This window comes from Miniopterus natalensis, chromosome 5 (assembly GCF_054644295.1).
Source record: "Miniopterus natalensis isolate mMinNat1 chromosome 5, mMinNat1.hap1, whole genome shotgun sequence".
NCBI classification, from domain to species: Eukaryota; Metazoa; Chordata; class Mammalia; order Chiroptera; family Miniopteridae; genus Miniopterus; species Miniopterus natalensis.
The window spans coordinates 7213592-7323114 of NC_142085.1; the positions used below are offsets into that span (position 1 = coordinate 7213592).

At 53.0% G+C, this 109523-nt stretch overlaps 6 protein-coding genes and 1 non-coding gene across 9 annotated transcripts; 4 read left to right on the top strand and 3 right to left on the bottom strand.

The window, feature by feature from the left end:
• Positions 1-31689: 31689 nt before the first annotated feature.
• LOC107542667 (HLA class II histocompatibility antigen, DP beta 1 chain) lies at positions 31690-43035 on the top strand. Its single transcript, XM_087817233.1, is given in 6 exon segments — positions 31690-31789; positions 40841-41023; positions 41026-41088; positions 41827-42108; positions 42607-42683; positions 43012-43035. Coding segments are annotated over 6 exon segments (729 nt in total).
• Positions 43036-54904: 11869 nt separating this feature from the next.
• COL11A2 (collagen type XI alpha 2 chain) lies at positions 54905-83155 on the bottom strand. The gene is made up of 66 exons (XM_087817325.1): positions 83014-83155; positions 80271-80420; positions 79925-80135; positions 79316-79478; positions 77728-77919; positions 76784-76861; positions 76111-76173; positions 75311-75490; positions 72864-72923; positions 72730-72771; positions 72446-72508; positions 72048-72122; positions 71480-71566; positions 71168-71224; positions 70971-71024; positions 70829-70882; positions 70679-70732; positions 70451-70504; positions 70239-70292; positions 70115-70159; positions 69909-69962; positions 69425-69469; positions 69174-69227; positions 68935-68979; positions 68755-68808; positions 68517-68561; positions 68263-68316; positions 68112-68156; positions 67886-67939; positions 67462-67569; positions 66398-66451; positions 66072-66125; positions 65924-65968; positions 65786-65839; positions 65652-65696; positions 65459-65512; positions 65307-65360; positions 65027-65080; positions 64536-64643; positions 64067-64156; positions 63833-63886; positions 63527-63634; positions 63305-63412; positions 63130-63183; positions 62974-63027; positions 62672-62779; positions 62479-62532; positions 62184-62237; positions 61898-61951; positions 61696-61749; positions 61258-61365; positions 60833-60886; positions 60630-60683; positions 60447-60500; positions 59954-60007; positions 59597-59704; positions 59449-59502; positions 59258-59311; positions 58899-59006; positions 58685-58738; positions 58381-58416; positions 58161-58214; positions 57796-58063; positions 57192-57304; positions 56652-56858; positions 54905-55999 (listed from the first exon to the last, which is right to left on the bottom strand). The coding sequence occupies exons 1-66, from the start codon at positions 83093-83095 to the stop codon at positions 55859-55861; spliced, it is 5211 nt and encodes a 1736-aa protein (XP_087673451.1). The 5' UTR covers positions 83096-83155; the 3' UTR covers positions 54905-55858.
• LOC148093020 (U6 spliceosomal RNA) lies at positions 64425-64526 on the bottom strand. The gene has a single exon (XR_015714640.1). It is a non-coding gene; the product is annotated as a U6 spliceosomal RNA (small nuclear RNA).
• Positions 83156-84409: 1254 nt separating the features above from the next.
• On the bottom strand, positions 84410-91320 carry RXRB (retinoid X receptor beta). Of its 3 annotated transcripts, none has more exons than XM_087817326.1 (10): positions 90811-91319; positions 89893-90140; positions 89241-89397; positions 88711-88890; positions 87231-87403; positions 86702-86831; positions 86375-86507; positions 86168-86271; positions 85751-85856; positions 84410-85615 (listed from the first exon to the last, which is right to left on the bottom strand). In XM_087817326.1, the coding sequence occupies exons 1-10, from the start codon at positions 91046-91048 to the stop codon at positions 85468-85470; spliced, it is 1617 nt and encodes a 538-aa protein (XP_087673452.1). In that variant the 5' UTR covers positions 91049-91319; the 3' UTR covers positions 84410-85467. The 3 variants fall into 3 exon arrangements, with proteins under 3 accessions (XP_087673452.1, XP_087673453.1, XP_087673454.1); XM_087817327.1 differs by having other exon boundaries at positions 86168-86259; positions 90811-91305; XM_087817328.1 differs by lacking the exons at positions 86702-86831; positions 87231-87403 and having other exon boundaries at positions 90811-91320.
• SLC39A7 (solute carrier family 39 member 7) lies at positions 91218-95194 on the top strand. Its single transcript, XM_016220107.2, has 7 exons — positions 91218-92181; positions 92267-92435; positions 92597-92650; positions 92782-92922; positions 93069-93209; positions 93420-93616; positions 94322-95194. The coding sequence occupies exons 1-7, from the start codon at positions 91783-91785 to the stop codon at positions 94592-94594; spliced, it is 1374 nt and encodes a 457-aa protein (XP_016075593.1). The 5' UTR covers positions 91218-91782; the 3' UTR covers positions 94595-95194.
• A 318-nt stretch (positions 95195-95512) lies between these two features.
• Positions 95513-97517, top strand: HSD17B8 (hydroxysteroid 17-beta dehydrogenase 8). The gene is made up of 8 exons (XM_016220109.2): positions 95513-95869; positions 95969-96085; positions 96191-96283; positions 96375-96460; positions 96573-96657; positions 96891-96933; positions 97132-97206; positions 97400-97517. Exons 1-8 carry the CDS (start codon positions 95513-95515, stop codon positions 97414-97416), a joined length of 873 nt encoding a protein of 290 aa, XP_016075595.2. The 3' UTR covers positions 97417-97517.
• A 1816-nt stretch (positions 97518-99333) lies between these two features.
• On the top strand, positions 99334-103375 carry RING1 (ring finger protein 1). The gene is made up of 7 exons (XM_087817329.1): positions 99334-99368; positions 99470-99604; positions 100686-100846; positions 100947-101162; positions 101869-102258; positions 102437-102710; positions 102967-103375. Exons 2-7 carry the CDS (start codon positions 99527-99529, stop codon positions 103066-103068), a joined length of 1221 nt encoding a protein of 406 aa, XP_087673455.1. The 5' UTR covers positions 99334-99368; positions 99470-99526; the 3' UTR covers positions 103069-103375.
• Positions 103376-109523: the final 6148 nt, after the last annotated feature.

Genomic DNA, 109523 nt, shown 5'->3' on the forward strand with positions numbered 1-109523 from the left:
ACATCATGACAAGGCTCTGGAAAAGGCCGAGTTCCAGGAAGAATAAAAGGCAGCAGGAAAGGACCCAAGTATGAGCTGGATTGACTCCTTGAAAGAATCCATGGACCTGAGCCTAGGAGCTGAGCATTGCTATTGAGGACAGGACAGTGCGGACATTTTCACAGGGTCACCAGGAGTCAGCTGACTTACAGGGCACATGGCATCTCGGAAGGAATTTCATGTTTGAGTTGGATTGGTTTGAGGAAAAGGCTACAGAATCTTAAGGCAGCCCAGCTGCATTCTCTTATATTCATGCACTCAAGATCTTTTTTATTGGTTTGGGAAAGTAAAAAATTTCAGCTATCAAAAGGTGTGTTTCTAACTTTGTGCCTTTGGAGGCATCTTAGTAGTTTACTGTACCCTGACTTAAGAACAACCCTAAATCCTGTGAGAGGAGGCCTGGCTTGTCTTCTCGACTGGGAAAGCGGCCCTGGCCCTGCAGTATACCTCCCACCCTGCCATGTTAGGCAATTTACATAGTATGTGGATTTCCTGACCACCAACCTTTTGGTAGAGTCCCTGCCCTGTTCCCTGGCCCTTGAGTTCTTAGCTCTACCCTGTCTCACCCCCTTTGGACACTAGTAGTTGCAGGAGTCAGACTGAGTGCAGTCTTGCTGGGATAACTGCCTTCCACAGTAACTCGTCTCCAGCACAACTAGCACTGTGGTTGCCATTTCCGGCTTGTACTCATCTGGAATCATGTCCCAGTGCTGCTGCTTTTTGTTTGTTCAGCTCATGCCATTTGCTCCTCTTGAATGTTTCCAAAGGAAACATTCCATAGGAGGCATTTATTCAGTCAACATATTTCGTTGAGTTTCCTTGATTGCTTTTTGTTTTTCAACAAGCTCTGCTAAGCTGGGATGTAGGGATGAAGACAGAAGACAGGCCCTGTCCTCAAGAAGCTTGCTCTGTCAGTAGGATTTGATGATTAATCATGGAAACAGTGGTTGTACTGACTGGCTTCAAGATAAAGGCATCACTCTATCTTCCTACACTTCATCCTTATTGAACCTCAGTGTGTGACCCCAGTCCCAGCCCTGCAAACCTTCCTCTTGGGTTCGTTCAGGACTGTACTTAATGGGAAAGCCCTGCTTCCCTGAGGGACCAGCATGAGGGGCTCCCAGGACAAGGACCAGAGATTCTCTGGAGCTTGCCCAAAATAACTTGGAGGGAGGTCTCCCTGAGCAACGAGATGGGCTGTAAGAGCCAGCTGGGAAGGAGCTGTGGGAGTGGTGGGAGGGAACTGAGCTTATGTTTCCATGATCTCACATCTTTGCTTCTTTCTCCTTTCATGGGTCACTGGAGCAAGCTCTTTCCAAATTCCCGCTAGCTGGTCTCCAGCCCCGAATGAGGTAGCTTTCTGCCCCATAGTTTGCATGCTGGGAGTGAGGAAAGGGTTAACATTAGGCAACTGCAGGAGTTTTGTGTGTTTTTTAATTACAAGTGGTTTTAGCAACACAATATGCAAAGATCTATAACGAATTTATAAGAGAGGGTGCTGATGTGAGTGGGGCTACTCAGATCTTCGGACAGCTCTCAGAAGTGTGAATGACAGCATCAGGGAGGAGGCGGGCGAGTGAACATTTTCTGCAAAAGAAACGGTGAAGGGGAACTTGCCTGAATGCAGGTGGTGCTGAAGCAGCAAGAATGAAAGGGGAGTTCTTTTCAGAAAAGGCCAGAAGTTGGATAAGCATGATAAAGACTTGAAGTTTTATCCCAAAGACTTTAACAGTGGCTCACATTTATTGAGCATTTACTATGCCAAGCACTGTACTAAAAAAAGAAACTAAACTCATTTCATCCTCATTATAGCTCTATAATTAGTAACTTATTTCCGTTTAACAGATGAGGAAATGAGGCACAGAGAAAGGTTAAGGAACTTGACCAAAGTCGAGTGCTGGAGGGGGACTTGAACCCAGCAGTGTGTCTCCAGGAGCTACTACACTAGAATCCCAATACCACGGGCTGGTGGGCAGCTGGGAGATGCATACTTTGCAGAAATTGCAGTTGGGAAACGCATGGGTTTGTGGGGTGTCAGGAATGGATGCAGAGTGACCATTTAGAAAGCAGTTGCCACACGCGGTCCCAGCGGTGAGGGTAGTGGTTTGGGACACAGGCAGCGATGTAGATGCAGGAACATGGATAGGCTCAAAGCTTGGCAGCAGTGGGAGTTCGACCATTTGGTGAGTGAATGAGTGCCACCTGGCAGGTGTGAATGAAACTCCGGCAAGGCTAATGGGAAAGGCCAGTGTTGATACGCTTGATAGGACGGACACAGGGTCCGTGGCCCCACCTGGCGACCACGTTACCCGTGATTTGGTTCTGAATCTCTAGTCGATATTTTTGTTCCCACCCTGCCATCTCTAGGTTCTTCCCTTTTCTTCTTACTTCCCTGTTACTTCACATCGAAGCATGAGCTTCACTTGTATGCGCAGAGGCCTCACCTCCTGGGACCTCTGAAGCACCTCCTGGGCTTCCCGGGTTCCTTTGACGCGCTTCTACCCTCACACTTTCAGCGGTCCTAGTCGGCCCCCAGATGTCCCTGTGTTACCTTCTTTGGCCCTCTCATCTGCAGAGTTTCTAAGCAACTTTACCCATTTCCTGGAGGCAACTCCCATCCATAAGCTGTCCAGACCTTGCTCCAAAGTTTCAAGTCTGTTTCTCAGCTGCTTAATGGCAATGTCCCACAGGCTCCCAGCACTCAGTACGTGCCCAGCAACGACCCTTTGTTTTCCCCAAATATGTCCCTCTGTGACTTCTCTGTTTATGTAACAAGCACTCATGCAGAGCTCACTGGTGTGCCGGACACTGAGCGCCTTCACAGTGAGTCCTCCCAACACCGCCACGAGATAGGCATCACCCTTTACAGATGAGGAAACAGGCTCCGTGATTTGGTAACAGCTCTACCATGAATTAAGTGGTAGCACAGCCAGGATTACTAATGTGCTGCTATCCTCCCAGTCATCTGAGCCAGCCTGGTGCTCTGCCTGGACTTCGGCCCCTTGCTCACCCACCCCCCACTGCTCATCCATCACACCTGTTGGGCTTTCCTCTGCTACTTCCATCAGTGCCCCCATCAGGCTGGACCATCTCGACTCTCCTAACTAGTCTTCTATCCACAGTCTTATTTCCATCTGATTAACCCACCCCCCACACTGTAGCTGCCAGAGAGATTCTTTAGAAAACAAATCTGATCATGTTGCTTATTACCCTTAAGGTTTAAGCCCTTTGCAAGGCCTCTATATAGTCCTTGTTACCTCTACAAAGTTATGTCCCTCATTCACCCTTCCTTGAATTCTGTGCTCAACTCAGAGCAAAAGATGGGCTTTCTCAGATTCTCCCATGCTGCTTATTGCCACTGGGCCTTGGCACATGCTGTTCTCTCTACCCAGAATATCCTCTCCCATCAGCAAATCCTACAGAATCTCCAGGAACAACTTGTTCCCTCCACTGTAAAGGCTTTTTCTAACTGTCTTTCCATCTCCCATCACACACACACAGACACATACACACCCCTGCTCGCCTACAAGGGACCTCACTGACTGCACTGGGCCCTCCAACCACTGCCCTGTCTCCAGACTCAAGCAGGAGTGTCCTGCACTGAGTTAGCGTGGCCTTTCTATAGTGGCTGTTCTGCTCCTCAGCCTTGGAGGACTCTCCCAGTGAATGATCAGACTGACAACTTCCACTTTTAGTTCACATTTAAGCACTTTCTTCCTCAATTTTTCCCCCTTGTGCATACGCATCTCCCACAGCTCCTTGTGAGGCAAGGATTGTGTCTTTTTCTTTATAGCCTTAACCCACCAAGGCCAGGGGACAGTTTAAATATAAGCATGGATGATGGCTACACCGCCTCCTGGCATGTGTGCTCATCCAGGTACCCTGCACAGATTCCATCAGGAGGCTCACCAGCCCTGCCCTACGGCTGGCGGGTCCAGGAGCTGAGGCTTGGACAGGGGTATCGTCACTTCCTAGGAGACAGGACTCATGGCAATAAAATGGGAAATCCCCTGCAAATTGGGGTGAGTGGTCACCTCGTGAATGGGAGACATGGCATCATCACCTTGGCGGTGCAGAGAGCCAGTGAGCGCTAGCATACTCCAGGCTCATATCACTTTCCAGGCCCCATGCTCACCACTTTACATACATCATTTCGTGATTCTCAAAGCATCCAACTCCTGGTCATTAGATTCTATCACTCCCACTTACTAGAAGAGAAAACAGAGGCTCATGGAGGCCTAAATCCTTGGTTCCAAAGCCTACCGACCACCTTCCTCACGCTCTGCACCCTTGCCAGGAAACTTCCCTCCCTGAGGACCAGGCCTGTCACCTCAACCTAAGGTAGCCAAGATAAGAATAGCTCCTTGTGAAAGTAAGAGGAACCAATCATCCTTGCCAAATTTGATGTATTTTTGTGTTCTTGTATAACAAGTAAATATTTATACATAATATTTCTCATGTGTGTTGGCTGAATGAGACATTGCTAATCTTGTCAGTGAGGCTAATGTTTGATTTGAGGTTGGAGGAGAAAAGGGATAAGAATTTTTGTCAGCCCTAACCGGTTTGGCTCAGTGGTTAGAGCATCAGCCCACAGACTGGAGGGTCCCAGGTTCAGTTCTGGCCAAGGGCACATACTTTGGTTGCAGGCTTGATCCCTGGCCCTGGTCAGGGCACGTGCAGGAGGCGACCACATCAATATCTACTCTCTCATCCATGTTCCCCTCACTCACTCTCTCTCGCTCTCTTCCTCCTTTCCACTCTCTCTGAAAAGCAATGGAGAAAATATTCTCAGGTGAGGATTTTAAAAAAAAGAATTTTTGCCAAGTGTTCATTTGAAAAAACAGTGTTTCTAAAGTGACCCTCAGCCCTGGCTGGGTAGCTAAGTTGGGTAGAGCATTGTCCCAACACACCAACGTTGCAGGTTTGATCTCTGGTCTGGGAACATCCAAGAAGCAACCAGTGAATGCATAAATAAGTGGGGCAGCAAATTGATGTTTCTCTCCTTCTCTCAAATCAATAAATTTAAAAACAAATTTTAAGATTGTTTTAAAAAAACACACCTGAAACCTGTATAATTTTTTTAACCAATGTCACTCAATAAATTCAATTAAAAAAAATTTTTTAAATAAAATAAAGTGATCCTCTACCAGCTGCAACTGTCAGGGTTCAGAGTCTGTTGCTGTTGTAATCCCTGCGACTAGGAGAATTGCTCAGTCGAGAGATCCTTTCTCCTCTTCTGCACCTGCAGCATAAATATTGGCACTGGATTCCTCAGAAAGGCAGGTTGTAGAGACACTGAGTCCTGAAATGATTATCACCTGTCCTGCCTAGTCTACCACTCAGCCAGAGCTGCTGCAAGGAGAGTTTCACGGTTTCCTTCATCTTTTTCCCCTCTCTTCCTCTCTCTCTCAAAACAAGCAGTTTTCCCAGTTGTCTAGGTTTGTTCATATGTTTTAACTCGAAGTAACCCTAGGGAAATGAAGGCTGAAAAGTTACTAACAGTGATAGTTACAAAGGGCCAGACCTTGTCCCCATCGAGTGAACCGTAGTGCTCCTTGACAGGAAGGAGAATGATGGTTGTTCTTCTAGATCTATGGTTTGTTGTTGTTTTTGAAATGTTTTTATTGACTTCAGAGGGAAAGGGAGAGAGAGAAACATCAGTGACTAGAGTCATTGATGAGCTGCCTCCTACATGCCCCCTACTGGGGATCAAGCCTGCAACCCCAGGCATGTGCCCTCACTGGGAACTGAACTGTGACCTGGTTCAGGCATGGGTCGACGCTCAACCACTGACCCACACTGGCTGTGCTAGATCCATGGTTCTTGATTTGAGAAAGAATAGTGCTGCCCAACCCCCCTAGGGTTCCTGTATCAGATTTCCAGGTGCACCTCCTACCTTCCCTAAGGAACTCTTGTTACATGGCCCCCAGTTCCCTAGGGTCTGGCCAACGGCCTGGTGCTGAGATTGGCATGAACCTGTGCTTAGATTCCCCTTAAAACTGCATCCTGTTCTGGACCTGATTCCAACCAGTGACCCAAACCACTGATCTGCTGTTCTCGAGACCACCTCCTGCCCCTCAAGCTGATCCCCAGCATCACATTCTTCCATCTCTAGCTTTGGCCTCCCAAATAGGCTGTAGAGCCTCACGGTGATTTAGCCAGGGATTTGGCCAGGAGAAACAACTGTGATGAGCAATTAGCGGGGAACGTGGGGTTGAGAGACTAGTTCAGAGAGCAGTCTGTGAGTGGGGGTGGTGGTGAAGGCTCACTTCAGAGCAAGATACAAAACAAAAGAGAAAGGGCCTTGTTTCCACAGAGTCTGGGGAACCTGAGAGAGAAGGAGAAGGCCAAGGAATGGAAATTGACATTGAGCTCTTGCTAACCGCCAGGTTTTTTGATGGGCACTGTTTAAGTGTAGCTTCTGCCCAAGATTCCTCCATGCTGTAGGAAATTAATTTTTTTTCCACCAAGCACAACTAATTGAGCTTAGCTGAAGAACTATTAGGAAGTGTGAAGAAATGAAACAACCTCGTTCCCCAGCATAAGTGAGGGAATTCCCAGTGATTGCTTTTGCTGTGTGAAGAGGAAGCAGGCTGAGTGGGAATTATTCACTTTTTTAAAAATTTGTCTTTATTGTTGAAAGTATTACAAATGTCCCCTATTTTCCCCATTGATCCCCTCCACCCCACATTCACCGCCCCCCCCCCCCCGAGACCTTCACCACACTAGGGACTATGTCCATGGGTCATGCGTGTATGCATATAAGTTCTCCGATTCATCTCTCCCCACCCACTCCCCCACCCCCAACTTCCCTCTGAGATCCTTCAGTCTGTTCCATGCTTCTGTGTCTCTGGATCTATTTTGTTCCTCAATCTATTTTGTTTATTAGATTCCACATATGAGTGAGATCATGTAAAACTGAATCAGGAAGAATCAGAAAACCTGAATAGGCCAATAACAACTGATGAAATCGAAGCAGTAATAAAAAAAAACTCCCAGCAAACAAAAGCCCTGGTCGAGATGGCCTCACAGTGGAGCACCACCAAGCATTCTACTTATTACAGCCGTCCCTTTAACATTTCCTACAATGCTCGTTTGGTGGTGATAAACTCCGTTAGCCTTCTTTTGCTGGGAAGCTCTTTATTTCACCATCTATTTTGAATGATAGCCTTGCTGGATAGAGCACACTTGATTTCAGATCCTTGTTTTGCATTACCTTGAATACTTCATGCCATTCCCTTCTGGTCTCATTCTTAATTCCCTTCATAGTTTCCATATCTTTTCTCAAGCTGTTGAGAATCCTTACAATAATTATTCTGAACTCTATATCTGATAGATTGCTTATCTCTAATTTATCTCTTCTTCTGGACAATTCTCTTGTTCTTTCATTTGGGGCTTGTGTTTTTGTCTCCCCACTTTGGCTGCCTGTTTGGGTTTGTTTCTATGTATTAGGTAGGCCTGCTAGGACTCTCAGTCTTTTTGCAGGGTCTCTGGTGCAGGCCAATGTCAGATGCTGTTTGTGCCTGGCCTTGAGTACTTTGTTTGGAGATATCAACGACCCACAGCTTGTGGTTCCCTCTGCTGCGGTTAGGTGCTTTTGGAAAGAACCAGTGTGTGCACCAAGGTCTGCTTTTTCTAGCCCTGAGTCCAGAAGCAAGTCAGGCAAAGACTCAAAGCATCCAGATTGTTATTCAGTCTCTTGATGAGCCACAGGCTGTAGGAACTCCATAGGGTGGGGCAAGAGGTTTTCCAGCAGAGTGGGGCAATTGCTTCCCGACAGGCAAAAGCTGCCTGGATGGTAACGATCTGCCTGAGAAAGATGTCCTCTTCAGTATGGGGGAATGACTTAGCACAGAAATCCAGATAATTACCCCCAAGCTCTATCTCCAGAGCCACCAATCCTGGATTTTCCTCACAGAGCTCTAGTCCACTCTGCCTTCCCTCTGCCGGAGACAAGGTGAGTGGCTGCACACAAAACTTTGTGTGTTGTCCTTTTAAGAGGGTGCCTGCATTTCTAGTCATCTCTCCCTGGCAGACTGAAACCCTGCTGCTATTCATAGCCAGATGTTATGCGGGCACCTTTTCCAGTTCTGATGCTCTGGACTGGGGAGCTCAGCTTGGGGTTTAGGTCCCGAAGTTCTCAAATAGGAACCCCCCACAGCTGAGATATCCCTCCAGACCTTCAGCTGCTGCCTGTGGGAGCCAGGCCAGCCCTCTCACACTTCCACACTTCCTACAGTCTCTATGTGGTCTCCACTCTAGGTCCTTGGTTATGAGGGTGCTCTCCAGCTAGTCTTCAGTTGATTATTCAGGATCGTTTTTCTATATTTTAGTTGTAATTCCAGTTTGGTCCTGCTAGAGTGTCAGTGTAGCTTCTACTTAATCCCCCACCATCTTGGAATCCCAAAATTATTCACTTTGGACTGAGTAATACCTGAATGGTGACTATTCATACCTACCATCTCTCCTAACCCTCTTTAAGGCTTGGCTTAGATACTGGGACCTTTATGAGAGACGAGGCCTGTGGGAACCAGGGTGTAGGAAGTGAAGGTGAAGGAGATAGGCCTGTGACCAGGTGGACAGGACCATGAGAGGAAGTGGAGTGAGAGAGACCTGGGCTTGTATTGATCATGTAAGAGGACAGGAAAAGGGTGACAAAAATTAGAGACTTTTTGGAAACTTTGTATCTTCTTCATTTTTACTATTTTTTAAATTAATCTTGTCTGTTTTCTGATTCGGATTGACAATAAAATCTCAAACATGGAGAAAAGTACAAAATTACAAGCCATCTTAATATTTTTACAGTTGAATTTATTCTTGGTGTTCATGAGATGTGTATAGACAGTGTTACAGCAATTTTTGACTGCAGAACATTTCTCTCAAAGGATAAGATTTAATGAAGCAATTGTAGGACTCGAAGATAAAGTGAGACCGTGCTCTGAACCCACGGTTGAAAAAGTTGCTGGTAGAAGTAGTCAAGTTTTATGTGTGTATTTAATAACCATGTAATGAAACAAAATGTTAAAGGCATTACATCATGCTTATTTTAGTGAAAATAGAAAAGTATTTAAAATATCTATTGCAGAGGAGTACTTCAATTATTCAGTAGGCGCCATACATCAACTTGTGGGCTCAGATTCCAGTGATCTCTCATTTAATATGCTCAGCATCACACACACATACACACTATGAAAATTCTAAACATACAGAAAATCTGGAAAAATACTTGAATACCCATAACATAGATTCAACAACTGTCAAGATTTTGCATATTTGTTTCAACTGTGTGAGTTTGTGTATCTGAATCCATTTCAAAATAAAGGCATCATGGAATTTCATCTCTAAATACTTAAGCATGAAGCTGTCTTGCGGTATAACCACAGTACCATAATCATACTGAACAAAACTGAAAATAATTTCCTCATGTCATTGATTACCCAAATTTAAATGTTCCAATTTGTCTCAAAAAGTGTCTTTATATCTGTTTTCCCCCAAAGGTGTTGCCAAGAATCACCCACTAAATTTGATTGTAGTGTCCCTTAAGTCCCTTTTAATCTCTCCCCACCCCACTATTTCTTACTCTGTCTTTTTAAAGAGACCAAGCCAACTGTCTCGCAGAATAGCTCACACTCTGAATCTGCATGTTTCCTAATGGTTTCACCTGACTTACTCCTCTACCTAAGGTATTTTCTATCAACTAGAACTTTGAACCAAGTCTCGATTAGATGCAGGTTAAAGGTTTTGGCAGTAATTCTTCACAGGTGATGCCATGTGCTTCACCCTTCATCTCCTGTGGAAGCCTATGATTGCTGTCTTGTCCCATTACTTGTGAGCCTAAGTTGATCACTGAGATGAGGTGGTGACAGCCAGTTCTCTCTGCTCTGTACAGACATTTTCCTCCTTTTTTCAATAGCAAACAATCTATGGGCATGAAACTTCGGCACGATGTGACCCTCCAGCTCCCAGTCATTTGTTCTCCTAATGGTTCTAACATCTACCATGCCTTCCCTGAACCAATGGGTACAATAGAGTGCAAAATACTGATTTTCTTATTCCGTTATTTTGTCTACATTGATTAGCTAGCAGTCATCTAAAGTGAAGACCTTTTCTCATCAAGGGAACTACAGGGTGTCCTAAAAAATGTATACACATTTTGAATAATTATTAATTCCAATGGGTTACATCTGAAAAGAAAGAAACATCAATTGAGCTATCAGCTATTAAAGCGTGTATACATTTTTGAGGGGACACCCAGTATATAGTTCCTCTTGAAAGGTCAGGATATATATCCTTGTTTTCTCTAAGCACCAGTTTTCTGTTAGGAATTCAAATATCATATCCAGGTGACAGTAAAGTGTTGTTGCTTGTTCGTTCCATTTTTATTTGATCATAATTAGGGACTCATGGATTTTTATATACTCAATGATTTAAGTCAATTACAGCCAATTTTCTGATGCTCAAATTGTCCCAAATTTGGCCAATGAAAACCCCTTCCAGCTGGCTGCTGTTTTCTTTTGACATGACTCTTATTAGTCCTTGAGCACTTCCTTGTTTCCTAAAACACACCTGCCTTGTATTTTCCCTAACCCAGACCTGAAATCAGTCACTTCTCCAAGGAGCTCCATCTCTTTTTATGGATAGTGGTATTTGGAAGCCACAATCTGTACACCAGGGATGCTCATTGCTGCTGGGGGATCATTGGTGCCAGGTTCTTTCATTTGCTGGGGCTAGGATTTACACTACAAGGTGTCCCCAAAACATGTATCCTCGCCTGAGGATACTTTTTCCATTACTTTTCAGAGACAGAGAAAGGGAAAGAGAAAGAGAGAGAGAAACATCAATGTGAGAGAAACACATCAATTGGTTGTCTCCACACACACCCCAATGAGGGCTGGGGATTGAGCCTGCAACTGAGGTACGTACGTGCCCTTGGCTGGAATCGAACCCAGGACCCTTCAGTCTGCTGGTGGACACTTAACCACTGAGCATACCAGCTGGGGCAACATGTATACACATTTTAACAGCTGAGAGCTCAATTGATGTTTCTTTCTCTTCAGCCAGACTAAGCTTTGAACAAAGGAAATTCATCCTAAAATGCTACTGGCAGTTTGAAAACACAGTTGCAGTACAAACACTGTCTTTATAATTATTCAAAGAGTGTCCCCCAAAAATGTATACACACTTTAACAGCTGATAACTCACTTAATCTTCACTCCTTTCAGGTTTAACTGACTTGAAATAATGGGTGAAGCCAGACTATGCTTTGAACAAAGAAAATTTATCCACTAGACTTTTTTATGGGGATACATAAAAGATAAAGGATATGGTACAAAACAGGCAACAGTTGATGAATTGAGAGCATACAAGTACTGAACGAAATGATTCTTGATGTTTGCGAATCCACTGATTCATGCTATCAGTGCCTGGACTAGAATGGTCATCAGTTTGAAAACAGGCATTGACACACACACACAAATTATTCATTTCTGTAGAGTCCTTTAAATTTTGAAAATGAACTGTATGTTAATAAACACTGACTTTATAATCATTCAAAGCATGTACACATTTTTGAGACACCCTATATATAATAAATCATTAGATAAAATTGACATTTGTTATAATTCAGCTTCTTTTTCCTTCCTTTTTATACACTGACGATTTTTTTTTTTAAACTTATCTTTATTGATTTCAGAGAGAGGAAAGGAGAGGGAGAGAGAGAGAGATAGAAACATCAATGATGAGAGAGTCACTGGCTGAGCCCACAACCCGGGCATGTGCCCTGACTGGGAATCAAACCCCTATCGCCTGGATCCCAGGTCGATGCTCAACCGCTGAGCCACGCCCGGCCGGGCGACACTGAAGATCTTGGTTGCTAATTACATTACATCAGGAATTACGGATTTGCTTTATCCTGTAATATACACAACATAGTTTCAAAAATATATATAATATTATTATTAACAATGACTATGAAGTCTACTGACATTTTTGGTATTTCTTTTTATCATTAAAATATATTCCACTGGAAATATACAGTATTGTTTTCTAATTACTTTAATATTTTCTCTGTGTGGGTCAGTTGTTTATGTTTGTTTTAAATTTTACAATTTTTTGGCTTAGTTTTTATAAACGGTGTAAAGCATTTATATGTTTTAAAAGTCAGTGTTCACTGTTGCTCCAAATCCATTTCTTCAAATCTATTCTCCTTTCCCCTCATTTTTCTCAATTTCTGGTTTATCTTTCTGGTGTGGCTTTTTGCAAATGTGTATCTCCCCTTTCTCACCCCAAAGGTAGCACATACTAGATACACTTCTTTGTATCTTGCATTTTCCACTACATCCTAGAGACCCCTCCACATCATTTCAAAGAGACCTTCCTCAATCTTTCTATCAGCTGCCACCCCATTGTGTGGATGTGCCGTAGCTTTTCCAGCTACTCCGCTCTTACTGAATGTTTCCAATCTTTTGCAATTACAAAAAATGGCATGTTCCATCCTAAATGGCAGATGACTATTTAATAATGACTGCATACATGTTTGGCATTTCCTTACACATATTAAAATGTATTGTAGAAGGGAAATATTACTTATGTTGATTTGTTTTTATTAACATTCTTCTGAACACTTGAGTTTCATGAAACAATTTGGGAAACCCTAGGTATGCTTCATGGCGAAGGTGCAGACCAGCAAATCTGACAAATGTGAGGTGTTTAGATCGTGCCTGGCACTTTGGAATTGCTCAATAAATGAAAGATAATAGTTATAAAAGCAATAACAGCAGAAGCTTTATTATTTCTTTTTCTTCATTTGGGTATGTCATTAAGAAAATTGAGAGCCGAATGGACACATTTTACTCTTTAGTCAGTTCGTCGTTTTGACATTTACTGAGAAACTGCCATGTTCGGGTGTTATGGTGAGAACGTGAACTTGGAGCAGAGCGCTGGGCTGCGGGCTGAAGGAAGGGAGGACGGCAGCTGGGAGTCAGCCGTGTCTCAGGAGTGGGGCTGGGCTCCAGGGAGGAGGCCAGAAAGTTCCCAAGGGCTAGCAATGAGGGGAGTGCTCCCCTTGGGGGACTCTCCTGCTCAGGTTCCACAGTTAGTGCATCGGGGGAGGCGTGAGGAGAGAAGAGGGAGTGACCGCTCCTCCAAAGGCGTGGTCCCTGCCTGGAGGGCTCTCAGGAGGTCAGAGAAGGGAAGGGAGCCTGCGAGGAGGGCTGCGTGGGCATCCCCGGACCTTATCCAAGACGCAGACTCTCTGTGCCCGCTCCTCCCACCCCTGAAAGTCGCTCCAGGAGGTCTGGGTGGAGCCTGCACTTTTTAAAAGGTTCCCAGAGATCTCTCATGGCCCCTCTGGTTTGAAACCACTACTCTATACCACTTGTTTGGTACTGGACATAAACTAGTTTGTATGCTTACTTATCTCTCTGTGTGGTTCATTCACAGTAAACCAAAATCTCCCAGGCCACGATTTAGAGAGCGTTCAAGTGGACCTCTCTTAGACGGCCCCTCTTACCAGACTCCGCTTCCCTCCTAACTGATGTGAGTGACCCCAGGTTGGGAAAGCAGCCACCTAATTCCAGCCTCGGGACAGTCACACACAGGACTCTAGGGAATGTAGAAAAAGACACTGACAGTGTAGATCATGGCAAGACACCAGTGTCCTCTTCATTACAGGGTAAACCCGAGCAAGAGCGGAGCTCTTGGGAACCTTCCCTCCTGGGCCCTTCAGAACTGGTGTTGGCTGCAGGGAGTTGCAATGAACAGAGCACTTAGTGTCCCTTTTAGGGCAAATCCTAATTCAGGAGTCAATTTCTTGAAGTCCTTGCGACAAGTGGCACACATGGGCCCATTCACAAGTGACACACATGGGCCCCAAAATGATGAGTCGAATGAAGCAAGACGCAGCTGGACTAGCCTGAGGATAACTGCCAGTCCCAGTCCCAGGTGGCCAGGCTCAGTGGTCACCACCCAGGATCCCCTCTTCCAAGCCACCGCATCCCTCACACCCCGGGAGAATTGGCCAAGAACTGGATACAGTGCAAACATCACTAATGAATTTATTGCTGCTAGTCAGAGCTTTGGGTAGAGCAAGATAGTGTGTGCATGCATACGTGTATGCATGTGTGTGTGTATGTGTTCACATGAGTGTGCATGCATGTATATGTGTATATGTGTATGTATGTGGGTGTGTGTTTGAGAGGGAAGGGTTGCCAGTTGGTGTCCCACAAGTCCTGCCACGAGTACTGGGGACAAGCAGGAGGAGACCGCTGGCACAGAGGTTGATCCCATTCAAACAGCACAGGAGGATGTACTGGGACTGGCTCAGAGCATGCAAGACCTGCCAGAAACTTCGAGGAACCCGTAGGATGCCTCCCACAATCCATTTCTCTCAAGGGTCGTTACCTAAAGGAGAAGAGCCAATGACCAAGGTGCTGAAGCTCACAGTCCTGGGATCCTTCCTCTGCCTGCCACCTCCCCCCCCTCCCCTCCCCCTCCCCTCCCCTCCCCCCTCCCCCCTCCCCTCCCCTCCCCTCCCCTCCCCCCTCCCCTCCCCTCCCCCCTCCCCTCCCCTCCCCTCCCCTCCCCTCCCCCCTCCCCTTCCCTCCCCCCTCCCCTCCCCCCTCCCTCCCCTCCCCCTCCCCTCCCCTCCCCCCTCCCCTCCCTCCCCCCTCCCCTCCCCTCCCTCCCCTCCCCTCCCTCCCCTCCCCCCTCCCCCCTCCCCTTCCCTCCCCCCTCCCCTCCCCCCTCCCTCCCCTCCCCCTCCCCTCCCCTCCCCCCTCCCCTCCCTCCCCCCTCCCCTCCCCTCCCTCCCCTCCCCTCCCTCCCCTCCCCTCCCCTCCCCCTCCCCCCTGCTCTCCTGCGCCCCGCCCTCTGCGGCCCCATCCCCCTTCCCGGCCCCATTCCTCCCCACAGAATGGCCGGCTCCCCGTCCTCACCCTGTTCAGACTCTTCACTCCACCCGCAGGCCGCCGGGCCCTGCTCCGGGGGCACTGGACGGGCATGTGCCTGTGATGATGAGGACGATGCCCGCCAGGAACCCACCAGGCCGATGGCCAGGCCCAGGGCACGGACGAGGGTCTCCGTGGTGTCTGGCAGAAGGGGGGCACCTGGGGCTCTGGGAGGGAAAGGAAGGTCGGGGTACAGTGGGGGCTCCTGGGGTGAAGGAAACGGACTAGAGGAGTGGGCTGGGAGGGCCGCGCGCCCCAGCGCCCCAGCAGCGCCCCGCCAGGCCGGGCAGGAAGGGCAGGAAGGGCAGGAAGGGCAGGAAGGGCAGGAAGGGCAGGAGGGGCAGGTACTGGAACTGGCGGAACAAGTGGTGGGCTGGGAGGAGAAGCTGGTCTGGGCGACCCCCTCGCGACCACCCGACCTTGCGCAGCCGGGTGACATTGATCACAGGGGGAAGATGTCCACGGTGCAGATGAGGACACTGGGCTGGCCCAGCCCACGTGAGACTTGGGGAGCACGGTCCCCAAGGAGGCACTAGGGGAAAGGAGACCCTGAATCCCAAAGGCTCGCCCCTGCAGCCTGCAGCTGGGCCGCACTAGGACAGGGACCGAGGGACATTTCCTCCTACTCCGCAGTCTGCGGGCAGGAGCCGCGGGGCAGGAGCCGGGAGACTGAGGAGGGCGCGGGGGCACCAGGGGCCTGAAGGGGACCCAGCTGGGAGGGGCCCTCCTCCGAGGGAAGGGGCTGCGGAAGGGTCTGGAGAGATCCCGTGCGTCCTGGGAAAGGGGCCCAGCGCCAGGCCGCAGGGTCTGGGGCCGGAGCCAGCGCGGTGGGGACCTGAGTGGGCGGGAGGCGGCCCTGGGCTGCCCGGCCTGGGGGGCGGCGGAGGGAGGGTCGGTGCCGGCGTCCTCCCGGGACATCCGGGTGGGCTCCGCGGCCGCAGTGCTGGCCAGCCCCCCGCGGTCAGAGCGGGGAAGCCGCAGGCCCGGCGGGCGCGGCGCGGCCCCCTCCCCTCAGCCCCGCAGGAACAGCCGCTCCCGCCGGCCTGGCGAGCGGCCCGAGGCGGGGGCTGGCAGCGGGCTGGCCCATAGGGGCCCCCGAGCCCTGGGGCTGGCAGCGGGCTGGTCCATAGGGGCCCCTGTGCCCTGGGGCTGGCAGCGGGCTGGTCCATAGGGGCCCCTGTGCCCTGGGGCTGGCAGCGGGCTGGCCCATAAGGGCCCCCGCGCCCTGGGGCTGGCAGCGGGCTGGCCCATAGGGGCCCCCGCGCCCTGGGGCTGGCAGCGGGCTGGCCCATAGGGGCCCCCGTGCCCTGGGGCTGGCAGCGGGCTGGCCCATGGGAGCCCCCGAGCCCTGGGGCTGGCAGCGGGCTGGCCCATAGGGGCCCCCCGTGCCCTGGGGCTGGCAGCGGGCTGGTCCATAGGGGCCCCCGTGCCCTGGGGCTGGCAGCGGGCTGGTCCATAGGGGCCCCCGTGCCCTGGGGCTGGCAGCGGGCTGGCCCATGGGGGCCCCCGAGCCCTGGGGCTGGCAGCGGGCTGGCCCATGGGGGCCCCCGTGCCCTGGGGCTGGCAGCGGGCTGGCCCATAGGGGCCCCCGAGCCCTGGGGCTGGCAGCGGGCTGGCCCATAGGGGCCCCCGTGCCCTGGGGCTGGCAGCGGGCTGGCCCATAGGGGCCCCCGTGCCCTGGGGCTGGCAGCGGGCTGGCCCATAGGGGCCCCTGTGCCCTGGGGCTGGCAGCGGGCTGGCCCATAGGGGCCCCCGCGCCCTGGGGCTGGCAGCGGGCTGGCCCATAGGGGCCCCCGAGCCCTGGGGCTGGCAGCGGGCTGGTCCATAGGGGCCCCCGCGCCCTGGGGCTGGCAGCGGCAGGCTGGGCCCCACAGAAACCAGGGGCCAGGACCAGCCGCCCAGGGCCCAGAGCCGGGAAGCGGGCTGAGGCCCCAGGCGCCGCCCGGCCCCACGGCTCGTGCCTCCTCCCGCGACCGGAGCCCAGCCTTCCGGGAATTGGGGCTCACGGTTTAACCAGCAAGCTTCCTCTGCCTTTTCCCTCTTAGTTTTGTGCTCTATTATGTTACAGCGCCTGCCCTTTACCTTATGCATTCGCTTACTTCCATCCAGCCTTACTGTGCACAGCCTCGGGGGGCAGCGCAGGGGTCAGACCGCCCCGCGCTCGCACAGTGGCCCCGACCCTGCCGGCACCCACTGGGCAGCAGCTGTCACGGCCTTAGTCACGGTGTTCCCTGCGCTGCGCTTCACATCCCAGGCTGTTCCGCAGCTGCCAGTGTGCCTTGCTCAAGCCCTTCACCTTCCCAGCCGCCCCCCAAGCCCTCAGTCTGCAGCCTCAGTCCGCTCTCTGTACCCCGCAGGTTCCTTTGGAAAGCTAGTGGTCACTGAGGGACTACTGTGTGCCCAGCCCAGTGCCAAGAAAACAGACGCACCAGCTGCAGACCCCACACACAGGAGCTCACGCCTAGAGCAGGAAACAGACAGGTGGACAGGTGACTAGTGACATGGAGACAAATACTGCAACAGGACTGGACTTGAACGGGCACCCTCCAGGCCAGGACGGGGTACGACGGAGGTTTGGGAAGGAGTCGGGAGGTCGCCTGAACCTGACAGAGCTGAGCCAGGCGCTGGCATGGCTGGTCCGAGCTGCACCTGTACTGCAGGTTCAGGACGGGCGTGAGAGGCGAGAGGGACGGGGATCCCCTGGGAAAGGACGCTGCCCCTAAGCCACACACGGTGAGGAACAGTTCGTGCTCCGACTGGCTCTCCCATAAGCCGACACCCTAAATCTCCTCCCCTCACCCAGGGGCCCCCAGCTTCCTGGGCGCTCAGGAGGGTCAGCAAGGTGTGCAGGCCCAGCACCAGCGCCCCACTGAGGCCCATGGCCTTCGGGTGCTGTAACCAAATGCGTCTGGGTGGGTGTCGGGGGAAAGGAGCCAGGCAGAGGGAGAGGAAGAACACAGTTGGGGGGACCCCTGCTGCATTCCGCCAATCAGGGAAACCCTCTGCGCTAATGTAGCTGTTGCTGGGCAAAGAAGTGAAGAGCCAGGGTGAGAAGACAGCAGAAGTCAATGAGTCGGTGTGCACCGCGGAGGCTGGTCCACGGAGAGTCAAAAGGAAGTTTCTGTTTGGGGGACTAGGAGGGGCTTCGATCAACTGTTACTAGTCCTCCAAGAAGGGACCTCTGAAGGGGGAGGAAAGGCCACCAAACCCCACACCGCAGAGCACAGACAAATCCCTCCATCCTGATCCGCGGTGGAGAGAATCATACTCTGCGTACAAGGTTCTGCACACAAATCTGGAGTTAAAGTCTAAATTTTACTAACAAACTTGAAAAGGGAATCGGTGGATAAAATACTTTAAACCTTTAAATCACTTTAGATAATATTTGTTTCATTGTGTGAGAAAAACAATGTGCTAGTTGTTGGGGCCAGTCAGTCTGAAGAAGAGCTGTAAGGGGTCTCAGTGGGCTGCTCAGGGGAGGGCAGAGGGTGCTGTGTGGCATCCACTTGTCCCCTTGGGTTCTGAGCACCCTCCTACATGCTGCCTGGCTGACCCGAATCATCACCCTTGGTTTGGCTTCTGGTTGGGCTCAGCCCACAGGAGGCATTGGCAGAATTTTGTCCAATATAAAAAGTATAGTATCAGATATCAAAGGCTTGTAAATACCAATATGTCTAATAATGCAACATTTAAACACAGAATGAACTAGCTTTGTTTCAAATCCTAAAAAAAAAGTATATATGTCAAGCTAACTGTCCTTCCAGGTAAAGAGAAATCTAACAAATGTCTGAAGACCATTTGTCAAAGATCATGAAATGCATGATTTTCAACTTGGAAGGGGCCTAGGAAATCATCTGAGTCTGGTTCCAAACCTGGCTACAAGGGAGAACCACCTGTGCAGTTTGCTAAAAACACAGATCCCCAGGTTCCATCCTGACCTGAGCTAAAGGAGCCTTTCCAAGGGGAGGGCAGGGGCCTGGGTGTTGACCATGCGCCCAGGTGACTCTTGGACTGACTTCTAGCAAAAAAAAAAAAATCCACCTCTGATGCTCTTTCCTCGATGAATAAGGGGTCCCTACACTGAGAAGAGCAGATCATGGCTTCCGACTTCAAGTTCACCAAATTACAACTCGCAACAGACTTGGGAGGCACAGCTATGGGAACCCTAACCACAGCTCTTTTTGTTTCCATGCCGCATCCTAGCACACAGAGGGAGCTCAGCAGCTTTGTGGCCATGACCAAACGGCCCCGCCCGGGTTGGGTCCCTCACCGCCTTTCTCCTTTGGGGTGGGAGCTGGAACCACAGGACAACAGGGTGATAGGTCAGTAAATCCTGGGACGCTCCTGACAGAATGCTGCTGCTTTGTTTAGCAGCCATTGGGGACTGAGTGTGTTTTATTTCAAAACACATGGGGATTTTTTTTTAATGTAGGGGTTTTTGTTATTAGCTTCTAACTTAATCGTATTATAATCTAAGAATCTTGTCAATATCATGCATCTTAGAACTTTACTGAGACTCGCTTTATGGTTTGAATGTGGTCAGTATTTGTAATTCTTCTCATTGCTCCAACTGTTGGATGCAGAATTTTATCCATGTTTCTTGGGTTAACTGTTGATTTTTCTCATTCTAATCTATATCCTTAATTTTTGGACTGACCTATAAGTAACTAAGAGTGATGTATTTAAATCTCTGGCTATGACTGTATAATTTTTCTATTTGTTTCTATTTTTTTAATCAGTTTTTGCCCCGTATGTGATCAGGTCATTTGGAGCTTAGTTTCAGGAATCATTATGGTTTCAGTGAATCGAGACTTTCTCTAATTTGTACTGACAATCTTGCTGCCTAAAAGTCTGTTCTGTCTTCTTGTTAGTATTTGTTTGATATACGCACTTCACTGACTTTCTTGTAAATGTCATGAAGATAGACTTTATTTTTTATTCAATCTGATGATCCCTGTCTTCTAATTGGTGGCTCAATCTATCTATTAGTTAAGGTGAGCCAACTTGCTTCTGCAACAAACACTGAAACCTCAGTGGTTTGACAAAAGACAGTGGTTGACTTTTTATCCATGTGCCGTTCAAGGCAGGTTGCTCACTCTGTAGCTCTCCTCCAGAAAGTGACTCATGAACCCCGGCTCACTTCATCTTGCATCTCCACTACTGAACAGAACTTTGCTTCCAGATTTGCAGACAGGAGAGAGAGCCTGGGGAAGGCACAAGGACCACAAACTACATGCCATCGCTGCTCCCAATCCATTGGTGAGAATCAAACAATGACCCTGTACTTCAGTGTGTCTTCAGGAAAATGTAATGGTTTGGTGACCACATGGCACGGCCTTTGCCCCATTCCAACTCTATTTTTTGTGGTTATTGATGTATTCGGACTCATTTCTAATACCTTATTTATTTCAATACTTGTTTTTTAAGTTTCCTGTTTAGTTCTCACCATTTTTTAAAAAGTGTTCTCGATACCTTCCCTGTCTTTCCTCTAACCAGATAAGAACCTTAGCATGCTTTCAGACCCATTTCTTCACCAAGGTGTCTGATCAGCCTATTTCCAATATCTTTGGGTACCTCCTAAAATTCTTCTCTTATTGGAATACTTTCTCCAGAAATGTTTTAAATTTAGGTATTTGTGTGACAAACCTCCTTAAGCTTTGCACACTTGAGAAAACTCTTACTATACCATCACTTTCAAATAAAGTTGAACTGTGTGTTAAATTCTAAGTTTGCAGTTTTTTCTCTAATATCCCAAATAATATCATCCGAATGTCATTTTGCATCCAGTGTCACAGTTAGGAAATCTGATGTCAGTTTCTCCTTCTGGAATCTTTCAAATTTTCTCATTGTCTTTCATACTTTGTTTTATTATATCTAAAATGGGGGTTTCCTCCTCTGGCTGTAGGACATTATGGGTCCTCTCTCTCTTTTAATTCTGGAAATTCATCTCTTTTCTCCTATTTAAATTTTTTTCTCCTATGAAATTCATATTATCAATATTTGGGCACTTCTCCATCTCTTTTGAATTTTCGTCTCTATATTCAATTTGGTGGTTTTTTCGTTTATTGGTTTTAACTATATCTTTATTGATTTTAAGAGAGAGGAAAGGAGAGAGAGAGAGAAAGAGAGAGAGAAACATCAATGATGAGAGTCATCGGTCGGCTGCCTCCTACACGACCCCGACTAGGGATCGAGCCTGCAACCCAGGCATGTGCCCTGGCCGGGAATCAAACCCCGATCGCCTGGATCCTAGGTTGATGCTCAACTGCTGAGCCACACCCGGCCGGGCTGGTGTTTTGTTTGTTTTTTAATTTTAAAATATTTTCACTTACAGTTGACATAGAATATTATATTAGTTTCAGGTGTATGGCATAGTGATTAGTCATTTATATACTTTACAAAGTGATCCCCCCAATAAGTCTATTACCTACCTGGCACCATATATAATTATTACAATACTATTGACTGTGCTCCCTAAGCTGTTCTTTGCATCCTGCAACTGTCCTGTAACTGCGAATTCGTACTCCTCAATCCCTTCACCTTTTCACTCAGTCCCTGGACCGACCTCCCATCTGGCAGCCATCAGTCGGTTCTCTGTATCTATGAGCCTGTTCATTTGTATTGTTTTTTATGTTCCACATATAAGTGAAATAACATGGCATTTGTCTTTCTCTGTGTGACTTTATATTAAATTTCTTAATCCTCTATCTTTTATTCTGAAGAGTTCTTCAGAGTAGTCCTCCAACTTACAAATTGTTTTTAGTTGTATCTCTCCCACTATTTATTCCCATTAATGTAGTTTTTTAAAAATTTATCTTTATTGGTGAAAGTATTACAGATACCCCCTTTTTCCCCCCATTGGTCCCCCCCGGGCCTTCACCACACTATTGTCTGTGTCCACTGGTTATGCATATGTGCATATAAGTTCTTTGGTTAATCTCTCCCCACCCACTCCACTGCCCCCGCCTTCCCCCTGAGATCCCTCAGTCTGTTCCATGCTTCTATGTCTCTGGATCTATTTTGTTTCTCAATCTATTTTGTCTATTAGATTCCACATATGAGTGAAATCATGTAAAACTGAATAACCACTGATAAAATTGAAGCAGTAATAAAAAACCTCCCAGCAAACAAAAGCCCTGGTCCAGATGGCTTCACAGGAGAGCTTTCTAATTCTTTAAGTTGTAGGGTTAGATAGTTTACTAAAAATTATTCTTGCTTTTTGAGGTAGCCTGTAGTACTATGAACTCCCCTCTCAGGACTGCTTTTGCTGCGTCCCATAGATTCTCATGGTTGTGTGTTCCTTTTCATTTGTTTCCAGGAAGTTTTTGATTTCTTTCTTGATCTTACCCATTCATTGTTTAATAACATGCTATTTAGCCTCTATGTGTTTGAATGTTTTTGAGTGTTTTTACTGTAGTTGACTTCTAATTTCATGCCATTGTGATCTGAGATGCTTAATAAGATTTTACTTTTCTTGAACTTGTAGAGACTTGTCTTGTGTCCTAACATGTGTTCTGTCTTTGAGCATGACCCATGTGCACTTGAAAGGAATGTATATTCTGCAGCTTTGGGGTGAAATGTTCTGTAAATATTAATTAAATCCATCTGATCTACTGTGCCATTTAGAGTCACTGTTTCTGTGTTGACTTTTTGTCCAAAATATCTAATGAACTCAGAGGGGTGTTAAAGTCCACAATGATGACTGTATTGCTGTTAATCTCTCCCTTAAAGTCCTTAAGGTTATTAATGATAGATCCTTATTTATTGCCATTTTAATTCTTTATGCCTATGTTTCTCTCTCTATTTCTTATTTATTACAGCAGTCCCTTTAACATTTCTTGCAATGCTGGTTTGGTGGTGATAAACTCCTTTAGCCTTCGTTTGTCTGGGAAGCTCTTTATTTCACCCTCTATTTTGAATGATAGCCTTACTGGATAGAGTAGTCTTGGCTTCAGATCCTTGTTTTTTATTACCTTGAATACTTCATGCCATTCCCCTCTGGCCTGTAGAGTTTCTGATGAGACGTCAGCTGACAGCCTTATGGGAGCTCCTTTGTAGGTAGCAGATTGCTTTTCTCTTGCTGCCTTTAAGATTTTCTTTTTGTCTTGAATTTTTGGCAGTTTAATTATGATGTGTCTGGGTGTAGGCCTCTTTGGATTCTCCTTGCTTGGGACTCTCTGTGCCTCCTGAACTTATGTGACTTTTTCCTTCACCAGGTTAGGGAAGTTTTCTGCCGGTATTTCTTCAAACAGGTTCTCTAACCCTTGCTTATTTTGATCTCTTCTGGCATTTTTATGATGTGGATATTGTTATGTTTCATGTTCTCCCACAGCTCCCTTAGACTGTCCTCTTGTTTTTTAATTGTTTTTTCTTTTTGGATCCCTGATTGAGTGATTTTTTCTACCCTGTTTTCTAATTCACTGATCCTATCCTCAGCTTCCTCTAATCTGCTGTTTATTCCTTCCAATGTATTCTTTATTTCTGCTATGTCATTCTTCATTTCTAACTGGTCATTTTTCATAGTTCCCATATCTTTCATGCTGTTGAGCATCCTTACAATCAGTATTCTGAACTCTATATCTGATAGATTGCTTTTCTCCATTTCATTTAGCTCTTTTTCTGGAAATGTCTCTTGTTCTTTCATTTGGGGCTTGGTTTTTGTCTCCCCATTTTGGCTGCCTATTTGGGTTTATTTCTAGGTATTAGGTAGGCCTGCTAGGACTCTCAGTCTTTTTGGATGGTTTATGGTACAGGCCAATGTCAGATGCTATTTGTGACTGGCCTTGAGTGCCTTGTTTGGACCTCAACACGCATGGCTTGAGGTCCCCTCTGTTGAGGCTGAGTGCATTAGGACAGCACCAAGATGCACACCAGTCTGCTTTTCCAAGGCCCAGGTCCAGAAGCAGATCAGGCAAAGATTCAAAGCACTCTACAGTTCTGCCTCTGCCTGTGGGCTGATTAATCTGATTCTCTTAATAAGCCTCAGGCTGTAGAAACTCCATTGGGTAGGGAGAGAGGTTTTCTAGCAGGGCAATTTCTTCCCCCTCAGGCAAAAGCTGCTTGGAAGGTAAATGTCTGCCTGTGAAAGATGTCCACTGCAGTATGGGGGAATGACTCAGCACAGGAATCCAGAGGGGTCTCTCTGAGCTCTATCTCCAGAGCCCACAACCCTAGATTCTCCTCACACAGCTCCAGTCAACTCTGCCCTCCCTCCGCTGGACTCCAAGATGAGTGGCTGCACACAAAACTTTGTGCATTGGCTCTTTAAGAGGGTGCCTGCATTTCCAGCCATCTCTCCCTGGCAGACAGAAACCCCGCTGCTTTTCACATCTTGATGTTATGTGGGCACCTTTCTCAGTTCTGGTGCTCTTGGCTGGGGAGTCCAGCCTGGGGTTTAGGCCCCAGTGTCCTTAGTGGGAACCCTCCACAGCTGAGCTATTCCTCAAGACCTTCAGCTGCTGTCTGTGGGAGCCCGGCCAGCCCTCTCGCACCTCTGCACTTCCAACCAGTGTCTATTGGGTCTCCACTTTTACTCCATGGTTATGAGGGTGCTGTTCAGCTCATCTTCAGTTGCAGATGATTATTCAGGATGTTTTTTTCTATATTTTAGTTGTAATTCCAGTTTGGCCTTGGGAGAGGGTCAGTGTAGCTTCCACTCAATCCACTGCCATCTTTAATCTCCGACCATTAATGTAGTTTTGTTTTGACTATTATAAAATAGTTTCCCCTATAGTCCCTATGTTTTTTCATATTGTAATAGCTTCTCTTATTTTTTAATGCATTTTCATGCCAATTTTAAGTGGCTGGTCTTTATTTTCTAATACTTCTTCTTTAAGGTCAGATATGGACCTGGTTGTTGTTTTTCCTTTTGAGGGGTGGTACTCTTTAGAAGGAGGGAGTTGTTATTTTGGCAGGCAAGTGCCATCTATGTCAGTATCACGAATGGACAGCACCAAACCACAGCTACTACTCTTTCTGTGTCACCTGGCCAAGAGCCGCTCCAGGTGGGGCTTGAGGATGAGGAGCAGTGGGAGGGGCTGGTCCCCCTTGGTGAAGTGCTGGAAGAGTGAGTGACCATGGCAGTCAGTGTGACTGTTGTCCACTTCTCCTACCACTCCAACAGGGGTTTCAGCCTGGACTTTCTCCCCAACTCTCAGCAGCTGAGCAAGCAATCAGGATCATGCACTGTTTTCTGTGTTCGGGGCAGGCAATGATTGTGCGAGGCCAATGCTGGGAGAGGCGAGAGCAGACACCTCTGGCGGGTCTTCTCACACATGGCCAGCAGCCCACCCACTAGTTCAAAACACCTTTCAGTCTCACTGGGGGTCTCCACTATTTCCCCTCTGTGGTTTCTCCAGGGTTGATTTTTAGGGATGAGAACCAATCACATAAGCTAATTTATCCTGACAGGAAGCAGGTCTCTTCACTATTTTCTTGTAATATTTATGTATGAACAACATTTTCTCTGATATAAAAAGGTCAAGGGGGTCATGGCCTATTGAACCTTTGTTACACAGCTTCCCTTCTCCCAAATACTAGCACAGTATTAAATAATTCTTGTCAAATAAACAAATAGATGACAACAAATAAAAGTAAATAAAGTGCATACCAGTGGCTTTAGGAAGAGACATTCCAATACTAGGCAGAAATAGCAGAAACAGATACAGACTCAACAAAAAATCTGAGTCAACTGTCTGTTCTTTGAATATGACATAAATTCAGTTACTCTACATCTTCTAATACACTGATTTTGAGAAAATGATGGTTGTATCTATCATCTTCTCTGGGGTCTGATCAGTTGAGGTAGATGTTAGGAGATATATTCATTAAATAAATACTTATGAAACACCTACTGTGTCCTGGGCACTATGCCCTGCAATGGAAACAGCGCAACAAGCAGGACAGGACAGGACCCTCCGTCTGGAATGTGTTGTCCCAATACAGTAGCTGTTGAGCACTTGCAAGATGGCCAGTTGGGACTGAGATGCACTATAAGTAAAAAGCACACTGGACTTCAATGGTTTAGTTTAAAATATATATTATTTACATTATATTATAAATATACAGCTGCTCCTTGATTTATAGTGGGGATATGTCCTGATAAACTCACCACAGGTTGAAAATATCATACTTCAAAAATGCATTTAATACACCTAACCTACTAAGACAAACATCATAGCTTAGCCTAGCCTACCTTAAATGTGCTCAGAACACTTACATTAGCTTATAGTTCGGCAAAAACATCTAACACAAAGCTTATTTTATAATAAAGTGTTGAATATCTCGTGTAACTTATTGAAAGTGGAAAACAAGATGGTTGTATAGGTGCCGCTTTCCCACCGTTGTAAGGTGGAAAAACCCTAAGTCAAACCAGCATAACGTGTGGCTACTGCATTTTTAAAAGTATGTTATAGATAAATAAATACAGTAAAGTAGCAGGATACAAAATTAATATTCAGAAATCAGTTGCATTTTTATACACTAATAATGACCTGTCAGAAAGAGAAACTAAGAAAACAATCCCACTTATAATTGCATCCAAAAAAAATAAGGTACCTAGGAATAAATTTAACCAAGGAAGTAAAAGACCTGTACTCAGAAAATTATAAGATACTGAAGAAAGAACTATTTTAAAATACAAATAAGTGAAGAAGCATAAACTGTGTTTATGGATTGGAAGAATAAGCATCATTAAAATGTCCATACTACCCAGAGCAATCTATAGAGTCAACACAATTTCTATCCAAACTTCAATGGTGTATTTCACAGAACTAGAGCAGATAATCCAAAATTTTATATGGAAACACAAAAAACCCTGAATACCCTCAGCAATCTTGAGAAAGAAGAACAAAGTTGGAGGAATCACAATACCAGAGATCAAGCTATACTATAAGGCCAGTATATTCAAAAGAGCCACCCGGTACTGGCACAAGAACAGGCATGTAGATCAGTAGAACAGAAGAGAGAACCCAGAAATCAACCCAAGTCATTATGCACAATTAATGTTTTACAAAGAAGGCAAGAGCACACAATGGGGTAAAAACAGCCTATTCAATAAATGGTGTTAGGAAAATTGGACAGATACAGGCAAAAAAATGAAACTAGACCACCAACTTATACCATACACAAAAATAAACTCAAAATGGATTAAAGACAAATGTAAGAGTCAAAAGCACAAAAATCCTAGAGAAAACATAAGCGGTAAAATCTCTGACATTTCTCATAGCAATATTTTTTCTGATATATTTCCCAGGCAAGGGAAACAAAAGAAAAATTAAACAAACGGGACTACATCAAACTAAAAAGTTTTCGCACAGCAAAGGAAACCATCAACGAAATGAAAAGACAATCCACAGAATGGGAGAACATATTCACCCATGATACGTCTGATGAGGGGTTAATATCCAAAATTTATAGAGAACTCAGAAAACTTAACACCAGAAAAACAAACACCCCAATTAAAAAATGGGCAGAAGACCTGAATAGACACTTCTCCAAGGAAGACATACAGATGGCCAACAGACATATGAAAAGTTGCTCACTATCAGTAATCATCAGCGAGATGCAAATCTAAACCACAATGACACCTGCCAGAATGGCTCCATCAACAAATCAACAAACAACAAGTGCTGGCCAGGGTGTGGAGAAAGGGAACCCTCGTGCACTGCTGGTGAGAATGCACAGCCACTGTGGAAAACAGTGTGGAGGTCCCTCAAAAATTAAAAATGCAACTACCTTAGGACCCAGCAATTCCAATTCTGGGAATATATCTGAAGAAACCTGAAAGACTAATTCAAAAGAATATATGCACCCCTGCGATCATTGCAGCATTGTTTACAATAGCCAAGCTATGGAAGCAGCCCAAGTGCCCATCAGTAGATAAGAGGATGAAAAGCTGTGGGACAGTCACCCCGTGGAATATTACTCGGCCATGAAAGAGAATGAAATCTTACCTTTTGCAACAGCATGGGTGGACCTAGAGGGTATAATGCTAAGTGAAATAAGTCAGACAAAAAAAGACAAGTACCATATGATTTACTTATATGTGGACTCTAATGAACAAAATAAACAAACAAAATAGAAACAAACTTGGATGCAGAGAACAGCCGACAGTTGTCAGAGGGGAGGAGTTTGGGAAGCAGGGTGTAAAAGGTGAAGGGATTATGCAGTACAAATTAGTAGTTACAGAACAGTCACACAGATGTGGATTGCAGCATTGGGAATATAGTCAATAATATTGTGATAAACATGTATGGGGTCAGGTGGGTACTTGAGGCAACGAGGGGACCGCTCTGTAAGGTACATGATTTTCTGGCCACTGCTGTACATCTGGAACTGATACAGAATGATTCTGAATGTAAACTGTAATTGAAAAATATAAAAATTAAAAATTTTTTAAAAATAAAAGTATTTTTATATGTAAATATATAATCTTAATAATTTTATATTGATTAGTGCTTAATTAACATTTTCTATTTATTGGGTTTAAAATATATTAAATTAATTTCACCTTCTTATTACTTTTCTAATGTGGCTACTAGAAAATTGGATATTGAATATGCAGCTCCCATTATATTTCTACTGGACAGCGGTGCTCTGGCTGCTCTGGCTGCTCTCCATTGGCTACCAGCCGGCCCTTCGCTCCTTTTCTTAGTCTTCCATTGAAGCAGCCAAGGGTTCCCGGGGCCTTCCCAGTTACTCCACAGAGGTTCCACCAGAGGGCGATCTTACCTTTCAGTGTTTTCACTTTAGACTGAATCTATTTGTGTAGGTGCAGGAGTGGGCACAAGTGGGCTTACAGAGGTGAGTACCCGAAACAGTCAATAAAGCTACTGTAATCATCATAACCTGCATGTCTTTTTCCATAAGAACGACTGTAAACCCACTTTTGCCCACCTCTGTGTACGTGTTTGATTGCTTTGAGTCTATTTTGCTCCGGCACTGTGCGAGTCTCTGGGATCAGCTGTGGTTCCTTCTATCAGGGATCTTTTAATCTCTCATGGAGTCTGTGCACAGAACTAACAGTGATGTGAAAGAAGAAAACCCATTATACCAATGTGCCATATGAACGTCCCTGTGGTCTTCAGCTTTCTGGGGTGACCTTTCCTTAGTGATTAATTTAATAGTTTTACATGCCCACCCACATAGTGCAGGGATTCGAGTGGTCTAGTTCTTCCCCAGGACTTCCTGGGCAGAGAAGTGATGCGGTGTGCCAGGTGACCCGTGGCACTTGCATGTGCCAGGTGGGCCGCGTCGTCTCTTGTTCCACCTTCTGCAGCAAGCACCCTGCTCTGGTCGTCTGGCGGCAGCTCCCACCTGAGCAGGTTTCTTACTGGGCGTTGCTTTTCAGGCTTCCCTGGAACTTTCCCTTCCCATCTCCTGGCCTCTAAAGCTCAGAACCTCAACCTCTGTCTCCTGGGAAGAAACTGAAAATGTTGAAGCTAAAATCTCTCTTCCTTCGTATCTGTAGATAGTTTGAAATTTACACATTAAAGCTCATATGTGAAGAAAGTAACTTTTAAAAAAATAAATAACCAGTCTCATTACACTCCGCAGCAACAGTTTCAAATGGTGGTAGGAAAAGCCCTAAATTGGCCATGTAGAGGTACAGACGCAAGGAAACGCAGACACGGGGCGCTGAGGTCTGTAAGAACCCGATGGGGATGTGCAGGTGTGGGGGCCATGAGGGTAGAGCCCCCCGCCCTGCCGGCAGAGGAGGCGGGTCCGGGAGGCTGGGGACAGTGCCCGGGCGGTGCCCTTCCTCCCCTGCCAGCTCCGCTCCACCCTCGAGCAGGGCGGAAGGGAAAGGCCTGAAAGGAGGCTTGGGCCTAAGGTGGGGGACCCTAGCGAGCACGAGGCGAGGCGGCAAAGGGGCTTAATAAAAACAGACTCCTGGAGGCCACATCCTTTTAGCCTCGAGGCTTCTAAACGAGTTTCCCGCCTGGGCTCGCCCTTCACCACACTCCCTACCCAGAGCTTTCCACAGCCCCAAGTTACCCCTGTCACTCACCAGGCAGTTGCAGAGAACGGCTGTGGATTCGAGTTTTTGTGTCCCTGCTCTTTGTCATTCTTTTCACCCAAGTAAAGAAAGCCACTGGGGAAACTGGGAGGTGAGGGGCGAACAGTCAACAAAAACTTTTCAACCGTGAAGGTCCAGTCCAGAGGGCACCTCCTCCTGAGATTGCCCCAGAGCCCTCAGGCCGCACTGGTCCCACTGTCCTGAGCTCCCTTAGAAGGGTGCTCAGTAGGGCTGGTGTTTAAATCTGAGATAGCCTTTTTCTTGTCCTGGCAAAGCTCTGGCGTCCAATACTTTCAAATTCACAACAAACGTACAAATAATGAGCCCTCCCCACACACACCTCCCAGAGCAGAGCCTGAAGGGGCCCAGAAAGTCTGGTCAGAAATCCGGGGTCTGGCCCGGCTGGGCATGGCTCAGCGGTTGAGCATCGACCTGGGATCCAGGCGATCAGGGTTCGATTCCCGGTGAGGGCACATGCCCGGGTTGCGGGCTCGATCAATGACTCTCATCATTGATGTTTCTCTCTCTCTCTCCCTCTCCTTTCCTCTCTCTGAAATCAATAAAGATATATTTAAAAAAAAGAAAAGAAAAGAAATCCGGGGTCTGAGAGGACTGTAAACTAAGCCGGTGGCCAGTCCTGAGACCCTAAACAACTGCCAGTCAGGCTGCCCAGCGAGGAACAAGGTGGGAGGCAGGGGCACTTTCTGTGTCCAGGGCAAATTCAGAAACTAAGCTAGGGTCCATCCACAGTGGGCTGAGACTGTGCACCTGGCCAGTGAGGCCCAGGCCCAGATGCCTGTTGTCTCGGGGCAGCAAGCCTAACCAGGACGGTGTTCTGGGGGCACCACCCTGCAAAGACTTACCTCGGTCAAGAGGAGGTGAGGAGGTGGCTTCAGCTCCCCTTTCCCATTCGGGCCAGGCCCAGCCCGCCATCCTGGCATGCCAGGTGCAGCCCAGAGGTGGCGCAGACTGGCACATAGCAGCCAAACAGAACGACCTCATGAGAATCTGCACAGGACATGGGAGAAAGTCTCTCCAGAAAGGCCTCACTGGTCCCAGCCAAACCCTGTGATAAGGTGGCCCTTCACCTGTCCCTCCAGAACTGTCCCAGGTGGTGGCCTCACCTCCTTTTGCTCAAACTAGAAACCTCGGCCTCCTGGAACTCCTCTTCCTTCCTGAATCCACCACACACTGTGTGCGTGTGTGTGTGTGTGCGTGTGTGTGTGTCTGTCTGTCTGTCTGTCTAACAGGCCCTCCTTGGCTCTCACATCACCATTGCCTTGGGCTCCTGACTTCCACACTAATCTCTCCAATAGCAGCCAAAAGGCTATTTCTAAAATGAAATGTGGCCCCACCTCTTCCACACCCCCCGAGACCCTCTCCTCACTCACACCAGGATCCTCACAATGGGGACCTCCTTTGCCAGCCCCCAACCCACCAAACAGCCGAGCACGGCGGGCACTGCAGGCCCAGCCCGGCGCCCGCAGCACAGGCCCCTCCGGCCCCTCCCTCTGCCCGCCTGGCCAGGCCCGCTGTGTCCCCAAGGCCTGTGGGAAGGTGCCCCCTCACCCAGCTCCTGTTCCTCACCCCTCCACTTATGTCCCCACAGCCATCTGCTCTCCCTGGTGGCTGCGGCTCTGGAGCAGGACCGGGCATGAAGACAGCGGGCCCCTGTGCCCCCGCGGCATGTCGTGCCTGCCCTGTGCCCCGCAGGAGGGTGGCGGGTGGAGGGCAGAGCCCACGCCTCAGGACAGCATGAAGACCCGCTTGGTCCATTTTAAAAGGGGTACGGTCAAGGCCCCTCCTGCCAGTCACACCTGCCCCTCCCCGCCGGCAGGGGCGGCTCTGGTTTGCTGTCCCTTTAAGCAGGGGTGCCCTGGGCCAGCCCCGCCAGCAGTGGGACGGGCGTGGTGCTGGGTGAAGTGGCCGAGGGCGTGGGAAGGCACTGTGACCGAAGCTCCCTTCTCACCGCGCTCCTTGGGCTGGTAGCTGTCACTCCTGCTTTCAACAGGAACCCCTTGCTGCCCAAGTCATCTCCGCCTCGGGGAGTCCCTGAGAGGGGGTAGGGGGAGCCTGCTGTCAGATCTGGGCTCCCAGGTGCAGAAGTGGCCCAGGAAAGGGCCACATCATGGGCAGGGCTGCATGTGGGCCCTGCCTCCACCCTCCCATGCCCACTGACCCTGGGCAGACACTTACCTGGCAGGGTGGCTGGCAGAGCATGTCTCAGGAACTTGGATTTTCGAGCCTAAGCCCCAGGACGAGCACACAAGCCCGCTCCCATCCTTCACAGCCCTGGAGAGATCCCTGGGCTGTAACGTCAGGCTGTGCCAAGCCCCGGTGTCCTGGGCTCCCCGACTCCTGTGATCCCCGGCCCATGTTAGGTCAGGTGAGCAGGACTGAGACAAATAGGTCCACAGGCCTCCCTGCCCCCGCAGCCTCGCAGCTCCTGCCATTTCCCACCAGAGGGAGACCCTACCCCCGGCTCCCTCTCTTCCCACCCGTCCTTCTTTAAATAACCGCACCAGCTGAAAATAAATCCTTAAGCCAAAGGACTGAGGTAATAGTGGTGCAATTCGGGGCACTGCGACCTATCTGGGGACAGGTGGCCGCCGCTTTGTTCTCCGGCTCCTGAGGCCACCCCTGACACAATGGCCGACAGGGGAGTTACTCTCAGAAGCACCCTGTGGCCTTCCTGTGAAGTCAGCATTGCTAGTGGTTAATCTGGGCTGAGAGGAGTCAAGGTCACCAGCAATCTCCAGATACAAGTGGACAGACGGAGTTCCACCAGCAGACGGGAAGACTTTGGACACAGCGGACACGAGGGGGCATCACCGGTCTTCATTTAAGAGACGCTGGAGCTGAGACGTCTGTGAGAAATACAAGGAGGCGTCAGACTGGCAGTTGGACAGACGAATCTGGAGATCGGGAGAGATGTTGGCTGGAGAAATAGACTTGGGAGGTGGCACATATAATGACATTTAAAGCCTTGAGAACAGATGAGGTCACCAAAGGAGTGACGCTACAGAGACAAAAGAAGGAGGGCTGGACCCAGGACCCAGTGCTGAGCGATATGATCAGACCACACTCCAGAGCCAACCGCACGGTTCCGTCTGGCATCCAAAAGGCACTGGGCCCGAGTCCCGGGCTTCCATACGCAGGACTCACCTGGTCACCTTGCTGACTCAGAAGGTCTGCGCAGAGTGGGAGTCAGGACCTAAAAGGCTGGCGCTGAGGCTGCTGGTCTTCACCACCCTGAGCAGCAGGAACGCAGACCAGGGGCCCCCTGGCCCAGAGTCAGCCTCACCTGCAGGGCTCGGTACACAGTGGCTCCTGGCCTGGTGCCTAATTCTCTGAGGGTTTTGTAAGAAGTCCACGAGCAATCCTGGGGCTCAGCCAGCCTGGGAACCACTGAGGTCAAGGACAGCTCAGGGCGGGGAGGGGTCTCAATCCCACATTTAAGGTGTTTTTTGTTTTTCTCTCAGAAAGAAAAATATGTTGATTATGAGACCTGCTGTTGGGAGTTCCATGGCGTTTTCTCTACCACGGGGCAGTGTCGGGGAAGATTAGGATGTGGGTCACGGGTCAGCATAATAACATGCTGAGTGTTTGCTCTCTCAAACTGTGCCCCAGGCTGATTTCTTGGAGTAAATGATGGAACCCAGTTTTTCTAATTTAGACATAAAGTAGCATGCACATGGTATTGGGGTCTGGTGCTATTTGGGGGAAAGCCACAGAACAGGCTTGAGGCCACACAGCCAGGAACGGGTCCGCAGTCCAGCCCAGGGCGGGTCCCACACAGGAGCCACTGCCTGCTGCTGGGCACAGATGTCACTGCTCACACCACTGAGTCCCCTGTGCAGGACCCTGGCCCCGCGGCTAGGACTGCTATCTCTGCTGCTCCTGGCACCAGACACTGTTCCTGCCTCTCCCACCACCCCTGCCACATGCACTCTGCAAAGTCCCAGCCCCTCTGTCACCACGTCCTGAGTCAGAGTCAGCATGTGGTCACCTGATGCATGAATGTCAGGGGGCTGGGTTCCCTCTTTGATGGAGGGCCATGGTCTCTGCCTCCCACCAAGACCCTTTACCTGTGGAATTCTCATGTGGGAAGAGAGGTTGCGGGGGTGAAGGGTGGAGAAGAGGGACCAGTTGCAAATCTTGGGGCACACATCTAAGCTGAACTTTCTCAGTACCGTGTTCATGGATTGGTAGAATTAACATCATTAAAATGTCCATACTACCCAAAGCCATCTATAGATTCAGTACAATCCCTATTAAAACACCATCAGAATATTTCACAGATTTAACAAATATTCCAAAAAATTATATGGAACCAAAAAAGACTCCAGATAGCCTCAGCAATCTTAAGAAAAAAGAATGAAGTTGGAACAATCACAGTACTGAATATCAAACTATACTACAAAGGCATTGTAATAAAAACAGCCTGGTACTGGCACAAGAACAGACATACAGATCAATGGAACAAAACAGAGACCCCAGAAATTGACCTGCACCACTATGGTCAAGTAATATTTGACAAAGGAGGCAAGAACATACGATGGAGTAAAGACAGTCTCTTCAATAAATGGTGCTGGGAAAGTTGGACAGATACATGCAAAAAAATGAAACTAGACCACCAACTCACACCATACACAAGAATACACTCAAGTGCATATAGACAAATATAAGTCATGAGACCATAAAAATCCTAGAAGAAAACATAGGGACCAAAATCTCAGACATCTCATGTAGCAGAATTTTTTATGACACATCTCCTAGGACAAGAAAAACAAAGAAAAATAAACAAATGGGACTACATCAAACTAAAAAGCTTCTGCACAGCAAAAGAAACAGTCAACAAAATGAAAAGGGAGCCCACTGTGTGGGAGAACATATTTGCCAATGACACATCTGATGAAGTGTTAATTTCCAAAATATATAAAGAACTCATGCAACTCAACGAAAGGATGACATATTCAATTAAAAAATGAGTAAAGGACCTGAATAGACACGTCTCCAAAGAGGACATACAGATGGCAAATAAACATATGATAAAATGCTCAACATCACTAATTGTCAGAGATGCAAATTAAAACCACAATGAGGAATTACCTCACACCTGCCAGAATGGCTCCATCAATAAATCAACAAACAACAAGTGCTGGCGAGGGTGTGGAGAAAGGGGAACCTGGTACACAGCTGGTGGGAACGCAGACTGGGGCAGCCTCTGTGGAAAACAGTGTGGCGTTTCCTAAAAAAATTTACAATGGAGCTACCTTATGACCCAGAGATCCCATTGCAGGTAATATATCCTAAGAATCCTGAAACACTAATCAGAAAGAACATATGCACCCCTATGTTCACAGCAGTGTTATTTACAATAGCTAAGATCTAGAAAAAGCCCAGGTGCCCATGAGTAGATGAGTGGATAAAAAAGCTGTGGGACATTCACACCATGGAGTACTATGCAGGTATAGAAAAGAAGGATCTCTTACCTTTTGCAACAGCACAGGTGGACCTGGAGGTTACTATGCTAAGCAAAATAAACCGGTCAGAGAAAGACAAATATCACATGATCTCACTCATATGTGGAATCTAATGAACAAAATAAACTGACAAGCAAAATAGGTCCAGAGGCATGGAAACCTGGAACAGACAGATCTCAGAGGGGAGGGGTGTGGGGGGAACTGGAAGAGATAAACCAAAGAGCACACTGGCATATATGTACAGCCTGTGGACACAGACAGTAATGTGGTAAAGGCCTGGGGGTGGGGGTGGGGGTGGGGTGAGGATGGGTGGAGGGGGGCAAAGGAGGAGAAAATGGGGGACGTCTGTAATGCTGTCAAAAATTTTTAAATAAATAATAATATAATATAATATAGTATAGTATAGTATAGTATAATATAATATAATATAATATAATATAATATAATATAATATAATAATATGAAAATTACAAAAAAAGTGAGCCCTGGCTGGGTAGCTCAGTTGGTTAGAGTGTCGTCGTCCTCACACACCAAGGTTGTGGGTTCAATCCCTGGTCAGAGCACATACAAGAATCAGCCAGTGGGTGCATGAGTGAGTGGAACAGCAAATCGATGTTTCTCTCCCTCTTTCTCTCTCTCTCTAAAGCAAACAAATAAATTGATTAATTAATTAAATTACAAAAATAATATTGAAATGCAAAGAAAGGATGGTCCTCAGGGTTCTGAGGTAGGGAGTTCAGTCCCCCTCGATCTAACACTGCTTAGCGCTTGCTCATTCCCTGAACCCGCCGAGCGGGGGATGGCACTCACCATGGGGCGGGAATGACATGCCTGATATCTGCACCGAGCAAGGAGAGCCAGGAAAACATAGAAAACAAATCTCGTGACTCACCCGGTTACTCAAACGAGGATCCCTTTCCTCATACTGTCTTCAGTGAATCTTACGCCTGAAGATCATGTGCTTTACACACCCCTCTGCCTAGGGGTGACAATTCCTACTCACTGGTTCCTTTTTTGGAATCTGACCACACACAGGGGATGTGGGAGGCTGTCCTGGCTCATCGACTCTGATATTCAAGGAGGAGGCCCACGGAGTGAGCACTGCTCTGCCTGTGATTCTCTCAGCCCGGGCTTTCCCAGGCTCCAGGATGGTGGTCGTGCAGGTCACTGGGGACCCCTGGATGGCAGCTCTGATGGTGTCCTTGGAGATGCTGAGCTTCCCTTTGGCTTAGGGCAGAGCCACCCCAGGTAAGCGCAGAGCTGCTGCTCTTGGAGGGAGCGGCTCAAGGGAATGACCCTACGGGCTTTCCCACGTGGGCCCCACCCACAGAGAGGCTTTGGGGGTCCAACATCGTCCAGGGGCCGCTATTCCCACGAGAGAGAGATCAGTGTGTGCGTCTGCTGGACACAACGGTACCTGGTGGTCAGGAATGACTTTGGAGGGACAAGTTTCTCACCGAGGGGTCAAGATGACATTTCAACCTCAAAGATCAGAAACCAGGGTTACTCTGCGGTGTCTGGGGTCCCAGGGCCATGCTGTACAACCACTGCTCCAGGTGGAGGCCCGTCCACAGAACCAGGTGGGGCCCATCCCATGACCAGCGATGGCCAGAGAGGAGGGCGATGAGGACAGGCTGAGGTTCAGGCCACAGGACGCCGACTGCGGCTGACAGTGGTCACAGCAGCAACCAGATCAGGGCATATCAGGTGGGTCCAGGAGAGTGAGAAACAGGAAGTGGCCTCTTTCCGCTCCAGTTTGCCACCAAGCCCACGCTGATGGGACCCTGAACACCACATGAAGGAGCCTGTGCTAGACTCCCCGGCCTCTCCATCGCCCCCGCAAAGCCAGCCCCACTTCTCGCAGAATCAGGTCCCCGCGCCTTTCCCAGTTTCCAGGGTTGACAGCATGTAAAACTCTCAAATTCACCTGCTCGGACCCCACACCGGTGTGCCCAGGTCTCAGACAGAAAGAAGGAGCAGATTTTCTGATATTCATCGCTCAGGTGGGCAGAGGACTGGGCCAGCGCAGCTCAGCTGTGGGGCTGGTGCCTGCGGCTGAGCGGAGAAACTGAGGGGCTTGGGTCCTGGAGAGCAGGACGCGGGGCGGGTGGGGTCCAGAGCCCTGAAAGAAGGGGTGACACAGAAACGATCAGCATTGAGATAACAAAAGCTCCTCTGAGTGTTAAGGCTGTGCCCCAGGGCGCTCCTTTTCAGTCATTCTGAACAAACCAGGGCTGGTCCTCTGGCTTCTCTTGGTCTCACCCAGGGCTCGGCCAGGGGAAGGGCTCTAACCTGTGAGCGGGCCAGACGCTCTGCTCTAACTTTTCTTTACAGGGTCTTATTTTATTTAATTTAGTCCTTCCAGAGAAAAAAGTAGATATAACATTCCTCCTTACAGGTGAAAGGTTGGGACCCGGAGAGGTTGCTGTATTTGTCCCGGGCCCCAGATCTGGTCGGGGGCACCTCACGGTGCTGCCACATTGCCATCCTTGCCCTTAGTAATCACACATCCTTAATGGGGCTGTTCGGAAAAGATGATTTACTTTACAGAAGAAGCCACTGAGCTTTGCTCTAGACACTTCAGATGTTTGCCCAGAGTTTCACAAACTCTAATATTTTTCACATACACACAAAAAAAGCAGTTTTGAGACACTCTCGTGTGACATCAGCTTTTCAAATAAGATTTGAAAAGGAAGGAAAAAGTCAATTGCTTTTAAAAAGAAAAAAAAATCAGACCACTACTCAGAACCAACAGAGATGTGTCCTGATTGAAGAACAGGTGGGGAACCTCTTGGCAGAACAGGAAATGGAGTCAGACGCGGGCAGTGGGGCAGGGAGGCCGGCGGGACACAGATGTCACAGAGGCCCCGACTGGATGGGGCCAGGAACCCGGAGGCTGAGGGGCAAAGGAAGCACGAAGCTAAAACCATAAGACTGGGTAGAAGGCTGGAGGGGCAGGAGAGGGCTTAGGCTAGGCCAGCGGGCGGAGGCCCGGGAGAGCCTTGCTCATGATGTCGGAAGACTGGACGTCACGCTGAGGCAACTGGGGCCGAAGTCAGGGGGTGAACTGGGGGGCAAAACTGAGGCATGGAGAAGGCTGTGGCCACCGAATTTATCCAGGCTGGCAGTGACAAGAGTCTGAGTCACCCATCCAGGGGACAGAGGGGCGAGAGGCAAAATAATAGCCTTGTTACCTGACCAGAATGAGTTCGGGAGACTGGGAGCTCTTAGCCCGAGGCTGGGTGATGGGTGGCGCCATCCTCAGGGCTTGGGAGGAAGAGCAGGTGCCAGGGTCTCAGCCGCTGGGCAATGTGGAGGCTCCCGTGGGATGTCGGGGGCGACTCCCAGCGGCCATGTGGCCAAACACGGGTAGAACTCAAAAGAGGACAGGGGGGCGGTATGCCTGTGAGCTAATTATTATGGTTGATGGTTAAAGACTGATGCGAGTGAAATAATCCTCATTAAGAACGACCAGCAGTGTCTGAGGGGAGTGTGGGCAGATCGTGAGATTGGCAGACACTAACCTTTGGGGACAGTGAGTGGTGGGGAGGGCAAGGTCAGGGAGGAAGTCGGCCTCACAGATGTTCAATACTTTTATTTTTATTTTTTTAAGAGGGGGGGAGGGAGGGAAGGAGGGAGGGGGAGAGAGAAAGAAACATACATGTGAGAGAGACACACTGACTGGCTGCCTCTTGCACGTGCCCCAGCCGGGGCCAGAAACGAACTTGAAACCCAGGTACGTGCCCTGGACCGGAATCAAACCTGCTTCCCTTCAGTCCACAGGCCAACGCTCTAACCACTGAGCATGCCAGCCAGGCAGATGTTCAATACCCTTAAGGAGCTTGAAAGTGAACAAACGTGAGCGGTGGGCGGAAACCAGGCAAGAATATAGTGTTGGAAGAATATAGTGTTGGAAGAATAAAAGCCTGGATGTGATCACGGCCATTGTCACCTGAAGCCTTACTTTGTCATAGGCCCAATGCTGTAGCTTACCTCCTCGATCTCAGTTAACCCAGATAGTGTTGTCACAGAAACACCCTTGTCCCCATTTTCATACAAGGACACTGTACTTCACTGAGGTCACCCGTTACTAAGTCACTGCGATAGAAGAGGAGAGAGCCCGGCCGGCCGGGCTGAGGTTGAGCATGGACCTAGGACCCAGGAGATGGCAGTTCATGTCCCGGGCAGGGCACAGGCCGGCTGCGGGCTCACTCCCCAGCAGGGGGCGTGTTCTCTCTCTCTCTCCCTCTCCCTTCCTCTCTCTGAAATCAATAAAGATATATTTAAAAAAAAAAAAAAAAGCAAGAAGAGGAGCACGGCCCCCTCTCCCCGAGTCTGTGATCTTAAACACCACGCTTACCGCTCTCGCGCCGCATGTGGGAGGAGCGGGCCTTCCTCTCCCCAGGCCCTGTAGACTTTGCTTCATAACCTCTCTCATAGCCTTAATTCCAGTCTCCACCCTCATCACTTCTTGCCTGTTGTAAAAACATCAATCCACTGGCCATGCTCCCTCCAGGACCCCCTTCCCCTGTACAGATCGAATGATACCTGTTCCCTGTAGGAAAAATCCCCAAACTCCTGGGCACCCAAACCGGCTGCGCCACTCCTGCCTGCCCCATCTCCTGTCACCTGGCCACCCACCTGCCCCTTCCTGCTGCTCCTCTGGTCGCTGGGCACTTCTGCCCGAGCTCTCTTCCCTCTGCTCCTCCTTACACCCCTCCGTGAACGTCCGCTCCCTACACATCTCCCTCTGCCTCCACCTCTCAGCAGGTGGCAGACTCACCTCCTGTGCTCCTGCACCGGCTTCGTCCCTCCCAGAACCCGCCTGTCACTGTGTCCCTCTGAGGCAGGGCTCTTCATTATTAATGCTGAAAAGGACTTCAGCGATTCTTTAGTTAAATCCCCACTTATGGGGTAAGAAAACTTGGGGCCAGGGAGGTTGTATGATTTATCCAAGATCATGTGATTAATTGGGTGTAAAAATTTGTATTTTTTTTTTTAATCCTGAGAGGTGACATCAGTAAAGCAAAATACCTTTACATCAATAGTAATAAATAATCTTGTATTGATTGGTTGATCTATTGAGAGTGACAAAGAGATTGGAGGTGAAGTGGAGAGAGAAATCACTGAGAACTGGTGAGCACAAGTATTGATTCTGGCCATGCTCTGGGTCCTGGGTTAAGGCGCAGTGACCCCTCCAAGTTGCACACTCTGCTGGAAGAAAAATGGGGACCCCAGAGAAAAAGCAAAGCCAGGAAATACGTGGCCCTGACTGCGGCCACTCCACAGTGAAGGGCCCAGCGCCTGGCGTGCATGGGGCCTCTGGGGCCCAGCCCCACCCGGTCCTTCAGGCTCACAGAGGAGGAGTGACCGCCACGAGTTCAACGGGACACACCGCTTCCTGGAGCGATACATTTACAACTGAGACATGAACGTGGAGCTTGACAGCGCCGTGGGTGTTTGTGGCTGTGACGGAGCTCAGGGCGTGACCGGCAGGAGCTGGAACACCCGGGGGGAGCTCCTGGAGCTAAGGGCGCTGGGGCCACCGTGCGGGGACACAGCCACGAGCCGCACAAGGCTTTCGCCCTGAAGCGCAGAGGCGAGGGGGGGTGGGAAAGAGAAGACCCCGGGGGGACGGCCTTGGGCAGCGGAGAAGGGGACAGGCCTCTTTCCCATCTCCAAGCCCCAGCGAGGCCTAAACCCAACGGACTTCACCGGGTTGGGGCCGGACCACACGGGAAAAGGCCAGACTCCCTGTTAATCCAACACGAAAGAGCCAAGAACATTGGGTTTGTGGATGTTGCTAGAAGCTCTTTTTGGTGGAGATGGCCGGGAGGCGTACAGGCTAAGGAAGACGGACCGAGGTGCTTCATTTCTTCGCCTCTGTTTAATGAGCACCTCAGGCTGATGATCAAAGGAAAGCTACCGACTGGATACACTCTGATTCCAAGATAGTATTTGGAAGGGTTACGAGTCCTTTTGAACAAGATGGAAAATGTAAATTTAGGTAGTTCCATTGCTGGTTCAACATTTCTGTTCAAAGAACATTAGTCACTACCTTATACACTTCTGGTGAGAGTGTTAGGGAGTGTCAAATTCGACCCTCTCTTAGTCTTCTCCTCGCTTTCTTTATTGTGTATGACAAGGTCTTTCTTCTTGAAACATTGCAACATTTTATTATGTTTTTCCTGCACTGTTCCCCGTCTTCTGCCTCCAAACAGCTTAACAGGTGATATTTCATCTTTAACATCTAGAAGCCAATTTGGCAAGAAAATTGCTAGATGCACTGAGTTAACTGTCTCCCTTGTTATAACAAGATTCTTTTTCCCACTCCTACTCCAGCCTAAAGTGAACGTGCCCCCCTCCAAGAAGGGGCCCCTGCAGCACCCCAACCTGTTTGTCTGCCACGTGACAGATTTCTATCCAGGCAACATTCAAGTCCGCTGGTTCCAGAATGGACAGGAGGAAACAATGCAGCTTGTGTCCACCAATCTAATCCATAGCGGAGACTGGACCTTCCAGATCCTGGTGATGCTGAAAATGACCCCCCAACAAGGAGACGTCTATACCTGCCAAGTGGAGCACCCCAGCTTGGACAGTCCTGTCACTGTAGACTGGAGTAAATTACTCCCCGATGACCCTCTAGGCTGCAGGCTCTGGGATCCACCACTACCCATCGGGTTCACACCACCCCATGTGTCCTCACCAGCGCTCTAACTGGTATAGACTGGGGGCAGCAAGGGTCTGGTGATTCTAGCGTGCATTTACCCCTGCCCTGGGGGACCCTAAAGAATCTCTCCTTGTTAGGAAAGCAATCACCTTCATGACTGGCCCTCAGACTGGGACCTGGCCTCTCCCTTCCACCTCCCTTGAGTCCCTTATGCTTGGACTTAATGAGTTGACCTAAAACCAGCATTTGCCTCCTGTGGACATCACCAGTCTGATCCAGAACTTTGGGGTGTTTTCCACATCCTCTCCTTCCCCACAGTGGTCCCAAGCTTGGCACTATCCTCTCCCTTTCCGCCCACGGTGCACTAGGTCAGGCTCCAGGTGTCAGGCCAGGCCGGGTGTTGCAGCAGGTGGAGGTGAGACTAACCCTGGGGTCTGTTCTTCCCAGAGGCTCAGTCAGATTCTTCCCGGACCAAGATGCTGACTGGAGTCAGGGGCCTTGTGCTGGGGCTCTTTGCCCTCGTGGTGAGCTTCATTCTCTGTTTTAGAGGCCAGCAAGGTAAGAAACCTCTGGAAAATGATGGATACTGTCCTACTAGGCAAGGACAGCCATGTAAGGAAGAAGATGCCTGGACAGATCTTGGCCCAGCAAGCCACCTGAGGGTGCAGAACAGTTACCCTGTTCTGCAGGGGTTCCTTTAAGCCTGGGGGCAGCTAAGTCTACAGATTGGACCCTGCCTTGGTTCCCGGTGATGTGGGCACGGGATGCAAATGTTTGTATAACTTTCTAAGATGTTGTTGCTCTTTACTCTCCCAATTACTAAATTCAACTTCCCTTTCGCTTTCATTTCAGGACGACAAGGACCTCAGCCAATAGGTGGTATTTCTACTCCTTTCTTCCTTCTTGGGGTGCAATTCATTTCCTTGCAACATAAGTTTGGGAGCATTTAATGAGCACTCTGTGTTCAGGATGTATCGCAGGAGGTGCCCTGGGAGTGGGGAGGAACTCTCAGAGGCTGCCCCTCTTCCTCAAGTTGAGCTCTTTGCCCCCAACTCTTGGTCTTTGCGTGGGTATCAGAATGAGCTTCACCCCGCTGTGGGAGGAAACGCCAGAGACTCTCCCATTGTGCATCAGACCAACACTCAGCCTTTCGCTTTCATCACTCTATGATTTTTTTCTGTTGGGACTCTAGAGGGAAAGGAAATGTAGCCCTGAACTTAGCTGTCTTTAACTCTTCTTCATAGGGCTGCTGAGCTGATCTCAAACATCACCTGTAACCTTGGAACAAGGATTTCTGATACTTCTATTGCCCAGCAACCTCCCACCTCCAAAAAGCACATTACAACGGAGTCGTGCCCTTGACATGAATTTCTGGGTCCCTGCATTTTAATTGAATGTATTTTCTCTTTCTCAAGTTCTCCAGTCTATAGGGTGCCTTTTCCTGAGGAATGCAAACCACCCAACTCCAACATTATGGTCCTTCCTTCTTGACAAGAAGAGCACAGTCATGTGGCCTTGTTTATGCTTGAAGGGTTTGGTGACCACTGGGTCCAGTGAAGAGCCTGGAGATGTCCTTGTTATTTTACCCAGCATGGAGAAATAAACTTCTCTATGGTCATCAATTCTTCTTATTGAATAGGAGGGCAGCCAATAGCAGACATCCTAAAATTTGCTTTAGTTCATTGTAGATGCCCAAGATGCCCTGGTGGAGGCGTGGAACCATTAGTCTTAGTAATCCCAGGTGGAACTGACATTAACCCTGAATATTTTTAAAATATATTTTTATTGCCCAGGAGGCATGGCTCAACGGTTGAGCATCGACCTAGGATCCAGGACACCGCGGTTCGATTCCTGGTCAAGGCACATGCCCGGGTTGTGGGCTCGATCCCCAGTAAGGGGTGTGCAGGAGACAGCCGATCAATGACTCTCTCATCATTGATGTTTCTCTCTCTCTTGCCCTCTCCCTTTCTCTCTCTCTGAAATCAATAAAACTATTTTTATTGATTTTTTAGAGAGAGAGAGAAAGGGAGAGAGAGACATATTGATGTGAGAGAAATATATCAATCGGTTGCCTCCCATATACACCCCAACCAGGAATCAAACCCACAACCTGGTCATGTGCCCTCACCAGGAATTGAATGCTCTGCCCACTGAGCCACATTGGCCAGGCTGAGTCTGAATTTGCCACTGAAATTCATACAGGACAAAGCATGTCAATCACTAAGAATATGCCTTCCAAGTGTAACAATCACCATAAGATCAGGATTATAAATAACTGGCATAAGAGCATAACATGTTATAGTTCTTTTTTATATTGTTGTTTGCATCAGCTTATAGAGGCAGACACCCCATCACTCTGTGTTCATCAAATACCCTAAACTCCAGCCCTCCTGAGTCAGTCAGTGGGAAGACATCTCCAGTTCAAAGGGGTCAGATATGTGTATGTCAGTTTTTCAGACAGAGGCCTGGTTTAGAACACAGTTCATTATGATTTTTGTAAACCATTTTAATTGAAGTTTAAGACCAAGACAGAAGTCATATTTGCTTGAGTCATTTCATGGCATGGAATGCCACTAAGTCCAAACTGCATAACAGGGACCAGAAGACTTTTGTCCCTGCGGTACTCATGGGTTATTATCAACTGTCAAAAACATCAAGGCCTTACCCAAGCTTAAGGAGTTTTCCTTTCTTAACTGACTTTCTTGCATGTGCTTACGGGAAATCATTCTAATGAAATATGTCTATAAATTATGACTAGAAGTTGGGTTTTGATGACTTTAAATATTATGATATACCAGTTCTAAATAAGGGGGTATGTTGGGGGTCTTCAAGGCCACCCCTAGTCAGATGACTCACTGGGACTCACAGTCCCATCATATAGTTGTGCTCACTCTGTGAGTTATCAGAGCAAAAGGATACAAGACAAAGTCAGCAAAGGGAAAAGGTGCAGGAGTGAAGCCCAGAGAACCAGACGCAAGCTGCCAAGGGTCCCTTCGGAGCCACAGGACTCACTTAACTCCTCCAGCACCGAGTTGTGAGGCTTTTCTTCCGGGAACACTCAGAAAAGCCTCAGCACTCAGGATTTTCCTGAGGGCTGCACCCTCTGTCCAGCACAGACCAAAATTTCAGAGCCCCAAAGGAAAGCAGGTGTCAGTATAAACAATATTATTTGTGCAAACAGTTTAGGGACAGTCTTATCAGTTCTGAGAATGGTTGGGAACCCTCCCAAAATCCAAGGTGCTGGCTACCACCCAGGGGCCCACCCCACAGGCAGGTCTTTCAAAGGCTGGCAGTCACAGGCTTTTCTGCACAACAAAATAGGCAAACCATACATTTTGTTGACAATTTTCAAGATAATGTGACTATCCATTTTTATCAAAGAAAGTCATACATTGCCCGGCTGGCGTGGCTCAGCGGTTGAGCATCAACCTATGATCCAGGAGATCGAGGTTCAATTGCTGGTCAGGGCACATGCCTGGGTTGCGGGCTCGATCCCCAGTCGGGCCTGCAGGAGGCAGCCAGTCAATGACTCTCTCATCATTGATGTTTCTCTCTCTCTCTCTCCCTCTCCTTTCCTCTCTGCGAAATCAATAAAAACTTAAAAAAAAAAAAAAAAAAGTCATATATTGATACAGAAAGGATTCTTAAATCTTAGTTTTCTGGAAACATTGCTTATGGTAGGAAGCAGAGCTAAATTCATACAATTATTTTTCATTATTATTATGTGAAATAATTATTACAAATGTTTTATGAATTTTATAAGCATTTAAGCAGTTTTTGAAAAGCCGAAGTTACAACCAAGGATGCAGATGAAAGTGTTCTATTGTATGAATTTTTTGTTTTTCACTCACTGCCTTGAGAAATTACATACTTTCTATTCTGTGATATTTCCAGTTGAGAATAGAAGTAGCCAATCTCTCAGCGCCCCAAATGAGAGAGAAGTTGTGATTCGACACGCCGGCTGTCAATCATCCTGGTGACAGACGGCGGCGGGCCACTCTGTGCCCAGAGCCGCACGTCCGCAGACTTGAACTGTGCACGAACCCCTCGTTGGGTGCACTGCCCAGGATGAGAGAGGCTTCAGTATTTGGGATTCTGAGAAGAAAGAAATAAACGAACAAACCTCATCAGCACAGGACTGAGAAACCAGTGTTTATAATGCCTGATAGTCAATTTAATATTATCTCAAGTAATCATTAAAAGGGACTTAGTTTAAAAACCATCGTGACTATTATCTTGGAGCCTTGAACATTTCGCCTTGTGCTTATTAAGCAGGACCAATAGATTAATTTAGGTTTTCTCTTTGGTCAGGAATTCCTCCTGCCCTGGTGCCATCAGAGCAAGTCACAGAGCTGCGGGCTGGCCCAGAAAGGGAACGCCGGAGTGGGGCTTTGAGGCCTGCCCTCTTGAGGGTGGAAGGCCGGCATGTGGAAACATGTAGGTAAATGGCCTAGCACTTCTTTGCTTTTTATCGGACAACTGTGGACAATTGACACTGTGGTGTGCTTTTAATTCACGTGAGAAGTGTCCTAAGGTTTTGAGGAACAAGCCAGATTACCCATCGCAAAGAACCCAAGGTTAAAATGGTGCTCTTTAAAACTGGAGAATATTGAGTAGGGTTCTGTTTCCACCTAGAGGCCAACACTGGTATCTAGACTCGGAACAGGAAAGAAGGGAATCCGTCAGAATTTGAGGATACTCCAACATTCTTAATGAAAAGGTTAGAGTAAAAGTTAGTCATACGCAAGGGCATGGGTCCAAACAAATGTGGCCAAATGTGGAGGCTTTGGCAGCACTAGGCACCTGTGGTTTGACTGAGCCTTTAACAGCAGCCATGAAAATATGCTAATCGTTGCTTTGTGGCAGAACAAACCCCAATTACATTTTTAAATAGTTTAATATAAAGAAAGCCTACCAACAGAAGGCAACCCTTCAACATTATCAACCTTGGAAGAAGTCTACATTATTTTTTTTTTACATTAGCCCGGCCAGCGTGGCTCAGAGGTTGAGTATCGACCTAGGATCCGGAAGATCGCGGTTCGATTCCCGGTCAGGGCACATGCCCGGGTTGCGGGCTCGATCCCCAGTGGGGGGCGCGCCGGAGGCAGCCGATCAATGACCCTCTTATCATTGATGTTTCTCTCTCTCTTCCCCCTCTCCCTTCCTCCCTCTGAAATCAATAAAGATATATTTTTTAAAAAGGGTACCTGTAAAGAGACTGTGCTCGTCAGAGAGCACCTGGAAGAAGCTGCCCAGTGCAGCTCCCTGCAGTGGCACAGATGGCTCACACCTGAGCTGTCCAGTTTAGCCAGAGTAGCAGGTGACCTTTTTTTGTCATTGTTAATCATCACCCGAGGATATTTTTTCCATTGATTTTTAGAGAGAGAGGAAGGAAGGAAGGAAGGAAGGAAGGAAGGAAGGAAGGAAGGGAGGGAGGGAGGGAGGGAGGGAGGGAGGGAGGGAGGGAGGGAGGGAGGGAGGGAGGGAGGGAGGGAGGGAGGGAGAAACATCGATTGGTTGCCTCCCACACTTGCACAGGGATAGGGATGGAACCTGAAACCCAAGTACATGCCTTTGACAGGGAATGGAACCCAAGATCCTTCATTCAGCCTGTGGACACGCTCTAACCACTGAGCCACACCTGCCAGGGTCTCATTTGACTCTTGATCACTGAAAATGCTAGTGGCTAGTGCAACTAAGGGGCTGAAATTTTCACTTAATTTTAAATATATATATATATTTTTCATTTTTAGAGAGAGGAAGGGGGAGGGTTAGAGAGACACATCCATGAGAGAGAAACATCACCCATTGGCTGCCTCCTGCATGCCCCCTACTGAGGATTGAGTCCACACCCCGGGAATGTGCCTTGAGTGGGAATCGAACCGTGACCTCTTGGTTCCTAGGTCGACGTTCAACCATTGAGCCACACTGGCTGGGGCTTAATTTAATTTTAAATTATTATAGCCACATGTGACTAGTGGCTACCATAGTGGACAGGCAGGGTAGTTTAGAATCTTTCTCTGAAAAAGTGTAGACCCTCTTGATAGTTATATATACATTTTTATTATTGATTTGAGATAGAGAGGAAGGGAAAGGGAGAGAAACATTGATGTGAGAGGAAAACATAAATCAGTTGCCTCCTGCATGGGGATCAAACCCACAACCTGGGTATATGAGACCTGTCCATGCACAGGGAGACCCTTAACCAACTGAGCCACACCAGCCAGAGCCTTCTTGGTAGCTTTTAATGGAGGCAGAACCATCTGCAGGAGAAATTGCTAGAGAATTGAAAATGAAGAAGAATTTGAGAAGCCAGTGAGGACGGAGATGCAGTGTCCTGTCTGATCGTGGCTCATTAGATTTGGGGATATCAAATTTAGCTCTTACATGTGGACTCTAAAAACATAAGAGGTCTACTAGCAAGTTAATAAAATTATAAAAGAGGTTAAGGAAGTGTAAAAAACAGTCCAATTCTAACAGATAAGAGCAGCTACAGCCATAGAATAATCTTAGCAAACCCTCAACTCATGCAGTTTAAAAGTGCTGGGAACCAAGCCCAAGGAAGCCACCGAGATGAAGAGCTTATCGACGTGAAGAACGCCTGTCTGCCGGCACATGCAGAAAGGGTCACTTCAACACGCCTCCTCCGCTTCACCCTGTTCAGAGCTGTGCCCTAAAGGTCGAGCCAGATCCTGCCTCAGGACAGGACGGCAGCCCCAGTGTCCTTCCCTCCAGATCTGTCGCTGTTAGATCTGTCCAGAGACGCCTAGGCTCCATTAAAATACCTTGGACAATGGCAATACTGAAGAGTTCTAGGACATTTGGGATACAGGATCAAAAGCAACTTCTAATTATGAAAACCTAATCTAATAAAAAGGGCTAGTTTGAATATTGGGTGACGGATTGTGATAACATACAGAGGTTACAGAAAACCAAAACAGTTTCTATGGTGATTTCACTTGTCTCGAGTATGTCATTTGAATTTGCTACTGTCATTCTGAGAAACAGAAAAGCTCCCACTTTGAACCTCTGGAATTTCACTTCACCACCAAAAAATGTAAATACGAAACAGTGCCGAGTCATTAGGACAGTATGTAAAACAACAATTGTGGTAAACTAGTTGGAGGAACTTCAGATACTCCGTCCCACCAACAGAGCTCTTGCAGAACTTACTAAGTGCCAGGGACTTAGTTCTTTACATATATTTAACTCGTCTGATTATAAAAAATAAATAAATGTGGTTAGCACTGTACCTGGTATCATTTCCTTAGCACATATGCGTCCATCTGGCTGGTGTGTTATTGTCAATACCAAACCTCCGCAGTTTGCTTGCACTTGACTGCGCCAAGTCACATTTACTATAGGCCACAGTAAATTATCCCACCTTGAGGGCTACTCCAATAAAGCAGAATTTAAACAGATGACCTAAATCCAATTCAAGTATCAAAATTGTTCATTACATGAAGGGCACATTCACCAGGGGTAGCTTGAAAACAATTGTTCCATGGGGAAGTTTTTTGGGTGACAGGGTTGGAATATCCCTTATCATGATTATGGTGGTGATTACACAATGAGTTTGTCAAAACTCATAGAACTACACAGCTAATCAGTACACTCAATTTTTTTTTCAAATCCTCACCCAAGGATATTTCTTCCATTGCTTTTCAGAGAGAGTGGAAGGGGGGGAGAGGGAGAGAGAGAGAGGGAAACATCGATGTGGGAGAGACACATCGATTGCCTCCCACATGCTTCCCAACCAGAGTCAGGAGCTAGCACACAACCAAGGCACGTGCCCTTGGCCGGAATTGAACCTGGGACCTTTCAGTACCTGGGCTGGCTCTAACCACTGAGCAAGACAGACTAGGCCGAGCAATCTGAGTACTGAATATGGCCATAGGAAATACGTAAGAACTCACCCAGTGGTGCCAACTCAGTCTAAGACCAACACCATAAAGAATGAAACCTTCCCATTTGAAGTGCATAGAGGGACCTAGAGGGTTTTTTGCTAAGTGAAATAAGGCAGGCAGAGAAAAACAAATATCATACGATTTCTCTTATATGTGGACTCTAAAAAAACCCAAGCAATTGATTAAACAAAACAAAACAGAAATAGCCCGGCCAGGCGTGGCTCAGCGGTTGAGCATCGACCTAGGATCCAGGCGATCAGGGTTTGACTCCCAATCAGGGCACAGGCCCGGGTTGCGGGCTTGATCCCCAGTCAGGGGCTTGCAGGAGGCAGCCGACCAATGACTCTCTCATCATCTATGTTTCTCTCTCTCTCTCCCTCATATCAATAAAGATATATTTTTTAAATAAATAAAAATAAAGCAGAAATAGACCCATAGATATAGAGAACAAGCTGGTGGTTGCCAAAGGGGAGGAGAGTGGGAAAGATGAGCGAAAATAAACAAACAAAAAAAACCCAAACAAATAAATTTAACACCATTGTTCAGCTTGGCAGGTCCTGCGCAGGAAAAAAGTTGCACAGTGACTTTCCACATACTGGTTCAACCAGAGTGTGGCAGACACTATTGTTTGGCTGACCCCACACCCATCCTGACACCCCTTTCCTCACCCAATCTTCCTTGCGATTGGGGGTGACTATGTGACCCTGAAGCAGAAGTTTGTTGAAGGTGCAGGTGTGACTGCCACTATTATTTACCTCATTAGTCTTTTTTTTTAAGAATATATCTTTATTGATTTCACAGAGGAAAGGAGAGGGATAGAGAGATAGAAACATCAATGATGAGAGAGTCATTGATCAGCTGCCTCCTGCACACCCCACATCTGGGGATCGAACCCGCAACCCGGGCATGTGCCCTGACTGGGAATCGAACCCGATTGCCTGGGTCCTAGGTTGATGCTCAACTGCTGAGCCACACCCTGCCAGGCTACCTCATCAGTCTTAAATGTTGAAGTGATGTCTAGAGTTGTAGCAGCTACTTTGAGGACATGAGGAATTAAGGGTAAACAAAAATTGTTTTGGATAGTGAAATAGATTTTTAAGGGGCACTTGAGGTCTTGCTCCCTGGAATATGTGGTCAGTTTTGTCCAAATAAACTCATAAAAATTCTCGATAGGTTTGAATGTTTCTTCCACTGACATTTACTTGGCATAATCAGCAGGATTTCAAAGAAGCCCACCCAGGACCACCCTGCCGACAGGACGCTGTGCTAGGTACAGGCAAGGGCTCACTTCACACCAGGAGAACCTGGGTGAGGTTCTCTTGGAATTCTGGCACTCCTTGCCTTAAGTAGCAGGCCATGACTTTATTAGAGATGTTCTTGGAAAATCCTACTGGTTGATAAAGGTTGAAATAACCCAGGGAAAGGGAAATAAAAGGTTGCTGCTATTAATTTTGGCTTTTAATTGGATTGCTTAGTGAGAGTTGGAACAAAATCTCGGACTCTCAGGGCCATTTCCCATCTTCTCCCTAACCCTAGTATCTCTGAAACATGTTTCTGAGTTCTTAGTTTTTACTTGTTTGTTTCTATAGATTTTTAATTTTGAAAAGTAAGAAAATCTTGAGGTATTAATAAAAAGAACCACAAGTGGGAAGTCGCAGAGTTATACCAGTCTCTGCCAGCACTAGTATGTATGTAGGTCTACCTTATTTAGTGAGAAGAACTGAGCCGCTGCCTGATCCAGTAATAGAGCCTGACCCTGTGGAGACGGGCACACAGCAGGAATAGAGAGCCGTGGCCCACGCACTTTGGCCAGAGTCCCTGTGGAATCCAAGCTCTTACAGATGCGGCGGCGAGGCCTGGAACATGACATTCGCTCCAGCTACCATAGTATCCAAGGGGGCTGTCACCTGTTGTGCTTAGGAAAACTGCCCATCTAATTCTTGAGAATCAAAAGACTTCTGCTGGGAGCAAATGTTACTAATAGAAAGAGGCCAGAACAAAGTAAACAAAATGGATTGTCGTGGTCCTGCCAACTGAGGGAAAGTGGTGTGGTGGGCTGGCTCTCACTGCGGCTGGTTCATCCTGGCTGTTTGGGGGTAGCCCTAAAGGAGGTGCCCCTATAGATGCCCCTGGTCTTCGTTCAAGGCCTAGCCGAGACAGGTCTCCCCTACCCTGGAGATGAGAAGAGAAAACAGAAAGCCAAGTGCAAGCACCCAGGGGTGACTGCTCGCTTCAGAAGATGTGAATGGGGAAGCCTGATCATGCCCTGTGAGCTGCTCACTGGCCAGGAAGAAGCTAGGATGTGGCCCTGACGCTCCCTGCTGACCCCCCCAAACCTGCAGGAACAGGGCCACGCAACCACAAAACGAGGTCACCGCCCCTACTACACAGGAACTTCTGTCCGAGGCAGCCAGAGCCTTGCTTTGACCCACTCCCTCCCCTGTCTCATCTCTACCCCACCCCTGCCCTGCCCATTCAGAAACTACAAGTCCCAGCATGCAGCATGGCCGAGGGAGGGGGGCACAGGGCTCTGTAGCCCAGGGCCTTGTGGGATAGGTAGTGTTCCCAGGTACAATGATCGAAGCGGTCCAAATTTCACAAGTTGTTTTTGACCATAAGTCTCAGAGGCTAAAAAGTTAGAGAAGCAGCCGCGGGGTGTAAGGGGCCAGAGGACCCATTCCCCAGCCTCCCTCTATGACCTCGCTGCTCTCCCCACTCCTCTCCCAGACCTCGCAGCCTGTTGGCCCCCTGCCTTCCTCCGGCTCCTTCGCACGCTCATGCACCCTGAGGGGGCCTGTGGCACACAACTGCATCGTGTCACTCATCTTCTCAGACACCATCAGTGGCTCTCTCTTCCTTATTGGGCGCCAGTTAAACTCCTCTAAGTGGCAGCCAAGAACCCAGCCCTCCTACAAGAGCTTATATTCTGACCCCGTCAAACCCAAAGTCCCCAAGGTCTCAGCCTCTCTCTCCTTTGTGTCCTTGCCAGAAGCCTCCTCTGCCCACAAGCCACTAGAGCCACTGCCAGTGCCCACAGTCCAAATGTCAGGGCATCTGCACTGACACACCCAGCCCCGCCCAAACCCCGGCTCTGGAGCCGGGCCCTTCAACTCCTCCAGTCCCTCCTTCCAGCCGGCCCCAGCCTGCCCGGTGGGAGAAGTCCCGCTGCAGGGAGGGCTGTGCTCCTGGCGCCCTCGGCGGCAACCTGGCACAGGAACGCTCGTAAAATAGGGGTTTGTGGATTGGCCAGGGCACCCAACAGCCGTGTATGAGTGTTATTTGAGTGACTTTGTGGCATTGTTTCCGTGGAGAAAAGCCCTCTGAGCGCAGAGCATCTAACCAAAAGTGATCTTTGGGGACACTCCCCTTGGTGCTCCAGGGACGACCTCTGTGGGTTTGGCTCCAATTGCAGAGAGAGCGCTGAGAAACCTCAGCTCTGGCGGGGCTTGCCGGGGAGTGGGTGCAGGCGAGGGGAGTGGGGAGCGTCTCTTTAGGTCTGGTCATCCCTTCAGCAGAGTCCCGGGAGGGAGGCGGGAAGGAAGGTGGCTTGTCTGAAGCCTTCAGGACTCGGAGCTTGAGACGGAGGGCGTGGGTGATCCCAGAAGCTCGTGCGTCGCCTCACCCCAAATAGACGAGGTCGGGGGCTTCCCCTCGACTCGGCCCCTCCTACGTTGGGCACAGTGGGAGGGAGGATTCAGTGGGTGACCTTAGGGGCTGTTTTTCCCCTGGCCCTTTCTCGGGCGTAGGTCTTGGCGCTTACACCAGGGGGCAGCAGAGGCGGAGGCGCGCGGAGCCCGAGGGGCGGGCGCCGGGGGAGGGGGGTTCACCCGCCGTCGGTTTTCCTGCGCAGGCTGCTAGACACCCCACCTCCCCGCTCCCGGGAGCGCTTTCTGCACAGAGGAGTTAGCTCCAGCACTCCAGGGTTTGGGGTTTTGTCCTTGGGATCAGGCGATCAAGGTGGTGCCGTCGGAGATCCAAGGGAGGAAGTAGTGGGGGGGCGGTCCCTCCTCCAGTTCGGGGGTGCAAGGCAACCCCGGGGCGGACGCAAAACCAGAACACACCCGTGCACACGCGCATACACCCGTCCCCCTCCTGCCCTGCAGCTAGGCGTCCAGCAGGGAAGGGGTGTCCCGGCTGGGACGAGGCCCTAGAATAAGCTTTAATCTACTGCCAGACGGGCGGAGCCAGGAGCGCTGTTGGGTGAGGCCCCGGGAGAGGCAGGCGGCCAGCGAGGGATGCCCGGCCGCGGGGCCGCGCTGAACCGAAGGGACCGGCCGGGTCCTCGCCGCGGACCGCGCCGAGCTACACGCAGAACAAGCCCTGGGAAAGGCCGCAGGGGTGGGGGGGGCACCGAGCGGGCGGCTGGGGCAGCCTGTGCATCCCAAGGGCAAAGCCTGGAATGATGCAGACGCCAACACCTGCGGGGGCACAGCTCCCGCCGCCCAGCTGCCTTTTTGACAGGAGGCGGGAGCCTGGGGGGGGCGGGGGCCGGAGCTACAGGGGCGGGAAGCGCTGTTATGCAAGCGAGCCTGTCCTCTCATTTGCAGAGTTTGCGGTAGGCCATCTAAGGGTCCTTCCAGGCCTGGAGCCCCTAAAGATGGGGGGGCGGGGACACACCTTCCCCAGCACCAGTCCAGCACCAGTGTCAGACAGAACCAGGGTCCACTTGTGATTCTGTATGTCAGCCAGTCTTTGTGACACCCCAGCTGGACAGGCCCTGCAGGGAACAGGGGTTAAGCCACCCTTTTCTGGCTACAGCTCACTGGGAAGAAGGGCGTTGGATAGGGGTTTGGTGGGGATTGAAGTAACCACACAAGCATCACACACATACACCCTAGGAGGAAACAATCACATTTTTTAACCACCAGTCAGACTGATGCTGGTTATAGGGCTGGACAAGGTCCCAGGAGTCCCTTCCATCCCTTCAATTGCAGGGTCAGAGAAGGGGAGGGGTGCCCGGGGAGAGTCTGGGGTGACCAGGATGGCAATGGGATACTCAGGGGGCTCAGGGCGTGGTGACTTCCCAGCTAATATAGATTTCGATATTTCAACAGTCCACTGAATTCAGGCCCTGCACACATCCCTCACTATCCTGTTTCCCCCCAGGACAGTGGCCTGGTCCCCAAAAAGCAGGTGGTTTCTGCAAGGCCCAGACCAAGTGAAGGAGAGCAGGTGTGTGGGTCAGGGAGCCAGACATCAGTAAGTGGAGATGAGAGAGAGCCCTGAGGCAAAGGAGACCGTATATTCCAATGTTCACAGTGGGTGCTACAGGTGGGGTGTGAGGGAACTGGGGTTCAACCCAAAAACCCCCACAGTCACTGAGGAAAGCCCTGAGGCAAGGACAAGGGTACCGGGGACTCATCCCTGGAGAGCCCTGTCTCCAAAGTCCGCTGATTTTTGTTGGCATTTCTCTCTTTATCTTTGTTGTTATTTAGTTTTCCACTCTTTAAATAATTAATATAATTACTTTTAAATACAAAATACACAGTGTCCTTTCTCTTCTCTTCCTCTTGTTTGGGGTGATTGGGCGGTGAGTTTTAAATAAGTGTGTCAGCTGTCTAACAGGCCACAGGCTCCAGGTGGGAAGGCTAGGAGCCCCGGATGCTACCCCTCCCCTCGGGCGGTCCGGCACGCACTTCAGCCTTCCTCTGGTCTGCCCGACTGGGGGCTCTCAGCGCCCTGGCCCAAGGCCCCCAGATGGTGAGGAGCCCTCTTGGGAGATGGCATGGAGCTGATGCTGTGGGATGCCAGGTGGGCCTGGTTTCGAATGACAGGTTCAGGTCGAGAAGGTCCTAGCCCATGAAGCAGACAGGCCCCAGCAGCACCCCTCCCCGCCTCGGGGGGGCCCCCAGGTCCGAGAAGGAGGCATCCAGCACCGGCAGCTGCTCCAGCACAGGGGTCCGCACCTCTAGCACCCTCCGGCCTTGCTGTGTCTGGAGGAGGAGACAAGAGGGGAGGCGTGAGTGAGCTGGGTGGAGGGGTCACACCCCAGGCTGGCCTCTCCTCTGAGCACCCTGAGAAGCTATTCCCCCAACCGCATCCACGTTCAGACTTGCTACATTTTCTTCCAGAGAGTCCATGGGAAAGCCAGGAAGGCGGTATGTGCTTGTGGGGTGTGTGTGTGTGTGTATGTGTGTGTGTGTGTGTGTGTGTGTGTGTGTGTGTGTGTGTGTGTCTGAGATGACTGCCTGTGGTGCTGATGTGAGTCTGTGTGGCCCCACAGGGGTGTGTGCACATGTGCGTGGGGGGGGGGGCTGTGTGATAATAGCTGACATGATTCCATGTGTGTGCACCTGTGTGACCCCGTCCAGGTGACTCTCGGGATGTATGCAGGGATTGGGGTGTCTGTTGCCCACCCCCGCACCCCCGTGCCTCTGCTGGGCCACCTGTGTAAATGTGTGTACTCCGGTGACGCCGCTGTCCGCACACAGGTGAACCCCACTTCCCTCCCCCGACCCCTCAGCCCCCTCTGAGCTCCCTCAGCCGGGTCTGCCCGGGAAGCCGGCTCCTGCTCTCCGGCGGCCCGGCCGCAGGAGCTCCCGGCCCGACGTGAGCCGCAGGCCCGCCCGCCCGCGCCGCCCCCACCTGGCAGCCGTCCCTGAACTCCTTCACGTAGGGGCTGGTGTCGGGGCTCAGCTCGTCCTCGTTGGCCCCCCTGAGCTTCAGGGGGCCTTCCCGGGCCGCCCCGGAGCACGGGTAGGAGACGTCCTGGTGCGCGGAGACGCTGAGCAGCCGCAGGAAGGTGAGCTGGACAACGCCCACCGGGGAGCCCTCGGAGTCCACGTAGGAGAACTGGCAGGGCGGGCAGCGTCAGGGCAGGCGGGAGCGGGGCAGGGGGCAGGGAGGGCTGGGCGAGGGGGGCAGGGAGGGCTGGGGGGGGGCAGGGAGGGCTGGGGGGGGGCAGGGAGGGCTGGGGGGGCGAGCGCGAGCAGGAGGCTGGGCGGAAAGGGGGCGAACGGGTGCCCAGGGAAGGAGGCAAGTGAGCACTGCGGGGCGGGAGGGGAGGAAGGGGGCGCAGGGTGGAGGAGCGCCAGCAGTGTCGGCGGGGGCCGTGCCAGGGGGCTTGTCCCATGGACCCGGAGACCCCCGCCCCGACGGGAGCGCGCAGCGGGAGCCAGCGCTCACCTGCGTGACGTCATCCCGAGGCTGCACACAGGTCTCCCCTCCCGCCGTGAAGTTGCAGAACACCCGGAAGGCGTCCCGAGCGCAGCCCTGGTTGGGGTCCACCCAGTATTCACCTGTTGGGTGGAGAGATGCCTTTGCACCCATATTCCCACTCCCCCAGCCCTCCCCACATGCTCGCAGCCTCCCGGCCCCCTGCTCTGCCACCAGAGCTCCCTAACACAGCCCCCCTTCAGTTGCCCTCAGCACCTACACCCCATCCCATCCCGGACACCCCGAGCCCAGCAGCATCCCCAGGCTCCTGACTGGAAGGGTCCGAGCGTGGCTGTAGGTCCGCACACGGTCCTTGGTGTGAGTGCAAGCACGCGTGTAGGCACAGGCGTGTTTACCAGCCCTGCAGCTGCCAGCTGACAGCCGGCTGGTGCCCACTGGAAGGACTGTGTCAGTTCCTAGTACTGAAATAATCTGACCTGGCTGGAAAGTGGCCACTGTTCCAGTCCCCTCATCCCTGCCCAACACCTTTCCCAAGACTCCGGCAACATCCATTCTGCTTGTCTGCACCCACGCTCTTGTCAGTATTTTTGTGTCCCCTGAGGCTGGCACTGACCATCAGGCAGCTCTGGGTGGCAGAGCTTCAGGTCCTGGCAGGTGCGAGCAGGGCTGTCCTGGGTCCCTGTCGGCCGCCTCATCTGCTCTATCTCCTCCCGCAGGGAATCCAGTGACCCAAAGATCTCCTCCAGCCCCCCAGGACTGCCCGGGGCCCCCTCAGTCGGCACGGCTTCATCTTCCTGCATCACGCGGCTTCCGTCCACTGAGCGCCGAGTCTTCTTGGGCATCTGGATGGGCAGGGGCTGGATCACCTCGCCCGGGGGGCCCTGGGTGGAGGGGCAGAGGGAGAGGGTGAGGGTGAAGCAGAGAAGGTGCAGGACAGGGAGGGACAATCAGAGGAGCAGGCCAGGACTCCTAACTCACCGGGTGTCCTGGAGGGCCCTGGACACCCTTCTCTCCCTTTGGTCCGGCTGGGCCCTGCCAAAGGAGTAAATGGGGTCATGGAGAGGTCAGGTCACAGTAAGGTCAACCAGTATCCAGGCTGGGAATGGGGCTCCACTGGGGGGAGCATGTTTGGTCTAGAAAGCACCAAGTCCTGCTTGGGGAAAGGGGCAGAGGTCAGGGCTGGCTGGGGTCCACTCACTGTGGCTCCTTTGGCGCCCTTGGGTCCAGCAGGTCCCTGTGAAATGAAAAACATGGTCACCACAGGGGAAGGTAGGGACACAGGAATGGAGAGGCAAGGTCATGAGTCCACAGGACAGTGGGATTACCACAGGAGGGGCAGGCATGAGGGAACATGGGGACATTCGGGAGTCCTTGGAAGGGGGGTAGGAAACACTGCAGGTGTAAGGACACACAGGGGAAACACTCCTACGCTCGGTAGGCTGGCAGCTGCTATGGAAGCCGTTGGTTTAGGGGTTTAGTGGAGGAACAGATGGGGTACTCACGGTGAGGCCAGGGGGCCCTCCAGGGCCAATGGGGCCAGAGGCTCCCGGGATGCCCTAGGAAAGGGAGGACCTGGTTCAACTGGGTTCTCCTCCCACCCCTCCCTCACCCCACCCAGAGTCCCCACCACAGCCCCTCCCACCCCCAGGGGGAATCTCCACCCTCATCCCCCCAACTTTCCAGGACAGTGCCCTCTACTCGCTGCCCTCTACTCACCGTCTCTCCCTTCTGTCCAGTGGAGCCCTGAGGGCCAGGAAGTCCCCGGTCACCCTTCTCTCCCTGCTCTCCAGGGGGCCCGATCAGTCCAATGAGACCTGGGTGACCCTGGAGAAGAGGACAGGTGGTCAGGGGATGCAGAGGGGAGACACGTGGATGCGGCTGGAGGAGGCCAGGGGGGTCAGAGCCCAGGAGACAAGAGAGGCTTAAGCACAAGGGCTGTGGAGAGCCCTGGCTGAGTAAGGGCCCCGAGACCTGGCACTGGAAGCCTAGAGCCGAGCAATGGGCACTCAGTATCCCACAGGTCTCCAGGCAAGGGAGAAGGTAGGGGCGAGGCCACTTGTCTGGCTGTCACTCACCTTCTCTCCCTTGGCCCCAGCATCACCACGGAGGCCAGGAAGCCCTGGGGGTCCCTATGGGGAGACAGGAAGTCACCCTTTCCAGCTCTCCGCCCAACACTTCCCACGTCCTCCAGAGCTTCAGCTCAAAGCCCACTGCCCCAGGGCACCCCCCTCACCCCACCCACCCCACCCAATCCAGAGTCACTCACCACAGGGCCTGGGGGCCCGGCCTGACCTGTGGCTCCAGGACGACCTTGCTGGCCCTACAGATTTGAGGTGACCACAGAGGTCAGAAGGGGTGTCCCCTCCCATGGCACCTCACCCCTCCCTGCCCGGGCTCTCCACTCCATGACTCACCACTGAGCCTGGGAGGCCCCTCAGACCATCAGGACCAGGTTTTCCTGCTGGGCCTGCAGGACCCACGGGGCCTGTCTTTCCCGGGGCACCCACAGCACCAGGATCCCCCTGAAACACACATGAGGAATGTGTCCTAAGGGACAGAGAAAAGGGGTACGGGCAGGGGCGGGGAGCCCAAGGTAGACAGGGTGAGGCAGGGGGTAGGGCCTAAACCCCAGAGCCCGGGGGGCAGGAGCAAGCACAGGGAACCTGTTCCCATGAGGGCTTCAGCCTGGGGGAGGAAGACAGAGAACTCAGAGGAGCAAAGGAGTGGGAGGAGGAGGGAATGCTCCAGCAGCCAGGGCAGCCTCCCCTCACCTTGGCTCCCTTCTCTCCTTGTCGCCCCTCAGGACCAGGTGTGCCAGCAGGACCCTGCAGATGGAGGGGGAGGGAAGAGGGATGAGGGAGTAGAGGCCCACTCACAGGCGGTGAGAGCCCGCACAGCTGGGCCAGTTGTTAAAGAGTTGGGTGGTTCTCAGCATCTGGCGAAGAGCCACTTAGTGCCCCACCTCCTACCCCAGCAACTAGAAGGTGACCACCTGACCTAGCAGAGCCTCCAGAAAGCCAGCCCTTCCTCCCTGTCTGTTCTGATTGGGGGGCACACACCAGCACCCCTGGCAAGAACTTCATACCCAATTCCAGGAACAAACATGCCCAGATATGCACAGCACACTGGTAAGCACGTGTCACACACCCCACGCAGGACAACCAGACTCCAGGCATCTCCCTGCCCATCCCACCTGCCATTGCCCATCCTCTGCCCACCCGCCAAGGACTGCCCCTGAACACCCCAGGTATCCAACTCACTTACCCGCTTTCCAAGTGGTCCAGGGGGTCCATTCTCCCCAGTGGGACCAGGGGATCCCTAGAGAGGGAAGAAGGGTAAGCGAACATTTAGCTTCCAGCCAAGGGACCCCTCAGGAGTGGGGCAGAGAAGAGGAGCAATGGGTCTGAAGACTCCAGCTCAGTGGTGGGGGAGTCACTGGTCACTCACAGGCTGCCCTGGCTCGCCGTCCTCTCCACGGTCACCCTTTGCACCATCTTGGCCCTGCAGGGATGAAGCAAGGTCACCTGAAAACTGCTGATCCTCCCATGCCTCCAGCTGCCCTGCCATACCTCCAGCTTCCAACAGCCAAGCCCATCAGCCCCACAGAAGCCCACCCACTTTGCCCCTCCCCCCCACCGGGCAAGACTCACCCGAGGGCCACCTTCCCCAGGAGGGCCAGGGTCACCAGGAAAACCAACAGGGCCCTAACACAGAGGGAGACCAAAAGTCAGGCTCACAACCGCCTAAGCCCACCCAGAGCCAACACAGACCCCTGTGGGCACATGCCACACTCCCTCTCTGCAGGCAGTGCCCACTGCACCACCTAGAAAGAGGGTGGTGCACCCCTCCCCATGCCTACATGCCCTCTAACACTTTGGGGAATTAACTAGAGGCATCTCTCATGTTCTCTCGCTCGGGATGCTAGACTCCATATACCCTCCCCAGGAAACCCTATTCCCAGAGCTTTCCTCCCAGGTTGCCCCGCTCTTGGGCTCCCCACACTCCAAGATCCTCACACACATCCCCAGGTCTCCCATTCGCAGGACCCTCTTCTCAGCCCCTCCCCCAAACTCACAGGGTTCCCTTTGGGGCCATCATCCCCGGTGGGGCCTTTAGGCCCTGGCGGTCCCGCCTCTCCCGGCTGCCCGGACTCTCCTTTCTCCCCACGCTCCCCGCGTGGACCCTGGAGGACATTGGAGGGTACAGATGGTCCCAGGGGATCTTGTAGGTCAAGAATGCAGCCCCTGCTTCCAAGACACCTTCAGCTCCCCCAGCCCCAGTGACAGTAGGATGCACAGAGAAAGGCAGGCCCATGGGGGTCCCCTGGCACCTCTTTGCTTCAAGGAAAGGGTGACAGGACTCACTCAGACCCAGGGACCAGGCCTCATGGAGAAGGGCTGGGGCACAGACTCCAGGGCAGTGGAGGAGGTCCAGCTCCAGGTCACGGGAAAAGTGGGGGTGGGTTTGAGGGGGTGAAAGGGATTGGGAGGGATGCCTCAAAGCCATCACTCACCTTGACTCCTGGCTCCCCCTGGACCCCGGGAGATCCTGACTCTCCTGGCTCCCCCTGCAAGGAGACTGACATCAAAATCCTCCTTCCCTACAAAAATCCTGATAGTCCCCACACCTCACTCTCTTCTGACCCCCATCCAAAGCTGGCAGAAGTCCAACTCCCGTGCCCTCCAAGACCAGGCCATTCACCCCTTCCTAGTTACCTTCTCTCCAGGGGGACCCAGGTTCCCGACACCTCCTGGGGGACCTTGAGGACCCTGGAAGAGGAACAGAAATAGGGATCATAGCTCTGGGGATGAGGTGCCATTCCAGGGGCGGGGCCAGGATGAGGGCCGAGGTCACCGCAGTGAGACAGTGGGAGGCCTTCCCAGGGGCAGGGGCTTTTAGTGGCCCCTGAGAGGAGACTATAGAGGAGTTTATAGTCCGGAAAACGGGAGGCAGAGGACTGGCCACATTGGTCTGAAGGGATGAGAGGCTGAGAGGACTCACATCAGCTCCATTGGGTCCAGCTGGGCCTCGAGGTCCTGGGGGGCCAGGTGGTCCCTGGGGAGAAACAGATTCACCAGAGACAGGCAGGGAGGTGAGGGGGACAGCGCTGGGTGCAGGGGAATTGCGGAGGGGTGGGAGGGGCAGAGATCCTGGGCCCGGAAGAGGAGGGGCAGCCAGGCCAGGGAGCAGGGGTCAGTGGCAATGGGGTGCTGGGGTGGGCTGGATGGGCGGCGGTGACCAGTAGGTGGGGCTGGGGCCGGTTGGGGTCACACACCACCAGTGGGGTCACACTCACCATAGGGCCCACGTCTCCTGTTTCTCCCTTCTCCCCCGAGGGGCCTGGCAAACCCTGTGCAGGTGCACACAGCACAGACCAGGTGAGCACCCCGCCCGGGCCCCCAGCTCTCCCCTCAGGTCCCACATGCTGCCCTCATCCTCACCTCACCTCCCCTTTCCTCGTCAGAATGGGGCTCCTCACCCCAACTCACCTGTAGGCCAATGGGTCCTGGGGGCCCATTGAATCCTCTTGTTCCTTCATCACCTTTGGCTCCAAAATGTCCTTGGGGTCCCCGGGCTCCGGGCTCCCCATCTGCTCCCTGAGGTGGGGGAAGGCAGGGACAAGGACCATAGCCATAGGGTCAGGTGTTCTCCATCCACAAGCCCCGCACAGAGCTGGGCAGCAGGCCCAGGGCCCCCTGCTTTCACCCCCAACCCCAAAAGCAGAGGGAACTGGGGGCTGACTGGGGGCTGCCGGGCCTCTGGAGGGAGCACGGGGGCATCAGTCACTCACCGCTGCTCCAGGCTGCCCCACAGGACCCAGGGGCCCAGGGGGTCCAGGAGGGCCCTGGGGAGAAAGGAGAGTCAGAGACGCCAAGACAGGGAGAGAGTCCAGGTGGGAAGGAGGTTGAAGACCAGAGGTCAGAAATCAAAGGTCACAGACACTTACGTGTTCGCCCTTGTTCCCTTTAGTGCCCTTCTGTCCAGGGTCTCCCACCTCACCCTGGGAGAAGGCAGAGGAGGGAGGGGGAGAGGGGGGACAGTGATGAGACGGGGTGGGGCCGTGTCCAGGTCTGCGATCTCATCTGGGAAGAATTTGGGTCCAGGGCTGTGGGTGCCCTCACCTTGTCTCCATCCTCTCCTGCCACTCCCGGGGGTCCAGCAGGGCCAGGAAGCCCCACAGGACCCTGCACCCCGTCGCGGCCCGTGGGACCAATGGGGCCCTTCTCACCCTGTGGGAAGTGAAGAGAGGAGTCATGGCCTGAAGATGACCCTTACCCTCAATCTCCCCCAGGAAACCCTCTGAGACACAGCAGCTCACAGACCCCTGGGGCCCCCACACTCACCGGGACACCTTTCTCTCCTGCTGCTCCGGGGGGACCCTGAGGTCCTGGGCGCCCTGGGGGGCCAATAGGTCCCCCAGATCCCGCTGCACCTCGTTCCCCAGGGGAGCCCTAAGAGGAAGTAGAGTCAGACCCCAAGGAGGAGGCCACAGCCTACCTACTCCAGAGGACCCTGACCATGGTTCCCAGGAGAATAGCCCAAACCACATGCATTATGGCTGACTCTGCACACCCTGTGCCCACTCTTTACTCTTCCTCACCCACCCCCTTTCCTGGTTCCTCCCCACTGCCCCCTGAGGCCCCACTCACTGCAGGGCCAGGGGGACCAGCCGGACCTTCGTTTCCCTTCAAACCGGCTCCACCCTATGAACCAGAGATTCAGAGCAGGAGATGTGAGACAGGAAGGTGGGACATCACAGGGACAGGGTCTGGGAGACATGCAGGGCTAGGGGTGGGGACAGGCTCAGAGAGATAGGATCGGGGTGATTCTGAGGGGCGCCAGGGTCACGGTGACATTACAACTGGTGAGGTGAGGTCACTCACAGCAGTGCCAGGGAGGCCTCTCTCTCCTGGGAAGCCCCTCAGCCCAGCGGGACCATCCTTCCCTGGTGCCCCAGGAGGACCAGGATCACCCTAAAAGGAAAGGAAAGGTGATGAGCCACAGCCATGCTCCCAAATTATGCAGAGAGATCTCTGACCCCCTCAAATCCCTGACCCTGGCCCCCAAGGTCCCCTCTGCCCCCTTACCAACATTTTTTATTGAATTTATTGGGGGTGACATTGATTCGCAAAAACATACAGGTTTCAGGTATACAGCTCAATAAAACAGCATCTGCACACGCATCGTGGCCATCGCCCCAAGCAGAGTCTCTTTCCGTCCCCACTTTCCCCTGCTTTGCCCCAAATTATGGATCACTGCATGAACTTGCTGTCATCCTTGCACAGGGCCATGCTAATCTCTGTATTGGTCCAACTTTAGTACATGTGCTGCCAAAGCAAGCGCCCCACTGACCTTGGTTCCTTCTTTTCCAGCTGTTCCCGTCAGTCCCTGCTCTCCAGGGGGGCCTGGGGGGCCTGGGTGACCTCTCTCGCCCATGGGCCCAGTTTCTCCTGCCGCTCCCTGGGAAAGAGGTGGAAAGACTCCAATCTCGACCCTTCACCCCACTGTCTGCCCAAAGCAGCCCCCCTGGCCACCCTAAAATGTCCCTCTAGAATCCCGGTATCCCTGCCCCAAAGCTGCTGGGAGATTCCTGGGGGCTCCCCGGGCCACCACTCTGGTTTCAGCCCCCAGTGTGGAGTGCCTACACCACCTGTGTCCCTGCTGGGGAACCGCCTCTTCTCCGAGCCCAGGAGATGAGAACTGGCCGAAGTTCAGCATCAGAGTCCAACCCAGCCCCACCCTTTACCCAGCAGGGCCAGGCCGGCTTGTGATGGGGAAAAGGGAGCAGGGCAGGCACGCCAGCTCCAGGTCTGGGGTCCTCTCTCTCCAGAGGACAGACATACCTGAGGTCCCACCACCCCTGGGGGGCCAGGGGGGCCAGTCTTCCCTTGGAAACCCTGAGAGAAAAAGAGAGGAGAGAGCAGTCAGAACACAGTCAGGATGGACACTGGGACAGACCCCAGGTCGCCGGAGGAAGGGCAGGGTCCCCATCACGTCCTTGGCCGTGGGGCTGAGCAGCGAGCACCAGGATGCTGTCCACTCTGCTGGGAGGGAGAACCTCCCTGGGAGGCCACCCAGACAGCTCTGGAGTGTGAGGGTCTCAGGGGCCAGGGCATCACTTACCACTTCTCCTCTCTGGCCCGGGTGTCCCGGCAGCCCGTCCTTCCCAGGGGGGCCCTGGAAGGGGTGCAGATGTCAGGTGAATTCTAGGCAAGGGAGGGAATGGGGAAGCACTCAGAGAACCAAAGTAGGCCAGAGGTCAGAGGTCAGCTTACCGGAGGTCCTTTAGGGCCAGGAAATCCGTTGGGGCCCTGAGGCCCAGGGAGGCCCTAGAGACAGAGCTGGGTTGAATCTGGAGAATGGGGTGGGATGCTGGGCAGGGGACACAGCTTCCTCCCTGGGGGAGAGGAAGTTGCTCCACTCAGGATCCCTGGGGCATATGGACCGGTACATGCCAGTCACACTCACCCTTTCTCCGGGGGGCCCGTGGGGGCCATCACCACCTGATGTTCCCTGCAGAAGGGGGAGACAGAGTCAGAGGATCTTCGGGGAAGCTGGGCTAAGGGGCAGGCCACCAATGGAGCCCTGCCAAGGCCACTAACCTTAGCTCCAGACTTTCCAGTGGCGCCTCGGGGTCCCCGCTGACCCCGTGGACCCTAGAAGAGGGGAGGGGAGTTGTCAGAAAAACCAACACACCCCTTTGGATCTTGAGGCACAGGTCTCTCTCCCCCTGCACTCACCGTGGGGCCCCGCTCTCCCCGAGGCCCTGATTTCCCAGACAGGCCCTGTGGGAAGGAAGAAGAGATATCACCCAGGGCGTGGAGCCCTACAGAGCAGCCCCCCACCCCCAGGCCCACCCCCACCCCGCACTGCTCTTCCCCAGCCTACCCGGGCTCCCTTCTCTCCACTGGCTCCAGGAAAACCAGGAAATCCGAGGGAGCCCTGGTGAAGGTGGAGAAGAAAAAATGGAGAAGTCAGGAAAGGGGAGGGCCTAGGAAGGACCAAGAAGGGTCAGGAAAGGTGACAGGGGCGTGGTGTGGGAGACCTGGGCCCTCCCATCCAACCCCTGCTGCTCTCGGGGCCTTGTTCCCTCCTCTGTGGACCGGGGTAGGCTTATTTCTCTCTAGGACCCCCAGTGCTCTGTCAGTGTTTCCTGCAGTTGGGTGTCATGGGAGGGAAAAGGAAGAGTGAGTATACATGGGGCATCACCTCACCTTGGGACCCTGGCGTCCCGGGTAGCCTGGCAGGCCAGGAACACCCAGCTTGCCCTGTGGAGGGACAGGGAGCAATTAGGGACAAGACAAGCCACAGGTACCACTCCATCCCTCAGAGGCGGGAGCCAGACCCCACGCAGCAATGGCCCGCCAGCCCTCCAGCCCTCCAGCCCTTCCTCTCCTGCCTCATGGGCTGCCTGGCTTTTGTAAGCTCTGCTCCCTGAGAGCGGGTTTTCCCCAGGTCCAGTGCTGGCATCTCGCCTCCCCAGTGTCTGGAGACTCAAGTCTGCTGCCCCATCAGGTCCTTAGGGGCTGTGATCTAGTCCCTGCCTACTGGTGAACCTAGGCTCCACCTTCTCCAGCCTGCCCCTAGCAGGCTCCGCGCAGCAGGGGACCGCCTCTGCCCCTGCTCTGCACCACCCAGCTCCCCAGGGCAGGTGTGCACCCCTGCCTCCCGACGCTGCAGGGCCTGTCATCTGAGGCAGCCGTGGAGCGGAGCCTGGGAGCGGGATTCTGCAGCCTGGCTGCCTGGGCCCAAACCCTGGCTCTGCTCCTCGCTGGCTGTGTGACTAACGAGCACCTTAGCCCCCCCCCCCATGCCTCTGCAGAGCAGGACCGTGCGGGTGCCTCTGCCCAGGATGGATATGACAGTCCACACAGAGCTGGCCCACAGCAGTGTCGCATGAGTCCGCCTGGAAGATCTCGGAGCCCACCAGCTCTTGCCTCTCTGCTCGGAACTCCTAGGCTCTGAGTCCGGACACGTTTGCACTGTGCCCTGCACCGACAGTTACCCTACGGTGGTCTCTCTGCCTTGTTCCTGTCAATCTGCTGTAAACTCTTCATGACAGGGACTCTTCCTTGACGTCTCACCCATCGCCCCACAACCCATTAGTGTCCAGGAGGTGCCATGTACAGAGAGGACCATAATTAATACGTGGTCATCTTCGATGGATTCACTGACTCCAGCTGTTGGCAACCCCTTGCCTACCCTGATCCCAGTGCCCAGGCCCTCATCCCCTCCAAATCCCTAGAGAGCACAGATGCAGATCCCTCATCCCTGTCACCTTCTCGCCCAGGAGCCCAGTGGGGCCAGGATCTCCAGTGGGTCCAGTGCGTCCCTTCGGCCCCTCGGGACCATCCTCTCCTCTGGAACCGGGAACTCCAACCTCGCCCTGAGTGAGAGGATTGGAGAGGTAAGTGTCAGGGACTGAGGGGGAGGCGGGGCCCCAAGGGGACAGGCAGGCCTCAGTGAGGCCAGGTGGGGTTGGCAGGGGTCCCAGAAGCTCTAGCAGGACAGGGAGCCCCACAGGGGCAGGGAGACTGTTGTGGTTGGAGGGACACAGACTGGGGTTGTTATCTGGCTGGGATCAGGCCCTAAAGGGTGCAGAGCACTGGAGATGGGGCCTCCGGGTATCAAAGGAATCAGCTGGGACTCCAGGATCATTAGGTCTTAGAACTGAGGGGGCCAGTGCAGGGGTTTCTACTCACCCTGTCACCTTTCACACCCATGTCACCTTTGAACCCAGGAAAGCCATCATCGCCCTGAAAAAATTGGGAGTGAGAGGACCCCAGATGTAGAGGGCCAGCAGGCTAAAGTGGAAGATTTGGGAGCACATGGGTGCAAGGACAGCAGGAGGGCAGGACGGAGGGAGAGCCGGGCCGAGGGGTGGTGGGGCGGATGGAGGCGCTGGGAAGCTGGGAGCACGCTGCTCACCTTTTCGCCCTTATGACCCTTCAGGCCCCGGATTCCATCCACACCCTAGGAATAGGCGGGGACAGAGACAGAGGTCAGGGACGGAGCTTCCTAAGACCCCGACCGGTTCCCCCAAATGCAGTCCTCTGTCTCCCAGCCCACTGGTCTGTACCTTGACACCTCGCGGCCCCGGGTATCCTAGAGGCCCCTGAGGTCCAGATGGACCCTGGAAGGACAAAGAGAGGAATCTATAAGGGGTCACAGGGGGTCACTGTGGGGGCCTTAGGGGCTGGGGAAAATGCAAGTGACATCGGAGAAAACTGCCAGAGCCACGTTAACGATGAGACAAGGAAATCCCAAGGACTCTGAGGCTCGAGTCTGGGTGGGAGCCCCTTCAGGAGGTAAAAGGAGGCGCGAAGATCTCACCTGGTTTCCTTTAGTTCCAGGGGGACCTTCCTTTCCGGGGTGACCCTGTGGGGACAGAAGAACATGACCACTGGCCCCTGTCACCTCCCCTGATCCTTCTCTACACTTCTCCAATCCAAATTCTTGTGACTTGATGAAGCCAACTGAGCATGGGCAGGCACCATCAGTGACCTCCCAGTGCAAAGGACTTGGGTGGAGGGTCAAGGGATATTTGAAATAAGAAGTGGGGGCCACTCACCGGGAGTCCATCTGAGCCAGGCATGCCAGGGAGCCCTGGTTTCCCTCGAGGACCCTGCAGGAAGATGAGGTTCAGGGTTACCAAGACGGGTTGGGACTGAACAAGGCTAAAGTCCCAGCCAGACATTTAGGGCTCTCCCGACACCCACCCCAGCACATCCCTTGTTCCCCAATCTCTCACCTTCTCTCCATGAGGGCCGATGGCACCCTGAGGCCCAGGGAGACCCTATACACAGGGAGAGAGAAGTCACAGGGGCCCCGCAGGGGTGGGCGCTCTCTGCTCCAGCCAGCATCCCCCATTCAGACCATGAGCAATGAAGACTGGACATCCTTAATTTCCTGTCCCCATCCAGGTCTGACCCATTGTGGAAGCCCAAGGGAAGTCACTAAAGTTGGAGGGGGGTGGACAGGACCACTCACCTGGGTCCCAGGAGTGCCCTGTTGTCCTGGAGGTCCTGGCTCTCCTTGGGGTCCCTAGAAACAGGCAACCAGGCAGGGGTAGAGGAGAAGGTGACAAACAACATATTGTGAAGAGCTGAGTCCCAGCAGTAATATCCAGAGGGTGAGCACCAGAGTGGGGCGGGGGCTCAGAGTGCTGGCAAAGGGAACAGCACCTTGGGGAGGAACTCGGGGTCTAAGGGTCGGATGGAGTCTCCATGCCCAACACTCACCAAGCTCCCTTTGGGACCATGGGGCCCATCCATGCCTCGGACTCCCTGGAATATGAGATGGGTGTGAGCAGGTTGGGAGGCAGGCCCAAGCCCAGAGGGTGGTGTGGTTTCCCAGAGGCCTGGCCATTCCCCAGGGGGCGGGTGGGGAGGGGGAGGGTGGGACAGGGCAGAGAAGCACGGGTCAGTCCTCCAGTTCATCCCAGACCTAAGCAAACACAGCCAGCCCGGATCCACAGGGCGTGGATCTGTGGGTCTGCGGGTTTGTGGGTTTTTGTCTTGTTTATTGTGAAGGACTTTTTTTTTTCTTTTGTGGCTATTCTGCACCATAAGGCCCTAAAAGGGCCCCTGGGGGTGGAGGCTGAAAGGGGACTGGGGGTGGGGGGCAGTGAAGGGGAACAGGAGGGGAAGTGGGGCAGGCCAGAAGATGAGATTTGGAGAAGTCAGGCGGTAAGATCAGGGTCAGCAGTCAGGAGCAGTCACTTACTGGGGGTCCAGGAATACCAGGTGGGCCTTTAGGGCCAAGGAGACCTCGAGGTCCCTGCACTCAGGTGAGGAGGAGATCCAGCAGGCAGGAGTGAGAGTGAGAGAAAAGGTGTCTCATATCCATGGCCCTCCTCTGGCATCCCCACAGCCCTCCTCGCCCCCACCCCCTCCCCCCTCCGCCTGCAACCTGACGCCCTGGACACTCACCGACTCTCCAGGCAGCCCCCGAGGCCCGATCTCCCCATCGTCTCCCTGGAGGAGAAGGGCACGGTGAAGCGGCCGTACACGCCGGCCCTCGCCCGCACCCAGCCCCTGCCTTGGCCACACCTACCCGCTCTCCGTCTTCTCCAGGGGGCCCAGGAAGGCCCTGGGCACCAGTATCACCCTGGAAAATGGGCAGACGGGTAAGAGGAGCCTCAGGGCCTCCAACACACGCAGACGCTGACCCTCTTCTATTAACCAACCAATTTCACCCACTGAGCCCCTGCTGAGAACCTCAGCCTCTTTCCCTTGCCCTGAGGTTCCTACCCCCATGATACTCACTCTGTGTCCCTTCTCCCCAGGAAGCCCTGGGAGTCCATCAAAGCCTCGGTCACCCTAGGGGAAAGAGGGCCAACCTATGTGAAGTCCCAGCCCCTTTCCCACCCCACCCCTCCCTATGTGTCCCGAATGCCACTATGTGAGGGAAGCTGGGGAACTCAGTCATCCCCCAAAATGAATGAGCTCAGATGGGGCTGGAACAGAGAATCAGAGAGGGGCCCAGCCTGTCACCTTTACTCCGGGTTCTCCAGGCATCCCTCGGGCTCCATCAGCACCCGCTCGGCCCTGCAGATGCAAGGGAAGTGTCAGAGCACACAGGACAGCCCTCCATGCTCTGTGCCCCATCTCCCACCCACACCCACCCCACACTCAGTCACTCACCCTTCGCCCAGCCTTGCCAGGAGGGCCTGTGAGGCCCTGAGGTCCTCTGGGGCCCTGGGGAGGGAACGTCGAGGGCAGGGTTAATGAGCATAGACACAGGGGGAGGCGCTGGGTTGGGAATCAAATGGGTGGATGGTATCACCTGAGGTCCTAGGTCTCCAGATTCTCCTTTCAGGCCAGGGCTCCCAGGTTGTCCCTGTGAGAGAGAAGAGACAATTGGCTATAATGAAGGGCATACCCAACAGTGACCTCAAAACCCTCCCTAAAAGAAGCAAAATAACTTTTTATTTGGTCCCTTTCCAGAACTATCTATAACCCCCACACACCCCATTCACTCACCAAGGGTCCAGGGCGACCTGTGTATCCCATGGGTCCAGGGGGTCCACGGAGAGCCAGCTAGGGGCGCAGAGGACACAGCAGAGCTGAGAAGAGGCAGCTGGAAAGCTCCCAAGCCCAGTACAACCTCCAAATTCATCCTTCCACTCCTAATCCTTGTTTCACTGCCCCATGTGCTCCCTGACCTCCCTCTCGGCATCAAACCAACCCACACCTTCCCCTGCCCTACATTCCCTCCAACCTACCCTTCCAACCCCTCCTAGAGTCTTCCGTTTTCCACCATACTCCTCCCACCAAGATGCTCTCCAGCCTTACCCGTGCCTGCTGCAGAATCGCCTGGGCCTGAGCCTCCTGGGCGGCTACCACAGGGCCTTTGTCACCCCCACCACTGCCAAACCGGAACTGATGGGAAAGGAGAGATGGTCCAGGTTGTTATCCAGGAAATCTATGGGACCTTCCCAGCCAGAGGTGTCATCCAGCATTCCTGCCCAATCTCCTAGGCTCAGGGACACCCCCATGCCCTCTTCCAGCATTTTCCACAGGAGGTTTCAGATAATCACTTAGAGGTTTTCAGAAACTCATCTCCTGTCCTCTTCCCCCAGTCTTGCCTCTTCCTCCCGAAAGACTCTCCTTTGGTTTTAGATCCCCTGAGATACAGGATTTTCTGCTCCGTTTTAGGTGATCCAAGTTTGATTCTAGAAGATCAATGTTTGGTTCTAGGTCATCTAATGAGGCCCTAGTCCCTCTACCTAAAAGATCAATTTCATTGGGTTGATGGTCTTTAGAGGCTCCTCAGCTTTCCTGACCTTCTGGGTCTTGGTGACACAACACAATTCTCCTGCCTTACCCATGAGCCCATTCCAAAGCCCAGAAGACAACTCACTGGGAGCATGAGGGATGTGCCAGGAGGGCCAGGGGCCCCATCTGATCCAGGGAGCCCTGCTCGGCCAGGAGGACCCTGGAGGGGGGAGAGAATGAGAAGGATAGGTGACAGAGGAATATTAGGCCTAGAATCATTTGGAAACCCTCCACAACAGGATAAATGCAGACTTCCCTAGATCTTTCCTGAGGCCCACCCCAACCCCATGGAGAAAAATGAGGGTAAGACGCCAGACTACTGTCCTCCCCAGCCAGTCTGCCCTCCTTTATGAGTGCTGAGGAGCACACCAGTCCCTTGTTCATTGATCAGCCAGCTAATGAGAAATTACTAAGCACTGTGCCCCCATTAGGTACTAGTGGCTCCTCTGCAGCCCCACCCCCATACAAGGGACACTCCCTTACCCTCTCGCCAGGGTCTCCAACTGGGCCTGGGTTGCCCTGGATGCCAGGAGGACCCGTCAACCCCTAGGAGCAAAAGAGAAGGGGGTCAGGGGTGGGCATTCAGAGAGAAGAGGGGTATGTGGCTGAGGGGTGGTCTCTAAAGAAGAGATCTGGGAGCTTTGATTGAAAGACTGCTCTGGAATTCTGAGAAGGAGGCCTGGGCATAAGTGGGGAAGACACGGATGAGTGTATAGGAAGGGTTTCTGAGAAAAGAATAGAGGTTTATGGGTCATGGCTAGACTCACCGCAGGGCCTTCTGGGCCGGGGGGCCCCTCCACCAGCATACCCTGTGGAGTCAAAGGTTAACAGTCAGAGGCTACAGGACTAGCCTTTTTCCCTTCTTCCCACTGCCCTCAGCTCAATGACCAGGGTGACTTACAGGTTCCAACACCGCAGGCTCACCCTTCTCTCCCTTCAGCCCCCGGGGTCCACGGGCAGCCTGAGGGAGACACACATGTAACCCCCAGTGGGGCCTGTGAGCAGCCAGGACACTGGGATTGCTCCCATCCCAACTCCCACCTTCATTCTCTGGAGACCTCCTTGAGCCTACCCTCAAACCCCCAAACCCCCTCCCCAAAGACTCTCTTCACAGACCTCTAGGCCTGCCAAGGAGACCTCAGGGCTACCCAACCCCAATTCCCAGCCCCACCTCAGCAAAGACAACCTCATCTCCCTGAGAACCTCTTTCAAGAAGGTGCCCACACCCTTCCTGGGAATCCAACCCCCCCAACCTTCCCAAAGCCTCTTCTGGAGGATACCATCCTATCCCCCAAACTTCCTCTGACCCCAGGAATCCTTAGAACCTTAAGAAACCATCAAATTCCTCACCCTTACTCCAACCCACCAAGTAAGAATCTTTCCAAGATTATGGACATATTTTTATTGGAGTTTGAGGGGCGAGCATGGATCCATGAGAATCTGATGTAATCTATGTAGTCTTCAGAAAAGAAAAAATATATGCCCTTATTCTGTATGCACAGAATTTTTCCTAGAATTTCAAGGGGTTCACAAGATAAAAACTCCCTGGATATTAAACATCCATACTCTAAGCAGGTTTTGAGGGCAGTCTCCACTGATATCCCAAACCTCGACCACATAACTGGCCTTTGAAAAAATACAGCTCTTGCCCTAGCTGGTTTGGTTCAGTGGTTAGAGAGTCGGCCCTCGACTGAAGGGTCCCGGGTTCAATTCTGACCAAGGGCTCAATCCCTCGCCCTGGTTGGCCCTCGAGTAGGAGGCAACCAATCGATGTGTCTCTATCACATCGATGTTTCATCTATCTATCTCTCCCTCTCCCTCCCCTTTCCACTCTCTCTGAACAAGCAATGGAAAAAATATCCTCAGGTGAGGATTTAAAAAAATAAAGAAAGAAAAAATACAGCTCTTGGGCGAGGTTACTCAAGCCTCAGAGCAGATCCCCTCAAGTCTCCACAGTTCCTCTCTCAGCAAGGACACTACACTCTCCCTCGGGCCCTCATTTATACTCCAAGCCTACCAGTTGCCTCTCTTCCACACTTCCACCCAGATGCCCACCCCCAACTCTAGGGCCAGAAACAAGATAAGGACAGGGAGAATAGAGGACATTCACCACCACCCCCAAGTCTCCCAGCGAGACCTGCAGAATGCCCCCTCCACCTCCATCCTGATTATCAGTTTCCAAACTCTCCCATATCACAGATCAGCCTCAAGTTTCCAGAAAGCAGCATAGAAGAAAGACCGCAGAGGGTAAAGGGTGGCAATATTAGAGAAGGGAGGCATGGGATGAGGGAGCGGGACAGAGAAGGCAGCTCTAACTGCAAGGCAAGCAAAAGAAGAAGTGGAGGAAACAGGAAACACCCCAACTGAGAGGGAGTGGCTGAAGACATGGGAAACAATTAAGGGGCACAGAATGGAGGGACAAACACTTGGAAGCAAGAATGATGCTAGGGCCAAGAAAAATTACACGTGGCCAAAGTGGCTAGAAAATGAACCAGACAAACAGGAAGTGGTCGGACAGACAGGAAGCGGCCAAGAAGAGAGGCTTCAGGAGGTGGACCTTCACCAACAACCTGACTGCCATGACCAATAGAAAGAAGAAATTCACAAAACAGGCAGAAAGTGACTCCCGAATAGAAGCTGATGACAATGAAAGACAATTCTTCCAGAAAACACAAGCATCAAAGTGAGCACACACAGGGAGTGACCATGATAACTACCTAGGCCCACAATGGAAACTTCATGATTTGGATGACCTGAGACACACAGGAAGTAGCTCAGTATCAAAGGAAATTGTCACAGGCAGCATGAAAAATTAGTCGATATACAAATAATAAGTTTCTTTCAGTCCGATATGGCACAATCGCCAAGACGGATGGCATAGCTGGAGAAGACAGGAAGGGACAGACGGGTTAGAAAGTGAGACATAAGAAGTTAGATCATTTGGAAGCAACATGGATAAAAAATTGTTTTGACCAAGAAGAAATGATGGAGACAGACTGAAAATGGACACAAGCTAGGGGCTTATTGACCAAAAGCTTTGTGAAATCCAGCTTAATTGAGACAGGAAGTGGCCAGAAAGACAGACAGGAAGTGGCCATAAGTTTTTTGGGGGTTTTTAATCCCATTGCCTTGGGCAGGAGGATTCAGAAGGAGTCACAGGGTAAGACATCTGGCCAGGGAAGGCAGGAAGTAATATGTTCAAGCAACATATACATTTTGTATGGACAGAAAGTGGCAAACCACCAGTGGGAAGCAGCTCACAGCCAACAGACAATAATAAAAAACAAGAAGCAATTCTTGTAGCTCCCGCTGGAGGTCAAGACTGGAAGAGGAGCTCCTTTCACTTACGGCTCCTGAGTGGGCTGTCTCCGCAGAGAGGGCAGGGCCAAGGTCCGTCTCCTCACGATAATCGTCCCCATAGCCATAGGTGTAATCGTAGGGCCCTGCTGGGGGGTCTGTGCCACCCTCCCCATATTCCTCTGTCAGGAACCTGTCGGCTGTGGAGGGGACCTGGAGATCTGTCTGCTCCTTCCCGGGGATGGGGAGGGAGAGGGGTAGATGGGGGCATTAGGGCTGAGAGGAGTTTCTCCCTGCACCCCAGGGGTGACGACTTCTAGCCCGAAGGATTCTGAGGGTATTTGGGACTGGGGTTTTTCTCCCAAGAAGAGCAAGGGGAGCAGTTGTGTAGAAAAGTGATGGCCATCAAAGACTTGAAATCGGGAGGGATGTCCAGGAAATGGGCTTGATAGAAAGAAATGATGGGTGACAAGAAGGGTGGCCGGAGGGCTGGACACAGAGTGGACAGTCCATGAACATAACGGTAGACAGCAGAGTCCAGGGAATGACCAAAGAAATGGATGGAAAGAAGGGAAGAAGAGAAAAAGTGAGCATTGGACAGCAAATGGCTGGTAGGAAGAGAAACGGGGCGCAGGAAGTAAAATCATTTGACACCGACATGGAGAGGGGCTACTCCAGGATAATGGAAGGGGACGTGGACACCGAAGAAAGATGCTGTACTGAGACAGATGAGCGGCCCGCTGGCCTGGGGGCACCAGAAGACAGAAGACGAAGAGCTCTCCGGCCAGAGGAGGGGTTGACGCATCAAGATGACAGGGGGCCTGAAGGGTGAGGGGCGGGCATGGAGTTACCTCCTCAGGGGGTGGCAAGGGGCTTGACTCCAGGATTCCTTCCTCTTCACCTGGGGTGGGGTACTAATCCCAACAGGAAGGGGGAGAAGAGTATCACGGGGTAGGGCAGAAGGAAGGAGAGAGGTTAGCCAGAGGGCAGCAAAGCAGCACCTGTCCCCTCCCTGAGGGCAGGGTGTCTCTGTGTGGGGGATGGGGGAAATCTCAGATCTTGCAGCCCCTTTGGAGGGAGGACAGCTTAGGGAGAATGACTCTCCCAAGTCATAGAGGTTTGGGGGCAGAGATCTGGATGCCCCGGCTCTACCTGCCGGTAACTGCTGCCTCTGGCCCGGGCAGTGGGGGGAGCTGCCCGTCGAGCTGGGCGTCGGGAGTGGGGAGGCTGGCCCCATGCTGGCCCAGAACCTCCAATTCGAGAGGGTCTCCGGCCTGATGAGGGGGACGCCTGCCGGGATGCTGACCTCTTGGCAGGTGGGGTAGACTTTCGGGGTGGGGTGCGACGCCCCCTGGGGGAAGGGGGAGCCCTGTGATTGGGGCTCCGAGGCCGCTGCAGCAGAGAGACATGGGAGGGGGCAGTGAGGAAACTCCCATAATCTAAATATATGATGTCTCTCTTCGCACTTGGTATCATAGATGTGGTGGGTGGAACAGGAGAAAGGAAGGGGTCCCTCAAGTTTACCTGGTAGTCAGGGGTCGTCCCCGCAGTCATCACATCGTAATAGAGGGGCTCGTAGTCATAGTGGAGAGACTCAGTGGGCTGGGGTTAGGGACGGGGCAGTGGGATAGGTAGGAAGGAGTGGAGGTGGGGGGAGGGGAGTGAGGGAGGTGAGACAGTGTGGGATTGGGAAACGGGGTAGGCACGGAGTTGGAAAACAGAGTTGGGGATGTAAAGAGAGGTTGGGGGACAGGAGAGAGATGGGGAGAGGCGGGAAAGGGGGATGGGTCCCGCATGTGGGACAGAAGCAGACACAATTAAGAGATTGATGCTCCAACCTTAGACTACTGACCCCAAATCATATCTGTCACCCTGACCTTCAGAACTCCACCCAATCCAGGGTCTCCCTGCCCTCCCCACACAACCCCTTATCCTGCATCTCCATGTACAAAGGGCCTGAGGTGGGCCCCACCCCCCTTCCACAGGCCCACCAGGCTTCTGGAATTCTCTCTATCTTCTATTCCTTCCCCCTCTCCTAGGTCTCACCATTACAGCTTCTTTCTCCATTTCTGCCTCTCTCCTAATCTGCTCTCCCATCCTCTGTCCCCGAGTCTCACCCCCACCCTCTCTCCCAATCTCTTAATTCAAGGAAGGGATGGGAAACCCAAGGACACAGTTCCAGGAAGACTGGCAGAGGGGACACAAGGAGGGGACACAGCTCCCAGCCACGAATTCTTCTTAACGACTCTTTTTATTTTTAAATTAAAATAAAAAGGTTGATGAATAAGGACTGGGGGTGAGTGATGGGCATAGGGAGGTATGGTTGGGTATGGATATGAGGGAAGGGAGAACAGGCGCCCAAAGTATAAAGGGGAGCTCTGGACATTGGGGGAGTTCCCCTGGGGAGATGTCTGGGTGTCTTCCCTCCCTGGGGGTGCTGCAGTTTGGGGTTCGCCCAGCTCCCTCACCTGTCGTTGGGGTTCCTGGTTTTGGGGCCTATGAAGTCTTGATGGTTGCTGCTTTGGAGATCTCTGGGCTCTGTGAGGCTGTTGTTTCTGAGGTCTCTCCCTCCAGTCCCCCTCACACTCTGGCTCCTTCTGTTCACAGGATCCATAGGCAGCTTGCACCCCCGGAACAATGACAAGCTCTTGGACATCACCCTGCAAAGACAAGAGGAAGGAACAGAGAGGGAGAGAGAAAGGGCTTCAGAGAGAAACAAAGGGTATAATCTGGGACAAAGGGTAGGAGGCCAATCCTAGGTAAAACTAAATAATGGAAGAAGGTCATTATCAGCCCTTCATGGGCAGAGCCCTTTCAGTTCCCATTGGACCTTCACAACCACTGGGAAAGTCAGTAGTACAAGGATCTTTATGCCCACTTTTCAGATACATTCCATCCACAAAAGCTCAGAGGCAATGACTGGTCCAAGGTCACTCACAGTGGTAGAATCAGAACTAGAATTCATACCATCCAACTCTAAACTCAATACCCTTTGCCTAGCCCCCTGCCCCTGTGGTAATGCTTGAGCCTTTTCATAGGGGCTTCTGGAGACAGTGGCCTGCCCAGCCTTAGTTGCCTTCACCTTCCACTGGCAGTAATGATGAGAATGCTCAGGGCCTCTAGAAATGAGGGAGGGGGAAGCCACTTCAGAATTCCAATGGCTTTTATTTGTGCCCATATGTGGTACTTAACACACCCTGCCTTGTACTGTAGTTTAGGGGTATTGTCTCATCTCCAGAGTAGAACGGGGGAGCTCCTTGGGATGATGGAAACCTTATATTATTCTTCTGTTCCCCCCTTCGCATTGGGTAAGCCGGTATTCAAAAAACGTTAACTGGCTGGCTGGCTGGCTGGCTGGGAGCTCAAATGCATGACTGAATGGGAAGGTTGATAGATGGTAAAATAAATGAATGAGTGAATGAGTGAATTGGTGAGGAGATGGAATCAGACTGGCAGGTAGGTAGATGGATGGAAGTGAATATGTGGATGAATGAATGGTTGGATGGAGAGTGGGTAGGCGAGGAGATGAGCATGTGAATGGTGGATGAATGGTTGCATGCATCCTTATATGCGTGGGTAGATGGGGTGGGTGGATGAGTGAATAGATGGGTGGATGGGTTAAAGAGGAGAGATGGATGGAAGGGCAGATTGACAGATAAGTGGTTGGAAGACGGAGTGGCTGAGCGAGGGAAGGATGGGCAGATGGATGGATACAAACCTGAATGCTTAAGTAGGTGGCTGAGTGAGTAACTGGATGGATGGGTAAATGGATGGATGAGTGGGTAGATAGATTGGTTGAATGGGTGGATCGATGACGCAGAGTGATGAAGACTGAGTGGCAAAATAAGTGGCTGTGGGCAGTCCTGCCATATAAGTTGGACACCTAGTTCTCCTACAGAGAAAATTAGCCCTTAGTATAGGGAACGGGAATATAAATTCATGAGAGGAAAAATGAAGGCCTAGGGCATAGGAAGATGGCATGCTGGGGTCAGAAGGGGACAGATGGACACAAGATATGGGACCAGAAATCACTCTGTCCTCTGATTGCTCTGTTACCTCAAAGACTTCTTCATCCAGGATACGGGCACCAAAGATGATCACTCCACGGGTGTCCAACACTGGACGAGCACTTCGGGGGAGGGGCCGAGTGACTCGCTTCTTGCAGTCAACAATGAGGGTGACAGACTGGCCCTTCACAGCCACACCTACACGGTGCCACCTGGTCATGGTGGGAGAAGTTCAAGTGACTGACTGAGGAGGGAAAGTCAACAGAGCTGGGGAGCAGTTGATGGAAGGGTTAAGGCCAATAATAAGAATAGTAGTAATCACAGTAGCTATTATTTATCAAGTGCTTACAATGTCCCACACCAGAAACAAGTTTCTCACTTGATTCTCATGATTGCATTAACCCTATTTTACAAACACAGAAGTTAAGTAACTTGCCCAAGACACAGGCAAGTACCTTGCCCTAGTACCACGTGCAGGGATGTAAACTCTAAAGCCCAAACTCCGGGCTACAAGGGACTGAAGTTTGGGCAGTGGGTAGGTGTGGTGTGGCCAAAAGGGCAGGCAGGATTTCTAGTTTAGGGAGTAGGGGTTCTGGGGCAGTGGCCACAGGGCAGCTCCTGAAAGCACAGGCCAGGCAGAGCAGAGGAGCAAACTTACTTGCCATCTGCTAGGTTGAGGCCTCTGAAGACTGGCTGAGCTGGAGGTCGAGGCCGGCCGGTCTGGTCCTCATACAGGAAGCGGACAGGTCGGCCAAGCTCCAGGCCCAGCTGCCTGATGCCCTGGGCGCTATAGAGAGTCAGGAGGGGAGCCTGGAGGCCAGGGCGGGTCCGGACCACAGTCAACAGAGAGAAATCTTTGGGAAAACCTCCTGGGACCCAAGAGAGACACACATATGTGGAGTAAAAGGCAAAAAGAGCCACAAGCCCCTTCCCTTCAGGTTTCAGGTCTCAGACACCACCCATGACCTAGCCCAGCTGTCTCTGCTCCACCCTGTCGTCCATACCTGGGAAGAGCTGGCGGGTGGGTGCGCTCAGCTGAGCAGGTCGGGACACTCGGTAGGCCACATCAGCTGGACAGATGCCTCTTGCCCTCCGGACACCATCAGGGAGGGAAGGGAACCTCAGGGCCCGGAGTACATCCACAGGGGGTGCACCTGGGAGAGTCCATGAGGGTCAGGGGAAGGGACACATCCTCAGGAGGGCCTAGAGAGGGGACATTTGTGGTCTACAACTCAACTTCCTGGGGCTCACGCTGCCTGGAAGGCAAAGACCACCTTTCCCTCACTTGCTCCTGAATGGACGGGAGACCAGTCACAGGAGAGCATTCCTGCCCCTCCCTCCCTCTCAGCACCCTGTCAGCTCACTCTCCCTATCTCTGCCTTTCAGCCTATGAATCTCTCTCTATTCTCAGTTAGTATCTCTCTGAAATCTCCATCCGTCTCCCCTTCTCTCTCTCACTGTCTCTCTTCCTCTTTGTCTCAGCATGTGTTGTTCTTTCTGTCCCCCAGGCTCTTCTGTCTTCCTCCATTTCCCTCACACTCTGTCCACCTTTTACCTTTCTTGTCTTTCTCCCACTCTCTCATTCCCTTTCTGTATCTCTTGGTCTCTGAGTCTCTGGCCTCTCGCCTGTGTCTCCAGCACAAACAACATCTGGGCAATCGATCATCCTGGGCACAGAAGGTGCAGGGGGGGCTCAGGGAGGGAGCAGAGAGGCAGCTCTATGGGGAGGGGGCTTCAAACTGCTGCAGTTCCCATGTTTAGGGAGGTGGGGATAATTCTGACTGTGCTGAAGGAGATGCAGGAAAGCCACCCAGGAGCCTGTGTCCCTAGCTTGAGAAATGGGCTGGAGGCGGGGTTGGGGTGGAGGGGAGCCTGAAGCTGCCACGCAGAGCCAGAGCAAGTCCAGGGCCCTGAGCCACACATCTGTGGATCCCATCAGAGTCCTTGGCCAAAACCCGGGCAAGCTCCCCACACCTGGAACTTCGACCCTGCCCCACCACCCCCATCACTCAGCATCCAAAGATTCAAGACCCAGGCCAGCAGCCCTAGCCACCTAGAATTCAGTATCTTAGGGCTCAAACTCCCAGGAAGACAAAGGTCACCTCTCCCACTATTCACACTCCTCACACCATCAGCTCCACATTGGAAAAATCCCAAAGAAAGTTCCTGCAAAACTTTCACAGAAGCATGGGGCAGGGCAGGGGCCAGAGTGATCAGGAGAGCAGAGCTGGGTGGGGTGGGTGAGGTGGGGCAGGCAGGCAGAGAAAAGGCCCTTTGAGTCCAGGAGCCGGGAAACCACGGCCTTGCCCCCCCTCCCCGCCTCACCCCCACCCTAGCCTGGCCCCGCGTGTGGCAGCTCCGCAAACACCAACACACAAGGGCTGCTTTGAGAGACAGAGGGTGAGTGAGACAGAGACACAGAGACTCACAGAGACCCCAGGCCAAGGAGACCTCAGAGGCCCCCACCCTCCACCACCACCCCGAAAGTACAGTTCCATCCTATAGATGACCCACCCCCAGGCTGCCCACCTGTCTTCTCACCTCAGGCCACATATGTGCCCCGTTGTCTCTGGCCTCATTCTGCCCCACAGGCCCCACTGGCAGCCCCATCACACCACCACCACTCTACCTCTGGGCCCCCAAATGCCCCACTCCTTCCTCTTTTGAATTCCACATTACAGAGTCCCACCTCTACCCACCCAGCTCTAAAATAAGAGACAGTCGGCTGAGCCGCGTCCGCGCCTCCGTGCTAGCGGGCCCCTTTTCCCCTAAGAAAGACTCGGCATCACACACTTGCTCCTTGGCCCTGAGCCTCACACTGCTCACAGCACGGGGGTTCTTCCTTCCCCTTCCGTAACCTAATCTAAATCCTTTATGCTGTTATTCTGACCATTTTCTTTCCAAAGCAGAGAAGAAATGAATAGTCAAGTTCTATGCAAATCAGTCTCCAGTGTTTTCGGGGGTGGGGGACTTGCTCCAGGCTGCCTAGCACCCAGGTGCTCTCAGCCCCCTCCCCTCTGACATCAAATCCCCTTTCCTAGGAGCCGGGAATTCTGGATCCTGGGAAAAAGAGGGAAAAGATCAGGGTTGTGGACACCAGGGTCCCAGGAGAGCCCGGCCGGCCGGAGGGGGAGGAGTGGGGCAGGAATGCAAAGAGCTGGCTCCCACCTCAGACACCTGATCCCGGCCGTCCAGCGGCCGTCCTGTTGGCAGCCAGCCCCCGTGCTCCCCAGAGCCAGCCGCGTGGCAGCCTCGAGGGCACAGGGAGGGGGAAGGGGATCCTGTCCGGGAAGCCAACGGAACAAATACTCGGGCGTCCCTTCTTTCTCTCCTTACACTAGGCTCTGCTCTGACCCACACAGACGCTCCCCTTCAGCCCCAAGACACAGAAAGCCCCGGAAGACGCACATGCCCCCTCGCCCACCTACTGGCATCTACCCCTCACCTCGCTGGGACTGGACCACGCAGGCCCGGACACCTTCGCTTCCCGGGGCCCAGCATCCAGCCCCACTCACGGCTCTCTAAGGGGACCTGCACCTTCAGCCTCAGCTGCCCTCCCCAGTCACTTCCAGGAGGGAAAAGGTCCCTACGCTGGCTCCAAGGGACCCAGGTGTCCCGCCCCCCACCCTGGACCTTTGATCCCCCAAACCCCTTGCCAGGCTCCGAAGCTCCGCCGCAGGCAGCAGCGGCCCCCGCCGGGCGCCGGGAGCTCGGCCTGGCCGCGGCCGCGGGCGGGGCCCCTCTTACCTGCCCGGGCGCGGGCCGCGCTCAGCCCCAGCACCAGCGGCACGAGCAGGAGGAGGCGGTGGCAGCGGCCGCACCGCTCCATGGCGGGCGCCCGGCACGCGCGTCCCGGGGACCCAAGGGCGCCGGAGGCACTGGACGTCCGGAGGGGCGGCGGACGAGCGGGCGCGAGCCTCGGGCACGGGGCCCCGGGGCGTCAGGGGCTGCGGGCTGGCGACGGCTCTCGGCGGCCCAGCCCCATGCAGCGAGGCGCCGTCGGGGCTCCGGGCTGCTGCCTCCGCGGTGGCCGCCGCTCCTGTGTGTCCCCGGCCACCCCGGCGGCCCGCAGCCCTCCCCGCGCCCCCGCCCCCGGCCCAGCCCCCGCCTCCGGCCGCCCGCCCACAGCCACGGAGGAGAAACCCCACCCTCGGTCTGCACCTGGGGCGGGAGGCGACGCTTCCTCGCCGGCCCTCCGACTGCTCTGATCTGCTCCTTGCCAAGGGCTCGATGGCCTATACCCTAAGATTCTTTTGGGGAACCCCAATATCTCTTCGTCAGCCCCTTCCTTTTCTAGGTCCCAGACGTCCAGTCACAGCCCCCCCCCCAAGATCCCTCCCTCTTGGGAGCCTAGAGCCCCCTTTTCATCAGAGTCCTGGGCGGGATTTAGGGTACAGTGGGAGGGGAGAGGCGGGCCCGGGGGTCGCTAGCCCCCCCACCGGGCCTCCACAATTACTTCCTCGCCCCGCCCCGTATAATTACAGAGCGCCGGGGGCCGGCGTATTTATAGACGTGGCTATAGATAGCCCGGGACCCGCACCCCACGGCCGCAGGGGGGGGAGAGGTGCTGGGAGCCAGCGCGGGGGCAGAGGCTGGACAGACAAACGGGGTAATCAAGGCCCAGGAGATGAAAATGGGTAACGAGGGGAGTGCGGGAACCCAGGTGTAAAGGGACCCAGTGGAGAGGCGAGGGGACTTTCTTTGCCAGTTGTAAGTCTGGGGAAACGGGGTCAACCAGGGACACGAGGCCGCCTCCGGGCGGGCAACGCCTGAGACTCAGGCCCCGGCGAGCCCCTCGAGCGGGCACGGCGCCGGGTCTGCCCGGAGCCCGCGGCCGCCGGTGAGACGAGCGCGGCGAGGCGCCGCCGCCCGCTGGCGCTATAAGGGCGCAAGCGAACAAGGCGCCTTTGAGAATCTGCGGCCCCCCCTCCCCCGGCCCGCCCCGCCCCCAGCCTGGCACACCCTCTTCCCCCCTCCCCGACAAAGGCGCCTTGTGTCCCCCACCTCGCGCCGGCCCCTCAGGCCCCAGGGAACCTCAGCGGCTGTGTTAACGTCAAGGGAGCGAGGCCAGAGGTCCCAACCCACCGGATACCCTCCCACACCCAGCACGATGCAGCGCTGTCCTCCCCACAACAGACTCACCTCAGTCAGAAAACAGCGATTTTAATTTGAAAGCGATTTTATATGTGAAAGAGGAGGGAAAGAAACCCCAGAGCGAAGAGCTACAGGGCAAAAATCATGCAGCCCCAGCGCCCCATCTCTGCAGTCTAGCCATCTCCCCTCAATCCTCAGGCCGCGCTCCTGTGTCACCAGCCTACAGTGTGCGCCCAGGGCTGGGGAAGCCCGGCCATCACAGCCCAGGCTCCTTCCCCAAGTTAGACAGGAAGCGGTCGGAGGAGGGACTGAGAAGGCCAGTGCTTCAGGAGCCCCAGGGCCCGACCACCTGGGGGCCCTGCCTTTCCCACATACCACCTCCACCACTGGCATTTCTTAGTCAACCTGGGGAAGTACAGTACTTCTTTGAGTCTAACTGTAAGTCTCTATCCTCAGAGGAAATTAAAAATAGCAGATGGGTCCCTACATCTCTATCCACCCCTTAACCACCACCACCTTATTTTTCAGTCTAACTGCAGAAGGAGGTGAAGTGTGAGAGGTGACTCCGCACAGGAGACAGTGTCAGGGCCCCTCGCTCTTCCAGAGTAGCCCCCATCTGCCAGGCTTGGTTAGAGGAAGGCCTGTCAGAGCCCTTCCCCTATGTCCATCAGTTTGGGGGGCCTGCCCCCCAATATCCATCTCTGGGAGAGTTCCCATATCCACTCTTCAGACAGGGAGCTAAGTAAGATGAGAAGGAAGCAAGGTCCTGGGAGCAAGACCAGTGCTTTGTGCTGGGGGAAGGAGATCATTCCAGGCAGGGGGTGAGAATTCACCCCAAATCATGGCAGACCCCGACAAATTCAGAGACTCAAGGCCACTGAAGGAAGAGGTCCAGCCCTCATAGGGGCCTGGGGTCCCCTCTGATTTGGGATATTAAGCAAACCCCTTGGAGGGTTGATTGGACCCCCACAGAGGTCTCAGTTCTGTTCCCTAGTCCGTACCCCAAGACTCTAGAAACACGGCCCCTCCCCACCCTGCCCCAAGGCTTGGTGTCCCCCTTGGATGTGCACTCCTCAAGTGTGGGAAGCACCATGTTTGTGTCTGGGCTCAGGCCAGCTGGTGGGGCGCCTCGAGCATCTCCATGAGGAAGGTGTCGATGGGGGTGTCACCAATAAGCTTGAAGAAAAACAGATGCTCTAGACACTTAAGGCCAATGGATCTGAGGGCAGGAAGACGTAGCAGCAGCTTGGCAAACCTGAGGTGGGGGTGAGAGAAGTGGAGTGAGAACCGGAATCACATGAGCCCTGAGCACACCCTCATAGCCCCTGAACCCCCACCTCTGTGGGAACCTCGGTTCCCATAATCCCTCACCCCCACAGCTCCTTCTCACCGTCCCTGCTGCTCAGGGTACTTCTGTTTGCAATAGGTCTCCAGTGATGCGTACACTTTCTCCCGCAGGACCTCCACCTCACTGGGGTTGGAGAGGCCCTTGGCATCTGGAACAGGAGGAAGAGGGAGGCAGGCAAATCCAATCGGCGGAAACGAGATGTGGCCCACCTGATGTCCCTTTTGGGCCCCATCTACCTGCCCTTCTCCAGATGCCTGGCAAGGGAAGCAGGGCATGCTGGGTCCGTGGGATGGGGTCAGAGGGGAATGTATCAGTGGATGGGGGCTGTTCTTGGTTATCTGAGAGATTTCCGGGCTGAGGGTCTTACTGAGGGGGATAGCTGGGTAACTTAGGAGTCTCTGGAGAAGAGGAGGCTCCAAGGTTGCCTTGGTCATGAGAGATGGGATGACCTCCTCTTACCTGGATTGAACAGAATGATTGCCCTCAGGCAGCCAAGCTCTGTCTTGTCCATCCTCATGTCACGCATTTTGGACACTAGCTCTGTCAGCACCCTGGAGAGGGACCTGCAGGTCACTCAAAGGTCACAGCTCAGCCAGCCTTGGACACGGACCAGCCTATAGCCCCACCCCCTCTACCTATAGGCCAGCCCAGCGGAGGGCCACTGACCGATCAAAGATGGCTCCCACGCCTGCAGAATGGGCAGAGTTGCGGTGCACGTGAAGACCTGTGGCAAGGAGGATGCCATCTCGGACATCAATGGATCGATGGGAGAAGGAAGCAATGAGGAGTTCGTTCCAGCCTGGGTAGGGGGCAGCAAGGGTCAGGAGCCAGAGAGCAGGCCATGGGATTCAAAGCACACCAGGGGAAGAGAAGAAGAGGTGGCGAGGTCAATGAGCTTGGCTTCCTGAGTATGCAAGTGTGCACTGGGGTCACTGAAGGTCATATCAAAAGGGGTCAAATGTCAAGAGGTCAAAGGGATCCAAGGTCACTGACCTGCCCGTAGCAATATGACCTGGTCATCCAGAGGCAAGGAAGAAAAGTGTGGGATCCTCTTCGCCCACTCAACAAGCGTGAATAGCTGTTTGTCAGCTGCCTGACAGATGTTAGTCACAGGGTCATTTGGCTGCAGGGGATGGGGGGTAGGAGTTATGAGAGGTTTGGAAGTACACTGGGAGTCCCCCTTGTAAGAGACTTTTGACATCCCCTTCTACAACATAGTATATCTCTTCAAGCCCCATCTGAACCAATCCCTGTAAATCAGGCTTTTCTTCTAGTATTCGTGAAAACGTGTACTTGGGACTTGCCTGTGGTTCTGCCAACCAGTGGGTGTTTAAGGGTGGGGACAGAGGACACTACCACACCCACCTCAGATATTTAACAGACCTTGTTTGGCAGCACTTCCAGTCCCAGACAATGTTAGGAGGGTTGAGAGGGGAAGGGAGGGTAGGGGGAGGCAGGACAGATCTAAGCTCCCACCCCCCACCCCCATCAGGAAGGAGAGTGGATTGACTCCATCACTCACGCTGCTGCCGCTACCCCCGGTTCCCCCAGGACCCTCAACGCCCTGGTCACTCTTCTGCTCCACAGCAAGCTCTGCCTCCAGGATCCTGTCCACAGGCATCTCCTCGGGGGCTCCCCCAGCCCCCTCCCCATCCCCGTCCTTGTCCTTCCCCCGCTGCCGTTCCTCCTGTACCGCTGGAGGGGGGAGAAAAAGTGGAAAGTCAGCAGCCAGCCATGAGGAGGTTCTGAAATGTCCTTAGGGCCTTATCAGCATCTTATGGCCCTTAGTAGATATTTATAGGAATTGGAGAAGTCACTACAAATAATGGCACAGTCCAGAAGCAGAGATTAAAAAAGAGCACATAAGCCAAGAAAAAGAAGGAAAGGAAAAAGTAAAGGAATTAGGGAGAAAGCTAACATTTAAACTGAGGGCCCAATACACACTAGGAAACATGCCAAGTACATTTTAACATTCACTCATTATTTGAACAACCCTGTGAGCTCATCTCCATTTCTTTCCTTTTTTTGTCTTTTCTTTTGTTAATCGTCACCTGGGGATATTTTTTCCATTGATTTTTAGAGAGAGTGGGAGGGAGGGAGGAGGGGAGAGAGAGAAACATCAGTGTGTGACATACACATCTATCAGTTGCCTCCCGAAGGCACCCAACCACACCCGTCCCATCCAGGACAGGCGGGCATCGCACTTGCAACTCAGGTACATGCTCTTCCTTGACTGGGAATCAAACCAGACCAATGTTCTAACCACTGAGCAACACTGGCCAGGGCTCTTGTCTCTATTTTTAAAGATGAAGAATTTTGGGCCTGGAGAAGTTCAATAGCATGCCCAAGTCCACACAATACGTGGTAGGTCATACACCTGAATCCAAGTGTGCCTGACTGCAAATCTTGTGCTCTTCTGACTCAACAAAGGGGCAATATAAGGAGCACTGGCCTGGGTCTTCCGAGATGTGAGTTCTAATCCCACTCTTTTATTGCATGACCTTGGAAAAGCTAGGCCTCGGGCTCATCTCTAAAATAAAGATAAAGAGGGAAGGCAGCCCTGAGGTCTTCAGTAGTCTGTACCTTAAGAAAGTGGAACCCCAGAGTTTGGAGGAGAGAGCACAGAGAGTAAGAACACAGAGACCAGAGAGGGAGCACTGGATAAAAGAGAGAAGAGCTATTCAGATTAGAGAGGTGGCACAGAGAAGCCCATCATGGGTAAGGAGGTTATCCTACCCTCACACCAGATTAGGCAGGGGTCACAGGTGCAGGCCAGAGGCAGAACCATTAAGAAGGAACTCAAGGGACCAGATCAGGGTATCAGGGAGAAGAACTGATGAGGAGGGAAGAGAGAAATCAAATATCTATCGCCCTCTGGAGGAAAGAGAGAACATTCCAGCCTCCCTGAGAGGTTTGTTAGAGGTTTCCTGAAGTCTTCCCTCTTCCTCCTCCCTCCTCTCCCATAGAGTGGACTGCGAAGCCTGGGTGGGGGAGGCCCTTACCTTCCCTCTTCATGCCAGTGGCCAAGCACTTCTGATAGCGGCAGTACTGACAGCGGTTCCGCTGGCGCTTGTCCACTGTGCAGTCCTTGTTGTCCCGGCACGAGTAGGTCAGGTCCTTACGAATGGTGCGCTTGAAGAAGCCTTTGCAGCCCTCACAACTGTAAACCCCATAGTGTTTGCCTACGGGGGGGGGGGGCGGGGGGGAGAACAGCAATAACAAGGCTGCATGTAAACCGCTCACCATTAAGTCTCTTGCCAACCTGCCTCCAGCAAACTAAGTTTAAGTCTGCTCTGTGTTTGCCAAATACAGAGCTGAGGAACGAGGACATGAGAGGTGGTCCAGACCCACTCTTCCCTCTGACCACCCCCCATCCCATCTGAGCTTCAGGTTCTTTAGTTCTCATGGGGCCTCCCCCAGCTCATTAGCTCCAAAGAAACCCTGTGAAGCCCTGGGAATCCCACAAGGGATGGTAAATGGCAGACACTATCTCTCTCTCTCTTCCTCTCTGCCGGTCCTCTGAGCCCCATACCTGAGCTTCGGTCCCCGCAGATTGCACATAGCCGTTTGCCAGCCCCAGGGCCACCTGGAGGGGGTGGACAGTGCAGGCCCCGGACCCCTAAGACTGGTGGCTTCACATCTTCAGGGGGGCCAGACCCACCCCCAGGGAGCGACACTGTTGAGTTAATCTGGGATAGGGGAAATAGGGAAGTCATAGGGAGACTCACTGGGAAAGAGAATCTCTCAGAGGTGATGGAAGTAATGCCCTAACACCTAGGCAGGGCCCTGCATTGCACATCCCAGAGGGCAGTATTACACTGCAGTCTGTGTGAAGGGCAGCCCTGGAGCACAACCCAGAGATCAGACATACAGTGTCCCTTGAAACTGTGCAACACAGTGGTCCTGAAAGGCATATATCTCAGAAGGGCAGATGGGACCAAAAGTGCAGAAAATCACTGACAGATAAAAGGGACATTAGGAATATGGGGGTTCCTTTTGGGGTTGGGGACACATGCACTGCAAGATCAGTCACCTCAAGAAGGGCAAGGGGTCTCATACAGGCCTGCCAGAATTAGAAGTCTAGAGGTCAGTGGGTCATGGGGAAGTTCACACAAGGATCTGGGGTCACAAAGAAAACAAGGAAATGGAAGTGGAGAGGCAGAATGTGGGTCACGACCTCTCACCTGGGGGCTGCTGACAGGCCCGGAGAATCCTGGGGGAGCTGGAGGGGGCAGACCAGGGGACCCCATGGAAGAGCTGATGACTGGGAAGGGGGAGCCCAGTGGGGGGGGTGGCATCGCGGGTGGGGGTGGGGCCCCAGAGCCTCCACGGGATGGAGCTGCTGAAGGGGGTAGAGGTGGCCCAGGAGGAGAATGGGGAGGGGCAACCTGGGAAAGGGGATTTGGGGAGGAACTGTCTGGGCTTCGGGAGTCTGAAGGAGGGATAAAGAGAGGCACAAAGACACACAGACAGGAGAGACAAAAAAAAAAGAAAATGAGCCTTCAATCATCCAACTGAAGACTTTTTCAAACCCTCCACTGCTCCCTGCCCCAAACTCCCCCTACACACACCTACCCCCATTCCCAAGTCCAGAGACACCCTGTTACCACACAACAGTTCAACTTCTAATTATGGTGACAGAAGGGGGTTCACAAAGGAGAGGAGGATAGTTCAGGTGAGCGAAAACCCCAAGCAATACTTTTGGTCACCCCAAGCCAGTCTCGTGTGGGTGGGGCAACACGTGGGATACACCCTCCATTCCAGCTCGCAGCCTGAGCGTGCAGGAAAACGAGACAGGCGGAGGTGACCCCTCCCAGGACGCAGGACCTGCCTTCAAACGTCCGGAGTCAAACTCGAGGACTCGTAGCCCGTGCGGGGGACGGCGGTGTGCTGGGCCTCAAAAGGCCAGGGATGGGAGGGCGGAAGCTTCCCCCTCCCCGCCCCGCCCCGCCCCGGGGGGAGGGCGCTAAGGCCCGCGGGAGGGAGGGTACGCGTGTTTACAAACAAGGGGGCGGGAGCGCGGGGAAAGAGCACCCAGGGAGGGGGAGGGGTTGCAGATAACGCGGTCAATGGTTCGCAGGTCCGCTCGCTAGCACACTCACCCCGCCCGCTGTCGCCCATCCCGTCCCGTCCAGCCTCCTCCGGCTCCGGCTCCGGCTCCGGGGTTTGTTGTTCTCCCGCCGCCGCCGCCGCCGCCGCCGCCGCGGGATCCAGCCAGGGCCGTCGCCGCCGCCACCGGGACGCGACCCCACAATGCATTTCTTTTCGCACCCCCACCGGCCCACACTGCCCTGCGGCATGCCGCTGGGGGAGGAAGGGCGGGCGAGCGGCCCACGACATGGTTCCTGGTTGAGTATAGGGATACCGAAGAGGTAACAGAGATTCGCAAGCGTTGATTGAGGGGCTAGCTGAGCTCAAAGAAGCCCTAGAGAAAAAGACTCTGGCCTGAACCCGATCGAATTAAGCGCTCCGCTCTGCTCTGTACCAAAATGACAGCGCCGATGTGGCAGCCATCTTGGTACAGAAGGGACGTTTCCCTGCTAGTTCCCGCCCCCTGGTCTAGTTGAAAACGGAGGAGGCGGTCTCCGGCCTGTTAGCCGGCCTCGCCCACCCTCTCCTCAAATAACCTCCAATCCGCGCATGCGCGCCGGAGCGCCGCCATATTGGTAAAGGTACCGGGACTAGACGGAACTCCATGTTCTCGCGGGAGCTAGAGGAGGGATTGCCACGTCGGAGCAAACCTGGAAAGGAGAGGATCCCGGAGCTGGTGAGAATTCCCCGCTTTTCTCTACTGTCCTTTCCAGGCTTTTTCTACACCTCGTCATAGAGACGAAGGCCCAGAGAGTCTGTGAAGTGGAATGATCAAAACTTAGAGCGGTGTCCCGGGGTCCTACATCCGGGAGCAGGTTCGGAATAAAAAGAACGAGTCTTGGGAACAATGCGGGTGGGGGCAGAATGGAATGGGGGAGTGGCTCATAGAAGTGGATGGAGGGCATGAGCGGAGTAAAGCCGACCCCGCATAGGTACAGAGTTGATCAAGTGGAGTCACTGTTTCTGTCCCTCTGGTCAGCGTGATGGCCAGAGGCCTGGGGGCCCCCCACTGGGTGGCCGTGGGACTGCTGACCTGGGCGGCCTTGGGGCTGCTAGTGGCCGGACACGGGGGTCATGGCGACCTGCACGAGGACCTGCACGAGGACTTCCATGGCCACAGCCACTCACACGAGGATTTCCACCATGGACACAGCCACGCCCATGGCCACGGCCACACTCACGAGAGCATCTGGCATGGACATACCCAAGGTCACGACCACGGACATTCACATGAGGATTTGCATCATGACCATAGCCATGGCCACTCCCATGAGAATCTCCACCACAGAGGACATGGACATGACCATAAGCACAGCCATGGAGGCTCTGTGGAGGTTCCAGGCATCAAGCAGGACCTGGACACTGTCACTCTCTGGGCCTATGTGAGTCCCCAGGGGATGGGGGAGAGGGGCTGGTCCTGGATTGCTGGGAAAGCAGGCACACTTGACCCTGACTCTCCCTCACCAGGCACTGGGGGCCACGGTGCTGATCTCTGCAGCGCCATTTTTCGTCCTCTTCCTTATCCCCGTGGAGTCAAACTCCCCTCGGCACCGCTCTCTGCTCCAGATCTTGCTCAGTTTTGCTTCTGGTGGGCTCCTGGGAGATGCCTTCCTGCACCTTATCCCTCATGCCCTAGGTACGTATCCTCAAGTCTCTACCTCAAATCTTAATATATTTTATTCTTTAGGCAAAAAAGTTCTTTTCCCTTTGCCATCTCTGACCTCGCAGTATTTCTGCAGATACACCCTTCTTGGGTCAGGTATTCTCTCATCTGGCCTTTTCTCCCCCTTCTTTCAGAACCTCATTCTCACCACCTTCAGGAGCAGCCGGGACATGGACACTCCCACAGTGGTGAGGAAGGGGCAGATGGAGACAGGGATTGGGGTGCAGGGGAAGATCTATCCCTCCCCATTCTTCTACACTTGAGAAGGAGGAGTCTGGAATGCACATCTCCCTTAATGTCTCAATGCTTCCATTCCCAGGCCAGGGCCCCATTCTGTCTGTGGGACTGTGGGTCCTCAGTGGAATTGTCGCCTTTCTTGTGGTGGAGAAATTTGTGAGACACGTGAAAGGAGGACACGGACATGGTCACACTCATGGAAGTCATGGACATGGAACACAGGGTAAGCCCAGGAATGACTTTACTGAAAGCCACCTTGCTTGCCTTAAAATCCCTTCATCTTATGGCTCCTAGGTGGGAGGGGAGTTCCCTTTTGAAGACATATCAGGTCTGTGTTCCCCACTCTTACCAACTCCTTCTCTCCCTCAGAGCATTCTTCAAAGGAGAAACAGAACTCAGAGGAAGAAGAAAAAGAAGCAGGGGCGTTGAGGAAGCGAAAAGGAGGGGGCACAGGGCCCAAAGATGGGCCAGTGAGACCTCAGAATTCTGAAGATGAAAAAACAGGTTCAGGTGAGGTCCAGAGTTGGTAATAAGCTTGGGCAAGGGGTGCCATCATAATCACATGGAGTATGTGCTGTGGGTAAGGGCAGATGTCTGGAAATCACTGCAGGGCTGGGTGTGAATTGGTCCCTGGGGGGAGTTGTGATAATGACTGACCAGGGCTGGAATGGGGGGTGATGGAACATCTAATTGTTTTGTCTCCCTTTTCTCCTGTATAAGACCTACGTGTATCAGGGTACCTGAATCTGGCTGCTGACCTGGCACACAACTTCACAGATGGTCTGGCCATTGGTGCTTCATTTCGAGGGGGTTGGGGATTGGGGATCCTGACCACAATGACTGTCCTGCTACATGAAGTACCCCATGAAGTCGGGGACTTCGCCATCTTGGTCCAGTCTGGCTGCAGCAAAAAGCAGGTTGGTGATGACATGCACCAAACATGGTTGCCTCCAACCCTTTGCCCCCTACTCTTCCACCCCAAACCCAAGACTACCTCTCCTTACTTTCAAACAAGCCATACTGTTATTGACAGTAAGTCTAGAAATGAGGGGGAAGTTGTTTCTTTTTCCTATAGCTTAGTATTTTTTTTAATCCTTACCTGAGCATATGTTCTTTGATTTTAGAGAGAGGAAGGGAGAAAGAGAGAAACATTGGTTGGTTGTCTCTCATATGCGCCCCAAGTGGGGACTGAATCTGCAACCTAGGTATGTGTCCTGACCCGAAATTGAACCCGCAGGCCACACTTTAACCACTGAACCAAACAGGCCAGGGCCGCAAACATTCCATGTACGGGACGGCACTCCAACCAACTGAACCACATAAGCCAGGGTGCTTAGTATTTCTTGAACTGTGGTCCATAAACCATCTGAATGGTTTATGTGGGTCTTTCACACCACAATCCCCACCCTGGATTACTGAGTCAAAAGGTCTGAGGAAAGGACCTTTTTGATACCTAAGGTGTTTCAGAAAGTATTCTAGACCCTCCCTACCCCCCCTTTTTGGCCATACTCTTGTTTCCAAAGACATACCATACCCATATGTACCTATACCTTACCAACCACATCTAAATCACTGATAAACTTTAGATGTTGATGAGTGCCTCTCTCTTTTCTGCCCACCAGGCAATGTGTCTGCAACTACTGACGGCAATAGGAGCACTGGCGGGCACAGCCTGTGCCCTCCTAACTGAAGGAGGGACAGTGGGCAGTGAAGTTGCAGGTGGTGCAGGTCCTGGCTGGATTCTGCCATTCACTGCAGGTGGCTTTATCTACGTAGCAACGGTGTCTGTGTTGCCTGAGCTGTTGAGGGAGGCATCACCGTTGCAGTCGCTGCTGGAGGTGCTGGGGCTGCTGGGAGGAGTTGTCATGATGGTGCTGATTGCCCACCTCGAGTGAGAGGTGGGATAAACCGCCCCCAGCCCAGCCCCAAACCTCTAGCCTCTAAGCCCTCTGGGTCTGGGGTCTGTGGAGGTTGGGGGTCCTGGCCAGGCTCATCTGCCAAAGGAAAGAGCTATATCCTAGTGAAGTGATTTTGGCATGAGGGCAGCAAGATTTGACAGTCTTGTAGGGGCTATAGGGATGAGCATGAGAGGCCACAGGGACCATAGTGTTGGACATTGCTGACCATGTTGTTGGGTGTGGGGGGCTGAATGAGGCCGTGTAGAAGGCTGGAAAAGGCCGGTGATGGCAGCCTACCCCGAGTCTCCTCCCCCACCTGAGAACCAAGCTCCCTCACTGGTTTCTCCGTGGTCCTCCTCCTCCCTCCCTCCCACCTGTTGTTGGAGACTTCTGAGAGGACTAGAGCCTTGGGCAGAGGGGGCAGCCGGAGTCAGGATAACGTCTATTAAACATCAATCGTGTGTCGTGATTTGGGGGGAGGGGCTTTAGTTGCTAATCTCGGCCTGATTTTTGTTTCTAATTTTTTTTATATCGCTGTTTCAATCGAGGGGGTGGGGTGGTGACCGGAAATAAAGTCCTCAGATCTTCCGTCCCAAACGAAGTCTTTGTCTTTTTGGGGGAAATGGGGGGCCCCTCATCTTCCCACTCCTCAGGGCCCCAAGTGGTAGTGTCTGGCCACGCCCCCGCAGTGGGAGGTCCGCTTGAGTGGGTGGCCGCAGATGGCCTAAAGCTGCCGCGGCTACAATTGGCCCGGCTTTGCTCTCGTCACGCTCCCTCTGCGCCCGGATCGGCTCCGTGTTGGGGTGCCCGCCCACCACTGCCAACCATGGCGACTCAGCTCCGGCTCGGTTCTGCGCTGGCGCTGGTCACAGGTTGAGGGGGTGCTCCTTCAGGGCGGGCTGGGGTGCCGGAATGATGCCGGGGCGCGCTCTCGCCCTCTGCAGCCGCTGTGACCTCTGGCCGCTGGTCCCGCTTTTCCTCTGCGCCCTGTTAACTTCTGACCCCTGTCCATTCCTCCCCGCACCCCGCTCCCGTGTTTTCTCTCACACCGCAGGTGCAGGGAGCGGCATCGGCCGAGCCGTCAGCGTGCGCCTGGCCCGAGAGGGGGCCGCCGTGGCCTCTTGCGACCTGGACGCCGCAGCGGCACAGGAGACGGTGCGGCTGCTGGGCGGGCCAGGGAGCGAGAAGGGGGCGCCCCGCGGGGCCCACGCTGCCTTCCAGGCTGACGTGTCTGAGGCCGGGGCTGCCAGGCGCCTGCTGGAACAAGTGCAGGTGACCGCGAGCGACCTCGCCCCCTTAAAGCCCTCACACTGCCTCCACCGCCCCTGGCTCTTCGTGGTTTTTTTGGTGTGTAACCTCCCTCTTCCATAGGCCCGCTTTTCTCGCCCGCCATCTGTCGTTGTGTCCTGTGCGGGCATTACCAGAGATGAGTTTCTGCTCCACATGTCTGAGGATAACTGGGACAAAGTCATAGCTGTCAACCTCAAGGTGGTGACCTCTGAACCTGTGACTTCTGGCCCCTTTTGCCTGGGAAAGGAGTTGGAGGATGTCCAACTGATCCTTTCTACCTTGTTACTCTTTCCCCTCCGCCAGGGCACCTTTCTTGTCACACAGGCTGCAGCCCAAGCCCTGGTGTCCAGTGGTTGTCATGGCTCCATCATCAACATCAGTAGCATCCTAGGGAAGGTCAGGTTGAGTTGGGATGAGGTCAGGGCATAGAGAGGAGAGCCTCTCCTTGAGAGTCCTGATTCATCCCAAATCTCTGACTCACCTATAGGTAGGGAATATCGGACAGACAAACTACTCAGCATCCAAGGCTGGAGTGATTGGGCTGACCCAAACTGTAGCCCGGGAGCTGGGAAGGTTGGTTAGACACCTGGGGGTACAGGGGACTTGGCTGAGGCATGTGGGAGCTCTGAGGGAGGGGTCATTGTTCAGTCTTCTCCAGAGTCAGCAGCCACTCTCCTTTCCACAGACATGGGATCCGCTGTAACTCTGTCCTTCCAGGGCTCATTACAACACCCATGACACAGAAAGTGCCACAGAAAGTGCTGGACAAGGTAGGAGGCCATGGGTGGAGGGCAGAGAGCAGAATCGTACAGAGACCCAGCCTTTCTGGGCTTGAGAGAACAAAAGAATGCTGGACACAGTACCTGGCAAGAAGTAGGTAATAAGTGCACAGGGAATGAAGACAGAAGAAAAAAGGGTCACAGACTCAATCTACCCCCCCCCAAAAAAGAAAAAAAAAATCCGTAAAAGAAACTTTTAGCCACATATGAGTGTTTCCTTACAGATGACTGGAATGATCCCGATGGGACATTTGGGGAACCCTGAGGGTGAGCACTGAGTGAGGAGGAGGCCCTGGGGAGGGCCCTGAATGAACAGACCCCAAAATCTGTGGTATCTGAGAGGGTCTCACCAGGGTTGATAGTTGGTGTGTGTGTTTTGGGGGAGGGGGTGTTTCTGGTGGGAGATGGCTCCTTTGGGTCTGTGGGAGTAAATAGGATTCTGCCCTCTCCTCACTATTCCCCTAGATGTGGCAGATGTGGTCGCATTCTTGGCATCTGATGACAGTGGATATATCACCGGGGCCTCAGTGGAAGTCACTGGTATGAGGCCATCCTGGGGAGGGAAAGGGCAGAGAAGTGGAACCCAGATGATGTGTGAAAGCAAGTGAGGGGAATCTGGAGCCACTGAAGGAAGGGCAGAAGTTCCTAAAGGCCAGGGACAGAAGAGGGTGGGCACCCCCCAGCCCATTTGTCTCCACCTATGCATCTGTCCAAATGTTTCTGCCCCTCCTAGGAGGTCTTTTCATGTAACTGCCTCAAGGACCCTGGACTCTGCTCACTCCCCCACCACTCTGCTGGGCCTCCTGCTGATGAGGACTCTGAGTTCCCAGGCTACAAAAGGGGTGGCAGAGTATGGCTCAGGAATGCTGAATATGGGAGGCAGGGGTGCTTGTGACCTTAATAAATTCCAAATCCTCTTCCCTGCCACCTCCGGTTCTTCTTGTGTCCAAGCCCTCAGACCCTTCCCCACCTCCCCCTCTTTCCCCTTTCCCGAAGGATTGTTCCCTTTCACTGCCTGGTCTCCCAGGGCAACCCCTGCCGCCGGGTGTGAGGAGAGAGTGTGTGTCACTGTGTATTCGTGACACTCTGGGTCTTTTTGGAGGGAGGGGTCTTTGCCCCACCCCCCACCACTAGGCCTGCAGCCCCAGTTTCCTCCCCCCAATACCCTGGGTCATTATAGTCCCTATGGGTGATTTGTTCATGGCCCCACCCCAGTGTCCAGTCTGGCCTTAGGAGAGGGTCTTGGAACAGGTGGCCCTCCCCCACCCCTCTCCTTTCTCTGAGTCCCCCCTCCCCTTCTCTCCACCTTACAATAGCTGCAGCCGGCCTGGGGTCGGATGGGGGGGATTACAGGAGGGGGCCAGGATTAGGGGAATGGACCAGCGATGAAAGGAGCTGGAGGAGAGTAGAAGGGAGGGGGCTGGGAGGAGGAGGAGGAAGGGGAGGAGGTCTGCGCTAATCGACTCTGGAGCCCACATAAGGACTGGCCACGGACTGAAGGAGAGAGGACAGGGAAGTAGGGGGTAACTGGGGGAAGGGGCGAGGGGACCCACTGCTGCCTTGTCCCAGAAACAGGCCACCCCCTGGCAGCTGCAGCCCAAGTGCGGGAGCTCAGGCTAGAGGAGACGGGGACACTTATCACGGTCTCTTTTCCCTGTATCCCTCTCATCCCCCTACCCTCAGTGGGGATCGCTCTGCCCCTTCCTCTTCTCTCTCCTCCCGGTCCCCTTCCTTCCCTGCGAAGTCCTGGAGGAGGCCTCCGCCAGCCTCCCACTCCAGATATTCGGCCCCTGGGCGCCCCCACCCACCCGCGCACACCCCCTCCCCGACGGGGCCCCTCTTGTGTGTGTCCTGCTTCCGCGTGGTGTCTCCATTCCCCGCTCCTCCCGTGCGCCTCCCTCCGCCCCGGGCCGCGGCTCCTGATTGTCCAAACGCAATTCTCGAGTCTCTGGCTCCGGCCGAGAGTTGAGTCTGGACATCCCGAGCCGCCGCCCCCAAACCTCGAGGGGAGAGCGGGTCGGAGGGTCTAGGGAGAGCCCAAGCGGAGGGTGGAGCAAGTCCCCCGAGTGGTAAGGGGCATCCCGGGCGCTCCGGGACTTAGTCGCATTCACGGGGCTGCAGGACTGAAGCGGCAGAGGCTCCTCGGCAGCTTTGTTCCCCGGAATCCCGGGCTGGGGTCACGGAGAAGTTGTGTGGGGATGGGGAGCGGTTCCCCAGAGCCTCTGGGGGACGCGAAGTGGGGAAGGCGGCCCTTTTGCAACCCCCACCCGGTCCCCTCCAGGATCCCGGCGACTCCAGGCCCCGCCCTCCCGAGCGGAGGCCCCGGGTGGGGGCCGCGGGAAGGGACGGGCAGCGAAAGTTGGCCGCGCGACCGCGCTGGGCCGGGGGCGGAGACCGCGGTCCCCACGTGGTGCGGGACTCCGGGGACGCCGGCTCCGGGCGGGGGCGCATCCCCCGGGCGGGGAACCGGGCGCCCACGTCGCGTCCCACCCGCGCCGCGAGTGGCGGGTGACGTCTCCGCCCGCGGGGCGGCGGGGCGGAGGGGCGGGCGGAAGTGACGTAGGGCCCTAGCGCCCGGGCCATGGCGGCGGCGGCGGCGGGAGCTGCCGTGTGAGCGGCGGCTGCGGACCGAGCGAACCCGGCCCGGGAGTCGGGGCCCGGGCGCGGCGCCGCGGCGGCGGCAGCGCGGACGGCGGAGCGGGGTGAGGGCCGCGCCGGCGCGGGGACGGCCGGGGAGGCTCCGGAGGGGCGGGGTCTGCGTGAGGGGCCCTAACCCCGTCCCTTCCCCTCCCCCTCTCCCCAGCCCACCCCTCTTCCTCCTCTGCCGAGGAGCCCCGGCGGGGGTCCGCGCTCGGTCACCATGACGACGCCGGCGAATGCCCAGAACGCCAGCAAAACGTGGGAACTGAGTCTGTATGAGCTCCACCGGACCCCGCAGGTGACAGGACCCCCTCGCTGCCCCCAAGCTCCTCTCTCCACGGACCCCCTCTCACAGCCTCTTTTCCATTTTTTGCCCCCTTCTACCAACCCTTAGCCCTACCTTTGAATTGCTTTAAGCTTTTCAAACCACTTTCACATTTAATTCTCAAAACAGCCAGAGAGGTAGAGCAAATATTACTGCCTTCTTTTGAAAGGTAATAAACAGTTCAATGTCATAGATCAGTGCCTGTAAGACTCACTTTGGAGTTTATTGAAAATGGAGCTTTCTGTTCTGCAAACCGCCCCTGCCCTGCCCCCCAACAACGTTCTGATACAGTAATGGGATGGAGCCCCAGAATCTGATATAGGTAGTACCAGGACCACTTTAAGTAGTTCTGTTCAATAAGTCTTCCCCAAGCCGCAAATCTGTGCCACCCCCACCCCCAGGTGTCTCCAAACCTCAGATCTCCCTGTTGCAAAGCTCCTACTCTTACTTAAGGGGCATTAATTCTTTCTGTTCTTTATTCCCTCCAAATCAGTAGCTCCTTCTCTCAGATTCCCATCTTTCTCAAGTAACCAACATGGGGTACCCAGATTCTGCCATCTCAATGTATTTCTCAAAACTCCTATTTCGTGGACCACCTGTTTCTTTTTTCCCCTCTTTATTTATTTGTTTTATTTTATTATTTTTTTAAATATATCTATTGATTTCAGAGAGAGGAAGGGAGAGAGAGAAACATCAGTGAGGAGAGTCATTGATCAGCTGCCTCCTGCACGCCCCCTACTGGGGATGGAGCCTTCAACCTGGGAATGTGCTCTGAGAATGGAAAGGCAATCCGCTGAGCCACACAGGCCGGGCTATTTATTGATTTTAGAGAGAGAGGAAAAAAGAGAGAGAAAAATATCAATTTGTTGTTCCACTTATTTATACATTCACTGGTTGACTCTTTCATGTACCCTGACTGGGGATTAAACCTGCATCCTTGACATATCAGGACAATGCTCTAACCAACTTAGATACCCAGCCAGGGCCTACCACTTATTTCTAAAACTCTTTCCCCCCAACCCACCACCACCTTTCCACTCACTGATGCCTCCAGGAAGCCATCATGGATGGCACAGAGATTGCAGTTTCCCCTCGGTCGCTGCATTCAGAACTCATGTGCCCCATCTGCCTGGACATGCTGAAGAATACAATGACCACCAAGGAGTGCCTCCACCGATTCTGCTCCGACTGCATAGTCACGGCCCTGCGGAGCGGGTAATAGGAGGGACTCGTTCGAGATGGGTTAAAAGGTTCAGAGTTGAGGCCTCAATGCCCTGGTGACTGACTGCTCAGGGCCTCCTCTCTCCCATCCCAGGAACAAGGAGTGCCCTACCTGCCGCAAGAAGCTGGTTTCCAAGCGGTCTTTGCGACCAGACCCTAATTTTGATGCCCTGATCTCGAAGATCTATCCTAGCCGGGAGGAATATGAGGCCCACCAAGACCGGGTACTCATCCGTCTCAGCCGCCTGCACAACCAGCAGGCACTGAGCTCCAGCATCGAGGAGGGGCTGCGCATGCAGGCCATGCACAGGTTCGGGGCCAGGAGAGAAGCAATGGCAGGGCTGGTGGGACAGATCCATGGGTCAGATTCCTGGTACTGACTTTGCTGCCTGCCATCTCCTAAGCCTTAGCACCCTAAGAGCTGACTGTGGCCTGATTGTCAGGCCTGGAAGTCATGGATATCAAGTGCAGCTTCTTAGCAACTGGCACTATACCATTCTTAAGAAGAAAATAGCTCACCTAACTTTCTATGAGTTAGAACAGGAGAGTGATTTGGAATGTAAGCTCCCGACACACTGCTGGGAATTAGATCACCTGCTAGGCCAGCACTGCTCATCTTTAATGTGTATCCAGATTACCCCAGCGGCTTGTTAGAAATGCAAATTATGATTCAGTAGGTCTGGAATTGGGCCTGAAATTCAGCATTTCTCTAAACCTTTGTTACTGGTTCTTGGACCACACTTTGAAGCGAGGGACTATAACCTCAAGTTATTTAACTTCTCTAAGCCTCAGTTTCCTCAGCCATAAAATAGAGATAATGTAATTACCTGCCTCCTAAGACTTGTATTACAGGAGGCGATCAATGTAAAATACTTAGCAGTGTGCTTGGCATGCAGTTAGTATTTAATAAATATTAGGTGTCATCATTAAGACTTCCCTGATCTCTTCGATCTCTGAAGTTTAAAGTCGACCCCATATCCTTGATGCTTTCTAACCTCAACCACTTGCTTCTACAGGGCCCAGCGTGTGAGGCGGCCGATGCCTGGGTCAGATCAGACCACCACGATGAGTGGAGGGGAAGGAGAACCGGGGGAGGGAGAGGGGGATGGGGAGGATGTGAGCTCAGACTCTGCTCCTGACTCTGCCCCAGGCCCTGCCCCCAAGCGACCCCGTGGAGGGGGCGCAGGGGGGAGCAGTATAGGGACAGGGGGAGGAGGCACTGGTGGGGTGGGTGGGGGCGCTGGTTCTGAAGACTCTGGTGACCGGGGAGGTACCCTGGGAGGGGGTACCCTGGGCCCCCCAAGCCCTCCTGGGGCCCCCAGCCCCCCGGAGCCAGGTGGAGAAATTGAGCTCGTGTTCCGGCCCCACCCACTGCTCGTGGAGAAGGGAGAATACTGCCAGACCAGGTGAGAGCCCCGTCTTTCCCCAGACCACTGAGAAACCAAAGATCAGGTAGCCTTCCAGCAGGAGCGGGCTTCACCCTCCAAGAAAGAAACCCTAACCCAGAGGCCCTTTTGGAAAGTCCCCTGCTTCCCTTTTGCATTTCAGGCTTCCTGTGCCCTAATGCCCTCTTTCCCACTCCAGGTATGTGAAGACAACTGGGAATGCCACCGTGGACCATCTCTCCAAGTACTTGGCCCTGCGCATAGCCCTCGAGCGGAGGCAGCAGCAAGAGGCTGGGGAGCCAGGAGGGCCTGGAGGGGGCGCCTCTGATGCTGGGGGACCTGATGTGGGTGGTGGGGAGGGTGGGGGTGCCGGAGGAGGTGACAGCCCTGAAGAGCCTGCCTTGCCCAGCCTGGAGGGTGTCAGTGAAAAGCAGTACACCATCTACATCGCCCCCGGGGGTGGAGCCTTCACGGTGAGAGCCTCGGGGCTGTGGCCCGGAGGGGGGGGGGGGCCTGGGCTGCGCACAGCCGCGACCCCATTCCTAACCCACCAACCCCCTTCCTCTCGTCCCCCTCCTTTCTCTGTCCTCCTCGCTGTGCGCTCCTGCTGTGCCCGGCTTTTTATTACTCTTTCTTGCCTCCTCCCTTGGTCACCTCATTTATTTCTTTTACTGTCTTCTCCAACTTTATTTTCTCTCCCCCTCCCTCTTCCTCCCACCCCTTCTGTAGACACTGAATGGCTCTCTGACCCTGGAGTTGGTGAATGAGAAATTCTGGAAAGTGTCCCGGCCACTGGAGCTCTGCTATGCCCCCACCAAGGATCCAAAGTGACCCCACAAGGGGACAGCCAGAGGATGGGGACCGTGGGGCACCCCTGTGTCCTGGCCCCAGCTTTTGACCCCCAGTCCCCACCCCCACCCCCGCCAACCAGCAAGAGGACAAAAATGAGGACGTGTGGCTTTTATACAAAGTATATCAGATTCTTCTATATTGTACAGAGTGGGGCGTGCGCCCCCATCTACTGCCTTTTCTATTGCCCCAAACCTCCCTTCTTCACAAGACGCTGGGTAAGGTGCCGAACCTTCCTTTCATGCCCTCCCACCAGCAACAACAAATCTGCTTTTTTTCCTCTTTGAAACCTGCAGTTGTGTGTCTTTATCGGGTGTACCAGGAAGAGGGGGTTGGGGAGGGAAGCCTAGAAATCATGTAGAATCGGCCTTGACAATGGGGAGGAAATGTCGAGGGTTATTAAAGGCGTGTGATTCCCTTCTTTCTGAACCTCGGGTTAGCAAATGAGCACAGAAACGGAGGAAGGGGGTGGAGCGCCCAGGGCTGTGCGGGGCCGGGTCGCACGCCCGCCCCGAAAGCGGCTCGAGAGGGAGGCGCGTCCGTGGAGGGCACAGGCCCCGGCGGGTGCGAGGGGAAAACTCCGTCGCTGCACGAAGTTGGTTTCTATAGCTGGTGAGGACAGGGGGCTGCGAGAGCCGCCCGGCTCCACACGGGCCGGGCTCCGGGGAGAGCGGCCCCCCCGGGCGCAGTGCGGGGAGGGCCCCCCACCTGTGCTTCGGCGCCCGCGAGGGGGGACCCGCGCCCCGCTCCCGGCCTCCGCGCCGCTGCCCCTCGCTTCTGTTTCCGTCGCGCCCTTGGCCCCCATCGGCCCCAAATCCCGCCGCGCGCTGGGTTCTCGGCCCGCCGGCTGAGACGCCCCGTGTGACCGCCCCGGGCCCCCGGGCCACGCTCGGGGTTTCCAGTCCGGTCCCCTCCTCCCAGGACCCTCCACACCGCGGGCGCAGGGGGGAGCCTCGGGCCTCGGCGACCCGGGGCCACCGCAGCCCTCCAGCCCTGCAGAAGCCGGCAGCACCCACTCCACCCTCTTAGGGCCCGTCCCACCCCGCCTCGGGACCCGGCCCTGACCCCGCCTCCCCACCCCTGCAGCTCGGGAGGGCGCCGCTCCGGGACGGGGCGGGGGGAAGGCGGGCGCCGCTCCGGGACGGGGCGGGGGGGGGGGAAGGCGGGCGCCGCTCCGGGACGGGGCGGGGCGGGGGGAAGGCGGGCGCCGCTCCGGGACGGGGCGGGGGGAAGGCGGGGGGAAGGCGGGCGCCGCTCCGGGACGGGGCGGGGCGGGGGGAAGGCGGGGGGAAGGCGGGGGGAAGGCGGGCGCCGCTCCGGGACGGCGGGGGGGGAAGGCGGGGGGAAGGCGGGGGGAAGGCGGGCGCCGCTCCGGGACCGGGGGGGGGGGGGAAGGCGGGCGCCGCTCCGGGACGGGGCGGGGCGGGGGGAAGGCGGGCGCCGCTCCGGGACGGGGGGGGCGGGGGGAAGGCGGGCGCCGCTCCGGGACGGGGCGGGGGGAAGGCGGGGGGAAGGCGGGCGCCGCTCCGGGACGGGGGGGGAAGGCGGGCGTCGCTCCTGGAACTTCACAGAAGGGAAACCTGCGAAGGGGCGGGACGGAGGCCCCGCAGTAGGAAACGCAGCCCGCTTCCCTCTCGGTTCCGGGAGCGCCGCCCCCGTTCTCCCCCGCCGCCAGCCTCTTGTGTCTCTGTGCCCGCCTCTCGTTTCTCCCTGGAACGGCCTGCGCCCAGGGTCACCTGCCTCTCCTCCTACAGCCCTCTGCGCCCCCTCAGGCCCCAGCGGGCACCGCTGCCCCACCCTCCTCCTCTCAGCCGCCCACGGTTCCCCTCCTGCCCTCTCTGCCCCCGGTGCCCCCATGACAGCAAACTGCAGACATCCCTGGTGACACTGGGGGGGAGGTACGCAGAAGTGCTGACCCGCGAGTCTCCTCCACCCACCCACCTGCCTGACCAGGTGCCTTCCCAGCGCTGCAGAAGGAAGGTGGGGCCGCGCGCAGATTCTGTTCCACCCTCGGCTCCCCTGGGGTGGTTCCCCCAAGTCCTCGCCTCTCTCAGTGAAGCCCGGGTGCTGGGTTAGGCAAAGGAGCGATACAAGGTACACGGGAGGGAACCCGACCATGTGGATGAGGAACAAGATACACGCAGGGAAGTAACTAGCAAGGCGAAGGAGCGAGGCGGAGAAGGAAGGGCTGGACTAGAGCCAGACCGGGCAGGAGGGGATGAAGGAACTGCCCCTAAAAGGATCGCCCGAGACCGCTGGTCGGCTTCACCCCTTCAGGAAACGCTGCCAGTCCGGCGCGCGTCAGGGCTGTTCTGGAACCTGGGTGTTACAGGCGTGTGGCGGGGCCCCTGCCCTCCAGGGGTTTGACCTGGAGGTGTTCAGAGTGAGCACCTCCGTGCTGAGCCCAGCCCCTGGCCCCTCGTGCCCCCGTGAGAGCTCCCGCCTGCCCGGTCCTCTGTCCTCCACACTCCCGCCCCAGCCAGCCCTGCAGCTCCCGGCTCTCCGCCGAGCCCTGGGTCGCGGGAGAGGCTGCCCGAGGCCTCTAATTCCAGTGCCCTCCCTAGTAAGACCTTTTTGAAGCGCAAACCTGATTGTCCCAGGCACCCTGCTAAACTCATTCAGTGGTTTCCCCTTGATCTCAGGTTAAAGCCCAAGCCCCTAACCCGGCGCGAGGCCCTGGGAGGTGCGGCCCAGCCCCCCGCCCAGCCTCCCCTCGCGCGCTCCCCGCCCTCCCCTCGCAGCTGCTGCTCCCGCTCGGGTCCGCGCGCGCTTCCCCCGCAGAGAGCCTCTGTGCGGGCTGGACGCCCCTGGAAGGCTCTCCTGTTTCTCTCTTTAGCTCCCTTCATTCTTCAGATCTCAGCTCCTTTACCCCACCCTCAGGAGGGGTGCCCCAACCTTCCTTTCAGGGCCAAATTCCCCTTTTCTGAGCTCCCACACCAAGGCGTACCTTGCCTAGTGACTGGCCCCAGTTAGCTCGGTGCAGTTACTGCGCATATGGCACAGCCGCGGGGGTCCATTCCTAGTGAGCCACAGGTCAGCGGCCTGAGGGCAGGGCCAGGACCACACGCACTCACTCTGCTATTCCCAGGACCTAGAACTGAAGAGGTCATAAGTAGCGAGTTGAAATATTGGTCGAATGGATGCAGGTGTGCCAGGGTCCGGGGCAGGGGGCTGGATAGTTCACGCTTTCGAGGGCAGCGCGGGGTAACGCGCAGCAGCCCAGGATTGAGAGCCAGGATATCTGGGTTAAAAGGATGAGTGGTGTGACATTCAGCAGGCTGTGAAGCCACTCTGAACCCCAGCTTTCTTATCTATAAAATGGGAACAAATTCAGAATCAAGCCAAATAGAAGAATTAGCAAATCTAAAAGCACTATCATCTACAAATACTGGATAAAATGTGAGGAAAAGTCAGCATATGACTGAGTTCTCAAAAGGAAAGTAAAATCCCAGGTGCTAGGAACAGGAAACTGAAAGCCAGAGGATGTGCTGACTGGGGCCACAATCACACTTATAAGACTAATAATCCCAAATAAAATACTAGCAAACCGAATCCAGTGGAATTTGTGCAACTGTGTGTATATGTGCATGTGTGTATATGTGTATGTGACATAGAAGAGATTCCAGGAATGCAAAGATGGTCTGCTTTAAAAATCCATTAATGCCCGGCCGGGCGTGGCTCAGAGGTTGAGCGTCGACCTAGGATCCAGGCAATCGGGGTTCGATTCCAGGTTAGGGCACATGCCCCGGTATTAATGCTAATCCATTAATAAAATTAGCAAATCCATTTATAACATTGACATATTAATAAAAAGTCCCTGGCTGGGCTGCTCAGTTGGTTGGAGTGCCGTCCCATGCTAAAGGTGTGGGCTCCACTCCCAGTCAGGGCACTTACGGAAGGCAACCGACAGATGTCTCTCTCATTCTCTCTCTCCCTCCCTCTCTCTCTAAAATCAATAAAAATATGTCCTTGGGTGAGGATTAGAAAAAGAAAAAGGTGCCCTGGCCAGTTCTGCTCAGGGGTTGAGCACCAGCCAACGGACTGAAGGGCCCCAGGTTCGATTCCAGCCAAGGGCACATGCTTGGGCTGCAGGCTCCATCCCCAGCCCTGGTGGGGCGCCTGTGGCAGGCAACCCATCGATGTCTCTCTCACATCCATGCTTCTCTCCCTCTCCCTCCCACTGTCTGAAATGCACTGGAAAAAATACCCTGGGGTGAGAATAAAACAAAACAAAAAACACCTGAATCCCTCCAGGAAAAAAACCACCACAAAAAAAGAAAAAGGTAAAAAACATATGATTGTCCCAGTAAGTACAGAGAACGCATTGGATAAAGTTTAACACTAATTCATGACTTTTTAAAAATCTAGCTAACTAGATTGGAAAATAACTGCGAATGCCAATACAAGGACACTAGTTTTTACTGTTTCTGTTCACCTTGGGGGCGTCTGAACTGGCACATTTAGAAAAAGAAGAAAAAGTCATCACTATACATAGGTGATTATTTACAACAAAAATATATGAGAACCTACAAATGGAACTAATATATCACTTTCTGGAGACAAGATGAATATACAAACAATATGCCTATGCCACAGCAACAAACAAATAGATTTTATTTTCAGAAGATACCATTTGTAATTACAAAAACTATAAGAGACTTAGGAATAAATATAACAAAGTGTGTCCATGATCTTTATGGAGAAAATTATAACTTTATTGGAGAACATTTTGAAAAGAAAACAGAAGAGAGAGAGATGCCATGCTCATGAAGGGGAAAGTTAAATACAAAACTGGTAATTTTTCTCCAATCTATAAGTTCAGTACAATTCTAACCAAAACCCCAAGATATTTTATGGGACTTGAAGAACTGTTCTTAAAAATCCTATGGAAAAGTAAATGGCCAAGAAAAGCCAAAAGAGGTGTGAAATGGGAGAATACCAGAGTACTTGCCTTGCCATGTACCACAACTTTATTCTTAGCTTGAGTGACTAAAGCAGTGTCGTCCTGGCACATGGGCAAATAAAGAGACTTCTGGTACAGACCAGAACTTCTTGGAATCAGGCCCTCAAAGATATGAGAACTTGGTATATCACAAGCCTCAGTGGGAAAGGATGGACTATCTGCTAAATTGTCTTGGATTAATTGGCTATCCAAATGGGGAAAAGTAGATTACAACATACCCCAAAATAACTTTCAAATAGCTTAAATCGGTTCAAAGAAAATACAAAGTAATATATTGATGATATCAGAGTAGGGAAGGATTTCTTAAACAAGATACGAAAAGCACAAACAATAAAAGGAAAGATGGACACGACTATATATTTTAAAGTTTTTAAATTTCTATAAGACAAGAAACATCAAAACAACATAAAAAGATAAGCCACAGACTTGGAGAATATTTACAACTTGTATGACTGAAGGACAGATATCCAGGATTCATAGAGAACTCTGGCAGACCAGTAAGGAAAGGCGAGGCAGGAGGAATTGAGCAAAAGCCCTGACTGGCAAGACACCAAGAAGGGCCGCGAGAGCAAATAGCTTCCAATGGCAATACAAGGACACGAGTGTCTCCGGTTTCTATCCACCAAATGGCCAATAACCTTGAAAAGATTCTCAGCTTCACTGGGAATGTAGACATGCAAGTCAAAACCGCGATGTACTGCGAACTGAGTCGGCAAAATAGAAGTCACTCTGATAACACCAGCAGGAACCCATAGTGTCCTCTCAAAGTATTAAGAGCTGTAACCAAGTAGAGGAGTCTAGCAATACTTACTGATGCAAACGACCGCCCCCTGACGCCCAGCAGCCTTGCTTCTAGACGGTTCCTCAGGGCCTTTCTGCGTGCGCACAGGAGGCCAGGGTGAGGACGGGCCTTGCAGCACCATTTGACTGGCAAGGAAAGTCTGTCACTGAGATAAAGAAATGGATAAAGTATGGTTTCTTATTACAATGGACTGCTACACAGCAGTTAAAAGAAATGAATTATTGCCATAGTTATCAATACAACAAGTAAAAGAGGTTGCAAAAATGGAAAATGGATGTTGTATGATACCATTTATGTAAGCTGTTTGTGTGTGTGTTTTTAAATCCTTGCCGAAGGATATTTTTTCCATTGATTTTAGACCATGGAAGGGAGGGAGACGGGGAAAGAGAGTCGGGGGGGGGGGGGGTTGATGTGACACATTGATTGGTTGGATTGAACCTGCAATCCAGGCATGTGCCCTTAATCAGGAATTGAACCTGAGACCCTTCAGTGCTCAGGCTGACACTCTAACCACTGAGCAACACTGGCCAGGGCATCGTTTATGTAAGTTTTAAAATACAAAAGACAATGATACATGTTTAGGAAAATAAATGTTTGTTAAATGTACAAAATATGGGTGGGAATAACCCCAACACCTCAGAACAATAACGTCTACCCAGAAAGGAGAGCGAT

Excerpts from the sequence above, each read along its gene's own strand:
- COL11A2 (XM_087817325.1), bottom strand. The coding sequence starts at position 83,095 with ATGGAGCGGTGCGGCCGCTGCCACCGCCTCCTCCTGCTCGTGCCGCTG. Across the intron at positions 70,505-70,678 it reads CTGGAGAACCCGGAGTAAAG|GGTGACCGAGGCTTTGATGG; the intron begins GTGACAGGCTGG and ends TCTTTCCCCTAG. Across the intron at positions 58,417-58,684 it reads GAGGGCCCCCTGGCCTCACC|GGACCTGCTGGACCCAAGGG; the intron begins GTGAGTACCCCA and ends TTCATTTCACAG.
- RXRB (XM_087817326.1), bottom strand. The coding sequence starts at position 91,048 with ATGTCGTGGGCCGCTCGCCCGCCCTTCCTCCCCCAGCGGCATGCCGCA. Across the intron at positions 86,832-87,230 it reads CCGGGGGTAGCGGCAGCAGC|CCAAATGACCCTGTGACTAA; the intron begins GTGAGTGATGGA and ends CATCCCCTGCAG. Across the intron at positions 85,616-85,750 it reads TACCCTGAGCAGCAGGGACG|GTTTGCCAAGCTGCTGCTAC; the intron begins GTGAGAAGGAGC and ends CCCCCACCTCAG.
- SLC39A7 (XM_016220107.2), top strand. The coding sequence starts at position 91,783 with ATGGCCAGAGGCCTGGGGGCCCCCCACTGGGTGGCCGTGGGACTGCTG. Across the intron at positions 92,436-92,596 it reads CCTTATCCCTCATGCCCTAG|AACCTCATTCTCACCACCTT; the intron begins GTACGTATCCTC and ends CCCTTCTTTCAG. Across the intron at positions 92,651-92,781 it reads ACATGGACACTCCCACAGTG|GCCAGGGCCCCATTCTGTCT; the intron begins GTGAGGAAGGGG and ends TTCCATTCCCAG.
- HSD17B8 (XM_016220109.2), top strand. The coding sequence starts at position 95,513 with ATGCCGGGGCGCGCTCTCGCCCTCTGCAGCCGCTGTGACCTCTGGCCG. Across the intron at positions 96,284-96,374 it reads TCAGTAGCATCCTAGGGAAG|GTAGGGAATATCGGACAGAC; the intron begins GTCAGGTTGAGT and ends ACTCACCTATAG. Across the intron at positions 96,934-97,131 it reads ACATTTGGGGAACCCTGAGG|ATGTGGCAGATGTGGTCGCA; the intron begins GTGAGCACTGAG and ends CTATTCCCCTAG.
- RING1 (XM_087817329.1), top strand. The coding sequence starts at position 99,527 with ATGACGACGCCGGCGAATGCCCAGAACGCCAGCAAAACGTGGGAACTG. Across the intron at positions 99,605-100,685 it reads AGCTCCACCGGACCCCGCAG|GAAGCCATCATGGATGGCAC; the intron begins GTGACAGGACCC and ends TGATGCCTCCAG. Across the intron at positions 102,711-102,966 it reads CCGGGGGTGGAGCCTTCACG|ACACTGAATGGCTCTCTGAC; the intron begins GTGAGAGCCTCG and ends CCCCTTCTGTAG.